At 42.9% G+C, this 144,179-nt stretch overlaps 1 protein-coding gene across 1 annotated transcript; it reads right to left on the reverse strand.

Annotated features, from left to right (window-relative positions):
- Positions 1 to 2,155: 2,155 nt before the first annotated feature.
- On the reverse strand, positions 2,156 to 85,925 carry LOC126474221 (cytochrome P450 4g15-like). Its single transcript, XM_050101685.1, has 6 exons — positions 85,852 to 85,925; positions 62,657 to 62,858; positions 56,408 to 56,635; positions 31,538 to 31,906; positions 11,455 to 11,655; positions 2,156 to 2,596 (listed from the first exon to the last, which is right to left on the reverse strand). The coding sequence occupies exons 1-6, from the start codon at positions 85,923 to 85,925 to the stop codon at positions 2,156 to 2,158; spliced, it is 1,515 nt and encodes a 504-aa protein (XP_049957642.1).
- Between the last annotated feature and the right edge of the window lie 58,254 nt (positions 85,926 to 144,179).

Here is a 144,179-nt window from a genome sequence, read left to right on the forward strand (position 1 = left end):
CACCAGTGGTGTACGGCCAGTGTAGGAGATCGCTCCCCACACCATGATGCCGGGTGTTGGCCCTGTGTGCCTCGGTCGTATGCAGACCTGATTATGGCGCTCACCTGCACGGCGCCAAACCCGCATACGACCATCATTGGCACCAAGGCAGAAGCGATTCTCATCGCTGAAGACGACACGTCTCCATTCGTCCCTCCATTCACGCCTGTCGCGACACCACTGGAGGCGGGCTGCACGATGTTGGGGCGTGAGCGGAAGACGGCCTAACGGTGTGCGGGACCGTAGCCCAGCTTCATGGAGACGGTTGCGAATGGTCCTCGCCGATACCCCAGGAGCAACAGTGTCCCTAATTTGCTGGGAAGTGGCGGTGCGGTCCCCTACGGCACTGCGTAGGATCCTACGGTCTTGGCGTGCATCCGTGCGTCGCTGCGGTCCGGTCCCAGGTCGACGGGCACGTGCACCTTCCGCCGACCACTGGCGACAACATCGATGTACTGTGGAGACCTCACGCCCCACGTGTTGAGCAATTCGGCGGTACGTCCACCCGGCCTCCCGCATGCCCACTGTACGCCCTCGCTCAAAGTCCGTCAACTGCACATACGGTTCACGTCCACGCTGTCGCGGCATGCTACCAGTGTTAAAGACTGCGATGGAACTCCGTATGCCACGGCAAACTGGCTGACACTGACGGCGGCGGTGCACAAATGCTGCGCAGCTAGCGCCATTCGACGGCCAACACCGCGGTTCCTGGTGTGTCCGCTGTGCCGTGCGTGTGATCATTGCTTGTACAGCCCTCTCGCAGTGTCCGGAGCAAGTATGGTGGGTCTGACACACCGGTGTCAATGTGTTCTTTTTTCCATTTCCAGGAGTATATATATATATATATATATATATATATATATATATATATATATATATATATATATATATATATATAATACTGTGTGTGTGTGTAGCCTGTAAAATGTTTTATCCGGTAATGTGTAAAAGTCTGGTGTAAATCGGTCAAGTAATTTGAGATTTTTGGTAGCAATGTTTCCCCTTAATGCACAATATATATATATATATATATATATATATATATATATATATATATATATATTAAAGAACTGGTATATAAAAACCCGAATATTCGAATGCAGAATTGTGGCACAATTTCAAAGGAATCGGTAAAGTACTTTCGGAGATTTACGATTTTGAACAAACGAACATTTACATTTTTATTTATATATATAGATTTACTAGTTGCCATTTGAATACATACTCTTTGAAGCTTACTAATATTTTATAGTGTATAAAAGGCAATTAACAGCTATGGGAGGACACAGAGCTCCTAATCGAATTTCATTTGATGCTGTCAAGAAACAATAAAAAGTTATTTGACACAATAGCAAATTTGACATACGTTTATATAAAAGTAAATAATAATGATTATTGTTTAACTGTTATAACGTTTCAAGCTCTCTCTAAGACCTCAAATTAGAACAGATACGTTGTGTTTATTAACTTATGTAAAAAATTTTTACTTCAAGCAATCTTCCAACAAGGGAAGCGATTAGCACACTCATTTAAAATAAAATCAAACAATTATGTATTTAACAGTCCACAAATAAATAAATAAATAAATAAATAAATAACTATAAATAATATCTCTGCTCTTCAAAGAGGCCAGTCATTGTCTTGAATGTTCTACGTTATTGATAAAGTAATCAATTCAAAGTTAGCCTTTAGCGGAATGTGGGCTGTAATGGATCAGCCTGACTAACACTACACACATATCTATTGTTCACAGCCCATGCCTCTAACAAAATTTCCAGTCTGCCAGGACCTGCTTGCAACTGAATCAAACCTTATAGGAGTACTTGTCCAACAACATATGTAAGTATATGAATATGAGGGAGGAACTGACCGACTAAATATTTGAATCAGAACCCAAGACAAGCCAGCATGACTTTGTTGGTTTGAGTTTTCTGAAAAAAGGGTATAGGTTCCATATCTGGAGCAAATGTTGTCCACCAGGTCCGTGTAAAAAAAGTGGAAATTGCATCTTTCAGCAAACTTTGGCCTCGCTGAAGGGGACACTACATAAGGATGCAAGGTGTGGTGAGTTATCACCCCTCGTACAAGCAGTCACAGGTTTAGTCATCCAATGGTACTATGTTAGACGCACTGGTAGGTTGTTCCGCGGTACACAAGAAACCCTGAGTCCACTTAGGGGCAGTCCAGTGACAGCCAACGCCACTTCTTCCAGCTCTTCTCTGCTGGAGCCAGGTAATATGTGAAACCTTCTCAGCACCGAAGCCAACACAGTTTTTATCTCCAGCTGGGCGAAGCGTGCACCCACACACATGCGGGACCCGGCACCAAACGGCACGTAGCTGTACGGCAGCCTGGAGTGGGCAGACCCACCCTCCAGGAAGCGGCCCGGGTCGAACTTGTCTGGGTCTGGGAAGAGGTGTGGCTGTCGCTGGAGCAGGCACAGCGCCAGCAGCACGCAGCTGCCGCGAGAGGCCGTGTAGCGACCGCCCGCCAGCTGGATGTCTTCACTTGCGTAGTGTGGAAGTGTTGGCACTACCGAGAACAGCCTCAGTGTCTCCTGCAACAAGATCAGTTCAGTGCTACCGTCTGCTTGGCGTAATTCAGTTTTTTGTTTTTCATTGTCCGTATGCACAACTACTCATCATAGAAAAAAAAAGTTAGAATCTAATCACGCAAAGCAACAAGATGACCTAAGAAGTCTATACAATAGGACGGTGCTTTTTCAGGCCATGACAAATTTACCAAATGGAGTAACGATAGTAAATTATCAATGTGTCTGTAACTCATGAATTTGGAGAAAATATTTGAACCAGAATGAGATTTTCACTCTGCAGCGGAGTGTGCGCTGATATGAAACTTCCTGGCAGATTAAATCTGTGTGCCGGACCGAGACTCGAACTCGGGACCTTTGCCTTTCGCGGGCAAGTGTCTCCGCAATATCCTTTCTTTCAGGAGTGCTAGTTCTGCAAGGTTCGCAGGAGAGCTTCTGCAAAGTTTGGAAGGTAGGAGACGAGGTACTGGCAGAAGTAAAGCTGTGAGGACGGGGCGTGAGTCGTGCTTGGGTAGCTCAGTCGGTAGAGCACTTGCCCGCGAAAGGCAAAGGTCCCGAGTTCGAGTCTCGGTCCGGCACACAGTTTTAATCTGCCAGGAAGTTTCATATTTGAACCAGTTTCAACCAAACAGACCGCCTTTGTGGAACAGGGCACTGATCCAATCTACGTTAGTAAGCTGAAGAATATTTATGTCAGTGCTACAGCTTCACTAGCTTTCAACAGGTCAATGAGAAATTTATAGTTGAAGGCGGAGGCCCACGGGGAGATTCCATATCATTAAAACCATCTGCAGCAGTGACACAGGTTTTCACATCATTAAATTGGGTAAAAAAGGAATGAGTGCCGATGAGTGATATTTTAATCACTTATTTTATTGACATTGTAGTGTTTGCCTCTAGTACAGATAAATAAAAAAACCAATGGCAGACTTTCACAGATTAAGTTTAAAAGTTATCCTGGAAAATAAATTACAGCAAGATTAAAATGTACGGGGACTACAAGGAAAAGAAAATTACACAAGGTAACAATGGAGTCATAGAAACAATTGGGGTTTAGTGTTTAAAGCAGTTGGAGACCATGACTGGATGTTCAGTAAAAGAAATAAATAGAATAGTATAAACTACTTGGAGTGCTTTTGGTAAACTGTACATAATTTTTAAAACTAACCTTTGATATGTTTGGAAGTAAGAGTTTGCGATCAATGTGCAACATCAGTTTTGACTTCCGACAATGGGATAGATTAGATTAGATTAGATTAATACTAGTTCCATGGATCATGAATACGATATTTCGTAATGATGTGGAACGAGTCAAATTTTCCAATACATGACATAATTAAGTTAATTTAACAACATGCTTAAGTTAATATAACAACTTGTTTTATTTTTGAGTTTTTTTTATTTTTTTAAAATATTTTTTGTTTTTTTTTCTTTTTTTTTCTTAATTTATATCTAAAAATTCGTCTAGAGATCTTCAGTTCAAGAACCATCAAATAAACGAGGATTTTTCCATCTAGAGATGAATGCTGGGAATTTGTAACAGAAGCAGCAAAGCAAAAAAATGGGTTAGCAAACAGACTATAGTAAAAGATGTAATTACGACTGTAACGAAGATGAAAAGTGTGGCTGACAAGTGTAGTCGGGAGAATCAATGGTACCCTGGGCCATGGAAGATCTTTACTGGGTCCCAAGAAATAAGGTACGACTGAAATGATGATCTAACGGAAGATGGTTACATGACACTAGAAACATGCAGAAGTAAATGGGTGTGTGTACTGTAATGTACTGGAAAGAGCAGATGAGGCCTTTATGAAACAGTGGATGTCTAATAGCGGATTCACTCTAATAGCGGATTGTATATTTATATATATTGTTGTATTGTCAATATTTTGTAAAGTGGTAACAAAATTTCATACAGTATGATTAGTATCTTTTCTGTGTTTCAAAATCACTTGACGTCGAGTCCAATCACAGGATTTAACCTTCATGGCACACTTTCCTATAATTCATAACACATTGGACACAAGATTTATTTACATTGGCCTTGAATATTGATGAACAGTTTTTATTGTTTCGGGGCGACAAACTGATCTGGCATAAACTTATTCCAGAAACACGAAAATCGATGCGGTTTCTTCAACCCATTGTGCAATGATCACTTTTCGTGCACAGGGACGTTAACATGTTGATACACAACAAGTCTTCCTCTGAATTACTGAAAGATGACGTCAAACCCCTTTTATTTTGACTTTTAGTAAAACTAAGATACAAGCATAGACTGTGAAAAAATAGTCCTCATACGATGATATAGCTTCGAGTTTCACACTCATTTAAATACAGTGCCGTAAACAACAGCAGCCTTTGGTGAGGTCTTCACGTATCTCATCATTCACAGTTCTTCATAATTGTATGAAACAGCCTCTCACTGCTCGTCAGTTTCACGACGGTGCATTCTGCAATAAACTAAATAATGTTGGTTATCATTTCAGTGACAATTTGAATTAAGGAAATGAACAATATATTCATTATGTAATGTGCAAATTGTAAGGAAAAGTAATTTTCATGTGGTATACTACATGAAGCATCTTACTATTTGTTAAGTTTTGACGTCATTAAACTGAACTACCTGTAAACATATAATAAAATATTACGATGGACCTGCCAAAACTTTTGAATGAGAGTGGCAAGAAAATCTGTAATGCACTAGTATAAGATTTTGCGAACGGAGACTATGATTTTTATGAGTTACAAAAAAATTAGCTGTTCTAGAAGAATGTTAGGTGAAACTGCTGCAGGGGACTGATGACCATAGATGTTAAGTCCCATAGTGCTCAGAGCCATTTTTTTGAAACTGCTGCAACTATTTGTTGAAACGAAAAAGGTATGGTATATCTTGAACAATGACGGCAATCTTGCGTACATTTTGCGATCAGGCATCAGTTCCTTTACTCTGATTCCTCTCTACACGGGCAAGGTAAATATGGGTTTGACAGAGAGATAGTGTTGATATCTATTAAATGTGAGTTGTGTGACGTTGCTAAATGTGGGTACACGTTTTATGGGTAACAGCAACGTGTTCACCCGCACATAACGTATTGTCGTCTCCCTTATATCTGAACACATGAGCTGTGAAAGATGTCTTCTGCAATAGCTGAATTTCATCTCGAAAGCCAGTGTCTCCATCAGTTAATTCCTTGCACCGACAAGAATGATTACTGAGTCTAGAGCTTTCCTAACGTTTACAGTTCACGATAAAATCACTAAAAACGATCTGAGGACAACATGTAACTACCTGGAAATTTACGACAGACTGCATGAACCTATGACCAACTACAGTCACGTTCCATTCTACCTCACTCAGTTTTCTCAGCTACCTCTTTCTGGAAAACAGTATCTACAGTGATGGAGCATTGTACCCTACTCATAGCTTCGTATACATAACTTGAAACAACACAGAGTGTATTCAAAGGGGTGTCAATAAATTTCTGGCCACATAGTATGTAAGAATTAATGAAGTGGCAATTGACTGTAATTTTATTGAAAATGGTGTATAATATTGCATGTTTTCCTGCTGAAGAGGTAGAGAGTTTTATGACAGAGAAATCATTAAGGAAGTTCCACAAGGTTCAGTCTTAGTTGCAACTGGTATATTACGAGAATATGTGTTTTTTCAAGCCAGAAATATGGTAAAGATGTTTTCAAAAGAATGCAAAATCTTTTTTTCACGTTGAGTCTCTCCCTTAATTTAACAAAAAATAGACTGCTGTACATCCCGTTCTGCATGTAAATGGGCATAGCACCAAAAATAAATTTAATAAATGGTCAAGAGTTGTTCAGTAGCATACAGGCTTCTAAATATTCCGGCTTACATACAGCGGGAATCACCTAACACTTGCACCACAAATATTTCAGATATGGAAGGCGTTATCAATAGGCGATTTGCACGGAACTGAATTGTAGGCAAGGGCACATATTTGCAGCCAATACACAGATTTTGAGACATTTACGAAAGTACAGTTCTTTACAAAAGTTACACATTTTTAAAGAGTATCACGCTTATTGACAGTAATATCCTGAAAGTAGCTTAAATGAGAATTTCAGCGGTGTTCGTTGTAGGAAGCTGTGCAAGTAGCTTACTAGTTTTTTGTATTCTGTGAACACTGTAAACGCCGGCAGCTGTCTGTTCCTTCCGACCTATTAGATGCTAGGCGACGACGTTATGTTTGTTTACATTGTGTTGTGTGTACACAGCGACAGTTCTGTCACTGTGTGATAGTGGACGCAGTAGGATGTACTTGGAAGATGGTATTTCCCAATGCGGAAAAAGAGGATATACTCATGGTTTTTAGTGAATGTAGGAAGAATGCCGTTCGTTCATGTACTGTATACGCTGGAAGATATCCCAATGGCCGTTAATGATTATTTGTGAACCTCTTCAAACAATTACGCGCAGTCAGTAGTGCAACGCCTAAAATATGTAACAGAATTAAATGTGTGACTGGAGAGGAGGGTGAAATTAATGTTGTGACTGCTAGATAAGCAAAGTAGTTCCCGTGCAACCCCACGACATGAGTCAGGCGCTCTCCATCGTCGTAAGTTGCACCTCTGCCATATTTCTCTACAGCAAGTGGTGCATGGAAATCCTTTTGCGAATCGTGTGAACTTTTGTACATGGGTATTAAAACATGGTTTTCCAGGTGTGTCATATCTCGTTTACAGATGAAGAAACATTTACTTATCGTATACAAGTAAATCTCTGAAACGTACACTACTGGTCTGTTGTCAATAATACCTGTCGGTTTCGTCAGGTGGTACGTCGGCGTCCATGAAGGTTAAAGGTGTGGTGTGAAATAGTGCACCATTTCGTCACAGGCTTGTTGTTCGTTGATGGAACACTGAATTCGCGGAAGTATCTCTATCTCCTAGCGGACCATCTTCCACACATGTTACAAGACGTTCTCTTTCAGTCTCGGAGGAACCTGTGGCATTCATATGATGATTGTCCGACTCATAGTGTACGAATTACGACTTCGTGTTTTGAGGGATCGTTCCCAAATCTATAGATTGGACGAAACAGACCTATACCTTGACCAGCCTGTTCCCAGATTTGATGCCTTTGGATTTTGTTTCTATGGGGGAAGCTGAAAGACACTGTGCACAAGAACATACCAACCACACTAGATGACATGAAACGGCGTATTACTGCTATCTGCGCTGCAGTTTTCTCTGCAATGCTAGAACGTGCTGAGCAATCATTCCATGGCAAACTGCAAGCTCGTATTGCCGCTGGTGGTCATTTTAAGCACAGGCAGCGGTTCTTTATTTGTCCGACCCTGCAGAGGCACTGTATTCACCTTTGCTTGTCTGTTGTTTGTCCCAGGCAATGTCCCATTTAACAACAAGACACCTCTTGAGACGTATTAACATGCGTATAGTGCTGCATATACGCATCCACGTCTAATTCACATTCGTTTATGCTGCCACGTAGAACAAGCAACGATCGGTTTTTAGAATGGTCAGACTACGATATCTCGTAAACTTCTTGCACTAGGCTCCTACAACAAACAACACCAAGATTTTAATTTACTCTTCTTTCGTTGTGGTACTGTCAATAGGCATTGTTCCGCGGAAATATTTGCACCTATTGTAAATAAACTCACATTCGAAACGGGTAATACTCCGTGTACTGGCTGTAAATACGCGCCCTCTCCTACAGTTCAGTTGCGTGAAAACGGCATATCAATACCGCCTTGCGCATTTGCGGTGCAAGTGCTAAGTGATTCATTCTGCATACGAGCACATGACAATTTTGAACTGAGTGAAATATTTTGTAGAAAACTTATTAACTGCTAACATCTGTAGCTTGGACACTCAACGCCAATGAAAATCTCATTAAGATAACATTCTATCTATTTTTTTTTGGCATCGTTTGGAATAAAAGTCTGCTGAAATTTACTCCACGAAAACAAGCCATAAAATATCTACGGGGTCATGTATTAGCTTTTCGGAAAACGATCTTAGACTAGTAGCGAGCTATCTTAGTAGTTCGGCGCCTTACCTCTCAGGGCGCATGATTCATCCTTTCCATCAACGAGAACTGACGGTAGCAAAAATTTGTAATTAGGGATTTTATGACGAATTGAGTGATACTGAAATCATTCTTAACAATTTCTCAGTGCAAGTAACGTCATCAGCACAGCTGTAGCTGTATATAAATGTTTAAACAGTAAATATGAATAATAAGAGATTCTGTTCTTGGCGTCCAGCGTGGTAGTTGGGTCCCCAGTCTCTGCTCTCTTGCTAGCCCGGCCGTTCTCACGCTGTGACCATCTGGTCGGTCGTTCGATAAGTTTGCTTTGTGATCCTGTCTACTTGCAACAAAATGTTCCTATACTGTGTAATGAAACCTGCCAACAAAAAATGTAATAAACGTGTGCAGGGGTGTGGCAAAAACGCAACAATATTTCTACGCCCTATTTTGTTTCCCTTCATGGAACGCCATCCTATGCTTACATCACAGCGAGCTAATGCCTGATCGCGCACGGCCGGAATTACCACTACTTGTCTTTGTGATTGACAAATCCTATCTTGGCCACCAAGTTCACCGGATCTCTCCCCAATTGAGAACGTTTGGAGCATTGTGGGCAGGATACTGCAACTAGATCGAGGTTTTGACGATATGACGCGCCAGTTGGACAGAGATTGGCACGATATCCCTCAGGGGGACATACAGCAACTATCAATCAATGCCAAGCAGAATAACTGCTTGTACAAGTCAGAGGTGGACCAACGCGTTATTGACTAGCTCAGTTTGTGAAGCTTTTTCTCTTGAATAAATCATCAGATTTTCTGAAATTATACCTCACGCCACCGGACTTTTTCTTCAGAATCTTCAGAATCTTTTTCTTCAGGATCTTCAAGGTTCTAGTTCACCAATCCGGACGGCGAACACTAGAAACGAAGAGGAATTAATGGATCGCATTCAACATGCCGCCAATCACATCAGGGCAATGCCAGGAATCTTTGAAAGAGTTCGGCAAAACACCGTTCGACGCTGCCAAGCTTGTGTCGCGCCAGACGGTCGCCAGCTCGAGCACCTGCTTTAAGTAAACAATGCCCTAACTACAAAAAAGATCCTTTTCAGGCCCCAACCAATTTGTTACAGTGTTTCTGTACGCGAACTAACAGCTGCTGACGGGTTTGTTCCCGGTACGTCTTATCATGAAATTACAATGGATGTTTCGGGACCCAGGCGGAAACGCCCACAGGCCGCCAGGGTGGAAGGCTGGCGCGCTACCACCGAGCGTGCGGGCTGGCTTGGATAAACCCGATCTCCGGCAGGCAATGCATTCGCGGCCATGCGTTGTCCACAGCATCCGGCAACAGGGCAATCCCGCGGCCAATCAGAGAGTGTGGCGCAAAGATTCCGTAGTTTAGAAACTGCGCGCTGTCGACCTACAAAACATTACTAATTCTGATTCCTACTGGTATCAGCTATCCAGGTCAACCGTGCGGTTCTAGGCGCTGCAGTCTGGAACCGCAAGGCCGCTACGGTCGCAGGTTCGAATCCTGCCTCGGGCATGGATGTTTGTGATGTCCTTAGGTTAGTTAGGTTTAACTAGTTCTAAGTTCTAGGGGACTAATGACCTCAGCAGTTGAGTCCCATAGTGCTCAGAGCCATTTTGAACCTTAGGTTAGTTAGGTTTAAGTAGTACTAAGTTCTAGGCGACTGATGACCTCAGCTGTTAAGTCCCATAGTGCTCAGAACCATTTGAACCATATTATCCAGGTTAAAATTTTTCTTTACCCTGTATGTAGGCAGAGGTAGTAATAGTATGACTTGATGGTATCTGTTATGGTTCTCAAAAAAGTTTACCACCGACGCAGAACACTAGTTTTTTGGGTAAAGACCAAAATTTTCCACTTCAAGTAAATCATTGGATAGCTGAAGTCTCCGGAGAGACCTCATACAATCTGAGATGCACATAGCGAATTGGGAGGGGAACCAGAAGAGGACACATATACGCATCACTAGCTACTACTTTTACATTTTACGAAGCATAGTAGGGTTTGCAACAATTCCATTATCCTTATTTACTAAGAAGTATGGAGTAGCCTTGCACTGCACGAATAAGAACAGCAACTTCAAAGTGCTCCCAGAACGTGAGGATACAAGATGGGCTTTAAGTCACTGTTTTATGACGTTCTGAGTAGTAAAATGTCTACCGTATTCATACTGTCTGCAGTGAAAGTCATCAGTCATCCTAAATCCATTTATGCAAGAACACTTGAATGTGGGACGAGCACTACTGGGAACTTTCCTGATAATTTAAAATATGTGTCAGGCAATGTATGATCAAAAAGTCTGAGACTGTGTTTATAATTTTAAGTAGGGAAGGGGGGGTGGGGGAGGGTCAACAATATAGACACAGCTATTACCAATGAAAACAGTAAATTGGACGGTTAACAATAAAGACACAGCTGTTACAAATGAAAACAGTAAATTGGACGTTTGAAATGCAAAGAAGGATTTCTTCGACTCCACTCAGGATAACGTGTGATTGCGATACTTTACGTTTAACCAACTTTCGAAAAAACTATAACAAAAATTATCTTAGAAAGCCTCTATAAATTACATCCTTAACTTGTGCAATGTAAAATTATCCTAACATAAAATTATGTCAATTTAGTTACACACCACAGCCTATCACAAGAGTCAATATTACTCAACATTTAACTGAAGGCCATATAAAAAAAATACCAGTTACAGCAGGACTTCCCTGCAGTCTCTCAATCGGACCATGTCTTAAAACTGCCCGTACAAGTTAAACTAGCTCTATTAGTCTAGAGTCTAGTGTGCCTACCTTGACGATGCTGTCGATGACAGTCAGCTGTGTGAGATCCTCCATGGTGCAGGGCCGCAGATAGTCGTCTCCATTCCCAAAGACGGCGTCGAGCTCTTTTTGAGCGACGTCCTGCCACTCGGGGTGAAGTCCCAGTAGCGACAGGGCGAAGCCCAGCGTGGAGGCAGTCGTCTCTGTGCCCGCCATGGCGAACGTACATACCTGTCCAGCAAAGGAACGGTGTCAGAGTGCGTCGCCTCCTAACCGACACTAGGACCCTTACCGATCCAGCACTGGATACACTGGCAAGGAAGGGGAGTTGGGGGGGGGGGGCAGATCGTCCTTGTCCTTCTCCTGAAGCAACGTGAGCAAAGGACAAATCTCCAGGATGACCAGATTAAATTTTGGACGCAGCGTCTCTCTAAAACGAGTCCACTACTGTTTAGCGCAAGGTCACTTCAGATGGGTTTCAAGCGTCTAGGGCTGCAATTGTACAGATCGTAGAGGATGCTTAACTGAGTACTTTAGAATAAAGGATTAATAGATTCAAATGCATATTTGGTTTTTATTAACATTAGAACTTGGGCCTTACAGCACCAAGAAGGCCCACAGCAACTCTTCAAAATGGCAAACATAATCTCAACACACACACTACAATTACACGAAAAATTTTGCCACACTGAGATTTCCTTGTTGTTTATCACACAATTTGTCTTTTCTCTGTGGCTTTTCCCATGTATACTTTCAATGAATATAATGAACACATCTCCTAATCCCTTCCTGTATAAACCTCTTTCTCCCTCAATCCATCGATCGCAGTCCCGCATCTCCATCTGCCTTTCTCCTCCTCCCCCTCTCTGTTCCTTTCTTTCAACCTCTCCCTCCCCTCCCTTTGAACATATCTCTCTCCCCTCTCTTTTTCCATCTTCACCTCACCCACCCTTTTTCCACCTGCCCATTACCCCTCTATTTTCCACCTGCGTAATGCATCTCCCCTTCTTCCCTTCTCTCAGTCCATTTCCTCCTCCCCTCATTCTGTCCAACCCCTCTTCTTTCTATCTCAACTTGCCCTCAGTAATGCTCATTGGCAGGTGTAGCCCCTGGAATACAGTTCAATAAACCAGGGCAGTACTATTTCCACAACATGCCTGCCATACAGGGCAGGCTACACATCAGGGGGCTGAAAATCATTTGCTTGCCCCTGACATGGAGGCAACCATGCAAAGCAGATCCATGAAGCAGGCCAATACTACAACACAGTGTACCTGTCAGGGAAGACAGTCTATAAGCCAGGAGTTGGAAAAACAAAATTTTGCCTGTATCTCTCCTGCACAGGAGCTAGGTAGTTATAAACCCCACAGTCCTGATACTTGTGAGACCCATTGTTTCTGAGCCAAATTTGGTTGACGTCGATCCAGGGTTTTGGAGGAGATCCCACACATACATACATTTGGCTTTAGGCTTTATATATAACAATAGAGAGGGACACTTAGGACCCTATTCAGTTTCTTCTAGGATTACATGCACCAACGATTTTGTGCAGCACTACAATCAAAAAATCTCTAAGATGTCCGATGATATGCTGGTTACTGGAGAAAAAGACTTCTTTCAATCCAACAGAAACAGCATCCATTGTTCAGGTTTTTAGACACTAATATCGAAGTCAGATGGTGCTTCATCATGTCGTACCCAGAACCTCTGTCATTACAAGAGATGCAATCTCCAACAACTGTGGCAGAACACTTTCAGTGAACCTCAGATAACGTGCCCCATTCAGACTGTGTGGCAACAAATAAAATCCTATCAGTTGAAATTGTACAATTTCAGGTCATTAGTAGGTAGAGCATCTTTGGCGGTGGTTAGAGAGGAGTGTAGCATATTGGCTTTTCATCACACCATACATGGTTGTTGCGGCATGTTTGTTGCGGCATGTGGAAACACCTTCACGCCACATCTATGGGCACTATAAAGATGGACATTTCAGTAATTCACTGTGCACTGGATTATCCATTGAAAGAATTGGAGAAATCAGTGTTCAAAGTCATTTGGCACCATTAATTGGACAGTGTTCACTATAGGGGTGTAATTGCTGCTCTAGCGATGTACTCTCCACATTCTGTTCTTTTAAGTGTGCATTTCGTGGGCAAGATGATATACAGTTATTGATGAAATTTTTCCCTTTCAAAAAGGTTCAGATGGCTCTGAGCACACGGGACTTAACTTCTGAGATCATCAGACCCCTAGAACGTAGAACTACTTAAACCTAACTATCCTAAGGACATCACACATGTCCATGCCCGAGGCAGGATTCGAACCTGCGACCGTAACGATCTCGCGGTTCCAGACTGTAGCGCCTAGAACCGCTCGGCCACACCGGCCGGCTTTTCCCTTTCGAACAAATCTTTGTCAAAAACGTTGATATGATTACAAGATTGAAGACGCAGTTAATCATATCTTTCTGTCCATGACGATAAATTTGTTTCAATTAAAAAGACACCTGACGAGAAACTTTTCTCTGAACAATCGTTTGATTTTCCGGCCCCTAAATTTTGCTACACCATCTCTGCAAGTTCCTGTAACAAGTTACGTTCTGTCTTCGATACCCAGGGTTTAACTGTAGACAGCGCCGTGCAAAGCATCACAGGCTATTGTGTGTGTTTGTCAAGATAGAGCCACCAATGCCGAAACAACAGGCAGTTGTTTCTTATGAAACTTTAGTTTACAAACACGTGCCTCACACGCATTGCATATACATGTCCTCGTATCATTCGTTTCCGGTCACTGATTCTTCTCCAAATACTCAGTTTAGGATCCTCTACGATCTGTACAGTTTTTGGTCCTAAAGATATGGGATCATCTCTCTATGGTTAAAATTCTGATTCTGCTCATCACTGATAGCAATGTTTTTCACACTCAGGAAGTCCAGGAAAGGAAGGAAGTTACTATCGTTACTGGGAGAGAATGAAGGTAGGATACTGACCATATCTTTCCTGAAGAACTCATCTCTTATTTCGTTTGAAATTACGTACCAACACCATGAACTGTACCATGTAAACTGTAGTGGCCAGAAGCGATTTGAACCTCACTACTTCTAAATATGAGCCCCAACTCATTTCACCCAAACTAGGACCTATGAGACCTCAAAGATTTTCTAACATCGAGAGCGCTCTACGAATGTACCTGTCACTTAATATTACTTACGGTGGAAAATAAGTATTTTGAGAATTGAAGTTTAACAAAAACATGCTTCGAACCTCCCGTGTTAGAAGACAAGCTCAACGTTTTTGCATCGCTTCATACTGAAAGTAATGTATTAAGACAACTGAGTCATGAAAATGGTGTAAGTAGTTTCGTTAGTATCACATGTAGGTGCAAATCAATTACCGAATAAGATTAAACTTCCAATTTAAAGTTGACTACTTGGGAATGTATTGCTTTTGTATTAATATAGGTAAAATTTGCATGGCTGATGCATTCTTTTTGTTTCCTCGTATTTGACTAAAAAGTCTCTGTGCTTCTACACTCCCCGATAAAAAAAAAAAAGATGCACCCAGAAGACATGGTAGGAGGCCATGAAAATGATCTAGAGTCTCACTTCTCTATGACAGGTAGAACGGCCACTAGTGCGCACATGTGTTGTTCGTGTTTAGTGTTGTTACCAGTTTTGGTAGGGTATGCAAGGGACGTGTAGATAGTCAGATGATGAGTGATAGGCCTGAAGAACACTATGGTGCCGCGCAGATTAGAGGATGTCAGAAAAGTGAAGAAAGAGCTTGAGTTTCAAGTGGTGCAGCACGAACACAGGAAGGGAGTAGACATAGGAACAATCAATATTGTATTTCTAAACTGCCGTAGCCGTGTTGGAAAAGAACCAGAGCTTCAAGCGCTAATAGAAAGCACTGAATCCGAAACCGTTATAGGTATGGTACGCTGGCTAAAGCGGGAAATAAGTGCAGCCGAAATTTTTACAAAGGACCTAACCGTGTTTAGAAGCGATAGACTACATACAGTTGGCGGTGGAGTGTTTATTGCTGTCAGAAGTAGTTTACCTTGTAGTGAAATTGAAGTTGGTAGTTCCTATGAGTTAGTGGTGGGTAGAGAATACACTCGACAACAGGAATTAATAACTGGTTCCTTTTACCGGACCCCCGACTGAGATGATACAATTGCTGAAAGGTTCAAAGAAAGCTTGAGTCTCATTTCAAATAGGTACCCCACTAGCGTCCTCTTGGGTAAAATATTCCGGAGGTAAAATAGTCCCCCATTCGGATGTCCAGGCGGGGACTACTCAAGAGGACCTCGTTATCAGGAGAAAGAAAACTGGCATACTACGGATCGGAGCGTGGAATGTCAGATCCCTTAATCGGGCAGGTAGGTTAGAAAATTTAAAAAGGGAAATGGATAGGTTCAAGTTAGATATTGTGGGAATTAGTAAAGTTCGGTGGCAGGAGGAACAAGACTTTTGGTCAGGTGAATACAGGGTTATAAATTCAAAATCAAATAGGGGTAATGCAGGAGTAGGTTCAATAATGAATAAAAAAATAGGAGTACGGGTAAGCTACTACAAACAGTATAGTGAACGCATTATTGTGGCCAAGATAGACACGAAGCCCACGCCTACTACATAGTACAAGTTTATATGCCAACTAGCTCTGCAGATGATTAAGAAATTGATGAAATGTACGATGAGATAAAAGAAATTATTCAGGTAGTGAAGGGAGACGAAAATTTGATAGTCATGGGTGACTGGAATTCAAGAGTAGGAAAGGGGAGAGAAGGAAACGTAGTAGGTGAATGTGGATTGGGGCTAAGAAATGAAGGAGGAAGACGCCTGGTAGAATTTGGCGCTGAGTATAACTTAATCATAGCTAACACTTGGTTCAAGAATCATGAAAGAAGGTTGTATACATCGAAGAACCCTGGAGATACTAGAAGGTATCAGATAGATTATATAATGGTAAGACAGAGATTTAAGAACCAGGTTTTAAATTGTAACACATTTCCAGGGGCAGATGTGGACTCTGACCACAATCTATTGGTTATGAACTGTAGATTAAAACTGAAGAAACTGCAAAAAGGTGGGAATTTAAGGAGATGGGACCTGGATAAACTGAAAGACCCAGAGGTTGTACAGGGTTTCAGGGAGAGCATAAGGGAACAATTGACAGGAATGGGGAAAGAAATACACTAGAAGAAGAATGGGTAGCTTTAAGGGATGAAATAATGAAGGCAGCAGAGGATCAAATAGGTAAAAAGACGAGGGCTAGTAGAAACCCTTGGGAAACAGAAGAAATATTGAATTTAATTGATGAGAGGAGAAAATATAAAAATGCAGTAAATGAAGCAGGCAAAAAGGAATACAAACGTCTCAAAAACGAGATCCACAGGAAGTGCAAAATGGCTAAGCAGGGATGGCTAGAGGACAAATGTAAGGCTGTTGAGGCTTATCTCACTAGGGGTAAGATAGATACTGCCTACAGGAAAATTAAAGAGACCTTTCGAGAAAGGAGAACCACTTGCATGAATATCAAGAGCTTTGATGGAAATCCAGTTCAAGCAAAGAAGGGAAAGCAGAAAGGTGGAAGGAGTATATAGAGGGTCTATACAAGGGCGACGTACTTGAAGACAATATTATGGAAATGGAAGAGGATGTAGATGAAGATGAAATGGGAGATATGATGCTGTGTGAAGAGTTCGACAGAGCACTGAAAGACCTGAGTCGAAACAAGGCCCCCGGAGTAGACAACATTCCAGTAGAACTACTGACAGCCTTGGGAGGGCCAGTCCTGACAAACTCTATAATCTGGCGAGCAAAATGTATGAGACAGGTGAAATACCCTCAGAGTTCAAGAAGAATATAATAATTACCATCCCAAAGAAAGAAGGTGTTGACAGATGTGAAAATTACCGAACTATCAGTTTAATAAGTCACAGCTGCAAAATACTAACGCGAATTCTTTACAGACGAATGGAAAAACTGATAGAAGCCGACCTCGGGGAAGATCAGTTTGGATTCCGTAGAAATGTTGGAACACGTGAGGCAATACTGACCCTACGACTTATGTTAGAAGAAAGATTAAGGAAAGGCAAACCTACGTTTCTAGCATTTGTAGACTTAGAGAAAGCTTTTGACAATGTTGACTGGAATACTCTCTTTCAAATTCTGAAGGTGGCAGGGGTAAAAAACAGGGAGCGAAAGGCTATTTACAATTTGTATAGAAAGCAGATGGCAGTTATAAGTGTCGAGGGGTGTGAAAAGGTAGCAGTGGTTGGAAAGGGAGTGAGACAGGGCTGTAGCCTATCCCCGATGTTATTCAATCTGTATACTGAGCAAGCAGTAAAGGAAACAAAAGATTTGGAGTAGGTATTAAAATCCATGGAGAAGAAATAAAAACTTTGAGATTCGCCGATGACATTTTAATTCTATCAGAGACAACAAAGGACTTGGAAGAGCAGTTGAACGGAATGGACAGTGTCTTGAAAGGAGGATATAAGATGAACATCAACATAAGCAAAACGAGGATAATGGAATGTAGTCGAATTAAATCGGGTGATGCTGAGGGAATTAGGTTAGGAAATGAGACACTTAAAGTAGTAAAGGAGTTTTGCTATTTGGGGATCAAAATAACGGATGATGGTCGAAGTAGAGAGGATACAAAATGTAGACTGGCAATGGCAAGGAAAGCGCTTCTGAAGAAGAAAAATTTGTTAACGTCGAGTATAGAGTTAAAAGTCAGGAAGACGTTTCTGAAGGTATTTGTATGGTGTGTGGCCATGTATGGAAGTGAAACGTGGACGATAAATAGTTTAGACAAGAAGCGAATAGAAGCTTTCGAAATGTGGTGCTACAGAAGAATGCTGAACATGGGTAGATCACATAACTAATGAGGAGGTGTTGAATAGGATTGGGGAGAAGAGAAGTTTGTGGCACAACTAGAAGTAGGGATCGGTTGGTAGGACATGTTCTGAGGCATCAAGGGATCACCAATTTAGTATTGGAGGGCAGCGTGGAGGGTAAAAGTCGTAGAGGGAGACCAAGAGATGAATACACTAAACAGATTCAGAAGGATGTAGGCTGCAGTACGTATTGGGAGATGAAGAAGCTTGCACAGGATAGAGTAGCATGGAGAGCTGCATCAAACCAGTCTCAGGACTGAAGACCACAACAACAACCCCACTCACCCATTGTAGTTGGTGATGGCTTCAATCTACCCTCGACATGTTGGCAAAAATACATGTTTGAAGTGGTAGCTACAAAACGGCGTCCGAAATAGTACAGAATGTCTTGTCAGAAAATTATTTCGAACAGTTAGTTCAGGAGCCATTGGAAGTGTAAATGAATGCGAAAAAGTACTTGACCTCTTAGCAACAAATAATCCTGATCAAATAGGGAGCATTATGACAGATACTGTGGTTTAGTGACCACAAGGTGGTTGTAGCTAGAGTGAATACCGTAAATTCCGAACTCATCAAAATAAACGCAGATTCCATCAATTTAAAAAAAAAAATCAGATAAAAGTCGGTTTGGCATCTTCCTAAGAGACAGTCTCCATTACTTCCAATCCGACTAACCGAGCAGGATAGCGCAGTGGTCAGCACACTGAACTCCCATTCGCAAGGACGACGGTTCATAACTCCATCCTGATTTAGGTTTTCTGTGGTTACCCAAAATCGCTTATGGCAAATGCCGAAATGGCCAGGGCACGGCCTCTTTCCTTCTCCATCCTTCCCTAATCGGAGCCTGTGTTCCGTCTCTAATGACTTCGTGGTCGACGGAACGTTCAACACTAATCTCGTCCTGCTCCTCCCGTCTGACTAAGTAAGCGTTGACCACATGGGTTTAAATCCAGAGAAAATGTGTCGGCGGCAGTTGAGAGATATGTATAGCTTAATCAATTCATCATCTCAGATTAAAGAACTGAAATCATTAAAATATTCAACACGATTTATATACATCGCTTTGACAAAGAATTTATTTAACAAGCTAAAATTTTAGTCATGCCCATCAAAGATCTGTATTTCCATTTTAGAAGTCGCTTGGTGTAAGTATGAGGCGTGTTTCTTTAAGTAAGTACTGTTTTGAAATTAAAAAAAGACGTGCTAAGATATCTCAATAATTTTATTTTTACATGAAAGCCTGTACCTTAATCTACTTTTTTACATAATTTCCGTCAATATTGAGGCACTTGTCATAACGTTGTACCAGTTTTTGAATACCCTCCTCATAGAAGTCTGCCGCCTGACTTGTTAACCACAGCATCACCACTGCTTTGACTTCGTCATCGTCTTGAAGACGCTGACCGCCCAGGTGTTTCTTTAAGGGCAGGAACAGATGGTAGTCACTGGGCGCAAGATCGGGGCTATACAGAGGATGATCTAGAGTTTCCCATCGAAAATATGTGATGAGATCTTTGGCCTGATTCGCCACATGCGGACGGGCATTGTCTTGCAGCAAAACGACGCCCTTGCTCAACTTCCATGGACTGTTGTTTGATTCTGGCGTGACGTAGGCCACCCATGTTTCATGGCCCGTAACAGTTTGGCTTAAGAAATCATCACCGTCGTTGTGGTACTGCTGAAGGAAAGTCAATGCACTGTCTAAGCGTTTGGTTTTGTGCACATCCGTCAACAGTTTCGGTACCCAACGTGTTGTGGCGTAACAAGACAGCTACGCCACACTGAAGTAGCCGAAAGGCACGCGTAATCTCACGTTGGCTAAAGAGAGGTCTGAAACAGGATACGTAATGAATGGTAGCAAGAAAAGTACGTAGCTGCTATAATACTTAACTTTTTAATTTATCCTTGTTGTATACATCGTTCCTTGATGATACAAGTGAGACTCTATCTTAAAATGGTTAATGGCGCCTTGCTAGGTCGTAGCCATGGACTTAGCTGAAGGCTATTCTAAGTATCTGCTCGGCTAATGAGCGATGCTTCGTCCGTGTAGTAGCTAGCAATGTCGTCCGTACAACTGGGGCGAGTGCTCGTCCGTATCTCGAGGCCTGCCTTGTGGTGGCGCTCGGTCTGCCATCACACAGTGGCGACACGCGGGTCCGACATGTACTAAATGGACCGCGGCCGATTTAAAGCTACCACCTAGCAAGTGTTGTTTCCGGCGGTGACACCACACAACGTGCGCACAATTTTCGGTAATTCAAGTGCTCGGTCAAAATGGCATACAAAACACCACGAGAAACATTATGAAAGTCATGCCGCAAGGAGGAAATCGTAAAGCGTCTGTTTTCCCTTCCATATTGTCCACTTCCTGTACCAAACTTTCATTAACGACCGAAGGACGCCCACTCCGTTGTTCATCATGCACACTTGTGCGGCCATCTTTAAATGCTCTCACCCACATCCTTACCATTCCATCACTCATAATATTTTCTCCGTAAATTGCACAGATCTCACGATGAATATCGATTACTTTAAGGCCTTTAGCACTAAGAAATCTTATAACAGCCCGTACTTCACAGTCGGCGGGACTCACGATTATCGGAGGCACCTTAAACACTCAGTACACAACATAAACAAGGAAGAATCAGACTGTAATGGCGTCAGTGCGTAGATTAAGGTATAGGCTTTCATGTAAAAATAAAATTATTGAGATATCTTAGCAAGTATTTTTTAATTTCAAAACGGTACTTACTTAAAAAAACACGCCTCGTACAAGTACACCGAACTGTTAGGCAAAAACAAGGCACCACCCACCCAGGCTACGACGGAACGGAATGGAACCTCGCAGGTTGAAAGGGTATGAGATGCTGTTTTGCCAATTACAAAATGGTGGACTTCACAGACACCTTGACATTATGAACCCCCTCATCAAAACGACGTCCACACATTCATCCGAAAGGGGGTCATAAAACCGTTGTATTATCTTCTGGCGTAATCTGGTACGCAACTGTTCTAAGTAGTTATTCATATCTTCGTTACTGGAACTGGGATGGAGCTGATGTCTGAGCTGATCCAGCAAAAACTGTCTGAGTGACTTCCTGACCACGGGAGTCTCTCAACATCACATAGGCAGTTCACAGAGAACAGGCTAAAACAACAGTCTAGATAGCAATGATTTTTTACTAATGACCGGTTTCGACTTCATGCAGAATCCATCTTCAGAAAATGAACACCTTCTGGCTTTTGCTGGCGGCTACTCGCATGATAACGTGGCAACACGATCGCAAACTGACGTATTGCCGCGTGAGAACCCGAGGAGCCGCCAGAAACAGCCAGGTGGTGCTCGTTTTCGGCAGGCGACTTCTACATGAAGGCTAAATCGGTCATTAGTAAAATATTATAGCGATCTAGACTGTTGTTTTAACCCAGTTGTATTACCAGATCACTGTTACTCCTCTGGCCCATGTTGTTCAAATTTATGGGGAGTTAACAGAGATATTTGCCATGTATGAACGAGCATTACCCTGTTGCACGAGAGGTAAGCACGAGGACGCAGGATGTCCGTATGTGTTCCCACAGTCGCTACCATCCGTGACCTAAACTCATACCCAATGCTCCCTCCCCGCGCCTCCCCTCCCCCTCGACACACACACACACACACACACACACACACACACACACACACACACGCATACCATTATGAAGAAATAACGTTAGGACACTGAGCCGGCAGATGTCGCCGAACGGTTCTAGGCACTTCAATCTGGAACCGCGCGACCGCTACGGTCGCAGGTTCGAATCCTGCCTCGGGCATGGATGTGTGTGATGTCCTTAGTTCGGTTAGGGGGCTGATGACCTCAGATGTTAAGTCCAATAGTGCTCAGAGCCATTTGAACCATTTTTGAAGACATTGAAGAAATGGGACTTCTCCTCAGGTCGCTACCAAACAAGCCGATACTCATCCGAGGTAGTAGAGAAACGCGATTCATGGCTGAACATGCTATTCCTCAGCAGTCTGTGCTTCCGTGTACAGCATCACCCCAAATGCAGCCGTTTGTGTTGTGTTTTTCGCGGCAGCCCAAGCGTGGAACAGTAATTCACAAGTCCGTCTGCTGCTACTCTCCGACCAATGGTGTGCGATGATACGGAATGTTACGGGGAATTGTCCTCAAAAGGCAGGTGATGATATAAAGGGCTTATGATCTGCCTGATACACAATACGGCGACCATAATTTGTAGCGGTCAGACGTGTTCAACCGGAACATTGACGATGAGTGTGTCTGCCCTCTTGTTCCCATGCAGACCAAAACATGAGGCCACCGTTACATCCGGATGCCCGCTCGTCTGCATATTGTCCTAATCGATGAGCCGGCCAAATGGTCGCCAACGGCGAGGCGGCTTTCAGACTGTAACTTGCTGATAATCCTGTCTCACACAAACTACACCACTGGCCATTAAAATTGCTACACCAAGAAGAAATGCAGATGATAAACTGGTATTCATTGGACAAATATATTATACTAGAACTGACATGTGATTACATTTTCACGCAATTTGGGTGCATAGATCCCGAGAAATCAGTACCCAGAACAACCACCTCTGGCCGTAATATCGGCCTTGATACGCTTGGGCATTGAGTCAAACAGAGCATGGATGGCGTGTACAGGTACAGCTGCCCATGTAGCTTCAACACGATACAACAGTTCATCAAGAGTGACTGGCGTATTGTGACGAGCCAGTTGCTCGGCCACCATTGACCAGACGTTTTCAGTTGGTGAGAGATCTCGAGAATGAGCTGGCCAGGGCAGCAGTCGAACATTTTCTGTATCCAGAAAGGTCCGTACAGGACCTGCAACATGCAGTCGTGCATTATCCTGCTGAAATGTAGGGTTTTGCAGGGATCGAATGAAGGGTAGAGCCACGGGTCGTAACACATCTGAAATGTAACGTCCACTGTTCAAAGTGCTGTAAATGCGAACAAGAGGTGACCGAGACGTGTAAACAATAGCACCCCATACCATCACGCCGGGTGATACGCCAGTATGGCGATGACTAATACACACTTCCAATGTGCGTTCATCGCGATGTCGCCCAACACGGATGCGACCATCATGATGCTGTAAACAGAACCTGGATTCATCCGATAAAATGACGTTTTGCCATTCGTGCACTCAGGTTCGTCGTTGAGTACACCATCGCAGGCGCTCCTGTCTGTGATGCAGCGTCAAGGGTAACCGCAGCCATGGTCTCCAAGCTGATAGTCCATAATGCTGCAAACGTCGTCGAACTGTTGGTGCAGATGCTTGTTGTCTTGCAAACGTTCCCATCTGTTGATTCAGGGATCGAGACATGGCTGCACAATCCGTTACAACCATGCGGATAAGATGCTTGTCATCTCGACTGCTAGTGATACGAGGCCGTTGGGATCCAGCACGGCGTTCCGTATTACCATCCTGAACCCACCGATTCCATATTCTGTTAACAGTCATTGGATCTCGACCAACGCGAGCAGCAATGTCGCGATACGATAAACCGCAATCGCGATAGGCTACAATCGGACCTTTTGCAAAGTCGGAAACGTGATGGTACGCATTTCTCCTCCTTACACGAGGCATCACAACAACGTTTCACCAGGCAACGCCGGTGAACTGCTGTTTGCGTATGAGAAATCGGTTGGAAACTTTCCTCATGTCAGCACGTTGTAGGTGTCGCCACCGGCGCCAAACTTGTGTGAATGCTCTGAAAAGCTAATCATTTGCATATCACAGGATGTTCTTCCTGTCATCTTCGTGGTGTAGCAGTTTTAATGGCACGAATGCTCAGCAATTCACAATCAAGTGCCTGGCAGAGAGTTCATCTAACGACCTTTAAGCTACTTCTCTACCGTTCCACTCTCGAACAGTGCGCGGGAAAAACAAACTCTTAAATCTTTCCTTGCGAGCTCTGATTTCTCTTACTTTATTATGATGATCATTTCTCCCTACGTAGGTGGGCGCCAACAAAATATTTTCACACTCTGAGGGGAAAGTTGGTGATTGAAATTTAATGAGAAAGTTCCTGCTGCAGCAAAAAAGGCCTTTGTTTCAGTGACTGCCTTCCCTGTTCGTGTCTGATTTCCGTGACACTCCCTCTCTTGTTTCTCAGTAATACAAAACAAGCAGCCCTTCTTTGAACCTTATCAATGTCGTCTGTGAATACTATCCGATGCTGATCCCACTCCGCACAACAGAACTCCGGAAGAGGGCGGAGAAGCATAGTGTAAGCAGTCCCTTTAGCACGCTTTTACCTTTTCTAAGTGTTCTGCCGATGATTCGCAGTCTTTGTTTTGCTTTCACCACAACATCTATTTGATCGTTCCAATTTAAGTTATTCGTAATTGTAATCCCTAATTATTTAGTTGAGTTTCCAGCCTTTAGATTTATGTGATTTATTGCGTAACTGAAGTGTAACGGTTTCTTTGTAGTTGTCATGAGGATGACTTCACACTTTCATAATTTAGAGCCAATTTCCACTCTTTGTACAATACAGATATCTTGTTTGAATCATTTTGCAATTAGTTTTGATCATCTGATGACTTTACATGACGGTAAATGACAGCATCGTCTGCAAACAATCTAAGAGGGCTGCTCAGATTGTCTCCTACATCGTTTACGTTGATCAGGAACTTCGTGGGAATAAAGAAAGACCCAGCTGTGTTTCACAAGAACGATATTTTCAGAATCCGTGTTGGCTATCTGTCAATAGATCATTTTCTTCGGATGTGATTCATAATGTTAGAGCTCAGCATATGCTCCAAAGTCCTACTGTTAATCGACGTTAGTGATATCAGACTGTAATTCAACGAATTACTCCTACTTTATTTCTTGGTTATTGCTGTGATTTGTGCGACTCTCAAGTCTTTGGGTACGGATCTCCCTAGGAGCTAGCGGTTGTATATGACTGCTAAGTATGGAGATATTGTGTCAGCACACTCTGGAAGGAAGCTGACTGCTATACAATCTGGCCGGAAGCCTTGCTTTTCTTAAGTGTTTTAAGCTGCTTCGCTGCACAGCGGATATCTACTTTTAAGCTATTCATGTTGACGTTTGTTCTACATTCGAATTCTAGAATATTTACTTCGTTTTGTTTTGTGAAGGAATTTCCACACAGTAAGCTTAGGGACTGGTGACCTTAGCAGTTAAGTCCCATAAGATTTCACACATTTCCACACAGGTCCAGCCTAGGGGGCCAATAGCTCCTGAATACGATCCTGCTGGTGCATTTATTTCTGAAGATACCGTTTGTCCAGCGACCACTTCGTAGAGATCGCGGTCCCTCTCCTACCTGTTTGCTGCACTTGCTCGTATCTGCTCACTCTGCTGAGAGGGGTGGTTCAGCGCAGAGGCAAGCCCTACATTACCTAGCTAGTACCGGCTGGTTATAATTAATGTGCAGCTAGTCACAGAGGTACAGTGTGCGCTGCAATTATCGTATGGCAGCGAAGCTCGGTAGATATTCTAATGCGTTAATGCGGTACCGATTTAAGCTGAAAAAATAATTGGTCAAACTTCGGCCACCAGATGCAAATCTGGTATTGTGAATGCAAGAAACACGTACAGAAATGTTTCCATATGTAATGGATTAGGAAGGGGATGTGGGCAGAAAAGATCAAACAAGTGAGAAACGCATAATATTGATTTTTTATTATGTGCCGCTTACACAATTCGTTCGCTATGAGCACTGGAGATGTCGACGAGATGCTGTACAGCACCAGATTTGTACCTGGTGGCTAAAACTGGAACTAATTTTTTCCAGCGTAAATTGATTCCAAATTAACGCATTAGCATATCTACAACGCTTCGCTGCCATAGTATGACGAGCGTTTGGAAAGTCCGCGCAAAGTCCGAGAGATGGCACCACCGGCACGTATCGAGATCACCTGTAGTTAGTAGCATCTTTGGAAAGAACGCACACCAAGTTTGAGCCACATTGGTCTATTTCTTTGTGTCTGGCATTCGTGTGAATCAAGGAAGTCGAATGATTGTCAAAATATGGACGAAAAAGAATTTCTTGTGGTGATGAAATATTACTTTATAAAAGGCAAAACGCCTCAGGAGACTAAAGAGAAGCTTGATAAATATTACGGTAACTCTGCACTTTTGATTATAACAGTTTAAAAGTGGTTTCAAAATTTTCGTAGTGGCCACATGGGCACAAGTGATGCTGAACGTTCTGGAGGTTACGACTCCAGAAATCATTGATAAAATCCATGATATGGTGATGGATGACAGAAGAGTTAAGATCGTGAGATTGCTAGTGCTGTGGGTACCTCAAATGAACGGGTACATAATATTTTGCATAAACATTTGTACATGAGAAAGCTATCCACAAAATGGGTTCCGCGATTGCTCACGCTTGACCAAAAACGGAATCGTGTGAAGTGTTGCAAGGATTATTTGCAGCTGTTCAGGAAGAATCTGCAGGACTTTAACCGTCGTTTCGTCACTGTGGATGAAACATGGGTACATTTGTGGTGTGCGTACTGTAAGACCTTCGGTACACACACCATCAGATTATTTGACTTGTCGCTCTAACGAAGTAGGCGAGTGTCAGCAATATGTCTCTTGGTCTTATCGTGGCGTGTTTATCTTCTGCCATTAGGTTAGACGATAGAAATGCCACTTGCACACTTAGAGTAGCAGATTGACGGCGACCAATTTTAAACAGAACTTGATTAATTTCCACACACATTTATTAAAATAATAAAAAGCATAAACATTACGTAACTTTATTCTGGATGCTGTTTACAATTGACAATCTGAAGTTCCTTTGGTCTTGGTAAGTTAATCTTATTCTCACATATCTCTGATACTTGACAAAGTGTCTATTCATTTATCTTCATAGCTATGTACAGGAATATGGTAATCTTATTAGGCGCAGACTGAAACTTGACTATAGACTGGTACAGACGGATGCAGACTGGCTTACCAGAGGTCTGTACACACATTATAATACCTCGCGTGTTCAGGTATCACTGCGCAAGTGTGATCCGCGAGGTGAAAAGGTTCTACGTTATCAGCAATCTCATTGGCTGCGTTACATATTAATATGCGGATCGGCGGAAGCAGAATTTGGTCCGTCTCTAAGGCAGAGCCGTAGTGCGGATACGGGCGAGAGCTGCGCCTGCGCTGTTGTGCTCAGCGGGGCGCGCTCTAGTGGGAAAGTTGTGTACACGCTGACTACGCGGAGCTATGTACACAACAACATTGCTGTACTCCTGAGACCAAACAACGATCTAAACATTGGGTTATCAAGGGAGAATCTGGACCAAAAAAGGCGAACACCATTCCTTCAGCTGGAAAGGTTATGGCGACTGTCTTTTGGGATTCACAAGGGATAATCCTCATCGACTATCTGGAAAAGGGTAAAACTATTACAGGGGCATATTATTCATCGTTATTGGACCGTTTGAAAACCGAGCTGCAAGAAAAACGCCGGCGATTGGATCGCAAAAAAGTCCTTTTCCATCACGACAATGCAGCAGCACACACCTCAGTAGTTGTGGTCGCAAAATTAATGGTAATAGGATTCCAACTCGTTTCACATCCCCCCCTATTCTCTAGACTTGTCTGCTTAGGACTACTCTTTGTTCACCAATTTGAAGAAACGACTGGCGGGACAAAGATTTTATTCAAACGATGAGGTGATTGCAGCAACTAATAGCTATTTTGCAGACTTGGACAATTCCTATTATTCGGAAGGGATCAACAAATTGGAACAGCGTTGTATGAAGTGTATAAGTCTAGAAGGAGACTATGTCGAAAAGTAAAAAAAGGTTTACCCAAAACACGTAATCAGTTTTTATTTTTGCACGGACTTTTCAAACGGCCCTCGTATAATTTCAGCCCACATTAGACCTTCCTGACAAGGGAACCTCCCCATCGCACCCCCCTCAGATTTAGTTATAAGTTGGCACAGTGAATAATCCTTGAAAAACGAACACAGATCAATCGAAGAAACAGGAAGAAGTTGTGTGGGACTATGAAAAAATAAGCAAAATATACAAACTGAGTAGTCCACGCGCAAGATAGGCTACGTTTAGGATAAAGTGAGCTCAGATGCGCCGTGGTCCTGTAGTTAGCGTGAGCAGCTACGGAGCGAAAGGTCCTTGGTTCAAGCCTTCCCTCGAGTGAATATTTTAATTTTTTATTTTCAGACAATTATCAGAGTTCAGGCACCCACACATAATCAACTTCGCTCTCCAAAATTCCAGGACATGTTCAGATTTGCTTGGACATAAACAGGATTTGACGGTCTACACACAGAAAAATTTGAAAACGTTAAAAACTTATGTTTTGACAGAGCACAGAGAAAAATGTGCGACTGTGAAACTGTTGCATTCATTTGTTGCAGTTTATGTGACACACTCTTATGTTTTCATCACTTTTTTGGGAGTGATTATCACATTCACAAGAAAACCAAATCGGGCAAGGTAGAAGAATCTTTTTACCCATTCGCCAAGTGTGCAAATTAGGTGGGTCGACAACATATTCCTATCATGTGACGCACATGCCGTCACCAGTGTCGTATAGAATATATCAGACGTGTTTTCCTGTGGAGGAATCGGTTGACCTAAGATCTTGCGATCAAATGTTTTCGGTTCCATTGGAGAGGCATGTCCTTTCGTCTACTAATAGAGGGGTTTTGCGGTGCGGTAGCAAAACACATACACTGAACTTATTACAGTGAACAGAGACGTCAATGAACGAACGGAAAGATCATTGTTGTTGTTGTGGTCTTCAGTCCTGAGACTGGTTTGATGCAGCTCTCCATGCTACTCTATCCTGTGCAAGCTTTTTCATCTCCCAGTACCTACTGCAACCTACATCCTTCTGAATCTGCTTAGTGTATTCATCTCTTGGTCTCCCTCTACGATTTTTACCCTCCACGCTGCCCTCCAATACTAAATTGATGATCCCTTGATGCTTCAGAACATGTCCTACCAACCGATCCCTTCTTCTGGTCAAGTTGTGCCACAAACTTCTCTTCTCCCCAATCCTATTCAATATTTCCTCATTAGTTTCAGAAATGACTTTCTGACACTTAAATCAATACTGGATGTTAACAACTTTTCTCTTCTTCACAAGCACTTTCCTTGCCATTGCCAGCCTACATTTTATATCCTCTCTACTTCGACCATCATCAGTTATTTTGCTCCCCAAATAGCAAAACTCCTTTACTACTTTAAGTGCCTCATTTCCTAATCTAATTCCCTCAGCATCACCCGACTTAATTAGACTGCATTCCATTATCCTTGTATTGCTTTTGTTGATGTTCATCTTATATCCTCCTTTCAAGACACTGTCCATTCCATTCAACTGCTCTTCCAAGTCCTTTGCCGTCTCTGACAGAATTACAATGTCATCAGCGAACCTCAAAGTTTTTATTTCTTCTCCATGAATTTTAATACCTACTCAGAATTTTTCTTTTGTTTCCTTTACTGCTTGCTCAATATACAGATTGAACAACATCGGGGAGAGGCTACAACCCTGTCTTACTCCCTTCCCAACCACTGCTTCCCTTTCATGTCCCTCGACTCTTATAACTGCCATCTGGTTTCTGTACAAATTGTAAATAGCCTTTCGCTCCCTGTATTTTACCCCTGCCACCTACAGAATATGAAAGAGAGTATTCCAATCAACATTGTCAAAAGCTTTCTCTAAGTCTACCAATGCTAGAAACGTAGGTTTGCCTTTCCTTAATCTTTCATCTAAGATAAGTCGTAAGGTCAGTATTGCCTCACGTGTTCCAACATTTCTACGGAATCCAAACTGATCTTCCCCGAGGTTGGCTTCTACTAGTTTTTCCACTCGTCTGTAAAGAATTCGTGTTAGTATTTTGCAGCTGTGACTTATTAAACTGATAGTTCGGTAATTTTCACATCTGTCAACACCTGCTTTCTTTGGGATTGGAATTATTATATTCTTCTTGAAGTCTGAGAGTATTTCGCCTGTTTCATACATCTTGCTCACCAGATGGTAGAGTTTTGTCGGGACTGGCTCTCCCAAGGCCGTCAGTAGTTCCAATGGAATGTTGTCTACTCCCGGGGCCTTGTTTCGACTCAGGTCTTTCAGTGCTCTGTCAAACTCTCCACGCAGTGTCATATCTCCCATTTCATCTTCATCTACATCTTCTTCCATTTCCATAATATTGTCCTCAAGTACACCGCCCTTGTATAGATCCTCTATATACTCCTTCCACCTTTCTGCTTTCCCTTCTTTGCTTAGAACTGGGTTTCCATCTGAGCTCTTGATATTCATGCAAGTCGTTCTCTTATCTCCAAAGGTCTCTTTAATTTTCCTGTAGGCAGTATCTATCTTACCCCTAGTGAGATAGGCCTCTACATCCTTACATTTGTCCTCTAGCCATCCCTGCTTAGCCATTTTGCACTTCCTGTCGATCTCATTTTTGAGACGTTTGTATTCCTTTTTGCCTGCTTCATTTACTGCATTTTTATATTTTCTCCTTTCATCAATTAAATTCGATATTTCTTCTGTTACCCAAGGATTTCTACTAGCCCTCGTCAGATAGATTATATAATGGTAAGACAGAGATTTAGGAACCAGGTTTTAAATTGTAAGACATTTCCAGGGGCAGATGTGGACTCTGACCACAATCTATTGGTTATGACCTGTAGATTAAAACTGAAGAAACTGCAAAAAGGTGGGAATTTAAGGAGATGGGACGTGGATAAACTGAAAGAACCAGAGATTGTACAGAGTTTCAGGGAGAGCATAAGGGAACAATTGACAGGAATGGGGGAAAGAAATACAGTAGAAGCAGAATGGGTAGCTTTGAGGGACGAAGTAGCGAAGGGAGCAGAGGATCAAGTAGGAAAGATCATAACTTTGCGAAAAAAAGAAAAGAAAGTAAACTTACGCTCGAGGGAAGACTTGAACCAAGGACCTCTCCCTCCGCAGCCTCTCACACTAACCACGGAACCACAGCGCTCTTGCGTCGATAATATCCTTGATGTTGCCTATGTTGCCCATGGACTACTCAGTTTGTATATTTTGCTTATTTTTTTCATAGTTCCACACAACTTCTCCTGTTTTGTCGATTCATCTGTGTTCAGTTTTCCAAGGCCTATCCACTGTGCCAAATTATAACTAAATCTGAGGGGGTTGCGATGGGGAGGTTCCCTTGTGAGTAGCTGCAATTTAATTACCGTATAAGCACCCAGTACTAATCGCGACCGTGCAGTGGCTGAGCGCCGAAATGCCAACACTGCACTGGCACTGTCGCCCTGTAACTGGTGCGCCGAAGGTACCGGACCCAGCTGGCAGACGTGTGACGTACACACCTCGTCGTGGACCTCCTGCGGCGACAGCAGCAGCTGGCCGTGCGGCGCGATGAGCACCTCGGCCAGCGGCCGCCTATTGGCCGGCTCCCGGTCGCCGCCGGGGTGCTGCCTCTTGTAGGCGATGCCGCGCGCCACCAGCCGGTGGATCTGGCCCTCGCGCTCCCGCAGCCAGCGCGCGCCCAGCGCAGTCGACACCATGCAGACCACCTGCAGCCACGGCCGGAACACTATGCGCTGCAACACCGAAGGCACAGATCAGCGCCTTCAAAACAATTAATTCTTGCACAGGATTCATTAATACAGAGATCAGTTAAAACAGCATTTTATTGTCTTCCTGTCATCTTCTGCCAAACGTCTCCATTCAGGGCGCCGACCATGAACACGTCACGATCCTCCATCATTTCGTTCATACAATCGTTATAACAATATCGCGATCTGCGGCGTTTTCGTCTGCCAGATGGTTTTCGTATGTTACATGGCTGTTTTTCCCAAAACTGTCCCGTAATCTGTTTACTAATCCAATATGCAGATGTAATTAGTAAATCAATTCACTAACGCTGTATGGAAAATGATAGCAATTATCACAAACGCCAGTGACAACAATTTTAATTAGGTCTATCGCTTTTCCTTTTGGTATGTGAAGTAGTCTTGTAATGTGCTGCCTGGGGCTTTAAGCTGTCGATCTAAAGGTGAGCGACACTAGGGCAATCACAAGGTTCGTAAAAATGTTTCTGCTGAAATCCAAAGTCTCAGCCAGGTAAATGCAGGGAAGAGCACTCCGCCAACCAAACACTGCAGGCGAGATTAGCGAGGGTAGCACAACTCATTACAAAGCTTCATTGTGCATAAAGCGGAAATAATCCACTTTGCAAATAAGATCTGAATGATAGGAAAAAAACATGAAGCTCCTAGTGTGGGATCTACCCATTAGGCGCAGAGGAGATCAGCTAGAATTTTTGTTCATAATTTAATAAAGAGATCCCCGATTGGCTCATAGTAATTATTTTGGTAGAGGGGGAGAGTCCCCATGTGTGTATTTGTGGACATCATCTCACTGGCCATAACTAGAAATTTGTTACGTAGTTGAGATTTTCTGATTGTCTGCCTTCCACCCACGTCAACGGAGAAACATGCTTCATTGCCTACCATGGCAAAATTCTTAAGAGTAGGGAGTTTGTTAGCATGTTTATTAAAACATCATTGGTCAGAACTTCGAAGTCTGACAGAATCTGACAGAACGAGCTAAGTTTTCTAAAGGAGACTAAGAATGCACTTTCCTTAGGGTGTCATGGAGGGGCCTTGCTTGTAAAGTAAGTGTAGCATCATAGGGTGTGGTGTCCATCTTAGAGCTGCAGAGTGAGATGTCTCCTACTTGGAGCGGAACTCAGATGCCAGGACTGAACTTAGAATTCTCAGCCATTACTGCAGCCATCTTCTGCTCTCTTACATCATTAGACAGGGTGTATACGCGGAGAAGGAAAAAAAATCCCGGATTTTTCCCGGATTTCCCGGTTAAAAATACACTTTCTCCCGGATGAAAACACACTTTTTCCGTGTTATTAAGTGACAGTATATTTTCCCTCGGAACTGTGAAACTTATCAATCCCTTGAATGGTTATGTTTTTATACACGACCGTAGAATTTCCCGGCGCTTTAGAAAACGAAACTCGGGGAAGAAAACTCCATTTGGAAAAATTTTTGATGTGCACCAAAATGTACGCTGCATATTTTCGTATTACGAAAGTATAAATTCGAATTCCACCAAACACCGCATGCACTACTGTAACCGAGATTGCGATGCGCTTTTGTAAGCCATCATGTCACATGATCCCGCCATCCGATGACAGTGGATATTCAGACCACAGAACACGTGATGTAGTCAGCTAATAGCAACATCCCTGTTAAGTAGCGCGGGTACACAAACAGGAAAAGTTAATGAAACTTCCTGGCAGATTAAAACTGTATGCCGGACCGAGACTCGAATTCGGGACCTTTGCCTTTCGCGGGCAAGTGCTCTACCAACTGAGCTACCCAAGCACGACTCACGCCCCGTCCTCACAGCTTTACTTCCGCCAGTACCTCGTCTCCTACCTTCCAAACTTCACAGAAGCTCTCCTGCGAACCTTGCAGAAATAGCACACCTGAAAGAAAGGATATTGCGGAGACATGGCTTAGCCACAGCCTGGGGGATGTTTCCAGAATGCGATTTTCACTCTGCAGCGGAGTGTGCGCTGATTTGAAACTTCCTGGCAGATTAAAACTGCCCGCGAAAGGCAAAGGTCCCGAGCTCGTGTCTCGGTCCGACACACAGTTTTAATCTGCCAGGAAGTTTCAAATCAGCGCACACTCCGCTGCAGAGTGAAAATGTCATTCAGGAAAGTTAATGTTTTAAATTAATATACGTAGTGTTGCCACAAGAAAAGCTAAGCTTTCACATATAATATTGGCCTAAGCTTTCACATATAATGTTGATACTTTTTGCGCGAGTTACACTTTAAGATATATCACACAAATGTGCCAGTAGAAATTGTAGGCGAGTCCAGTGACTTGTCCTCACAGTTTTCCACAAATAAATTAGCTACCGCAGAGGAGAGAGAGCTTCCTGTAGCACTACATGAATTTGCGCGTAGTAACGACGAATGTCTGATCTTCGGGGCTTGAAATACTTCTAAATGGCTCGTCATCAAACGCTCTGTGATTTAAGAAATTCATCGTACATTCTCGCACATAGTTCAGCCTGCGTAAAAGGAAATTTACTTTGAAAGTAACGCGTTTCAAACCACCATTCGCAATATTTTCCCGCGACCTGTTAGAAATAGGTTCGCTTCAGTAGTCGTCAGAGTGCGCCAGGTAACAGGCGCCACAGCGCTTTGGCAGCTGCTATGACGCAGGAAGTCCATATGTTCGTACGTGTAAAACATTAAAAGATCTTATATTATGTCATAAAAGAAAAAAGATATCAGAGGATACTCCAAGAGCACGGCACATTTAAAGTGCGCACTTAAAGCGCACATTCGTATGTCCAGATTACAAATGAAGTAAGCCTCGACCTGATATTAAGATTTTCAGTGTGGGTTTCGGGATGTAAATTTTCTTGGAGTACCAGTACTGTATTAACTCATTTTTTATTCTTTATTATGGCATAATGCCATACGTGCTAGAAGGTGAAAATATGCACTCGAAATGCAGCGAGCAGTTGAAATTAGCCGTTAGTGTGGAACTAACATTGACTGTCTCAGCGTAAAAGACTAATAAAAACCAAATTTCTTTAGCAAACCGACAAAAATAACTTCATTGTTCAACAAGGCGATTAATGCATGGCTGTCAGAAAAGTGGAAATAAAATAAAATCTGAAACTAATAACGTATATTAGCCTTCTGTAATAATGTGAATGTATTTCAATTCACTTTATAGCTCCCGGCTACAGAAATTCATTTTGTTGTCATTTGACGTGAGAGCAGTAAAGGAAGAGGAAACAGCAAACTCACGAAATATACACACTTACCCACTATAACTCATCTTGCTCTGCGCATCAGCCACGGATTTACGATATTTCCGAACCGGGACTATACTAAGAAGATAGTGGCGCCTCCCCCCACTCTCTCTCTCTCTCCTCTCTCTCTCTCTCTCTCTCTCTCTCTCTCTCTCTCTCTCTCTCTCTCTCTAGCGTTTGAGATACGACGTCAACAATTAAAAAAAATCGAATTTTCAAAAAATATGTTTATCCTTCTGAAGAGAGTGATACAACCTATTAGCTAATAATTTGCTATTTTGTGTGGCATGAAATTAAATATAGGATACATAAAACCAGTAAAGACAAGAGACAAGCAATACAGTACACATTTCTTCAGTCCTTAGCTTCTAGCATTGTTTGCTCTCTAATCTTGCTACAGCTTTACATGGCGTGCTTTCCTTTCTGCGACAGAATGTATTACATCATCAAAGTTCGTCAAACGTTTTGCTACATGAAAAATCGAAATATCGTTGCCTAATACTGCGTAAGCTGTTAATACAAATAGTACCCAAGACTGGTGTGGGTCCTCGATCTGATTACGTCGCCCTAGACCGCACGGCTACCCCGTGCGGCTTATGATTCATTCAGAAATCAACTTACAGAACGTGTTCAAAAAACAACAGGGATGTGCATCAAAATCATATGAGTAATCGATAGACCAACGTGCCCTGGATGCTAGGCGCTTTGCGAAACAAGGTTTTTTCTCCTCAAGAATATGAATTTGCCCCCCCCCCTTCCCCCCTCATAGATCCAGGCTCGCTGCGCATGCGTAAATCTGGCAGTTTGGGCGCGGTAGTAAAATTTTTTCCCGGCTGGGCAGCTGCTTGCTGCGACTGCTTACACAGCCAACAGCCACATTTCTTTAGCCAGAAACGGGAGAAGGTACTACTCATATGCCACTCAACTGCGCATGCGCATGAGCCCGCTCGTAACTGCTAAAACGAATCTGTAAACAGTTCTGACGTCACGTTCATCGGAGGCAATTTGTTGTTATGAAGCATTGCATAGTCTTCCTAAAGCCTTTGACACATTTTGCAGTTGGCAAACGCTTGTGTGAGCACTGTGTTTTGTTGTTGTATATGGCACATTTCCTTTGCAATTTATGTTTTATTTTCTTTTTTTTCTCGTTCACGTTTTATTGTTGCAGTATTATTCTGCAGTAGCGGGTTACAGTAATATCCTTTGTTAGAGTATAGATTCTTACCAGTCAAAATTACAAAAATTTAACTGAAAACTAAAACAACGAAAAATTCTCTGGTTTTTCCCGGTTTTCTCCCGGGTGATAAAATTCCCAGGTTTTTCCCGGATCTCCCGGTTGTCCCGGGTCGTATACACCCTGTTAGAGTGGTAAGCGTGGACCATATTTGCGTCCACAGAGATGTGGCCAGCACGAAGCCATTTATCTTCCATAATGTTTTCGTTTTTCTGATATAATTTTCACTACCACCTAGCTACACTGTGTAATATCCACGCATATATTTTATTCAGAAAAATATTTACGACATCATTGTGTGTGGATTCTGAATGAACATTCTCGTGATATTAATAAAAAGGACTTCATCGTTACTAAAATAATAACGATGTAATTCTCAACGATGTAATTTAATATTCTGTAAAAACCTGCATCTCAGATAATACCTATAGAATAAGATAATGAAAATCTCCATCTTTTGTTATCTATGATTCTTCTAGAATAATGCTTCATCTTGTTCGAGCTGTTGTACTGATTGGATGTTGTGGCGACGTCATTTATCCACTGCGCCAAAAACAGCGGGTGAAAGCTGCAGCTGATAGATATTTATCTTTGCCGTAGTCGGCTTGGTTACGAGTTGTTTATTCTTGTTAGTTTTTGATCTGTGCTTGGAAAATAAAATATTTTCTCATCTCATGAAAAAGCTGTTACTTCATAAAATATAAAGGCTCCCATTGTGGTGACCCCGAAAAATCGTAGCAGAAGCATAAAGAAAATATATATACCGACGAGAATAGTGAATTCAGAGACAAAAGCATGGGGCAGTGGAATCAAGATTGAAGACTACAGTCTGTTCGACCAAGGATCGCGGTCCACGCCCTTTGATTCGCCACAAAACGGAACGACAGATGTTAACGCAAAAGATGGGAGTACAGCAGTTGTCACACCATTCGGTTTGTTTGAGTACAATTTTATGCCATTTGGCCTCAGACACGCTGCCCAAACATGGCAAAGATTCATGCATGAGGTGCTTCGAGAATTACCATTCGTATTTTGTTATATGGACGACATTTTAGTATTCTCTGGTTCTGTATATCAGCATGTCGAACATCTGCGGCAGCTTTTCCGCCGTCTGAGAGTATGGCATAATTATTAACGAAACAAAGTGCACGTTTGGAAAACGCGAGGTTAAGTTCCTGGGATGTTTGGTTTCAGCAGCAGGCCTGTCACCTTTGCCTGAGCGGGTTGAAGCAGTAAAACAGATGCCCCTTCCCACAACTTACAAAGGACTTCGCAGATTTTTAGGCATGCTCGACTATTACAGACGTCACTTACCTAAGTTAGCTGCCGCCCAAGAGCCACTCACAACGTTACTTGCAGGTAAAAATACAACAGGAAATCGTAAAATTCCATGGAGTCCAGATGCTGAAGCAGCTTTCCATGACTTAAAGAAATGTCTTTCTCGGTCAACACTACTGGGACATCCAAGATTGAGCGCTCCTTTAGCGCTCATGGTTGATGCGAGTCAAACAGCAGTGGGTGCAGCTCTACAGCAAGAAGTTGATGGCAGATGGCAGCCGCTCGCATTTTTCTCTAAAACCTGACTCGACAGCAGAAAAAATGGAGCGCTATTGACCGTGAGTTGCTTGCTATTTACTTAGCCATAAAGCATTTTCGCACGTCTGTCGAAGGGAGGCACTTTGCAATTTTTACCGATCACAAGCCGTTAGTAGCTAAATTTCAACGAGACACAGAGCTCAATTCACCACGTCAGTGCAGGCAAGTCGAGTACATTGCACAGTTCACAACTGACGTGCGTCACATTTCAGGAAAAGACAACCTGGTCGCAGATTGCCTGTCTAGGAATTGTGCCAGTTTAAATTCAGTTCGTTGGACCGAGTTAGCGAGCGTCTAAACAACAAGAAGATCCTTTCTTGCGCCGTCTAACAGAGGAACAGAGAACTGCGCTGCAGCTCAGACGTGTGTCTGTCCCAAATGTTCCAGACGGAATTTGGTATGATGTAGCAAAAGGAAAGGAGCGACCTTAGATACCAGAACAATATCGTCGCGAGATTTATAGTGCACTACATAACCTATCACATCCAGGAGTACGAGCTACAGCCAAGTTAGTTTCCTCCAAACTAGTGTGGCCTGGAATACAAAAATATTGTCGTACATGGGCGCGTGCATGCCTAACATGCCACCGTAATAAAATCAGCAGACATGTCTTTGCACCTATTGCTGACTTCCCGACGCCATCTGCAAGATTTTCACATATACATGTGGACATTGTGGGCCCGCTATCATGCTCTTCAGAACAACGCTATTTGCTCACAGTCATTGATCGTTTTACCAGGTGGCCAGAAGTAGTTGTAATACAAGACATTTCTGCGGAGTCGGTTGCAAAAGCACTGTTGCATTCATGGTTCTCCAGGTTTGGCGTTCCGCAAAACATAACAACAGATCGCGGAAGGCAGATTGAAAGCCAACTTTTCAATGAACTTTTACTACTGTGCGGGTGCAACCACCTACGCACCACAAGCTATCATCCATCTAGTAATGGAATGGTGGAACGACTACACCGCACGCTCAAAGCTGCATTAATGTGTAGTTCCAATTCATGGCCTGAAGCACTACCGCTGGTCCTACTCGGATTGAGAACGGCCGTGAAGGAGGACTTACAATGCTCTTCCGCAGAATTGGTTTATGGCGAGCAATTGAGGGTTCCTGGAGAACTTACCGTTCCAGCATCTACACACCCGTTCGCCCCTGAGCTATGCACGCAATTCACGAGACAACTCAGCGTTAGAATGAGAACCATCAAACCCACTAACCCTGTCAGACATGGAGACCGGAGAGTGTTTGTACATAAATACCTGCAAGCAACGTCCCACGTGTGGCTTAGGGATGATACGGTGCGCCCGCCGCTTGTTTCGCCTTACTCTGGACCATACAGGGTAATCACAAGAGGAAGCCACAGCTTCAAAATCGATAAGGATGGTAAAGAAGAGACAGTCTCAATTGAGCGGCTTAAACCTGCTTACACCGAAGAGGGTACACTCCTTCCTCGGTCTGCACAATCACCCTCCAACGTGGAGGCCAAAGAAACAGCAGATAGTCTCGCCGAGCCCTCGGTTTCAGAAGAGGACAACGAAGCAGCAAGTGCAGAACAGGAGCAGCCATTGCCTGCACCAGATGTTTTCACGAGAGCTGGTGGAAAAATCAAGTGCAAGTTTCCCCACATACCTGGTGCACCCGGTTTCAAAAGGAGGGGGGCTGATGTGGCGACGTCATTTATCCACTGCGCCAAAAACAGCGGGTGAAAGCTGCAGCTGATATTTATCTTTGCCGTAGTCGGCTTGGTTACGAGTTGTTTATTCTTGTTAGTTTTTTATCTGTGCTTGGAAAATAAAATGTTTTCTCATCTCATGAAAAAGTTGTTACTTCATAAAATATAAAGGCTCCCATAATGTGATTGATGTCTCGTATCACAGAGGTCTGTAAACAACTGTATTATGTTGTTAATTAATAATTGAAAAATAGAGTTTCTGTGTTATTGAAATCAACCCTTTTGTTTGAACTTTTATTTCCTTATGTTTCTCGTCCTAAATGAATGTTAAGTTTTCTTATCAGATACAATGGAGCGCATCCATTAGCGCTATTGATCTACGGTGCGATTTATTGGTAAATGCTGAATAATAAGTGATTAACATTGAGAATTGCTTTTAAATGTTAATGCGCATACTAAAGCTGCAGAAAAGATTTAATAAACAGTTATTTGTTAGTAGTGAAACAATGCCTGAAGGGGATTCGATAAGTGTGTTATGTTAGCCATCTTAGTGAAATATTGCAGTGGCAGTTTAAAATTGAATTTTTAAACAGACATAAATCTTGATGGTCATTATTGCGATTATAATTGTGTATTGGTGGCCCAGAACCAACTCAGAGGTAATAAAGTCCACTAAGATTGTGAATAATCTTTAACTATAGGGCAAACAGCATTTTACGTGATAAAAATTGTTCTTTGCTGATGTAAGAAGCTTGGTTATTTCGTAATATTTTTAACACGAAACAATAAATTAGTGTTGTGTGCGTGTGTGGTATTATGTGTCAATACTGTTAATTTTGCTTAAAGAAAAGTGTCGCCACCTCGAATAAGAGCAGTGGTAAATTGGATAGACGATCTGCAACTAGTAATGACACTATTATGCAACAGCACTGAAGATTGCTAAAAATCCTTACTGTTGTACAATTGAGATTACTTAACATGCATTTATTTTGTTTGCTGGTTGTATAATATCACATCTGTGCAAGAACTTAGTGCCATTTACACTGCTTGACAGACAACATTGCTACACGTTCCCAGGTGGAGATTTCTTTAGCAAAATAACGATCATTAGCCGGGAGAAGCAGTGATTTAATAGAACCTCATGTTACGCTAATAATAAATAACTAGTTTTGTTGTACTCCTGCTCAAAATTGTACAACACCACAATCTACCACAGCACGCCACAACTGACTACGCATTTAGGCGGAGAACAGGTGTCCGTACTTTTCTGGGACTTTTCTGCATCTCGTAATGTATTCTGCAATCCATGTCACATTAGTGAACACTGTTTTATATCGCTTCTATCATGTGCAGAGTTGTTTTCAATTTCTGGTTCAAATGGCTCTGAGCACTATGGGACTTAACTCCTTAGGTCATCAGTCCCCTAGAACTTAGAACTACTTAAACCTAACTAACCTACGGACATCACACACACCCATGCCCGAGGCAGGATTCGAACCTGCGACCGCAGCGGTCGCGCGGTTCCAGACTGTAGCGCCTAGAACCGCTCGGCCACTCCGGCCGGCTTCAATTTCTGGTTCCCTCGATACTTGATTATATTCTTGATTCAGTAGACATGACATTTTTGATGTTTTGTAGCAAAAAAAAAAAAAAAAAAAAAAAAAGAGAGATTGTAGTGATCCATTGTTTCTTTTCGTAGTTTGATGGATCTCGTTATCCATTTGTCTGTGGGAGGTGCGGTGCCCATATTTTCAGGCTTAACTGTATCTCCCCAGGTAATTTAATTAGACAAGCCGCTATCAGTTGTGCAACCTTGTCTTCTTTTAATTCGCATTATCTTATGTGGAATTATCTACCACTGTAGGTCACTGTAGATACGAGGGTTGGAACTTTAATAGTGGCAACTATTTATTTACAGATAGTACAAAATAGATACGTGTTTCAAAGTGTTACTGACCATCAAAGTAGTCAACAGCATTGTGTATAACCCGTTGCCAGCGATGTGGAAGTCGTAGGATACCCTTAGCAGCGCCAGTTGTGTTGACAGTTCGAGCGGCGCGGTCTATTGCCCGACGAATTTGTAGTAGTTCTGAAGCGAATGCCGTGAAGTGTTTCCTTCAGTTGAGAAAACGAGTTGAACTTTGCGAGGGCTTACGTCATGGGAGTGCAGTAGGTGGTATAGCACTTAGCAGCCCCATCACTCAAACAAATCAGGAACAGTTTGCACTGTACGAGCTTGAGCATTGGTCATGTCCTACAGAAAATGTCATCACTTCTGTCTCTATGCTGTTCATTTTTGGAACAACCTACGACCAGCTCTTCAAGTGACTCATTTTTGCTACACTCGTCGATGGTCGTATCCACAAACGCCGTCATCGGGGTGAACTGCGGTCGAAACGTGCAGCGCACCACAGACGCAGCAGGTTGGTGGGAGCGGTATTATACAGTGGGACACATGATCCTGCTCTTGCACGAGATCTGTGGTAGTAATTGAAGACACGCCGCCAACTGCGAACCACCTGCATGCCTTCATGCTTGATGAATTCCCTGACGGCGATGTCATATTTCAGCAGTGAAATTGTCCGAGTCTCGGAGCTAGGAAGAGCATTTTAGTGAAGTCACGTTGACGACTCGGCGACCAAATTCGCCTGATGTAAATCCTGTGGAACCCATCTGTGCCACTATCGGGCGCTAACAACCGTGTACGCAAATCAGCGGCCCGCTTTTTTAAGTGAACCATATAACCTGTGCGTAGACATCTAATGCCACATTCCTCCACAAACCTACGAACAAACTGTCGGATCCCTGATACTCAGAAGCAGTGACTTATTTCGGTCCAAAGATGGACAAACAAGTTGTTAAGCAGGTGGTCATTGTGTTTTGGCCCAACAGTGCATGAACTTCACACATACTTATTAGACTTGCGTCGTCGCTCAAATGTAGCGCTGAAATATAAATTAGCGCAGCTGTGTGCAATTAGAGGCTCTCCATTTTTTATGCTTTTTGTCCAAAGATCTGGACCTCTTGCTGTATTATTTGTGTGCCCGTAATATGTCAAATTTATTACAGTATATTCAAATCCCGTGTCACTTATTTTGAAATCTGTCATTTTGACGTTAATGTGACGAGGTAAAGGAGAAACTGCAGTGTGGGCTTCCTCAGTGGAACAGTTTTGGGCGTTTAGTATTCTGGCCTTCTTTATGCCATCCTTCGTTTCGATACCATTATGATAAGGGAGTGTGTGTACAGACGGTTCTGATCCATTTACTTATTTAACGTAGGACCAAAACATAGCATTTTCTGTCAAGTCGGTTGACAGAATTTTAATTTCTAATTTGTTCGACGCTACAAGTACGTCTCTCCTTACGCTAATATTGCTTCGTTTGGTTTTTGTTTGCCTGTGTGATTCTGGCTACGTTTAAATTTACAGTGAAGCTTTCTTTGCTCTTGTAGCAGCTTTCAAATACGGCTCTCCAACCACGGCCGGTCTTTCTCAACCGCAACCACTTCGCTCGGACCATACCGGTGCAAAGCGTATTGGACATTACTGTTCAAATTTGTCCGTTTATGCTAACATATCCAGTGATGGAAATGAAATTTTCACGTTAACCACTCGGGTAACCTGAAATCTGCTTCTGGTAGCGCCCTTTAACGCTCTCTTGAGCTGCGTGAGTTCTATGTGAAAGGAAGTCCTTTCCCTTACTCCCCCTCAACTCCTCAACCTAGTGCTTCGGAACCGATTGCCTTACTCCCGAACTGTTAGGCTTGCAATGACAAGATCTTAATCATTTAACCGATTGGGTTCTGAGGGTGATCCACATTACACTCAAAATAAAAATATAGGCCTCATCTTTTCTATATATAAAAGGCAATGTCCTGACTGACTAACTAACTGACTGACACATCATCACCCAGCCCAAACCTCTGAGGTTAAAAACTTGAAATCTGGAGATGATGTGGATATTATAATGTAGGCATCGTTTTAGAAGGGATTTTTCGGAATTCCAACCCTAAGGGGGTGAAATAGCACATGAAAGATTTTTTTTGAAAGTATATAGTTATTAAGGGAATTTTGAAGCTAGAAGTAGGCAAAACTGATATTTGATATCTCAGTCAGGAAATAAAAAATACATGTTTCAGCATTTTTGCAAATTCAACCACTAAGGGGGTAAAATAGTGGGTGAAAGTGTTTTTTGAAAATAATAATTACTAAAGAAGTTGAAAGGGTCCTGTAGCCACCTTTCATTAGTCCGGTAGCCCATTTTCACTAGCATTTCTCTTTCTTTTCCTTGTTTCTCTTTTCTCATAATTATCATAGTGGCGTGATTGAATGAAAGTGGTTGTGTGTCACGTTGCTAGACGGTGGCGTAGTCTGCTGCAGAAAGTCTGCGATAGTCGTACAGATTCAGCAGCAGTTGTACAGAATAGCCAACTCTCATAGTGGTGAAGTAGGCAAAGAGGTTTGCGCTACTTGTGAGAAATCCACCTGCGTTAGGTTGGTGGCGGAAATGGCATCTTTGGGTTTTCCGGGCCACGCGGAGCGTGGAAGAGGCTGGAGAAGCGGGAGGCAGTCTGCCGCCGGTACGGGAAGCGTCCACAGCTGTGCTCCAGTCGAAGAAGGGTGAGTTAGACTGACCGCGTGGCGCGCTGTTACTTGGCGAGGGGAGAGCTGTTAGCTTTTGGTCTCGCTTTTCATATCTGGAACATTGCTTTGCCTTGTCGCAGCAAGGAATGCAAAACTTTGGCAGATTTTTCTTTTAGCAGATTTCTGTAGCAGACTTGGATCCGCCGGAAGAGCGCCACACAAAGGTGTCGATAAGAAGTGAGCACTCGCTTCTGTATGAATTACTGTTTGCCTTCAGCTGTGCCTGCATAATCTTTCACCTTTCTAAATATTTAGAGCTCTGCCTTCTCGTAAATTTTTCTTGCTTTGTGTGTCTTTTGTCCTTGGGGAGCCAACCACGTGGTAGAACATTATGGTTGTTGGGCTACCGGCATCACTAACTGTCCGATCGCATGTTTGTTTTAGATAATGTTAACATGATTGTGTGATGTGATATTGTTGGAATTTGGGCACTATACCTAGAAATTGTGTCTCCACAAACCACGTGTTATCAGGAATCGTGTACATGCCTCACATCCTTATCTTAGGAATAAATGATTTTATCTACAATTTTCTCTTGTGTTCAGAGATTACGTTTTTGCACCTAAGCCACTCACCTCGTAGCTTTCCCGTTAGCACATCCAATGCGTTTCCTTATGCACAGGTCCAGTGATTAGTCTCCCCTTGTATTTTACAACAAATGCTTTAGATTAAGTCTTATTTTCAGGTGTGTTGCTGGGAGCTGATCTTCTGCACAGTGTTCTTGCATGTGCTATTTTATTTTAAATGTTTGATTGTCGTTAACAGGGCACGGGGAACACTATTAATTACATCGTATACCCTATGAGCGACATCACAACGTATGCATTTTTGTGAGTTTTTGGTCTGTGATGTAATTAATTTATTTTCCGACTCGACCAAATCTTTGATTAGTTGTATGGTTAGAGTCGGTGGCGACCCTAATCTTCTCACGTTAATTTCATAAGCAATAAGTATTTCCATTCCCAGTAATAACATAATAACCCGTAGTAACAGGTTAGTTACACATGGCTTACCCTGCTCACGGATTTCGGTAAACCAGATATCTTCTGATGCGCAGTGAGGATTAGTTATTTTCGGTTAGATGTGCTAATTGGTATATTGTCTTTCTGCAAGGCAGAATTTATTTGAACTTAGGAAATAGGTGTGCATTTTCTTCCACGTTTTATTTTGTTTATGTATTACTGTATAGACATTGTGAATTAGTATTCCATTGTGTTACAAGTGTGGGTTGATTCTTGTCCTGTGTCGCGTTCTGAGAAGCCATTCCCGAGTATTTTCGGATTCACCGGGGGCAATTGATGGATTTCTGTACCGCTTTACGGTGCGCGAGCATCTTCCTTTCTTTGTTAAGCCCTACCCCACCCCACTGGTGCACAAGAGCAGCGTGGAAGCCGAAATAAGTAGGATGCTGGAGCAGGGTATAATAAAGCGAGCTAGGAGTTCATATAACTCGCCATTACTCGTTGTGCCAAAGCGGGACAAGTCCGTGCGTTTGGTGTTGGACTCGCGGCAAATAAATACGGTCATCATGCCCGAGACAGATAGACCAGAAGGATTGGAGGAACTGCTGCAAAGGTTTCATGGCCTGAAAGTTTTGTCATCCGTTAACCTCCGAAACAGCTATTGGCAAATTATGCTCGATTCGTCTTGCAGGCAATACACTGCCTTCCTCTGCTATGGGAGCTGCTACCAGTTTAAACGCCTCCCTTTCGGGTTGAATGTTTCTTCAGCCGCCTTCATAAGAGGCCTGAATAGCATACTACCTGACGACCTAAAAGCGCGCGTAACTGTGTATGTGGACAACATTCTCATTGCAGAGAAGTCACGGGAGGAACACAACCGGGTTCTAAATCGATTGCTCGAAGTATTCGAGAAAGCGGGGGTGACCGTGAATCTGGATAAATCCCAGTTCGGGCACGAAAGCATAAAGTTTCTGGGTCATATTGTGTCGGCAATTGCAATTTCTACAAGAGATTTATAGATCTCAATGTTTTGTCCACCCCTCGTTTATGTGCACTGACTGGTAAGAACACCGTTTGGATGTGGGACGAACAAGCACAGAGCGAATTTGACGAATTAAAAAATGCATTGGTTAACGCTCCATTGCTCGCCCATCCGGATTTGAATCAGGAGTTTTGCCTGATGACAGATAGTTCACTGACGGGGCTGGGAGCGGTGTTGTTCCAGGCGGATGGTGGAAAGGATCCGTCCACCTGGAAAACTATCTCGTTCGCCAGCACGCCGGCCGCGGTGGCCGAGCGGTTCTAGGCGCTGCAGTCCGGAACCGCGGGACTGCTACGGTCGCAGGTTCGAATCCTGCCTCGGGCATGGGTGTGTGTGATGTCCTTAGGTTAGTTAGGTTTAAGTAGTTCTAAGTTCTAGGGGACTTATGACCACAGATGTTGAGTCCCATAGTGCTCAGAGCCATTTGAACCATTTTTTTCGTTCGCCAGCCGTGTGCTCTCGCGGAGTGAACGGAACTACTCTGTCACGGAGCTTGAAGCCCTGGCGATTGTCTGGGCGTTCAAGAAATCCCGTTACTATTTGTTCGGGCGCACGACCAGGGTGTACAGTGACCAACGAGCACTACAATTCCTAATGAGCGCCAAAATCAATCACGGTAGACTCGGACGGTGGACGGTGTTCCTCCAGGAATACCACTTCACGATAGAGTACATCCCGGGGCACAAGAACATCATTGCTGATGCTCTATCTCGTATGCCTATCGGGCTCACCCAAGCTGAGGATAGCGCTATTGATGAAAACAATTTCAGTGTGTTATACCTTCAAAATGTGGCATTCGAGAATTATGTCACTACGTCACTAGGCCATATCGGGCGGAACAAGAAAAGGATGAAGTCTTGCGTGACATCAAAGAGAAATGGCATGATAAATCCCACGCGGCCACCAGGCAGTATTATATTATCCGGAATGGCATCCTATTTAAGAGGCGAGCTCTGGATGACTCCAGGTGGCTGTTAGTGATTTCGGAGGAACTGGTGAACAAGCTCGTGTGGTAGGTGCATTTGAGCTACGGTCACTTTGGTGCGAGGAAATGCTTGGAGAAGCTGCGGGAAACCTGTTACTTTAATAATATGCTTCGGCGTATACGTAAAGTACTTAGGGTATGCAAGCCCTGTCAGCAAGCCAAGCCGCCCACTGTGTCGTTTGCGACACCAATACACCCGATCGTTCCCAATAAACTCAGGGATCTCGCAGCAGTAGATCTATTCGGTCCACTAGTGCGTTCTAGGAACGGATTTGCGTACATATTTGTGGCAGTAGAGCTGACGTCAAAATTCGTCTGCCTCACCCCGCTGCGTAGGGCCACCGGGAAGGCAGTAGCTGCCGCGTTCGCAAATCACTTCTTACGGGAGGTTGGCACTGTGAAGCGTGTGATTTCGCACAACGGGCCACAATTCAGGTCACGTCACTGGGAGCATATGCTTCGGAGAAAGCGAGTGAAACCGATCTTTGTCTCCCTTTTCTGCCCTTCAGCAAATCCATGTGAAAGGTGGATGAAGGAGATTGGAAAATTGTGTAGGTTATACTGCCACCGTGACCACCGGACGTGGGACACGAAACTAGCCGGTTTCCAGAACATATTTAATGAGTTGCCAAATGCCTCGACGATATTGCCACCGATTCTTGTCCTGAAAAACAAGGAGCCTCCGAGTAAAATAAAAGAGGTGGTTCCCTGGCCAGCAGAACCCAGGTTACGAAGATCTGCAATTGTGGAGCTTGCCCTGAAAAATATAAAGAGTGCCGCCGAGGCTCGGATAAGAGCCTACAAAAAGAAGGTGCGGAACATAACTTTTCATGTAGGCCAGAAAGTACTTGTACGCTCGCACAAGCTCTCTAATAAACGGGCTGGGTTGTCAAAGAAGTTCTTCTTATTCAACGGGCCATACGGAATCAAGCGGATTCCACATCCGAATGCGCTTGAAGTAGAAACACTCCGCTCTCGAAAGCCGAAGGGCCTGCACCACATCTCCAACGTAAAACCTTACATTGAATAAGAAGCACAAGATCTTGCCCCTCGGAGGTCGGAATGACGTATTGCCCATATGTTTTTATTGCATTCATTCTTTCGTGAGTAAAATAACAGTGCATATTTTCCAATGTTTTGATTCACTCTGGTGTGATTAAAATAAAAGTGTATATTTTCTATTAATTGTAAAGGGTCCCCCAATATGTGTGTAGTTATTTCTTCTTCTGAGCAGAAAAGAGTAGTGTTGTGCAGCTTTATAACGTCTAAATGTAAATTATTATGAGTCTCAGATCAAGCTTTTCCCGTTACAGTAAGATGGCTTTTGTTTTTTGATGACTAAAAAGGTATCGGGTGTGTTGGCGTGGCGAGTCAATAGTCGTAAGGTAGCTCTTGATGAGATATACAATTGCAGTGTGCTTATTCCCCATAGGTGAGCATGATTCAGTGAGATTTTGCAACCGTAGTGCGATGTTGATGAAGCGACTTGGTGACTTGTAAGTGAAGGATTTGTGTATGAAGGGAGATTAATAGCGTTTGAATTTCAGAGTTGACACCTTATAAGATGTTTGGAAAGTGTAACTTGCCGCCACATACTACTAGGTACGGTTGAGGGTACCAGGATGTGAAACCCCGGAAGAAGCATATGGAAGCAACTAATAAACTCAAGCAGCTTGATATTTAATAGAGAATCAATGCGACTACCTCCAAGCTGAAATAACATGACGGTAGGTGAGGAGCCCTGGGGACATGTGGTGAGTAATTGTCTAATCATTATGAGTATATTATGACAGCAGTAAGTTGGGTACTCGTGGCTCTGGAAAATGGATTTCTTTTGACAGTATTTTGTTTTTACTTATAGGACGAAGTGTTTATGTGTTTGCTAATAGGATAGAATGATTTTTATTTCCATTGTTATGCCCACTGACCTTTTGCATTAGTCTGATGAACCGATGTTGAAACATTTACCATTTCAGATGTGACTTGAATGAACCTTCTATGTCTCATTAATCATAACTTATATTATGCAATGTCCATAGAAAAGAAGTCTCGGAAATGTTTCACAGATCAGCAAACGTGTGCTGCAAACCTTGGAGCAGTAGTCAATGAACAACGATATGGGTATCGGTGTTGAAAGGAATGTTTTGTTTATGTGGTGTCACCGCCAGACACCACACTTGCTAGGTGGTAGCTTTAAATCGGCCGCGGTCCATTAGTACATGTCGGACCCGCGTGTTGCCACTTTCAGTGATAGCAGACCGAGCGCCACCACACGGCAGGTCTAGAGAGACGTACTAGCACTCGCCCCAGTTGTACGGACGACGTAGCTAGCGATACACACTGACGAAGCCTCGCTCATTTGCAGAGCAGATAGTTAGAATAGCCTTCAGCTAAGTCAATGGCTACGACCTAGCAAGGCGCCATTAGCAGTATATTGTCTGAAACTATAGAGTCTCACTTGTATCGTATGAAGCATGTCTCATCAAGAACGATGTATACAAAGGATGGATTAAAGTTAAGTATTCTAGAAGCTACGTACTTTTCTTTATAGCATTCATTACGTAACCTGTTTCAGACCTCACTCCATCCTTCGTGAGTTAGCGCGTGCATGTTGGCCGCCTCTTTCAATTAGTGTGCGTAGTGTTGGCAAGTCTGCCGACACTACAGTTTATATGTGGGAATCGAAGTCGGGCTATATGGTGATGGTGACTAGTACGAGCTGTGTAGATTGTGTGTGAGAGCGTAGTTAGTAGGTGCGCCAAATCCTATCCAAACCCTAACCAAATCTTGTACAAGATCTACACTAAATGATAGACAGCAGATGTAATGCTGGAACTATATTTTATAAAAAGGATCTTTTGTTTGTTTGAATATTGGTTATGTAATTTTCCTTATTGTTTTTTTTTTTTATTAGTAATGTTAAGAAGACCCTTTCTGTCAAGTTAATTTTGGGCACTATTCCATGTATTGATCAGGAGCAAGAAACTCCGGTGATTTTGTGGTAATCTGTACACATGATATTTTGTAACGATCCCTGTGAGCGCAGTTCTCAAGTGGGTGCAAGGGCGCCTAGTGAGGCTCCGCGTCAGAAAGCACAGGGCTTGGTCCACCGGCAGGCGTCGCAGGACCCTGCAGTGGTGCGGCGAGCGGTCACAGCTGTTTCCCCATCAGAGGAGAGGGGATGCTGGTCTTCCCCCAAGCCCAGGCTCACACCGGGGCCCGCAGGCGTGTCACCACGGCAGCGCCAGCTGATGGCCGGCGTTCCACTCCATGCGCTAGTCATCTGACAAGCGAAAGGGAAAGTATGACGCGCACCAGGCGAGGCCGCCGATCCCTGAGCGCCGCTAGTCCAGACGGCCGCTGCGGTGAGGTAACGCCCACTGCCCGGAGGGACGAGGGTCCCACCACTGACGCATCAGCTGAGACGGTGCAAAGAGGCGATAAGCGGGTCTCAAGCCCGACACCCGCACGAGTTTACGTCGACCTCGATGCGACGGAGAAGAGCGCGTGTCTCTCCACTGACACGACAGGGGCGTGTGTCGTAAAACACATTCCTCCGCAACACACGGACGACGACCGCCAAGCCGCCTTCTCGATGATGAGGCAGGACCCACAGGCGACGATGTCCTGCAAATCTGCAACGTCGAACCATCCCACAGTATGGACGCAGAGGGTGGAAACGGGCACGAGGCAACGTCGCGGGGTGCTGTCTAGGATGAACAACCTGGGTTACAACGGACGTTACAACCAACGCCGCTGCGAACTCCCCAGTTCAGTGTTCTGGTCCCCTAGTAGCTTCCCCTCCAAGTCGCCTTTAGAAAAGACGCCCACCCCAGCACCTAAAGAGAATACCCAGCGAAAATACCATGTGACGAAACTGCAAAATGACAGCGTGTCAACGAGCTGGTTTCTGGATGTGTTTTTGTACTCATGTCTTATTTTCCATAGTTGGTTATTTACCAGCTGTCATTCCATTGGTTCATTGGTTTCATTAATGATTTTGTGTCACTGTATTTGTTATGCACATTGAGTTTTGCACTTTCACGTAGAAGTTTTTATATATGTCAGCACCAGCTGACACTCCTTTGGATCTTGGTAATGATTTTGCATCATTGTATTTGTTTATATATGTACATAAAAAATTCAAATGGCTCTGAGCACTATGGGACATAACATCTGTGGCTATCAGTCCCCTAGAACTTAGAACTACTGAAACCTAACTAACCTAAGGACATCACACACATCCATGCCCGAGGCAGTCGCGCGGTTCCGGACTGAGCGCCTAGATATGTATATATTTTGTGTACCTGTTCATCTATGACTCTATGTTAACTTTTGATAAAGCAATTTTAAAATAATATCTCATGTTTGTTGTTGTAGTAGGTCAGATGACATGACGTTAGCGTAAAATATTACGCTTAATTGAATTTGTTCTGTTTGCCTTGCGGACCGCATGAGGTCACAATTATTGACTAAGGTCAGATAAAACTCATTTGGATATAAGAGATTAATCAAATCTTTTGTACTGCTGTTTGCCTGTCGCAATTGTTACTCGTTAGGATATGTCTGCTTCGAATACTGTTGGCGAATCTCCTAGCATGGCGACAAAATTCGCAGCACAGTCTTCTCCGGGACGTTTGGGGTGATGAAAGGGTCCTGTAGCCACCTTTCATTAGTCCGGTAGCCCATTTTCACTAGCATTTCTCTTTCCTTTCCTTGTTTCTCTTTTCTCATAATTATCATAGTGGCGTGATTGAATGAATGTGGTTGTGTGTCACGTTGCTAGACGGTGGCGAAGTCTGCTGCAGAAAGTTTGCGATAGTCGTACAGATTCAGCAACAGTTGTACAGAATAGCCAACTCTCGTAGTGGTCAAGTAGGCAAAGAGGTTTGCGCTACTTGTGAGAAATCCACCTGCGTTAGGTTGGTGGCGGAAATGGCATCTTTGGGTTTTCCGGGCCACGCGGAGCGTGGAAGAGGCTGGAGAAGCGGAAGGCAGTCTGCCGCCGGTAAGGGAAGCGTCCACAGCTGTGCTCCAGTCGAAGAAGGGTGAGTTAGACTGACCGCGTGGCGCGCTGTTACTTGGCGAGGGGAGAGCTGTTAGCTTTTGGTCTCGCTTTTCATATCTGGAACATTGCTTTGCCTTGTCGCAGCAAGGAATGCAAAACTTTGGCAGATTTTTCTTTTAGCAAATTTCTGTAGCAGACTTGGATCCGCCGGAAGAGCGCCACACAAAGGTGTCGATAAGAAGTGAGCACTCGCTTCTGTATGAATGACTGTTTGCCTTCAGCTGTGCCTGCATAAGCTTTCACCTTTCTAAATATTTAGAGCTCTGCCTTCTCGTAAATTTTTCTTGCTTTATGTGTCTTTTGTCCGTGGGGAGCCAACCACGTGGTAGAACATTATAGTCGTTGGGCTACAGGCATCACTAACTGTCCGATCGCATGTTTGTTTTAGATAATGTTAACATGATTGTGTGATGTGATATTGTTGGAATTTGGGCACTATACCTAGAAATTGTGTCTCCACAAACCACGTGTTATCAGGAATCGTGTACATGCCTCACATCCTTATCTTAGGAATAAATGATTTTATCTACAATTTTCTCTTGTGTTCAGAGATTACGTTTTTGCACCTAAGCCACTCACCTCGTAGCTTTCCCGTTAGCACATCCAATGCGTTTCCTTATGCACAGGTCCAGTGATTAGTCTCCCCTTGTATTTTACAACAAATGCTTTAGATTAAGTCTTATTTTCAGGTGTGTTGCTGGGAGCTGATCTTCTGCACAGTGTTCTTGCATGTGCTACTTTATTTTAAATGTTTGATTGTCGTGAACAGGGCACGGGGAACACTATTAATTACATCGTATACCCTATGAGCGACATCACAACGTATGCATTTTTGTGAGTTTTTTGGTCTGTGATCTAATTAATTTATTTTCCGACTCGACCAAATCTTTGATTAGTTGTATGGTTAGAGTCGGTGGCGACCCTAATCTTCTCACGTTAATTTCATAAGCAATAAGTATTTCCATTCCCAATTATAACGTAATAACCCGAAGTAACAGGTTAGTTACAAAGTACTAACGGGTTTTTAAGGCTACATCAATGGCATGTGGTATTTGGCTTGTCGGTAGGAAATGAAAAAAATGCGTGTTTCAGTGTTTCTGCAAATTCAGCCCCTAAGGGAGTATAATAGGTGATGAAAATTTGTATGAAAATATTTCATTACATTAAAAAAATTTAAAGCTAAATTTACGAAAATCGGTATTTCACTTCGCAGTTAGATATAAAGAAATATTTGTTAAGGCATGAAAGTTTCTATGGAAATATCTCCACAAGACCGAAGAAGCACGAGTAACTAAACTTTGGACTCCAGCTACCAAAACCGCTTTTTGGTCAGAAGTTCGGAAAAGACCGTTCTTACATGGCCATAACTACTTGAAAAGCTTAGGTGTTGCAGTTTGTAAACAACTTACTAATTTGAGTAAATAAAAACAAAAAGAATCTCTGCAGGCCATACAGTTTACGCGAGTGAAGCAGCGGTCACTAACAAGGATACGGCACGACCGTGGGGTCGGGGATTCGTCCGAAATTGTGTGTGGTGAAAGAGGACCCCTAACATCTCACGTGGTTAAAATACACTCCTGGAAATGGAAAAAAGAACACATTGACACCGGTGTGTCAGACCCACCATACTTGCTCCGGACACTGCGAGAGGGCTGTACAAGCAATGATCACACGCACGGCACAGCGGACACACCAGGAACCGCGGTGTTGGCCGTCGAATGGCGCTAGCTGCGCAGCATTTGTGCACCGCCGCCGTCAGTGTCAGCCAGTTTGCCGTGGCATACGGAGCTCCATCGCAGTCTTTAACACTGGTAGCATGCCGCGACTTCGTGGACGTGAACCGTATGTGCAGTTGACGGACTTTGAGCGAGGGCGTATAGTGGGCATGCGGGAGGCCGGGTGGACGTACCGCCGAATTGCTCAACACGTGGGGCGTGAGGTCTCCACAGTACATCGATGTTGTCGCCAGTGGTGGGCGGAAGGTGCACGTGCCCGTCGACCTGGGACCGGACCGCAGCGACGCACGGATGCACGCCAAGACCGTAGGATCCTACGCAGTGCCGTAGGGGACCGCACCGCCACTTCCCAGCAAATTAGGGACACTGTTACTCCTGGGGTATCGGCGAGGACCATTCACAACCGTCTCCATGAAGCTGGGCTACGGTCCCGCACACCGTTAGGCCGTCTTCCGCTCACGCCCCAACATCGTGCAGCCCGCCTCCAGTGGTGTCGCGACAGGCGTGAATGGAGGGCCGAATGGAGACGTGTCGTCTTCAGCGATGAGAGTCGCTTCTGCCTTGGTGCCAATGATGGTCGTATGCGTGTTTGGCGCCGTGCAGGTGAGCGCCACAATCAGGACTGCATACGACCGAGGCACACAGGGCCAACACCCGGCATCATGGTGTGGGGAGCGATCTCCTACACTGGCCGTACACCACTGGTGATCGTCGAGGGGACACTGAATAGTGCACGGTACATCCAAACCGCCATCGAACCCATCGTTCTACCATTCCTAGACCGGCAAGGGAACTTGCTGTTCCAACAGGACAATGCACGTCCGCATGTATCCCGTGCCACCCAACGTGCTCTAGAAGGTGTAAGTCAACTACCCTGGCCAGCAAGATCTCCGGATCTGTCCCCCATTGAGCATGTTTGGGACTGGATGAAGCGTCGTCTCACGCGGTCTGCACGTCCAGCACGAACGCTGGTCCAACTGAGGCGCCAGGTGGAAATGGCATGGCAAGCCGTTCCACAGGACTACATCCAGCATCTCTACGATCGTCTCCATGGGAGAATAGCAGCCTGCATTGCTGCGAAAGGTGGATATACACTGTACTAGTGCCGACATTGTGCATGCTCTGTTGCCTGTGTCTATGTGCCTGTGGTTCTGTCAGTGTGATCATGTGATGTATCTGACCCCAGGCATGTGTCAATAAAGTTTCCCCTTCCTGGGACAATGAATTCACGGTGTTCTTATTTCAATTTCCAGGAGTGTATTAGGACGCACTACTCGGAAAATCCCGAGAAAAATCGATCCAAAGTTTTTTAGGTGCCTTATAAGTATAAAATTTAGTTCATTGCCGAGCTGCCGTCTGGCCTACAAGGTTAGCGCTCGGACTCTTACGGCAGAGGTCTCGGGCTCGATTCCTCCTTCGGCACTTTTTTTTCTTCTGTTGCTTGCAAAATTGCAGCGCATTGTTACAGGAGAATCGTGAAATTAATTCCCGGGAACATTGTATAAATATTCATTCTATAATTCACCATCAATTATCGTCACCAATATCCCGAGACATGATTCAATATGTCTGGTTTGCCTCAAAATTATCAGAAACTCAAAACATTTTCGTAAATGTTAATGGGGCATGTTTTTGTACAGATTTTTTGCAATCGCCCTGTGATTGTAAGAAATCCTCTTTTATATTCTGAGCAAGATGTCGCAAAAATTATTGCTTTGTTTTTACGATAATTACCACTGCGGTTCTTGTTTATAATAATTATATGTATAAAAATAATTGAATGTTTCCCAATCGACAATGTTATTCTGATTAAAAACCCAATGTTTCTCCTCATATACTTTACAATGAAAAATGGAAAACCCACCGCCATTAATTGTGTTGTTGGACAAAAAGAAATTACTTTTTATTCAATAATGTAACTAATTTGTTAAAGATAATGTAGGTTTCGGAATCTTTCTGAATATTTGGTGGAATAACCAAAGAAAATGAAACAGAAGAGAGAAAAGTGCTGGAGGAGGAATCGAACCCGAGACCTCTGGCGTAAAAGTCCGCGCCCTAAACATCCAGGCCAGACGGCGGCTCGGCAATGGGCTAACATTTTATACTCATAAGGCACCTAAGAAACTTTCTTTGGATCGATTTTTCCCGGGATTTTCCGGGTAGTGCGTCCTAATATCTTAACCACGTGAGGTGTTAGGGGTCCTCTTTCACCACACAAAATTTCGGACAAATCCTCGACCCCACGGTCGTGCCGTCTCCTTGTAAGTTAGTTGTTAATAGTGGTCAGACGGCGTAAGCTTACCTGGATTGCTTTCATGGATTTGTAAAACTCCGTAGCGAAGTGCACCTGCTTGCTGTGGTCTGGTTCCAGCTGGTCCAGGCCTACGCCGAACAGGGTGGAGGTGAGGGTCCGGAGAGCGGACTGGAAGAACGTGGGGTACACGTTGAGCTCGGTGCCCTCCTCCGCAGACAGCCGCTCGCACACGAAGCGGCCCGCCTCGTTGAATACTCCCATGAACCGGCCCAGCACCTGCAGTTCCACACCCACCAGCAGATCAGTCACTCCACTAAACTTGTACTAAACTACCTAACGTCTTAACTTACCTGTCAGGTTGGTAACAGTAAATAAAACTAGCCTAGCTTCAGAAGATTATTCCCTGCTCTTCACACATTTGATGAAGATAACAGGTTTAGGGCGCTCAACAGCTTGATCATCAGCGCCCTGACTGGACATCAATATACACATCTTTTGTGTCTGAATTCTGCCTGTTCTCATAAATAAAATTACTATGACGATTCCCCAGGGACACATATTAGCAGTTCTCTTCATATGGACGGCTATGTTGACACAAATATACAGTTTACAATAAATGTATCTGTTATCTTGTTATGTATTAATATCTAATAAGTGTTAGGAAAAAGGTTTTTATGTCAAGTACAGCTCAATGGTTCAACGGCGGCTGATTAATTAATGTCTCCATTGACAATGCCATCTCCGTAGTTAAAGAAGAGTCATCTTGGATATTAATAAACCTGTGCAGCTGTATTTAATCCTTTATTTTTAGATCAATACCGGCTTTCAAGACACTAGGAGACACATATTCAGGTGAACATCAGCATAACAATAAATCAAGAAAGAATAATAACCCTGAGACATTCACTGAAATGGTAATTTTTTAAAATTTTAAGATTTTCATTTTTTTAATAAAAGCTTTTAAAAACTCTTGCATAAGAATATTAAAGAACACGCGTCAGAAAAAGTTTTGCATCACCCCGGTTCCCAGAACTCGGGAAGATAGACATTGACCGTGGATATTGTATCACAGACAGTCCCTTTGACTGTTCAGAGACGTCACTAAACTCGCCAAAAGATGTGAACAACCATGCATGAGCAGCGCCTATTAGGCGGAAGGGTCCGACAGCCGATCAATTCCAGTCATTCCACCAGAAAGGAGGTACACGGCTCGTGTTGTCTGTAGTTCAACCATGCGCGTTTAGAGCGCGTCCGCATTGTCACTTTGTGCCAGGCAGGGCTCCTAACAAGGGAAGTGTCTAGGCGTCTCGGAGTGAACCAAAGCGATCTTGTTCGGACACGGATAAGATACAGAGAGAGGAACTGTCGATGATATGCCTCGCTCAGGCCGCCCAAGGGCTACTACTGGAGTGGATGACCGCTACTTTCGTAGTTCAACCATGCGCGTTTAGAGCGCGTCCGCATTGTTGCTTTGTGCCAGGCAGGGCTCCTAACAAGGGAAGTGTCTAGGCGTCTCGGAGTGAACCAAAGCGATCTTGTTCGGACACGGATAAGATACAGAGACAGGAACTGTCGATGATATGCCTCACTCAGGCCGCCCAAGGGCTACTACTGCAGTGGATGACCGCTGCCTATGGATTATGGCTCGGAGGAACCCTGACAGCAACGCCACCATGTTGAATAATGCTTTTCGTGCAGACACAGGACGTCGTGTTACGACACAAACTGTGAGAAATAGGCTGCATGATGCGCAGTTTCACTCCCGACGTACATGGTGAGGTCCATCGTTGGAACCACGACACCATGCAGAGCGATACAGATGGACTCAACAACACGCCGAATGGACCGCTCAGGATTGGCATCACGTTCTCTTCGCCGATGAGTGTCGCATATACTTTCAACCAGACAATCGTCGGAGACGTGTTTGGAGGCAACCAGGTCAGGCTGAACGCCTTAGACACACTGTTCAACGAGTGCAGGAAGATGGAGGTTCCCTGCTGTTTTGGGGTGGCATTATGTGGGGCCGACGTACGCCGCTGGTGGTCATGGAAGGCGCCGTAACGGCTGTACGATACGTGAATGCCCTCCTCTGACCGATAGTGCAACCATATCGGCAGCACACTGGCGAGGCATTCGTCTTCATGGAAGACAATTCGCGCCCCCATCGTGCACATCTTGTGAATGGCTTCTTTCAGGGTAACGACATCGCTCGACTAGAGCGGCCAGCATCTTCTCCAGACATGACCCCTATCGAACATGCCTGGAATAGATTGAAAAGGGCTGTTTATGGACGACATGGCCGACCAACCACTCTAAGGGATCTACGCTGAATCGCCGATAAGAAGTGGGACGATCTGGGCCTTGATGAACTTCTGGATAGTATCGACGACGTATACAGGCGTGCATCAATGCAAGAGGACGTGCTACTTGGTATCAGAGGTACCGGTGTGAACAGCATTCTGGACCTCCATCTCTGAAGGTCTCGCTGTATGGTGGTACAAAATGCATTGTGTTGATTTCATGAGAAATAAAAAGGGCGTAAATGATGTTTATATTGATCTCTACTTCAATTTTCTACACAGGTTCAGCAAATCTCGGAACGGAGGTGATGCAAAATTTTTTTGATGTGTTGATGTGTGTAGTTATACATACACAACGAAAACATTACAGCTTGAAAGTTCGGCTCTTAGAACCCAAGATTTGTTGTCCGCCAGAATATAACACGGCTAACAGGTGGTATGTCATTGAATAAAAAAGTCGGAGACATAGATTCCAATCCATTATGGTGGATGGGGTCTAAACGAATTACACCATAGCGATCCACTGTTAAGGTGAAAATGTATGAAAAACACAAAAAAAACTAAAATATACGCAGTGTTTCTATTACATTTCGGCTTCTGCCAACGAAGTCTTTCATCTTAATTTTGATTGTAATTTACAAAAATTGGTTCAACACAAAAAGGCATTCTGGGGGGAGCATCTTTTAAAACTGTAATCTTATTGATACACGGTGGAACCTGGATGTCAGCTAACAATTACGTTAGTGAAAATGCCTTTTCACACTAAATGACGAAGTGGAAATGTTTTTAAGTAAAACCGGTTCAGACGGAAGGGAGGACTTCGTGCTGAGCTCTCTTACGAACCCAGTTTGTGTCTGTTGTAGCCGTCTACAAGATGCCGTTTTGTTTTTAGTGATGTTACGATGTCAACAAGTTACCTACGTTGGTTTATGTTGTCGTGTGATGGTTGATTGTTTATAAAATAAATATGTAATAAGTTGACGGTCTCTTTGTATTAATGTATTGACAAGGAACCCGTAATATTGACACAATGAACATGTGGCGTTCCAAAATTCGGCTACATAACCGAGAACAAAGATAAATGATTTCAACTATAGGGCATTTAAGCAATTCCTGTACTTGTGGCGTCTAACATATAGGCCTATATCTAATCTTTAATGGATTTCTCATTCTGCAGCATAGTGTACACTGTTTCTAAACTGGGGCAGTAACAATGTGTACTACACTACAGGCCATTAAAATTGCTACACAAAGAAGAATCGCAGATGATAAACGGGTATTCATTTGACAGATATATTATACTAGAACTGATATGTGATTACATTTTCACGCAGTTTGGGTGCATAGATCCTGAGAAATCAGTACCCAGAACAACCACCTCTGGCCGTAATAACGGCCTTGATACGCCTGGGCATTGAGTCAAACAGAGCTTGGATGGCGTGTACAGGTACAGCTGCCCATGCAGCTTTTTTTCAACACGATACCACAGTTCATCAAGAGTAGTGACTGGCTTATTGTGACGAGCTAGGTGCTCGGCCACCATTGACCAGACGTTTCAATTGGTGAGAGATCTGGAGAATGTGCTGGCCACGGCAGCAGTCGAACATTTTCTGTTTCCAGAAAGGCCCGTACAGCACCTTAAACATGCGGTCGTGCATTATACTCGCAGGGAACGAATGAAGGGTCGAGCCACGGGTCGTAACACATCTTAAATGTAACGTCCACTGTTCAAAGTGCCGTCAATGTGAACAAGAGGTGACCGAGACGTGTAACCAATGGCACCCCATACCATCACGCCGGATGTTACGCCAGTATGGCGATGACGAATACACGCTTCCAATGTGCGTTCACCGCGATGTCGACAAACACGGATGCGACCATCATGATGCTGTACACAGAACCTGGATTCATCCGAAAAAATTACGGTTTGCCATTCGTGCACCCAGGTTCGTCGTTGAGTACACCATCACAGGCTTTCCTGTCTGTGATGCAGCGTCAAAAGTAACCGCAGCCATGGTCTCCGAGCTGATAGTCCATGCTGCTGCAAAATTCATCGAACTGTTCGTGCAGATGGTTGTTGTCTTGCAAACGTCCCCATCTGTTGACTCAGGGATCGAGACGTGGCTGCACGATCCGTTACAGCCATGCGGATAAGATGACTACTAGTCATACGAAGCTGTTGGGATCCAGCACGGCGTTCCGTATTACCCTCCTGAATCCACCGATTCCATATTCTGCTAACAGTCATTGGATCTCGACCAACCCGAGCATCAATGTCGCGATACGATAAACCGCAATCGCGATAGGCTACAATCCGACCTTTATCAAAGTCGGAAACGTGATGGTACGCATTTCTCCTCCTTACACGAGGCATCACAACAACGTTTCACCAGGCAACTCCGGTCAACTGCTGTTTGTGTATGAGAAATCGGGCCGGCCGTGGTGGACAAGCGGTTAAAGGCGCTACAGTCTGGAACCGCGCGGCCGCTACGGTCGCAGGTTCGAATCCTGCCTCGGGCATGGATATGTGTGATGTCCTTAGGTTAGTTAGGTTTAAGTAGTTCTAAGTACTAGGGGACTGATGACCTTATTAGTTAAGTCCCATAGTGCTCAGAGCCATTTGAACCATTTTTTTTTTTTTTTTTTTTTTTTTTTTTTTTTTTTTTTTTTTGAGAAATCGGTTGGAAACTTTCCTCATGTCAGCACGTTGTAGGTGTCGCCACCGGCGCCAACCTTGTGTGAATGCTCTGAAAAGCTAATCATTTGCATATCACAGCATGTTCTTCCTGTTGGTTAAATTTCGCGTCTGTAGCACCTCATCTTCGTGGTGTAGCAATTTTAATGGCCAGTAGTGTAGAATGGGATTCCAACACTAAATCATGACTTTCTTGGAAAAAACTACCGACAGTTACCCAGTTTCCAGAATGAGATTTTCACTCTGCAGCGGAGTGTGCGCTGATATGAAACTTCCTGGCAGATTAAAACTGTGTGCCCGACCGAGACTCGAACTCGGGACCTTTGCCTTTCGCGGGCAAGTGCTCTATCAACTGAGCTGAGTTACCCAGTTATCTCCACCCTCCATCACAACTTTATTGCCACCAGTAACTCACTCCTAAGGTCGCAACTTCACCGAAACACTTTTTATCTTGCGATGCTAACACCCGCTGGAAGAAAGGATGTTACCGAAGAAAAAGCTTATCCGCAACGTAGGAGATTTTTTTAGAGTTTATCTTTCACTGCGAGCCGGCAGCTGTGGCCGAGCGGTTGTAGGCGCATCAGTCTGGAACCACGCTGCTGCCACGGTCGCAGGTTAGAAACCTGCCTCGGGGATGGATGTGTGTGACCTCCTTAGGTCAGTTAGGTTTAAGTAGTTCTAGGGGACTGATGACCTCAGATGTTAAGTCCCATAGTGCTCAGAGCCATTTGAACCATTTTCACTGCGGAGAGTGCGCTGTTTTCAAATTTCCTGGAAAATTAAAGCCCTGGGCCGGGAGTTAGAGAAACGATGATGGCACTGAAGCTCAGAGCGGGTCGTGAGCCATACGTGATTGGTTCAGTCGATGATGACACGGTAGCCGAGCGTGTTCTGTCTATGGAAAAAAAACCACGAAGTTTTAATCTGACAGGAAGTTCCATAATAGTCCACAATTCGCTGCAGCGTGTAGGATTTATTCTGTAAACGAACACCTAGGCTGTGGCTACGCCGTTCCTCCGCAATATCTTTTTTTGCAGGAGTGCTAGTCTTGGAAATTACGAAGAAGAGTTTCTAGGAAGTTTGGAATATAGGAAGGAGGCACTGTCGTAAATAAAGCTGTGAGGGCCAGTCATAAGTCGCGCCTATACTGCTCAGTCAGTAGCATTAATGCCTTTGGAAGACAATGTTTTCGGTGTGAATCCCAGGGCTGCTAACAACATTAAAGTACCAGCAACTTTCAGAACAACTATACTTGCGCACTCTGATGTCTCTCACAGCTGAGTTAATTGTGTGGCGACTGACCTCAGTGTGGAACGTCGGCAGGACTATCTTGCGGTGTGCCTTCCAGACGTCATCCTTGTTTGTGACGAGACCGTCTCCGATGAAGAATCGCGTGGGCCGCATGAAGTAGGGGTCCCTCTGACGCTGACTGCAGCCCACCAGCACCGCCTTCACGTCCTCGGGCTGTGTCACCACCACGAACAGCTTGGGCCCCACGTAGAACCTAGAGCCAGCAGACATTTCATGACCATCCGCAGCTTCTACAACACATCACTTATATCTCACAATTTACTAGACTCTCAACCACTGATGCAAGTACTGCAAAGCCATTATGTCGCAACGGAAAGGTTCGGCGTGACTACCTCTTTTTCTTTTAGAAACCAGTTACTGCACTGAATTACTTGCTCAGATTGTCATAACCACCTTCAGATCAAATTATTGCCATAGCAGTAATACGATCTGAAAGTGACAACTGAAATGAGCAGTTCAGTATAATAATGTGATTTAGTCGGTGAAACAAAAATTCCTAAAAAACAAAAAAAAGCACTTGCGTTGTACGGTGCTTCAGACCTGCCATATAGATAACTGTTGTCGGCAACAGGGAACCTGATCTTTATCGTCTTAAAAGAGTGCCAGCCAAACCGATAAGAGCCAATAGAATGGTAAACCATACAACGACATCACTGGAAAATAGATACTTTACGTGATAGACGTGGTTAGTGAGAGTCTGATGGTTCAAATGGCTCTGAGCGCTATGGGACATAACATCTGAGGTCATCAGTCCCCTAGAACTTAGAACTACTTAAACCTAACTAACCTGAGGACATCACACACATCCATGCCCGAGGCAGGAGTCGCACCTGCGACCGTCGCAGTCGCGCGGTTACGGACTGAAGCTCCTAGAACCGTTCGGCCACCGCGGCCGGCCTGTGTGAGTCTGAATCAACGGGTAGAAATTAGTACGCTCCAATGAGGCAAAATTGCAGAAATCTACGAATTTTAACACTCTATCACAGATTTTTCATCTACATAAGACCACGTGCACTTTTGACTATATTATGCATAATAAAAAGGATGAAGAGCAAAAGGAGACGTATGTACGGTCGACACTACATTTTATTTATTAACATGGAAAACGGCTCAGTAACTAAAAACAGCGATAAAACTAAATGAGCATTCCATCTCGTCTTTTTGTAGTTAAAGGAATGGATCAAACACGGATGGTGAATAACGAAAGCAGTAACATTCGGGAAGTAATACGCCACACGTTGTGTATAACGCCGTTGCAATTTTAAAAGTGGAGTAGGTGCTTGAAAATGTTCCAGTAACAATGATTGACAGCAGAGGAAAATTAACACAAAAGCAATTTTTATAAATATTTACAGCATCTATGTCGAGGAACACAAGTCTCCAAAACAAGTATAATGCAGTACCTTTCTGTTTCAGGAGGGAGGAGACAGACAAGATATCAAAGACTGTAAATCTATCAACCAACATCTCTGTGACGTACAAAACATTCATTAATCAGGCGAAGGAACAAACATTGACAGCCAGTTCCCAAACGCTTGTAGTGGTGACCGATAGGCACAAAACTAAACCAAATGCGCAACCAAGAACCGATAACTATTACAAGCACTGTATCGCCAACAATAGTTCTCATTCTGGTCTGGAATGCTGTTGACGCGAGGCGACCCGCAACGGGAAATACACACTCTCTCTCTGTTATGTTATTAGAATACATCTGTATAATGAAGTTCCTAGAATTCGATCGAACGAATAACTTCTGGTTTCTTTGTTTGCCCACAACTGAGTTGCAGAATAGTTTTGTTCTGCTACATCTACATCTACATACATACTCCGCAATCCACCATACGGTGCGTGGCGGAGGGTACCTCGTACCACTACAATCTTCTCTCCCTGTTCCACTCCCAAACAGAACGAGGAAAAAATGACTGCCTATATGACTCTGTACGAGCCCTAATCTCTCTTATCTTTGTGGTCTTTCCGCGAAATATAAGTTGGAGACAGTAAAACTGTACTGCAGTCAGCCTCAAATGCTGGTTCTCTAAATTTCCTCAGTAGCGATTCACGAAAAGAACGCCTCCTTTCCTCCAGAGACTCCCACCCGAGTTCCTGAAGCATTTCCGTAACACTCGCGTGATGATCAAACCTACCAGTAACAAATCTAGCAGCCCCCTCTGAATTGCTTCTACGTCCTCCTTCAATCCGACCTGAAAGGGATCCCTAACGCTCGAGCAGTACTCAAGAATAGGTCGTATTAGTGTTTTATAAACGGTCTCCTCTACAGAAAATCCACGTCTTCCCAAAATTCTACCAATGAACCGAAGACTACTATCCGCCTTCCCCCCAACTGCCGTTACACGCTTGTCCCACTTCATATCACTCTGCAATGTTACGCCCAAATATTTAATCGACGTGACTGTGTCAAGCGCTACACTACTAATGGAGTATTCAAACATTACAGGATTCTTTTTCCTATTCATCTGCAATAATTTACATTTATCTATATTTTGAGTTAGCTGCCATTCTTTACACCAATCACAAATCTTGTCCAAGTCATCTTGTATCCTCCTACAGTCACTCAACGACGACACCTACCCGTACACCACAGCATCATCAGCAAACAGCCACATATTGCTATCCACCCTATCCAAAAGATCATCTATGTAGATAGAAAACCACAGCGGACCTACCACACATCCCTGGGGCACTCCAGATGATACCCTCACCTCCGATGAACACTCACCATCGGGGACAACGTACTGGGTTCTATTACTTAAGAAGTCTTCGAGCCACTCACCTATTTGGGAACCAATCCCATATGCTCGTACCTTATTTAGGAGTCTGCAGTGGGGCACCGAGTCAAACGCTTTCCGGAAGTCAAGGAATATGGCATCCGTCTGATACCCTTCACCCATGGTTCGCAAGATATCTGGCGCACCAGAACGACGATTGCATATTTTACCGATCTGATATTTCCAGTTCGAGAACAGCTTCTAATGAGGAACTCTCATTTCCATTCTATAGCGTATAATTATGAACTTTATTTTCACTCATTCTGTTGGCACTAAATTTTGGTTATGGTCAACAACTATAAAGCAAAAGTTCCCGACTACCTTGTAACTGTGTGCATGCCAGTATGATTCCTTCAATAACGCCATGACCTATTTCCTGTGTCAACATTGCCCAGTCCTAGTTCGTCTTCGCTATTGATAATGCAGCCAGGATGCTAAAACCTAATCTCTTCTTTTTTCGTCGAGAAGTTATTTGCAAGATTCGTTCCGGAAAATGAGATTCTGGTTAACACTTTATGAGCCACACATAGAGCGTAGGAAGGTCAGAGGAAAACAACGGCCATCCTAAAGGCCTTAAGCTGAAATCTAGCATTATCGTTAATTGGTGAAGCAATACATCAAGCCCTTGAAATTTCATATTCTACTGCTTGTTTACAGACTTAATCCATGGCGCGCTCCGTTGGACCTAAGTAGAAATCCTTGGAGCCCCAGAACTGGGCATTATCGGCCTTTGAAGGACCTGCATCTAGATTATATCCAAGAACAGGGCCACGCTAAATTTCACGTGTGCAGCGTGTGCGGGCCACGTGCTGGCCACGGCTGTGCTCCTTCCCGGAAGTATCCAGTACTGCGCGACATTTCATTTCGTATTGCGTTTTTGCATTTTTCATTCTGCACAACTCTCTCCATTTCGGCAGAATCGTGGTGTCAGTGCTTTTTCTTTGTGGTATGAAGGACGTTCGTAGGTATCGCAGCTATTTGCAGAAAAAGAGGCAGTCTAACGATCTATGAAGCCTTTAAAAATGAATGGGACTGACAGAAGAGAGGGATGAGAATTCTCAGTACCTATTGGCTGTCTCATAAGTAATGGGAACTGCTAATTTGCTATGAAACGATATTGCAATACCACGCAAAAAGAATACAAAGATTTAGTTAACAATCGAAAATAAAAACAAAATTGCAGCGATCGACAGACGGGATTCATTGCTCAGTGCAGCAGGAAGAACTTTCTGCTAAATCTGTAGGCATGCAACACGTGGGGAAGCTGATGGTATAAATAGCGAAATTGTTGAAGTGGCATACATTATTCCACTGTCAGCTGCAACAGTTATTGGTGCAAGTGAGTGAAGAGTATGGAGACTTTAGTTATTACTGCAAAGTAGGTTGGTTAAGTAAAAGGGTATGCTTGGAAGGGCTTTTCGATTTAAAACTCGCTATTGTTGAATTTATGAAGAAAAAAGGAGTGCAGGAACGAAAATTAGAACATCCAGAACTTATTGCACACCTCGCATTTTAAGTGGACTTGACTGCACAGTGCCCACAGCAAGACATGTAAGATAAGAGGCAACTACTTTCTGGTTTGATGGGGATGCGTTTGAAAAGAAAATACCGTTATAGAAGGGACACATTCTGACAAAAACAGTCCAATTCCCTAAGCTCACTGCAGTTAAAGAAACGTCAGGTTTGAAAAATTTACTGTGTCCTTGAATGAGTTACAAGGATAGTCTCCTAAAGGTTTTGAGGACACTTTCAATCTTATATCTGTTTTTCGAGCTGTTTGCGAGAGCGTTTACCGTTCCAGTCGAAAGCGCCCCTGCGCATAAGCAGAGGTAACTGAATGACATCCAAGGTAATTCCCATTTTAATACCAAATTCTTTTAGGTCGGAACTGTCCAGAATCTCTAAATAGCTTTTCTCAGGCAGAGTTTCCACATATCCTTAATGAGGGTGCAAAAGTGTTCCAATATTTCGCTCCATTTCTTTGTGTGAAAGATTTTTGTTCGTTTATGCAAATACATAATCACGATTAGATGGTAACTTGAGGGCGGAAATCTGTGAAATTTTCGGCGTTTGTACGTATGCCTAAAGTTTGTACCAGATAAATACCATGTCACGTTTTCAGAGTGTCAAACTAATCAAATACTGAAAATTAGTTTTGTTTGTGATCTATGTTGTCGAGAAATGAGAAATACAAAACCAGGTCATAAGCAGTGTGATAGCGTTGCCATAGAGCTGTAGCTTCTACATTTAGCTGGTAATGCACCAATAACGGTGGCGACGCTTTCGTAGCAAGTTTACAAGTTTATATCTATGCTTTGATAATTTTATGTTCACAGGCTTCCCTGACGAGAGACAGATTCAGTATTTTGTCTAAATTATTTAGGATTTCATTGTCTGTACTGGGAGGTAAATGTAAATACCAGTTATAAAAATTTTAAGTGGGTTGCTCAGATAGTCTCCTAAAGTGTTTATACAGACTGGGGAGAGCAAAAGGCCTGTTACACGTCCTTGAGGAACACCAGATATAACTTCTGTTTCACTAGATGAGTTCCCATAATTCACTTGGTACTGCGATCTTTATGGGAGGAAAACACAAACCCACTTGCATAGTTGACGCTATCCCATACACACATTTGATCAAAGACCAATTTTGATGAATGGTGTTTAAAGCCCCTGGTTAGTAACTAGCATAGTTATACTAGTTCCTAACCACCTTCCATACGGAGCACGTCCGTATGTCACCACTGATTTCTAGTATCAGCCGCACGCAGTTGACGTCAACAAGTGTATGGGCCTGAAGATGACGTTGTTACAACGTTGAAACTAGTTGCCAAAATAAAATCACCGCCTTAAATACAGTTGGAGGAATTTCTTCATTTTTAATATAAAGGAATAGTAGGTGTCGTCCACTAGCCAACTGAGGACGTGAAAGCAGAAACGCACACGTGGCCACCCGTTAACGCTTTATTATTTTAGCCTAGAGCATGCGACACCCGTAAACCCAATTTTTGAACCTTACTCACTGCTTGCGAATAACGCATGATGGCGTAATGATCACATTTCATCACGTTTGCCAGTTCTCGAGTACACTGACATGGATCATTGTGGATTAATGCGTTTAAACGATCTTCATCAAATTCCGGAGGTCTTCCTGAACGTGGAGAGTCACTAATGTAAACACGACCCTCCCGAAAACGAGAAAACAATTATCTTGCCGTGCTGTGTACAATGACATTATCCCCACACACGGTGAAAATGTCTCTGGCTGCCTCCGATGACATCGGAAAAGTCCAAAGAAGGGCTGCTCGTTTTGTATTATAGCGAAATAGGGGAGATAGTGCAACACACGTGATACGTGAATTGGAGTGGCAATCATTAAAACAGTGCCAGTGTCATCGTAATTGCCGTCTGCTTCACATCTCCTGTGCAGCAAGCTACTTAAATTTAAGTATTAACTGTGTATTTATTACTTGTCACTTCTTTTTCCGTGTGTTTTTGCTTTTAGGAAGCTTTAATTTTCGAGTACTAGTAATAGTGTTCCATAGATTTCGTGTTTGTTTTGAATACAGTCCAGAGACAGTTAGTGCTTATTTTCATTGTTTCCAACAAGAAGTGTCTAGTAACCAAAGTTTAGTCAGCTGTCAGCCGCCTTAAGTGTATTGGCAGTCTAGTTAAAAGTTCATTACTTAACTCTCTACAGAAAGTTGTTGATTTCTTAGGATGGATAGGATGTGTGACTGCTGTGTTCGGACGCAGGAGCAGCTGGCTACTGTGCTGATGGTCACGGTCAGCCGTCTTCAGGCTGCTGCCTCGGAGTGTAGCGGTAGTGGGGAGTCTGGTGCGACGCATGGTACACCCCAGGTGTTACATGCTTCACCCACTGTCCCTGCTGTTGAGACATCTCCGCGGGTACCGGGCGCGGTTGGGCCACCCTCTCCCAAAGGGGAGTGGCGGTCCCAACGGCGTTCGCGTCGCACGAGGCGGAGGGTCAATGTGGAAGCTGGCCGTGTGGCATCGCCCGCTCTGCCTGTGAGTGGACATGTGGCCGCTCCTTCAGCAAGGTCCGAACAGGCACACGGGGGGAGGGGTTTATTAGTTATTGGGAGCTCCAACGTTAGGCGGGTGATGGAGCCCCTTAGGGAAATAGCGGAAAGGTCGGGGAAGAAGGCCAGTGTTCACACTGTCTCCTTGCCGGGGAGTCTCATCCGAGATGTGGAGGAGGCCCTGCCGGCGGCGATAGAGAGGACTGGGTGCACCAGACTGCAAATTGTTGCCCATGTCGGCACCAATGACTCCTGCCGTCTGGGTTCAGAGGTCATCCTCAGTTCGTACAGGCGATTGGCGGAGTTGGTGAAGGCGGAAAGCCACACTCGCGGGGTGGAATCTAACTATTTGTAGTATCGTTCCCAGAACCGATCGCGGTCCTCTGGTTTGGAGCCGAGTGGAAGGCTTAAACCAGAGGCTCAGACGACTCTGCGGAGATCTGGGGTGCAAATTTCTCGACCTCCGCTATCGGGTGGAGAAATGTAGAGTCCCCCTGAGTAGGTCAGGCGTGCACTACATACAGGAAGCGGCTACAAGGGTAGCGGAGTACGTGTGGAGTGCACATGTGGGTTTTTTAGGTTAGAGAATTCCCTCCCTAGGCCCGACAAGACGCCTCCTGAGACGCGACAAGGTAGTAGTAGGCAAAACGCAACAGGGAATGACAATATTAATGTGGTAATAGCAAACTGCAGGAGCGTCTATAGTAAGTTCCCAGAACTGCTCTCATTAATAAACGGTCACAATGCCCACACAGTACTAGGGACGGAAAGTTGGCTGAAACCAGATGTAAACAGTAATGAAATTCTAAACTCAGATTGGTATGTATACCGCAGAGACCGGCTGGACAGTGAAGGGGGAGCCGTGTTTATAACGATAAAATGTGCAATAGTATCGAAGGAAATTGACGGAGATCTGAAATGTGAAATAATTTGGGTGAAGGTCACGGTTAAAGCAGGCTCAAACATGGTAACTGCATGATTCTATAGGCCCCCTGGCTCAGCAGTCGTTGTGGCAGAACACCTGAAGGAAAATTTGGAAAATATTTCTAGTAGATTTCCCGACCATGTTATAGTTTTGGGTGGAGATTTTAATTTACTAAATATAGACTCGGAGACTCAAACGTTTATAACGAGTGGCAGGGAAAAAAGGAACCAGCGAAACTTTTTTAAGTGCATTATCTGAAAACTGCCTTGAGCAGTTAAACAGAGAACCGACTCGTGGCGATAACATATTAAACCTTCTGGTGACAAACAGACCCAAACTATTTGCAAAACTTAACGCAGAACAGGGAATCAGCTATCATAAAGCGGTTACAGCATCGGTGATTTCAGCCGTAAATAGAAATATTAAAAAAGGTTGGAAGATTTTTCTGTTTAGCAAAAGTGACAAAAAGCAGACTTCAGAGCACTTGACGGCTCAACACAAAAGTTTTATCTCAAGTGCCTGGCAGAGGGTTCAATGAATCACCTTCAAGCTGTCTCTACCATTCCACTCTCGAAAAGCGCGCGAAAAAAAACTAGCACTTAAATTTTCCGATGCGAGCCCTGATTTCTCTTATAGTGATAGTGATCAGATAGTGTTGAGGATCAGTGGACAAAGTTCAAAAACATCGTACAATATCCATTAGATGAGTATGTGCCAAGCAAGATCGTAAGAGATGGAAAAGAGCCACAGTGGTACAACAAACATAAACATAGCCAAAGCCTTGCAGACAAACACAAATCACACGAAGCGAAATGTAGTGTGAGGAGGACTATGCGAGAGGCGTCCAACGAAATCGAAAGTAAAGTTCTGTGTATAGACTTGACAGAAAATCCTAAGAAATTTTGGTCTTATGTCAAATGGATCAAAATGTCCAGACACTCTGTGATCGAAATGGTACTGAAACAGAGGATGACAGACTAAAGGCCGAAATACTAAATGTCTTTTTTTCAAAGCTGTTTCACAGAGGAAGACTGCACTGTCGTTCCTTCACTGTCGCACACGTGACAAAATGGTAGGTATCGAAATAGATGTCGGAGGGATAGACAAACAATTAAAATCACTCAAAAGGGGAAAGGCCGCTGGACCTGATGGGATACCAGTTCGATTTTAACAGAGTACGCGAAGAAACTTACCCGAATTCTTGCAGCGGTGTACCGTAGGTCTCTAGAAGAGCGTAGTGTTCCAAAAGATCGGAAAAGGGCACAGGTCATCCCCGTTTTCAAGAAGTAACGTCGAACGGATGTGCAGAACTATAGATCTATATCTCTAACGTCGATCAGTTGTAGAATTTTGGAACATGTATTATGTTCGAGTATAATGACTTTTCTGGAGCCTAGAAATCTACTCTGTAGGAATCAGCATGTGTGTCGAAAAAGACGATCGTGTGAAACCCAGCTCGCGCTATTCGTCCACGAGACTCAGAGGGCCATAGACGCGGGTTCCCAGGTGGATGCTGTGTTTCTTGACTTCCGCAAGGCGGTTGATACAGTTCCCCACAGTCGTTTAATGAACAAAGTAAGAGTATATGGACTATCAGACCAATTGTGTGATTGGATAACAGAACGCAGCATGTCACTCTAAATGGAGATAGGTCTTCCGAAGTAAGAGTGATTTCAGGTGTGTCGCAGGGGAGTGTCGTAGGACCGTTGCTATTCACAATATATATAAATGACCTTGTGGCTAACATCGGAAGATCACTGAGGCTTTTTGTGGATGATGCTGTAGTATATCGAGAGGTTGTAACAATGGAAAATTGTACTGAAATGCAGGAGGATCTGCAACGAATTGACGCATGGTGCATGGAATGGCAATTGACTCTCAATATAGACAAGTGTAATTTGCTGCGAATACATAGAAAGAAAGAGCCTTCATCATTTAGTTACAATATAGAAGGTCAGCAACTGGAAGCAGTTAATTCCATAATTATCTAGGAACAGGCATTAGAAGTGATTTAAAATGGAATGACCGTATAAAATTAATCTTCGGTAAAGCAGATGCCAGACTGAGATTCATTGGAAGAATCCTAAGGAAATGCAGTTCGAAAGCAAAGGAAGTAGGTTACAGTACACTTGATTGCCCACTGCTTGAATACTGATCACCAGTGTGGGATCCGTACAAGATAAGGTTGATAGAAGAGATAGAGAAGAGCCAACAGAGAGCAGCGCTCTTCGTTACAGAATCATTTAGTAATGGTGAAAGCGTCACGGAGATGTTAGATAAACCCCAGTGGAAGACTGCATGAGAGACGCTCAGTAGCTCGGTACGGGTTTTTGTTGAAGTTTCGAGTACATACCTTCACCGAGGAGTCAAGCAGCATGCTGCTCCCTCCTACGTATATCTCGCGAAGAGACCAAGAGGATAAAATAAGAGAGATTAGAGCCTACACAGAGGCATACCGACAATCTTTCTTTCCACGAACAATACAAGACTGGAATAGAAGGGAGAACCGATAGAGGTACTCAAGGTACCCTCCGCCACACACCGTCAGGTGGCTTGCGGAGTATGGATGTAGATGTAGATTTTCGTTGCGACGGGATCTTCTCGTGAAATTTCAATCACCAGTTTTCTCCTCCGATTGCGAAAACATTCTGTTGGCACCCACCTACATAGGGAGAAATGATCATCACGATAAAATAAGAGAAATCAGGGCTCGCACCGGAAAATTTAAGTGCTCGTTTTTTTCGCGCGCTTTTCGAGAGTGGAATGGTAGAGACAGCTTGAAGGTGGTTCATTGAACCCTCTGCCAGGCACTTTATTGTGAATAGCAGAGTAAACACTAGACGTGGACGATGCTGTCACTCCTCTATTGAATTCAAACAGAAGAACATGTCGGAAATGTTCAGATTTCTCCACTTGTCACTATTTCCTAGCGTCCAGAGCTCCACTCACTGTCTCCAAATGACACCTTGTGAACTCAGACAGCCACAGTGAAGTACAAATAAAAAATGAAAATCTTAAATAAAACCACAGCAACCGGAATACCAACATGAAAAACAAAAACGCTTCGAAGTTATGCGCCAACTTAATTTTACTTACATGCCATGTATCTATATTTCTTAAATGGTTCAAATGGCTCTGAGCACTATCGGACTTAAGATCTGAGGTCATCAGTACCCTAGAACTTAGAACTACTTAAACCTAACTAATCTAAAGACATCACACACATCCATGGCCGAGGCAGTATTCGAACCTGCGACGGTAGCGGTCACGTGGTTCCAGACTGTAGGGCCTAGAACCGCACGGCCACCCCGGACGGCTTTTCTTAAATGATTTCTTGGATAACGAAGATGGTTCTTTGTACTTAATGTAAATGTGGCGTCATATAATATGTGTAACATCCCTGTGTAATGTTAGAGTGTAACACTTCATGTGCAGAGAAGAGAGCATACAACGAATATCAGTATGGATCATCGTTTTGTTCTTGCAGAATTCGTGTTGATTGATTTAGCAGTACTGCTTCTGAAATAAAAATTATCACCAGCGAAGAACGAGATATAGTCTGTTTTGTACCTTGCCTGATACTGTGAGAAAGGCTTCTAGTCTCTGCACTAATCCAAGAATGTAACTACACAATTCTTCCCCTGAAGATGGTATGAACCTTCGAAATGCGTAGTGGTGGAATAAATAAGTGATTAATGCAGAAATTGTGTGTTATGAATACAAAATTGTTAATTATCAGTTGAAGTCCTTATGATGTTATCCTTCATGAAGAAATAATTATGACAGTCCTTGACAAACAGTGCTTAATGGGCGAAATATTTTTTTTACTATGTATGTATTCCAAGATCATATTACAAATCATTGTTAATAATAAGAATCTGTTGGGAGTACGGGTTTAAAACAAAAACTTTGAGGTTACCTGACTGCATTATAAATTAAGTCAGACGTCAAAGGACTTGAAAGATCAGTCGAATAGGATGCTTAGCGTCTTGAGATGATGATAAGTCGAACATCAAGAAAAGTAAAAGGAGGTTAACGGAAGGTAATCAAGTCAAATAAGGAGATGCTGAGGGATCAGATTAAGAAATGAGACACTAAAAGTAGTAGATGAGTGTTTTGAGCAATAAAATGACTATAGCCGAAGTAGAGGACACAAAATGCAGACGGAATAGCAAGAAACTCGATTCTGAAAATTTTGTTAACATCAATTATACATTTATGTGCTTGGAGGTATTTTCTGAAGATGTGTTTACAGAAATTTAGAGCTCTTTACTAAGTACTGGAACTGGTGGTTGCCGCATCGTGGTCGCGAAGTGGGACCGAGGCAGTTTCAGATGAGTTTTTACAGTCTGACGATAATTTATGGATTTGTAGTTTTAGCTTGACGATGTCCACTATGGACAAACGGTAGTTACTTTTATTCTGAAGAAGGCTGGGTTATCCCTACTGAAACCAAGGTAAATTCTAGGTAAACGGTGCAACTGAGGCTGTTCCTTATTAAAATTAATATTTATACAGTTGCTGACAGGGCCGCGAAATGTTGAAAATATTTAATTTACTGTATGATGGTCTGGATAGATGTCTGCCTATTATACATTACGATCCTCTTCAACTGTCGGCGGTCTCTGTCAATCAACAGACGAGGTCGGCCTGTACGCTTTTGTTCTGTACGTGTCCCTTCACGTTTCCACTTCACTACCACATCGGAAACAGTGGACCTAGGGATGTTTAGGACTGTGGAAATCTCGGTTACAGACGTATGATCACCTAACCACGTTCGATGTCCTTGAATTCCGCGGAGCGTCAAATTCTGCTCTCTCACGATGAGTAATGACTACTGAGGTCGCTGATATGGAGTACCTGGCAGTAGGTGGCAGCACAATGCACCTAATACGAAAAAAGTATTTTTTGGGAGGTGTCCGGATACTGTGTTCGAACGTTATGAAATCCGTCTACCAGCGCGGTCTCAGGAAGTATTTTTGTGAAACACAACTGACTCTTTATTCATACGAAGTAATCAGTCATATTGAGAGGCGATCTCAAATTCTAGTTCTAGATTTCCAGAAAGTTTTTGATAACGTTCCTCACAAGCGGCGCCTAAACAAATTGCGCGACTATCGAATACCATCGCAGTTACGCGACTCGATTCGTGATTTCCTGTCAAACTTCACGGTTCGTAATAACTGACCGGGAGTAATGGAGTGAAACGGAAGTGATATCTGGGGTTCCACGAGGAAGCGTTGTAGGCTCTCTGCTGTTCCCAATCTGTACAGCATTAACGACTTTGGAGATATGAACAGCCCTCATCAGAAAACCAAGACTAATTGCAAAACGATGTAAAAATTGAAATTTGTGGTAAGGACTATGGGACCAAACTGCCGAGGTCGTCGGTCCCTAGGCTTACGCACTACTTAATCCAACTTAAACTAAGTACAACACACACACATCCATGCCCGAAGGACGACTCAAACCTCCGACGGGGGTAGCCGCGCGAACCGTGAAAAGACGCCCTAGACCGCACGGCTACGCCGCGCGGCCAAAAATGTGATGTAGACAAGATATTTATATAGTGCAAAAAGAGGCAGTTGAGCTTAAACAAAAAGTGTAAGGTCCTCCCCGTGAGTACTGAAAAACCGTTAAATTTCGTTTACACGATAAATCACTCAAATTGAGAAGTTGTTGATTTAACTAAATACCTAGGGATTACAATTACGAACAACTTAAACTGAACCAGCAGGAGAAAGCGTTTTGTGGAAAGCGAACCAGAGACTGCGTTTTATTGACAGAACACTTAGAATATGCTACAGATTCACTAAAGATACTGCCAATACTCCGCTGGTCCGTCCTCTTCTGATCTATTGGCGGTGGACATCAAACAATTTCAAATAGAAACAGTGGCATCTCTAGTTGCGGTGAGATCTTGCGAGTGAGAAAGTATTTCGTTGACTTCCACCTACACCGGGAGAAAAGACCGCCACGATAAAAGCGAGATCAGAGCTTGCAGGGAAAGATTTAAGTGTTCACTTTTTCCACGCTATGACTGAGGATGAGGCTATAGGGAAACAGCCTGAGAGTAGTTCCACGATTTCCCTGCCAAAAACTTAAAGAGTGAATTGCAGAATAATCATGTAGATATAGATTTGCCTGTAGTACAGTTCCGTATGGAAGTGATATGTGAAGGATATACAGTTCAGACAAGAAAGGAAAAGAAGGTTTTCAAATCTATATCTACATCTGCATCCATACTCCGCAAATCATTGTGTAGAGTACCTCCCATTGCACCTGTTAGGGCTGCTTCTCATTCCATTCACGTATGGAGCGCGGGAAAATGACTGTTTAAAAGCCCCTGTGCGCTCTGTAATTAATCAAATCTCCCTCAAGATCCCTGCGAGACCGATACGTAAGGAGTCTTAGTATATTTTGACAGTTATCATTTAAAGTCGGTTCTAGGTGGGTCGCACGAGTGATTTTTAAACTTTTTGGAAGAAATAAGTTTCTTGGAGAGACTTATTTATTTCTATTAAATATTTATTTGCGTACCACTGTGAGCAGACAGAACTCATGGCGCCGAGGTGTCGCTGCACACAGTTGAGTGCTACCTGATAATAGCAAATTGCGTAAATTACAATGAAATGAGCGCCCTTAGCTGCATGCAGGCGTTGATACAAGTCAGCGGGGACAGGTGAAAATGTGTGCACCGACCGGGACTCGAACCCGGGATCTCCTGCTTACACGGCAGACGCTCTGTCCATCTGAGTCACCGAGGACACAGAGGATAGTGCGACTGCATCGACTTATCTCTGGCACGCCTCCTGTGAGACCCACATTCGCAACTTATTGTCCCGCATTATATTCACAGTGCCCCTGCCCATCATACTCATTACTCGCGGCTTTACCGCCGATTTCCGTATGAGTTCGGGCACCGTTTGTGCATCCGCACAGAAGATGGTCAAATGGCTGTTCTTTCGGACATGTCAGAAGGAAACCGTCTTCATATACAGGGTGATCAAAAAGTCAGTATAAATTTGAAAACTTAATAAACCACGGAATAATGTAGATAGAGAGGTAAAAATTGACACACATGCTTGGAATGACATGGGGTTTTATTAGAACAAAAAAGAACACCCAATATTGCTAGACGCTTGAAAGATCTCTTGCGCGTGTCGTTTGGTGATGATCGTGTGCTCAGCCGCCACTTTCGTCATGCTTGGCCACCCAGGTCCCCAGACCTCAGTCCGTGCGATTATTGGCTTTGGGGTTGCCTGAAGTCGCAAGTGTATCGTGATCGAACGACATCCCTAGGGATGCTGAAAGACAACATCCGACGCCAATGCCTCACCATAACTCCGGACATGCTTTACAGTGCTTTTCACGACATTATTCCTCGACTACAGCTATTGTTGAGGAATGATGGCGGACATATTCAGCATTTCCTGTAAAGAACATCATCTTTGCTTTGTCTTACTTTGGTATGCTAATTATTGCTGTTCTGATCAGATGAAGCGCCATCTGTCGGACTTTTTTGAACTTCTATCGTTTTTTGGTTCTAATAAAACCCCATGTCATTCCAAGCATGTGGGTCAATTTGTACCCCTCTATCTACATTATTCCGTGATTTATTCAGTTTTCAAATTCATACTGACCTTTTGATCACCCGGTATATATATATATATATATATATATATATATATATATATATATATAATTGCGTAGTTGTGTGCTGCTGTTTATACTGTATCGAATATTATCACTTCGCTACAGTTCTAAGGTCTGGACAAGCACGGACTGCCTCTGAAAATAACTGTTACCCAGAACATATGAAGTTAACAGATTAAAGATTTTACGTGAGAATGGCTACAAAGCTGAAACGTCGTATTAAGCAAAATAAAAATGAGATGGACATAACAGTCGTTTCAGGGAACCTTTCATTACTTTCAAGATATTTATCACGTTTCTGAGCCTTGTCTACATCTACATCTACGTGATTACTCTGCTGTTCACAATAAAGTGCCTGGCAGAGGGTTCAACGAACCACCTTCAAGCTGTCTCTCTACCGTTCCACTCTCGAACAGCACGCGGAAAAACGAGCACTAAATTTTTTTCTGTGCGAGGCCCGATTTCTCTTATTTTATCGTGATGATCATTTCTCTCTATGTAGGTGGGTGCAAACAGAATGTTTTCGCAATCGGAGGAGAAAACTGGTGATTGAAATTTCGTGAGAAGATCCCCTCGCAACGAAAAACGCCTTTGTTTTAATGATTGGCACTCCAATTCACGTATCATGACTGACACTATCTCCCCTATTTCGCGATAATACAAAACGAGCTGCCCTTCTTTGTACTTTTTCGATGTCATCCGCCAGTCCCATCTGATGCGAATCCCACACCGCACAGCAATACTCCAGAATACAAGCGTGGTGTAAGCAGTCTCTTTAGAAGAATTGTTGCACCTTCTAAGTGTTATGCCAATGAATCGCAGTCTTTGGTTTGCTCTATCCACAATATTATCTATGTGATCGTTCCAATTTAGGTAATTTGTATTGTTATTCCTAAGTATTTAGTTGATTTTACAGCCTTCAGATTTGTATGACTTATCGTGTAATCGAAATTTAGCTGGTTTCTTTTAGTACTCATGTGCATAACTTCACACTTTTCCTTATTCATTGTCAATTGCCACTTTTCGCGCCATACAGGTATCTTATCTAAATCATTTTGCAATTCGTTCTGGTCATCTGATGACTTTACAAGACGGTAAATGACAGCATCATCTGCAAACAATCAAAGACTGCTACTCACATTGTCTCCCATGTCGTTAATACAGATCAGGAACAATAGAGGGCCTATAACACTTCCTTGGGGAACGCCGGATATTACTTCTGTTTTACTCGATGACTTTCCGTCTATTACTGCGAACTGTGACCTTTCTGACAGGAAAACACGAAGCCAGTCGCACAACTGAGGCGATACTCCGTAGGCACGCAGTTTGGTTAGAAGACGTTTGTGAGGAACGGTGTCGAAAGCCTTCTGGAAATCTAAAAATATGGAATCATTTGACATCTCCTGTCGATAGCACTTATTACTTCATAAAGATCTAGTTGTGTTTCACAAGAACGATATTTTCTGAAACCGTGCTGACTAAGTGTCAATAAATCGTTTTCTTCGAGGTACTTCATAATGTTGGAATACAGTATATGTTCCAAAACCCTACTGCAAATCGACGTTAGTGACATAGGCCTGTAATTCAGTGGATTACTCCTACTTCCCTTTTTGGGTATTGGTGTGACTTGAGCAATTTTCCAGTCTTAGGGTACGGATCTTTCTGTGAGCGAGTGGTTGTATATAATTGCTAAATATGGAGCTATTTTATCAGCGTACTCTGAGACGAACCTGACTAGTATACAATCTGGACCGGAGGCCTTGCCTTTATTAAGTGATTTAAGCTGCTTCGTTACTCCGAGGATATCTACTACTATGTTTCTCATCTTGGCAGTTGTTCTAAATTGGAATTCAGGAATATTTCGTCTTCTTTGGTGAAGGAGTTTCCGAAAACCGTGTTTAATACGTCTGCTTTAGTGGCACTGTCATCAGTGGCCGGCCGAAGTGGCCGTGCGGTTCTAGGCGCTGCAGTCTGGAACCGCGAGAACGCTACGGTCGCAGGTTCGAATCCTGCCTCGGGCATGGATGTGTGATGTTCTTAGGTTAGTTAGCTTTAACTAGTTCTAAGTTCTAGGGAACTAATGACCTCAGAAGTTGAGTCCCATAGTGCTCAGAGCCATTTGAACCATTTTAGCCAACAGTGACTTCACCGTTGTTATCGCGCAGTGAATGTATTGATTGCGTCTTGCCACTGGTGTGCTTTATGTATGACCAGAATCTCTTTGGGTTTTCTGCCACATTTCGAGACAGAATTTCGTTGTGGAAATTATTAAAAGCGTCTCGCATTGAAGTTCGCGCCATATTTCGAACTTCTGTAAAACTTTAAAACATTGCCAATCTTGAGTGTGTTGCGTTCTTTTAAATATGGCATGCTTTTTTCGTTGCTTCATTCCAACTTAAGTTATTCGTAATTATAATCCCTAAGTATTTAGTTGAATTTACAGTCTTCAGATTTGTGTCTTTTATCGTGTAACCGAAACTTATCGGATTTAGTTTAGTACTCATAGGGATGACTTCACGCTTTGATTATTTAGAGTCAGTTATCACTTTTCGAACCATACAGATATCTTGTTTAAATCATTTTGCAATTCGTTCTGATCATCTGATGACTTTGCAAGACGGTAAATGACAGCATCATCTGCAAACAATCAAAGACGGCTACTCAGATTGTCTCCTATGTCGTTAATATATATCAGGAACAATAGAGGACCTACAACACTTCATTAGGGAACGCCGGATATTACTTCTGTTTTGCTCGATGACTTTCCGTCTATTACTATTTTGTCACAACAAAATGATAAGTAAGCAACTATCTTTGTAGACTGATCGTATTTTCCTCGTATTTCACCCATAAAACGAAATCTGCTACGTGCCTTAACTACGACTGAGCCTATGTGATCATCCCATTTCATATCCCTACAAAGTATTACACCCATGTACTTGTCTGAGTTGATAGATTCCAACTGTTACTCGTCGATTCGGCTGCTACAGCAAATGTGTACTTTTAGATGGCGTGATCGAATAACTAATGAAGAGGTACTGAATCGAACTGAAGAAGAAATAAATTTATGGAGGAGCTTGACTAACAGAAGAGATCGGTTGATAGGATATATTCTGAGGCACCAATAAATGAGGAAATGTGTGCTGAGGTGACAAAGGTCATGGTTAGCGATATGCACATATACAGACGGTGGTAGTGTCGCGTACACAAGTATGAAAATGCATTTCATTAGAGGAGCTGCCGTCTGTACTCAGGTGATACATGTGAAAAGGTTCCAGACGTGATTATTGCCGTACGACGGAAATCTACAGAATGTGGAGTGGTAGTTGGGCGCATGCCACATTCCCTTTCGGATATCATTTGGAAATTCAATATTCTGAGATACACAGTGTCAAGAGTGTGCGGAGAAAACCAAATTTCTGGTATTACCTCTCACCACGGACAACTCAGAGGCCGACGGCCTTCACTTAGCGACCGAGAGCAGCAGCGTTTGCATAGATTTATCACAGGTAACAGAGAAGCAACACTGCGTGAAATAAACGCAGAAATCAATGTGGGACGTACGACGAACGTATCCGTTAGGACATTGCTGCGAATTTAGCGTTAATGGGCTACAGCGGCAGACGACAGATGCGAGTGTCTTTGCTGACAGCACAACATGGCCTGCAGCGGCTCTCCTGGGCTCGTGACCGTATCGGTTGTACCCTAGACGACTGTAATATCGTGGCCTAGTAAGATGAGTGATGATTTTGTTTGGTGAGAACTAATGGTAGGGTTCGAGTTGTAGCAGACCCCACGAAGCCATGGACCTACGAGGTGCATTCAAGTTCTAAGGCCTCCGATTTTTTTTTCTCCGGACTGGAAAGAGATAGAAACATGTGCATTGTTTTAAAATGAGGCCGCGTTCATTGTCAATACATCCCAGAGATGGCAGCACCGTACGGCAGATGGAATTTTACCGCCAGTGGCGAGAATGAGAACTGTTTTAAATACTTAAAATGGCAACGTTTTCCTTACTTGAACAGCGTGCAATCATTTGTTTTCTGAATTTGCGTGGTGTGAAACCAATTGAAATTCATCGACAGTTGAAGGAGACATGTGGTGATGGAGTTATGGATGTGTCGAAAGTGCATTCGTGGGTGCGACAGTTTTATGAAGGCAGAACATCATGTGACAACAAACCGAAACAACCTCGGGCTCGCACAAGCCGGTCTGATGACATGATCGAGAAAGTGGAGAGAATTGTTTTGGGGGATCGCCGAATGACTGTTGAACGGATCGCCTCCAGAGTTGGCATTTCTGTGGGTTCTGTGCACATAATCCTGCATGACGACCTGAAAATGCGAAAAGTGTCATCCAGGTGGGTGCCACGAATGCTGACGGACGACCACATGGCTGCCCGTGTGGCACGTTGCCAAGCAATGTTGACACGCAACGACAGCATGGATGGGACTTTCTTTTCGTTGGTTGTGACAATGGATGAGACGTGGATGCCATTTTACAATCCAGAAACAAAGCGCCAGTCAGCTCAATGGAAGCACACAGATTCACCGCCACCAAAAAAATTTTGGCTAACCGCCAGTGCTGAAAAAATGATGGTGTCCATGTTCTGGGACAGGGCGTAATCCTTACCCATTGCGTTGCAAAGGGCACTACGGTAACAGGTGCATCCTACGAAAATGTTTTGAAGAACAAATTCCTTCCTGCACTGCAACAAAAACGTCTGGGAAGGGCTGCGCGTGTGCTGTTTCACCAAGACAATGCACCCGCACATCGAGCTAACGTTACGCAACAGTTTCTTCGTGATAACAACTTTGAAGTGATTCCTCATGCTCCCTACTCACCTGACCTGGCTCCTAGTGACTTTTGGCTTTTTCCAACAATGAAAGACACTCTCCGTGGCAGCACATTCACCAGCCGTGCTGCTATTGCCTCAGCGATTTTCCAGTGGTCAAAACAGACTCCTAAAGAAGCCTTCACCGCTGCCATGGAATCATGGCGTCAGCGTTGTGAAAAATGTGTACGTCTGCAGGGCGATTACGTCGAGAAGTAACGCTAGCTTCATCAATTTCGGGTGAGTAGTTAATTAGAAAAAAAATCGGAGGCCTTAGAACTTGAATGCACCTCGTAAGTTGTCAATAAGCACTGTGCGAGCTGGTGGTGACTTCATAATGGTATGGACTGTGTTTGCATGAAATGGGCTGTGTACTCTGGTCCAACTGAACCGATCATTGACTGGAAATGCGTTATACTCGGAAACTTTGAGGTCATTTGCAGCCATTTATGGACTTCATGAGCCGAACGGCGATGTAATTTTTGTGTACGATAACGCCCCGTGTCAACAGGCCACAATTCTTCATTATTTGTTTGAATCGCCCGACCGGAATACCATCGAACACTTATTTGACGTAATTGTGAGGTCAGTTCGTGTACAAAATCCTGCATCGACAACACTTTCACAATTGTGGACGGTTGTAGAGGTAGCATGGCTCAATATTTCTGCAGGGGACTTGGATAAATTCTAGTGTGCGATACCACCCGTCGGCTTTGAACAACGACGTCATATGTAAGGCAAAGATGCTGCAATGGACAATCTATGAATCGAACGGATCGTACTCTTAAACAAACGAATGTAGCATGCCGTAAAATAACACATTTAACGTGACTATTATTTACGCTCAAATTTCATTTAAACGAGTTGAAGATGAGTGAAATAAAAAAGAAATGTGAGCAATTACGAGTGCATATATTATATTTTTCACACGTACTGCTAAAACGATCTAAATAATGACCGTCTAACAGTTCGAATCGGTAACTAGAACCAAACTATCTAGGAGGTCATTGATAGTTACCGCTTTCAATATTTGTTTGTTGCGCAAAAATCTGATAACATATCAGAAACGCGCTTAAAAATGATCTTGTTAGTGAACAACAGAATACGACTAGACTTTCAAAAAATGAAAATCTTTAGACACATTACTGCACACGCAAAGGAATAAAACGTAAAATTGACCAAACCTTGCAACCGATAACTATACTACATGAAAGTCACACCAGCTACAGTAGCTCCATATAACACTCAGTAAAATCGATACACCAGAACATAACAAGAAATAATAATGTTAGAAGTTCAAACTGTAACGAAAGAAACAAAATCCAGAATAACTAATGAAAAAAATGATAAGAAACTCAAACTGACAGGCACGAATGAGGTACCACACAAATCAGTTCTTCCCTACCACCCGCCCTCAATCAGACGCAAAATTAAAAATGAAACCACGAGTCAATAACATAAACTCTCCGGCAAACCCACAGCAATACCCCTCGGCACACCATTTTAATCAGAAAATATTAAAACGACAGCAAACCCTCCCCCCAGAGAAACCAAAAAGGTATCACTGGCACAATATAGTAACATAAAAAAAAGCAACGTAAAACAAGAAAAAAGTATCAGACCCACCAACACCTAACTAACAAAACGAGGTTTCTCCATTTTGCTGACTGCTTTCATAAATGCAAGAAATAATCAATAACCTTTAGGAATACTCTTCCTACAACAGTATTCATCTAAATGGCCTTGCAACACAGAAATCCGTCCCTTTCCTCGCCCGATAACAGATTTTACAGCCCCCCCCCCCCCCCCAGCACCTCTCAATAGTATTAGTGCATGCCCCCGTCTTATAATCCTTAAACTGAATGTTGTGATCTACGACCAAATGATGATAACCCATTTCACCCAACCCCTTGTACGAAGCAAACCCATCCGACATGACTACAGAACCTTCTTCCACATATTCTTCTATTAAAGATGTGAAGACTTCCTTCGTCCGATTCGGTACAACCCTAAATACAACATCAGCACAATCTCCTCCAGAAACTAGTACTCCAAAAACCCAAAGCCCAACAACCTGGTGCCCCCTTTCGTACTTTCTCTCTCCAAAATGTGACTCATCTACTTCAACTATAACCCCTGCCCCCCCCCCCCCCCAATGACCCCCTATACTTTATAAATTCCCCGCAGACTTCTCTACACAACGAGAACCAGTCGACTACAGTGCCATACGAAACCCTGCGTCGTGCATGACAGATTTGCAAGAATATTCACAGCAAAAATAGTAGGTTAGCATGACAATTACTTCTAAATTCAGCCTCGATCTTTCGAACCAGGTCCCCCTGCGTATGGATCTCCATATGTTGCTTTTTCTGCACCTCCACTTGAGTTCTTCGGAAGTTCGTGATGACGCAACCTTCGTCAAAACCATATAATTTCCACAGACCTGTACTTGCAAAATTCAGCAATTACACCCAATGATTGCAAAAATTTTATGGTTGATTTACGGTCACTCATTTTCTGAAGCAGAATTTTCACAGTAAAAAATAACTGACTCGTCCCTATCGAACAGCGGAAGAAATCAAGACCTTATAAATCACGACTACTTTCATTAACAAAAGATGCCGAAAACAAATTACGAGATGAAAACAAAAGAAGCTACGTCGAATTTTAAATAAACACGCGTAACGAGGAAATCGAGAGAAATCATTTAATGTTCATCGACAGCAAGCTGCGGCACAAACAAAATAACATCACACATTACGTCATTGGTCAAAGCCGGCGGGTGGTATCTGACACTAGAATTGACCCGGGTACTTGATGACATGTTGAGATCATGCCGTGTAGAGCTGGTGCACTACACCGGGCGAAGGTGGTCCGACAAGATATTAGGAGGTATCCCATGAATTTTGTCACCTCATGGTACAATGAGACAAGTAACGCACCTGAAGACGTCTCCGTACTGCGCGTGCATGTCCTTCAGCTGTTGTACGAGCACGGGAAGTTTGCGGAAGAGCATGAGGTTGCCTAGCAACGGCAGCGTGGCTGGACCCGGCGCCGAGGTGCGAGCGCGCGTCGCCCACAAGCACCACAGCACGCCCGCCAGCCAAACCGCCGCCCACGCCGCGCCCGTCATCAGCTGCGTCCACATCTCCGTGCGCGAAGTCAGTCACCGCGTGTGAGCGGCGTCCGCGCCGGTGCCCCAATATATGCGTTACCCGGCATCCACAGCCAGACACGGCGGCGCCGGTCCGGAAACTCTTCCTCTGGCCTTCGTTTCCGTGTACACGAAAACACGGCCAGAGGTCAGCAGGCTGTGAGTGAATGTTGATCTGGTGAAGCGAAGGAAGGAAGGCAGCGGTGATTACCGTCCCGCTGTGTTTACAGCGATAAGCTGCTTCGCAACTCAGGGAATCACCGTCTACTTCTACGTCTATATCGAAACTCTGCAAATCACATTTAAGTGCCTGGCAGAGAGTTCATCGAACCACCTTCACAATTCTCTATTATTCCAATCTCGTATAGCGCGCGGATAGAATGAACACCTATATCTTTCCGTACGAGCTCTGATTTCCATTATTTTATCGTGGTGATCGTTCCTCCCTATGTAGATCTGTGTCAACAAAATATTTCCTCATTCGGAGGAGAAAGTTGGTGATTGGAATTTCGTGAGAAGATTCCGTCGCAACGAAAAACGCCTTTCTCTTAATGATTTCCAGGCCAAATCCTGTATCATTTCTGTGACTCTCTCTCCCATATTTCGCGATAATACAAAACGTGCAGCCTTTCTTTGAACTTTTTCGATGTACTCCGTCAGTATTGTCGGGTAAGGATCCCAAACCGTGCAGCAGTATTCTAAAAGAGGACGGACAAGCGTAGTGTAGGCAGTCTCCTTAGTAGGTCTGTTACATTTTCTAAGTGCCCTGCCAATAAAACGCAGTCTTTGGTTAGCCTTCCCCACAACATTTTCTATGTGTTCCTTCCAATTTAAGTTGTTCGTAATTGTAATACCTAGGTATTTAGTTGAATTTACGGCTTTCAGATTAGATTGATTTATCGCGTAACCGAAGTTTAACGAGTTTCTTTTAGCACTCATGTGGATGACCTCACACTTTTCGTTATTTAAGGTCAACTGCCACTTTTCGCACCATTCAGATATTTTTTCTAAATCGTTTTTCAGTTTGTTTCGATCTTTTGATGACTTTATTAGTCGATAAACGACAGCGTCATCCGCAAACAACCGAAAACGGCTGCTCATATTGTCTCCCAAATCGTTTGTATAGGTAAGGAACAGCAAAGGGCCTATAACATTAGCTTGGGGAACGCCACAAATCACTTCTGTTTTACTCGACGACTTTCCGTCAGTCACTACGAACTGTGACCTCTCTGACAGAAAATCGCAAATCCAGTCACGTAACTGAGACGATATTCCATAAGCACGCAATTTCACTACGAGCTGGTTGTGTGGTACATTGTCAAAAGCCTTCCGGAAATCCAGGATTAAGGAATCGATCTGAAATCCCTTGTCAATAGCACTCAGTACTACATGTGAATAAAGAGTCAGTTGTGTTTCACAGGAACGATGTTTTCTAAACCCATGTTAACTGTGTGTCAATAGACAGTTTCCTTCGAGGTAATTTATAATGTTCGAACACAATATATGTTCTAAAATCCTGCTGCATATCGACGTTAAAGATATGGGCCTGTAATTTAGTGCATTACTCCTACTACCTTTCTGGAATATTGGTGTGACTTGCAACTTTCCATTCTTTGGGTACGGATCTTTCGTCGAGCGAACGGTTGCATATGACTGTTAAGTGTGGAGCTAATGCATCAGTTGAAAGGTGGCTACACTGAGCCACAGCGCCAGAGATTGCGCCAAAGAGTTTTATTCCGCCGCCTCCACTGGCAGTGCTTGTCGGGATGTGGCAGTAGTCAGTGCTTGTTGAGAAGCAGTAGGAGTCAAGTCGTTGTTGAGATGTCGTCGTAGTGAGTGCTTGTGCAGATCTTGCTGAGAGGATATTGATAGCTGTGCTATTTGTGGCCATGTTGTATGCAGTTGTTTGATGGGCTAGACAGCAGATGTTGTAATGATCAGAGTGCTTTTCGTCAATATATATGAAGGTAAAAAAAAAATTCCTTTTTTTTCATTATGTCTTAAACAATGCGTCGTCACAGGTTCAGTCAACAAAGCATCTGGCTCGTGTTCTTGTATTAGAGTGTAATTCTGGTTTTCTTGCGCAATTATAGTATTTCTATTTTTTTTAATTACTTCAGTATAAATGGTATTTAAAATTTCTTGTCTTATTGAAGAAGAACCGTGCCAGATGTGTACGTTGAATCACACTTCCACACACAGAACAGTTACACTTGTGCTTTGGTTTCGTACGTTTTATAGTTGCTGGGGACTTAATTAATTAATTGTGTAACGGAATTTTCTTTCATTCTTTGTTGTTTTCTATGCAGTCAGATTGCGTACTAAAACTAGTCAGGGCCAACCGTTTACGAGACTTCGTAACCGGACAGTTAGCTACTAAAAAATTAAAAACTATTTGCATTCTATATAATTAAGCTCCCATGCACAGTATACACCGAAAGGACCCTAATTGGTGTACAGTCCTGCGGAACACCCTTCAATCTGGTGGGGGTTCATACAACTAGGTAATTTCCAAAGCTCTGTAATTTCCGAGAAGCGTTGCCTATCGAACACCCGGGCTCCGGACGAAATAAAAGGTGAGTCACTTAAAACCTGTCTGCAAATACTGCGGAAATGGGAAGTGCTATTTGATGTGCGGTTTTCATAAAATGGATTGGTAGCCAGAGATCCTTACTGTTGCCAATCAATACATTGTAATAATTTTTAAAAAGCGTATTTTTGTGTAAAGTTACAGTTTCTTAAATGGATTAATTTCTATTGACATTAACAAACTACAAGTAGGGTAAATTAGAATGTCAGTGCAGTTTGTTACGGGAGTCTAGTGCGAGTCTTTTACAAGATATGGAACTGTGGGAGGTTTCCACACCAACACTTCTTTGCGCCTTTCAAGCTGCGTAGTTGCTACATACGATGTTGTTGTGTTTGCTTGCAATGTGCTTGTGTATATCTTGAGTGCATTACAACTTGCTATTTAGTTAGCTTGTGCCAGTCCAAGCAGCGGGTCCTGAGTGGACGGCCGGATTTAGCAATGCAGAAAAAGCCGACATGCTCATGGTGTATGGAGAGTGTAGGAAGATTGCAGTTCGCTCTAGTACGTATGCAGCAAGGTATCCCATAGACATCAACATTTTCGCCAATTATTTATCAACCTCGTTTACCAGTCACGTGAAAGTGGTACTGTAACTCCCAGACAACGTAAACAGTAGGAAACAAGTGACGACAGAAGAGGGGGATATTAATGTTCTTGCTGCTGTTGCAGTTATCCGCACGTTAGCTCCCGCGCAATCGCACTAGGAAGTGGCACAAGTCAGGCAAGTGTCCCACGCATTCTCCATCGACATATATTCCATCTCTCCATCAACAGCTGCGTGGAAACGATTACGACAATGGTGTTAACTTCCGTACATGGAAATTAAGACAGGATACGTCAGATATATCTTGTTTAGTGACGAAGCCACATTTACCAATTACGGTCAGGCAAATCACCGAAACCTACGTTGTTGGGTGTTGACAATCCCGCTTGGCTTCATCAGGTAGAACGTCAGCGTCCATGGAGTGCAAACGTGTGGTGTGAGATAGTGAAACATAAGTTCATATGCCAGTTTTTCATAGACAGAGCACGAACCCTCCTGACAGACCCTCTTCCACGGATGCTAGAAGACGTTCCTCTGCAGATTAGGAGGAACCTGTGGTACCATGATGGCTGTCCAGCCCATAGTGCACCAAGTACTACAGCATGTTGCATGTGGTATGTGTTCAACACGTTGTTCTTCCTTTTTCCTCTCAAAATTATAGCGACGCCAATTCTTCCTGTTCGAGCACTACCACTGTGAATGATCCTGAAATCCCTTGGCATAAAATCACCGTTACCGCCCCATCTAGTTTCACAGATTCCTAATATGTCCAGCTGTGACTTTTCCATTAGCATCTTAACCTCTTCTAGTTTCCCAGCTTTTAATAGGCTTCTGACATTCCATGTTCCAATTCCCATCTGTTTTTAATTCCTTTACTCCTTACAGCCTTGCCCAAGACATCCCCCCCCCCCCCTCCCCCGGAGATCCGAATGGGGGAATTGAAACTCCGGAAAATTTTGAGTTGGACGTAGCCAGATTTCTATTTGGGAATCCTGTATGGGATATTTAATGCAGTGGTTTCCCGTTGCCTTCTGCATCCTCCTGCCGTTGACCATGTTAATGGTTCCTCCGCCTTTAGGGACAGTTTCTCATCCCTGGGACAAGGGGGTGCCCCTTCCTTACCCGCTCATCCGCCCCTTACAGGCCGTAGGCACTTAGTAAGGTTCGTATCCTTATACCGGGAGCCATTCGGTTAACAGCCATGTGTTAGAAAAGACAATGAAAATGAAAGAAACCCTCGGGCCTCGCAACGTAATACCGTCGGGGTCGAAGCAGCAAGAGTTGACCAAGAGAGGCCGACAGGAAGGAAGAAAGCACAAGTCTGACACAAGTAAGTGGAAGCAATGGCAGACTTCGCTAAGGGCCCGTGTGGTTGCCACCCACATACTCCCAAGAAGGGAGCCGCCTGGGGGTCAACTTTTCCCGGCATAGTAAAATTACTGAAAGTATTTATGATCCGTAGACACCTCCAAATGTCTAAGTGGAAAAAGGCAACTTTTGTTAGGAAATATTTAATAATAATAATGACTTGATTCGCGCCAGAATAAACGTCCTTTTCCTAAATACCTCTTTGCTGACGTCACGTGCGATTTCTGCATCGGCACCTCATCCCATTGACTCTGAAAGCACCAGATGACCCCCCCTCCGCTAGCCAGCGAGGGAACATACCTCTCGCTCCTTACTCCATAAGTACTACAGCGCCGATAATTCACTTCACGTATGTGAAATATCAAAACTGGAAACAATGTAAAATTCGCTCTTATCTGCAAATAAAGGTTACCTTACAATGTCTTCACGAATTGTTTCCAAATCGTTACACTGGACGCAGAGGATCTATACCTTGGCCGGCCTGTTCCTCGGATTTGACGGCTGTAGACTTTTTCTGCGGGGAAAGCTGAAAGACACTGCCTACAAGGACATAGCAACTGCATCTGATGATATGCAATGACGTATTACCTCAGCCTGCTTGGAAATCTCCACGGAAATGCTACCACGTGTGCAGCAATCATTCCACACCAGACTGGAAGGGTGTAATGCCGCCGCCGGTGGTCATTTGAACACAACCTGTGATGGTCAGTTGACTCGGTCAGAATCCACATAACTAGTGTATACACTTGTGTTGTTCTTTAATCTGTGGTCCACAGGTATTGTGTACAAGAGTCGGTGGGTGACCTTTTCAAAATACGACATCTCGTAAATGACTTTCTCTAGAATCCTGCAATAATTACCAACGGCTTTCTAATTTACACCACTTTTAGTTTGTTAATGCCAATAGGCATTCTATTCAAAAAGTGTATGTTTGCACAAAAATACACTTTAAGTATTATTACAGTCTGTTTATTGGCTAACAGTACGAGCCTCTGACTACTAATCCATTCTGTGAAAACCGCATATCAATAGCACTTTCCATTTCCGAAATATTTGCGCTGCACTTTTTAGGTAATTCACCTTCCTGGTGGCAAATATGGATACTGTTAATTTTGTTGACTACAGATACGACAAAATTCGGACGTTTAAGTTAACATTAATTACAAATAATTTCACTTGTTTTACTCGTCAACCAAGTCTTCTTGATGGACTATTCCGCCGGTTGTATACGTCGCCGAAAGTAAGCCTTGTTTCTCGTGATCCTGGTACACTCTAGATATATCTCTGAAGAAAATTGGGAGAGTCTCAGAAGATTGAATTTTCCCAAGAGAACCTCAAATTGTAGTACAGGTACAGTTCGTCCCTGTCTCCCAATCGGCCTTGTCTTTTAATCGACGTTTTGACAGATTTCCAGAAGCGCTTTTTATTTTGTATGTGAACAGATGGGACATCTGAAGAGAGAAATTACACAGAATAATTTACAAATTCATGTTTGAAACTTTTTTTCTTGAAGGTATTGTAGGGCTTAAAGTCGTCAGCTATAAATTTGGTCGCTGGGAAGACGAAGAGGCACTAAAATTTTCTTGCACCTCGAATATACTCTATGAAGCACTTCCGGGATTCCCTTTCAAAGCCTCCGAAGATCCATACGTGTCAATTTCGTTTCCTAGGGATCGTCCTTTCTTGCATTTGTGATAGGTACATGGCATTCGTCTATTTCAACGGTCTTGTTTTGTCCACCGATAGGAACACTGGCATTTCTGACTATCGCATAGCAGTCTTCACAAAACCCACAGCAGTCACACACGGTGTTTGTCGATATCTCAGTCTCGGAAGCGGTCACTTGTAGGGTATAGTCTCTTACCTAACAAGAAACTAAAATAATGCTCTCTTCGATGGTTAACTTACAACTTTCGATCCATGTGTTTTCCCTTATCAATATTCTTTTCTGACGCTGCGCACAGTACAATTGAAACAGGAAAACAGCATCGGCGACTTTCTTACGAAGTTTGTCATTGCTGTCTCCAGGACAACTCGGAGAACTCTTGAAATTGTCATTTGGTAGCAATATATGTTCCCAACAGAAATCGAAACAAGATTACATACTACCCAATCGGGGAATTACGTTTCACCAGGTAGAAGTATCCGGACTTGACACTACAACGGCTTCACTCATTCCTGTTCCCAACGCTAAACGTTTCACGATTTTCCCTCGGCAATGCATTAAACGCTTTCCATATCTCCTGCAACGATAGCTTCGCGTTCGATGCATTTCGTCGTTCGATGTATATAGTTCGGAGTCCGCGCGTTGGATAGACAACGCGTCTTGGAAATTGCCCCGAACTCGACTGGATGTGGTGCCGTGTAATGTCATTTAAATGAGTAAGTGAATAACTGCAAACAAATATTTTTATTTCTTTAAAGTCAGTAGCGCCATTAGACTGCTGTTTTTTACAGTGTTACATTTACACTTACACAATCATGATTTCGGCTTCCAAGTCCCATTATCAAGTGTTTTAAGTGTTATAAATTGCCTAAGATGGCATACTGTCGTATTAAAATACACTATTAGACACATTGTCTCAGAGTCGATATTTTTGGTAGAGTCTACTGCTTTGTTTCATTATTGAGTACACCACCTTGACTGTGGCCCCGCATTATGAAAAAATTATTAAATATTTTTATACCAAAAACACCGAAACAAGATAAGATCCAATGAGGAGCGGATTGTATTATCGCAGGATGGTTTAGCCTGCTCTAGAGTGTTACGGAGAAGTTCATCAAAAACCAGCGCAGATGATAAAAGTCAGCCGTTGTTCACAGAATTTATTGTAGAAATCCCGAGAGTGCACGTTCCTAGAAGAGCCAGTCAGTATTTTGCTTCCTAACACATATTGGTTGAGCTAAGACCGCGATGGTGAAACTGGAGAGATTCGAGCTCACAAAGAGGCTTCCCAGTCTCTCTTCCCACCGCACCATTCGCGATTGGGACGGGGCGAGGAGGGGGGCTAGGGGTATCATATGTATTCTCCGCCACACACCTTAAGTAGGCATGCGTAGTAACGATGAAGATCAAGAGATCGAACGTAATGTTATGTGACATCTACAGTGCGATCGAAAAGTCGTTCATGTGTAAAATAAGTGTGCCTCCAAGGCTGCATTCACAGTGGCGCCGACAACGGCCTTCAGACGCCGTCACCAGAGGTCGCCCAATAACACCGACCGATATTTTGGCCACGGTGCGTGCGATCTCCGTCAGCGTTTGGCGCGGTGAAGGTGGTTAATTAGAATCTGTTCCATGTATGAGGTGGGTTAGATTTTAACCTCTTAGGGTGGTATGGATACCACGACGCCTCTGTGCTTTGAGACTAGTGGTGCAATGCGGCATTTGCTATTTACCCTCATATAGCACCAGGTGATGTCGGCACGACCGCATGCGCCACAGCCTTTTCCCTAGCTCAAATGGTTCAAATGGCTCTGAGCTCTATGGAACTTAACATCTGAGGTCATCAGCCCCCTAGAACTTAGAACTACTTAGACCTAACCAACCTAAGGACATCACACACATCCATGCCCGAGGCAGGATTCGAACCTGCAACCGTAGCAGTCACTCGGTTCCGGAGTGAAGCGCCTAGAACCGCTCGGCCACCACGGCCGGCTCTTTCCTAGCGCTTTCGTGAAATACATGGAAGCCATTTCTCTGCAGCTAACCTTTCTTCCTGTACCGTTACAGCCATTCTTCAGGCGACGTCGTGGAGGTAAGTGAAGATTGCCTCTTATCTTTCATTTAAACAACGCGTGTCAGTTTAGGGGTCACGTGATCCCACGTGCTCTTTTATGTTACATTTTTTCACCTAAACGCATCGTCTTGATGATGTGTAATTTTACTATCAGAATTCAGTAATAAGTCATCTTATTTTTGTGTTACTATCTCCTACCGGATGGGGTATCTCGAAACATACTTTTTCACACCTCACTTTTTTATTTGTGTTTTTAGTGTACAATTATTATCTTTTATTTTCGATTATAGCACCCTGAAAAATGTACAAAATGTTTTTGTACAGAAGAAGGAATTCAACAGGAGTTGAACCGGCAAATGTGTTAAGTTGGATGCAGAAAGTATGGAAGAGCTCGATCTAGATTTTTAAGACACCGAAGACCGTACGTTGTCTAGTGATAACATCGAGGATATATTTGATGCAGAAGACATCGACATTACTCTCCAGGAAAACGATTCGGATAGAAATTTCTGATTTACCAAGGACAATGAAACCTACTGGACTAATAAGCCACTGATTTCTCGATTTACGAAGGTACCAGCAAAAAAATTGATTTCCCATCTTCCAGGTCCTAAGGGAGAAGAAGTTGGTGTAAAAAAAAGTATCACATTATTTTCTCTTTTCATTATAGAAGAAGTGATTCAGCCTATTGTGAGATTTACTAGCAGTGAAACAGATGTACATCAAAGCAGTATAAATCTACAGAGGGATATGTGTCTCATACTGATGCATTAGAAATAAAATCACTGTTGGATCCATTTTACGTAAGTGGAATATCGAAATATTAAGGCCAGCGTACGACGGACACGTTTCCTTGTATTTTCAGCCCACATTTGTTTCGCTGCGGAATGTGAAAAACAGATTCAATGTAGGCTTTCACGTCCGGTTTTGTCTTCACTTGAAACTTACGGGCTGAGAGGCCGTGGTCGATGTATAAAATTTCCACCTGACGTTTCGTCTCCATCTGCGGGAGACATCGTCTGAGGTCGTCCGGGTCCTTAGAAGTCTTTATGACGAGGTAACAAGAAGTCAGCGTCAGTTTATCCCTTTTCGTCATATGTGGAACCAGTTTGTAGACAATTTTGGCAAATACTACACTCCTTCAGGATATGTCACTTTAAACAAGACCCTTCTTAGCTTTCGAGGAAACTGTCCATTTAGGATGTATATCCTCTCAAAGCCTGACATGTACGGCCTCAAGATTATTTCACTGAGTGACGTGAGGACCGTCGACTTCCCGAACGGAATATCGTATGTGGGTGCTTGCACAATACGTGTTCGTCATTACTGATTCACTTACTGGCATCAACAAGAATGTAACCTGTGGTAAATGGTTTTCGTCTACTGAGTTGGCAGAAGAGTTAGCGACGGCAGTTATCATTCTCAGTAAAAGCAAACCTCAAATGCCACCATCTATGTTCGCTTCTAGAGCACCTGTTTCATCTTGCAGATACCAATACTAACCTGACAAAATGATTATCTCCTGCACCCCAAAGAACAATAAAAAATGGTACTGATTTCCTCGTTGCATTATGCTGGTCAAATGGGCGAATTAAAACCTAAAAAAACAGAATTGTATAACCTAACAAAGTGTGAAGCTGACGTCTTGGACAAGTTAAGCCACGAAAGACCACCAAGCAAGACAACCAGGCCCTGGCCACTAAGATATTTATTTGTACTTCGTGACATGGCTAACGTGAACTGCTTCGCGTTGCATACCTTTAACCTCAACTTGGAGAACTACTCCCATGGAGAGAGAACGGGTTTCGTAAAAACCTTTGCTCTTGACCTCACTCAAACCTGGATGACGAGAAGTATGCGCCTCCCAGGAAAGCTTCGATAAACAGTACAAGCATTAGTTGTTCAGTTGTGTGTGAGTTCCCAAGGGACCAAACTGCTGAGGTGATCGGTCCCTAGACTTACACACTACTTAAGCTAACTCAAAATAACTTACGCTGAGAACAACACACACACACCCATACCCGAGGGAGGACTCGAACCTCTGGCGGGAGGGGCCGCGCAATCACGACATGGTGCCTCAAACCACGCGGCTACTCCTCGCGGCTGTAAAAGCATTACTGGGGATATAAGAAGACGAAGCGGAAGCTCTTGTATCGGGACCATCACAATTCAGAAAAGGGTGTGATTTCTGTGACAGAAAGACAGGAAAGTTTCTTCGACGTGTAAATTGTCAACGTTCCTTGTGTGGGGAGCAAGAGAAAATAGACTTTGAGGAGCCGAGAGGCGGGGTGTCAGACACGGAAATTACAGACTTTGAGGAGCCGAATGGTGCAATGACAGTAAAACGTCAACGTATACATACCTACTTTTACCCTTTTCATCTCATACACTTATGTAAAACAATGTAATTACGAAATATAATAACCACTACTTAATTTCAAGGAGTGTCTCTCTCTTCCTGCCTCCTTCATATCAAAAATGGTTCAAATGGCTCTGAGCACTATGGGACTCACCTGCTGAGGTCATTAGTCCCCTAGAACTTAGAACTAGTTAAACCTAACTAACCTAAGGACATCACACACATCCATGCCCGAGGCAGGATTCGAACCTGCGACCGTAGCGGTCTCGCGGTTCCAGACTGCAGCGCCTAGAACCGCACGGCCACTTCGGCCGGCCCTTCATATCAGTTGAATAGGTATCACTATAATATATCGACGGTTAAGAACGGAGACCACGTACCTGACAAAAGACAAATTTTACAGGAAATCTAAAAAACGTAACCTTTAATAAAAATTTTGATTGCTTTGATTTTTTTATTTAGAGCATAATCGCTCTCCTATATTCGATATTGTGAGTCTTTCACAAGATATAATCACAAAACCGAAAAAATACCCATTTTTCTGGTACATTTTTGCCCCCCGCCACTTTCCCACAACTCCGCCGAGGGGGAAAACCTAGGATAGTCATACTGGGACACAAACGAAGCCATTAAAGCAATAAAACTCTCAGGTTGTGCGTTGTTTTTTTTTGCATCATTTTGTTATAACATATATTTTTTTCACTTACAAGTTTTTTTGAGCCAGGACTTTTTCTGACATTTGTCAGATACAAGGTCTGAGTTTTTCACCCTCGATGTATGAAAAACGTTTTTAATATTAAATTTCAAATTTTACAAAATTTTAATATTTTATTCTATTACTATATTAAATAAGTACAAGACAATGGGTTGCTATAGTTCTGTATTTAAAAGAGTGTACATAAGAATTACTGAAGAACTACATTTGAAGTTGTCTTCATTCATGATGCGAAATAGTCCACCTTTAATGAGGAGCTGTACACAAATGGGTGGTCCAATAAATTCACTTTTGATTTCATCGATTGCAGAATTTATCTCTCCATATCTTTTTTATGAACGACATTATTGATAGGTGGGTTAGATTCAACGATATTACCAAAAAAACAGAGGTTAAAACGAAAATTTTTGATGAACATGTAAAATTGGTCCAACTTTGAAGAGCACTAGTATGGAAACAGGTGATCCAAAAAATATGCGGATGGTCTCATTCGATGCAGAATGTCATGCCCTACAATTTTTAATTCTACTATGTTTTCGATATTGTGAGTCTTTCACGAGATATAATCACAAAACCGAAAAATACCCCTTTTTGTGGTACATTTTTGCCCCCCACCACTTTTCCACAACTCCGCCGAGGGGGAAAACCTAGGATAGTCATACTGGGACACAAACGAAGCCATTAAAGCAATAAAACCTTCTGTAGCAATTATTTCCGATTTTAATGCTAATTCTACTGGACAAAGAGCGAAGGCCACCACAGGTGGTCGAAGGCACCACTGAAGTCCACAATGATGCCAACTGCATACTTGTACGGGGCTGAGTCACAGACCACGGCAGCCAGGGCGATTGCGTCAGTTGCCGACTGCCCAGGCCTAGAGGCCGAGATGCCTGTTACTCATCCCGCACAGTACACGGTGTGCAGCCAGTATGTCAGCCAACAATTTCTCAAGTAATTTCCCAAACAAGTCCAATAAACAAATTGGTCTGTATGATTTAGTTTCAACCGGGTCTTTGCCGGGTCCTTTCTTTATAATCACAACGTTTGCAAATTTCCAGATTTTCGGGAATTTTTGCTGCCTAAGGCACTCGTTGAATAGTTGGGTGGGTGGTGTTACCAGCTGAGGGGCTAAGAATTACACCTCCTCCGCCACAATGCCGTCTGTACCAGGGGCTTTCCCTCTCTTTAGCGATTTTATGTGGACAGCCACCTCCTCTTCAGAAAAGGGGTATACTGCCCTATCATTGGTGTATCTAACGAGATCGTCATTTCTCAATTGGCGCTGGCTTTCGGCTTCCCCGTACGCACTGTCGTCAGGCAGCAGGAACCGGAGGAGGACCTCAGCAATTTCCTGCCTGGATTCCGTCATCCTGTCCCCATTCCTGACTGTTGATAACGCCATTGGAGGGCGGAACTTTCCTCTTACTAGCTTGTAGGGTCCTCCCCATGGGTCTATAGCTAACTGATTTATTACGTAGCTTTCCCAGCTCCGTACACTTAATGCCCGAAGTTCATTTTGGAATCTCTTCTTTGCCTCCCGTATTGCTGCAACCATCGTTGCCCTTCCCACCAGACGACATTGCGCTGGCAGTGCCACCTCAGCCTTCTGACAGACCGACCCATATCCTCTAGTTCGGCTGACCATGGTGACGGGGAGGCCTCCACGGCCTTCCTCCTACACTCATGCTCATAAATTAAGGATAATTGCGGAATGTGATGCCACACAACGTGGCACTACACTAAACTGGAGTTAATAGCATAGGTAAATAGGGAACACACACGACACAGATCTTTAAGTCCACGGTATTGGTGATAATTTGAGAAAACCGTCCCGAAACACATGTGCTACAAAACGCCACTGTTTCCTGCACATGTACACTGACATCAATATGGGATATAATCACCATGCACACGTACACAGGCCGCACAACGGGTTGGCATAATCTGGATCTGGTGGTCGAGCAGTTGCTGGGGTATAGCCTCCCATTCTTGCACCAGTAACTGTCGGAGCTCCTGAAGTGTCGTAGGGGCTTGAAGAAGTGCAGCATTACGCCGACCGAGAGTATCCCAGACGTGCTCGATGGGGTTTAGGTCTGGAGAACAGGCAGGCCACTCCATTGGCCTGATATCTTCCGTTTCAAAGTACTCCACTACGATGGCAGCTCGGTGGGGCCGTGCGTTATCATCCATGAGGAGGAAGGTGGGACCCACTGCACCCCTAAACAGGCGGACATACTGGTGCAAAATGACGTCCCGAAACACATGACCTGCTACAGTTCCTCCGTCAAAGAAATGCAGGGGTGTGCGTGCACCAATCATAATCCCACCCCACGCCATCAAACCACGACCTCCATATAGGTCCCTTTCAAAGACATTAAGGGGTTGGTATCTGGTTCCTGGTTCACGCCAGACGAAAACCCGGCGAGAATCACTGTTCAGACTATATCTGGACTCGTCCGTGAACATAACCTGGGACCACTGTTCCAATGACCATGTACTGTGTTCTTGACACCAGGCTCTACAGGCTCTTCTGCGACCAGGTGTCAGTGGAATAGACCTTGAAGGTCTCCAGGCGAATAAACTATGTCTGTTCAGTCGTCTGTGGACTGTCTGTCTGGAGACAACTATTCCAGTGGCTGCACTAAGGTCCAGAGCAAGGCTACCTGCAGTACCCCGTGACCGTCTGCGGCCACTGATGGTGAGATATCGGTCTTCTTGTGGTGTTGTACACTCTGGAGATCCCGTACTGTAGCGCCTGGACACTTTTCCTGTCTGCTGGAATCGTTGTCATAGTCTTGAGATCACACTCTGTGGTACACGGAGTGCCCGTGCTACGACCTGCTGTGTTTGACCAGCCTCCAATCGCCCTAGTACTCTACCCCTCATAACGTCATCAATATGTGTTCTTTGAGTCATTTTTAACACACAGTCGCCATTAGCACGTCTAAAAACGTCTGCACACTTACTCACTACACCGTACTCTGACATGCACTAACACACCTCTGCGTCTGCGAACTGCTGCCAGCGCCACCGTGCGACGACCGCAGGTCAAATGCACCGCATGGTCATACCCCGAGGTGATTTAAACTCACAAACCGCCCACCAGAGCGTTGTTTCACCACGTATCAGCATTATCCTTAATTTATGAGCATGAGTGTAGGACACTTTTACTGTAAATACACATTATGCGTTTTTAATGCCACGGTCTTCATTGGTTTTTGCATCGACATATCGGCGATTTCTACTAATTATTTCCCCTCTTAGAGATAGTTTTCCACCCCAAGAACGAAACTCTTTCACTCAGCCCTCTTTGACAAGGATATTTGCAGAATGATGACGACTTCTTGTGCCACAAATCTAGCTTCGTAACATATAGTCAAAATTAAGAGAGATAAAGCTTAGAATTTAAGGTCTCCCTGCCAGAAAAGTCACAAAAAACTATTGCCAAGCCAGGAAAGGCATGAAGGTTGCCGAGCGGAGTGGCCGCGCACCATGTCACGGATTGCGCGGCCCTCCTGCCGGAGGTTCGAGTCCTCCCTCGGACATGGGTGTATGTGTGTTGTTTATAGAATAAGTTAGTTAAGTAGTGCTTAAGTCTAGGGACCGATGACCTCAGCAGTTTGGTCCCTTAGGAATTCACACACACACAGACACATGAGGGTTTTTCGACTGTGAAAAGAGACCACGGAACGAAAAGATACAGAAGACTATCGGGAGAGTTGAACCTAGTATCATCCGAATGCCACTCTGGTGCCTAAAGAATTGTTCGACCTGTGTCACTAATATTAAAAGTGCAAAATATTGTGCATGGCGCTTGTACGAATCCTTGTTAACAGCGAGAAACACGCTGGTACAGTTCTAGATAGCATAAGGCGATTAAATACGGGGTTTAGATGAGTTATGTACACTACTGGCCATTAAAATTGCTACACCAAGAAGAAATGCAGATGATAAACGGGTATTCATTGGACAAATATATTATGCTAGAACTGACATGTGATTACATTTTCACGCAATTTGAGTGCATACATCCTGAGAAATCAGTACCCAGAACATCCACCTCTGGCCGTAATAACGACCTTGATACGCCTGGGAATTGAGTCAAATAGAGCTTGGATGGCGTGTACATGTACAGCTGCTCATGCAGCTTCAACACGATACCACAGTTCAAGAGTAGTGACTGGCGTATTGTGACGAGCCAGTTGCTCACCCACCATTGCAGACGTTTTCAATTGGTGAGAGATCTGGAGAATGGGCTGGCCACGGCAGCAGTCGAACATTTTCTGTATCCAGAAAGGCTCGCACAGGACCTGCAGCATGCGGTCGTGCATTATCCTGCTGAAATGTAGGGTTTCTCAGGGATCGAATGAAGGGTAGAGCCACGGGTCGTAACACATCTGAAATGTAACGTCCACTGTTCAAAGTGCCGTCGATGCGAACAAGAGGTGACCGAGACGTGTAACCAATGGCACCCCATATACCATCACGCCAGGTGATACGCCAGTTAGGTGATGACGGATACACGGTTCCAATGTGCGTTCACCGCGATGTCGCCAGACACGGATGCGACCATCATGATGCTGTACACAGAACCTGGATTCATCTGAAAAAATGACGTTTTGCTCTTCATGCACCCAGGTTCGTCGGTGAGTACACTATCGCAGGCGCTCCTGTCTGTGATGCAGCGTCTAGGGTAACCGCAGCCATGGTCTCCGAGCCGATAGTCCATGCTGCTGCAAACGTCGTCGAACTGTTCGTGCAGATGGTTGTTGTCTTGCAAACGTCCTCATCTGTTGACTCAGGGATCGAGACGTGGCTGCACGATCCGTTACAGCCGTGAAGATAAGATGCCTGTCATCTCGACGGCTAGTGATTGGATCTCGACCAAAGCGAGCAGCAATGTCGCGATACGATAAACCGCAATCGCGATAGGCTACAATCCGACCTTTATCAAAGTCGGAAACGTGATGGTACGCATTTCTTCTCCTTACACGAGGCATCACAACAATGTTTCACCAGGCAACGACGGTCAACTGTTGTTTGTGTATGAGAAATCGGTTGGAAACTTTCCTCATGTCAGCTCGTTGTAGGTGTCGCCCCCGACGCCAACCTTGTGTGAATGCTCTGAAAAGCTAATCATTTGCATATCACAGCATGTTCTTCCTGTCGGTTAAATTTCGCGTCTGTAGTACGTCATCTTCGTGGTGTAGCAGTTTTAATGGCGAGTAGTGTAATAACTAAGTGGGACTTAAAATCTCCAAGTTTTCAATCTAGATAACCAGCGTAGACACCGTGGGTCGACATTGTATATTTTCTCGCTTCATCTTTCAAGAATTGTTTGTAGTATCGATACATGCATGTGGTATTGTAATGGACAATGGTTTAAGAAATGACGTCAGAGCACATTTCCACGGAAACCACGCTTTGCATTGTCATATTTCTATATAACGGCAGACGCAGGGAAGTTTAGGCAGAGTTTTGGAGACGGGTCACTACAAGCAGTCAGAACGAAGCAGAAGCGAACATACGTGGACGACGCCGTCACCTCTTAGAAGTCACTGGAAGTGCAAAAGCTTAGCGGGTGGCGGCGTCGATGCTGTTTGCGAACTATACGAAGGTACGCCCTGGTATCTGATTGCGTACGAGCTCCTACGACTTGTGGTAAATTTCTGTTCACGCAGTCTCTTTTTTTTCAGAGTTTTGGATTTACTGGAATGCAACGACGATGCCGCCGCCGTATACAAGTCGCTGGAAGCGCGAAAGCTGGAGAGGTGGCGGTGTCGAAGCTGCCTACGAACGATACGGAGGTATGTCGCCGTGTCTGAGCTCATACGAGCTCCCGCGACTCGCAGTAAACTCTTGCTCACGAACACACTTTTGTTTCAGAGTTTTGGATTTATTTGAGCACAACGACGATGCCGCCGCCGTGTACGAATCTCTGGAAGCTCAAAAGCTGGGGAGGCGGCCGCGGCGTCGAAGCTCTTTGCTAACGATATATTGTCGTGGTGTCTGAGCACATTCGAACTCCCGCGACTCGCACTAAAGCGTTGCTCACATAGGCCTACTCTCCTTTTCATTCAGAGCCTTGCCTTGTATTAGTTTGTGTTTGTGTACGACGACGACGTACAATTTGATGGAAGCGCAATAGTTGAGAGGAGGTGGCGGCGTCGGAAGCTGTCTGCGAAAACGACGAAGGTATGCCATTACATCTGAGCACATACGAACTCTCACGACTTCTGCTAAATTTTTTGCTCATGTTCTCTTTTGTTTTCAGAGTTGTGGGTTTGAGTACAACGACGATACCGCCGCTGTGTACAAATCGCTGGAATCGCAATTGCTGCGAAGGTGGTGGCGTCGGAGCTGTTTACAAACGATATGAAGATTTGTCGTGGTGCACGTGAGTCCCTTCGACTAGCAGTAAACTATTGCTGATGTACTTTCGTTTTTGTTTCAGATTCTTGTATTTGTGTATGACGAAGACGCCACTGCCATCACCACCGCCGCCGCCGTGTGCAAGTCGCTGAAAGCGCAAAGCTGAGGAGGGGCGGCATCGAAGCTATTTGCGAACGACGCGAAAGTACGCCGTAGTGGCTGACATCTTAGACCATTACAACACTCAAGTCGCGCTGGGATGGTGGGAGACCAATCTTAACAGCTGTACCTGAGCAGCGTACAAGACGATGCGTCCGCGCTAAATTTCTGGACTCAATACTAATGCACTTGTAAATGAAACAAAACAAAATTAAACTGAAATAAGTAACCGATTTTGTACATATTATGTGTTAAGTTGAAATATGAAATTTGAGTTTGGTGGAAAATGCACTAGTTTGAGGCTAATAATTTCTACTGGAATAACAAAAGTAGTCCCCCACCCCCCACCCCCTCCGTAAACTAAAAAATACCTGATGCTCATAATTTCTACTAGACTAACAAAAGTAATCTCCCTTAACCTCCAGCCCATACAGGTAGAAGCGGAGCAAACGTGTCGCTTCCATCCTTAAGGCTCACATAATTCATATGGGTCACATAATGGCGTTGACAGCGGATGCGACGACGAAAAAACGCACTACGCTAGGCAACTCTGACATCCACAGCAAGGGGTTTTTTTCCCATAGTGTGGAGCTCAGTCTCATTCGCGGCCAGTATTCCTGGAGACAGAATTCGACACAGAATTCTGCAGTCAGTAGCACCAGCCAGCAGAACGGGTTGCAGAATTACACCGCCATGAGACGAGAGTTATCATGTTATGGGTGATGAGACACTACGGTATCAGAGCAAATGAAAAGGTCGACTTTCGCTAAGAGGACGATTCAGCATGGCACGAACGTATGTCGAAGTTCCGTAAACTGCTATAGCCACTAGAAGAAGCGGCTATGCAGACATAATGCAGAACATTCGTGCACCGCAGTGGTACACCTTCAGGATGCATCACAGGAAAATCTTCGGATGCATCACAGGAAAATCTTAGTCATAGTCATTTTCGTCTCCTCCTTAATCACGGGACAGAATGCAGCACCTCATGCAGTACCACTGTCGTGTATGCATGCATGCGCGTGTAGCTTGAGAGTAACTTAGATTTACACCCAGCTTAGAAGAATATGTTGCTTATTTACAGGCACTCACGGCTTTAAATTACGTCTAGCTGACGCATAACAGTGTACTATTCCCTCAAAATGACCGAAGTTATTTCCTGAACATAGCGTGTCTGTAAATTATACGAGCTTGTGTCATATAATGACATCTGCAGCTCATATTATACCGGGAGCAACCACACAACTGGATCTCAGCATTATCAGCAGTTAGTAGCCTTACATAACAAACTTTTTTCCAAATACAGCTAAATATGATTTACTACACCGTCGACCACCATTTGAATTCGATAGTTACTGGAAACTTTCCCCTTGAGATCACACAAATCTGTGAAATACACAGTTGATTTTAGTTGGCTAAACGCAGACCCTTATGTTTTTTCCTTTCCGACCCTTCGTGAGAAGAACTTTGGCCTCCCTCTTTCCCGCCACTCACCCGGGCACACTCTCTTTCTCTTGGTTATGACATTAAGAAGCGGAATGCGAAAGGATGAAAGCTTCCGTTAAAGAGCTCTAACTTAAATCAGCGATTTATGGAAAAACCTTTAAAAGCGCCGTAATATTATTAGATTTCTTTATCACATCATCGTTACAATTAACCACGATAGGCAATAGTTCTAAAGCATACAGAAATTTTATTTCAGTACTTGTGTTTGGATGATTTAATCTTTTTAAAATAAGAGCCATTATTCTGTGAAAAATCCTGACGTGATACAACAAAAGGAAAGTATATTTCGAAATCTATACTGATTGTAGAACATCTGCATTTGAGAAGTCATTTGCCAAAAATTTCCAAATGTAAGCTTGCCTAATCTTCGTCTCTAACAAGGGAACCTCCCCATCGCACCCCCCTCAGATTTAGTTATAAGTTGGCACAGGGATAGGTCATGAAAAACTGAACACAGATCAGTCGAGAAAACAGGAAGAAGTTGTATGGAACTATGAAAAAAATAAGCAAAATATACAAACTGAGTAGTCTGTGTGCAAGATAAGCCACAGCAAGGTACGTGTACACTGAGGAACACCGTGGTCCCCTGGTTACCGTGAGCAGCAACGGAACGGAAGGTCCCCTGTTCAATCCTCCCTCGTGTGAAAAGTTTTAATTTTTTATTTTCAGACAATTATCAAAGTCCATGCACTCAGACATGATTAACTTCGCTCTCCAAAATTCCAGGACATGTTCAGATTTGCTTGGGCACATGCAGGATTTGACGGTCTACACACGGAAAAACTTGAAAACGTTAAAAACGTATGTTTTGACAGAGCACAGGGAAAACCGTGCGACTATGAAACTGTTGCATTCATTTGTTGCCATTTACGTGACAAACTCTTATGTTTTCATCACTTTTTTGGGAGTGGTTATCACATCCACAAGAAAACCTAAATCGGGCAAGGTAGAAGAATTTTTACCCATTCGCCAAGTGTGCAAGTTAGGGGGGTCGACAACATATTCCTGTAATGTGACGCACATGCCGTCACCAGTGTCGTATAGAATATTTCAGACGTGTTTTCCTGTGGAGGAATCGGTTGACCTATGAATTTGCGATCAAATGTTTTCGGTTCCTATTGGAGAGGCACGTCCTTTCGTCTAATAATCGCACGGTTTTGCGGTGCGGTCGAAAAACACAGACACTAAACTTATTACAGTGAACAGAGACGTCAATGAATGAACGGTCAGATCGTAACTTTGCGAAAATAAAGTAAGTAAAATTTTTGTTCTATGGAGGACTCGAACCAAGGACCTCCCGTTCGGCAGTTAATCACTCTAACCACGGGACCACAGCGCTCTTCAGCTTACAGCTTCCTTGATGTTGCATATCTTTCACTTGGACTACTCAGTTTGTATATTTTGCTTATTTTTTCATAGTTCCACACAACTTCTTCCTGTGTTCTCGATTGATCTGTGTTCAGTTTTTCAAGGCCTATCCACTGTGTCAATTTATAACTAAAACTGAAGGGGGTGCGATGGGGAGGTTCCCTTGTAAGAAGTCTGTAGCCCTACCCCGTATCGGTACAAAAGTGTGGTGCCCTGCAACGTCACCATGGAGCTCGAGGACGCTTCAAACAGCGAGGTATGAGACGTGTGATAAAAAGGCCAAAGGTCAGGAGCTTACCTGCCGTGTAAGGTAGGGTAATGACGTCACATTGGCATCAAATTTCACCAGAATGCTGCTCAGCGCCACAGTGGACGTGTCACACGATGGGAGGGTCGTCACACCCCCTCATCCCCTCTCTTGACGCCTCTCCGATGGAGATCAAAATGTTGACATTTGGTGTTGAAATCACGCAGTTTATTTACGAGTAGCCATATAAAAATGACTTTTTTAAAAATAATATCAATATTTATATATGTGTTTGGAGAGAGAGAGAGAGAGAGAGATAGAGAGAGAGAGAGAGAGAGAGACATTGATTTTTGATTGAGATTTTTACTTTTAGTCGTATCTGGTAACTGAATTTTGGTTGCTGCCTCCTTCAATGATCAGCTTCTGCACCAGTTGTTGACGTATTGCACTTTGGATGAAGTTATTGTTCTTTAAGGTTTAAAATACGACTCTGTTAGTTACTTGGCCGTATTGCGGATAGCTTTGAGCCGAAGTTTTCGTAGCTTTTCATACCTAAGGGACCACTGTTGTAGGTAAGTAATATCAAACAGCAATCTGCTTTTCGTGAGAAAAGGAGATTGCTTGGCACACAAACTTCCTTCAAACTACACGTCCTGCTGCATCAAAATTGGTCAGTGGAGTTCAGCGCCATACTATTGTACAAGAAAATAATCAAATTACTGTAATTAAGAAATTATGAGAGGTTGTTACTTATTGAATGAAAACTATAGAGAATGCATTTCTTTTCCCGTATTTTAGTGAACTTTGTACACTTACAATTCTCCGATTGATAGACGGCAACGACAATGAAGTTCACCTCCTTTTCCAAAAACAAGATTTTTCTATTCTTCACTTCCAGAAAATTTATGCACGTATGTTTGGCAACTATTACACATACTTCACTCGGTTTTATCACTAGAATATCAGTTTTCATTAAATGTAACAATACGTTCTGAGCGAAGGCCTAGCAACACGTCTTCTTTCCACAAGATACAGATTAACAGTCTTTTTTTTTAAACAAAATCAATTTTTTTTCAGTCTCTAATACTATCGTTGCGGGGATTGCGCGCTAAAGAGTTTCTTGTTGTCCAGCTGCGCTTCACTTCACTTCAAGTACTTTTTGAATCACATTTACATTTTCGGTATTTACATACATTACTGAGCTTCTCAGAATAAAATCAGGCACAAATTAGTTAAAGAAAGAAAAGCAGTGAGGCACACATAACATTACAACACCCCCTCATCACCTCTCTTGACGCCTCTCCGATAGAGATCAAAATGGTGACACTTGGCGTTGAAATCACGCGGTTTATTTACGAGTGGCCAGGGAAAAGATTTCAGATACACTGCTACTCAGAACAGACTGAAAAAGGCCTCAGAGGATGACGTAAAGGGGCTCAATGCTACCAGGTCTTTCCTTGGGGGCGCTCAGTCCCGCAAATTTTGCGGTAGAAAACGACAGTTCTCAGTTTGATGAGCACCAGGGCCGAGTCCTTGACAACCTCTTGACTGTGCTACACCCCAGGACGTTTCAATTCCTCTCCTAGGACACTGTGGGGTTTCATCCTCATTGAACGCGATAGCTCATATTTGGAGCGCAGCCTGATCGCAATTTTTGCTCTCGTGTACAGTGTAATATTAGTATCTGTTTCGATAGCTTAAATAAACTTACATTCGATAATGTAACCATGCAGGTTCATAAAACACATCTGTGTAAAAATTTCTTAGATCGTCGCTGAGCAGCGACCACATGATATTTCAAAGAATACCTTACGCGCCATGGCGCGGAATGCGAATTGTTCATAAATTGTATCGATAGAGTTATTTTGTGTTTCTTATTTTTTGACAGCTGAAGAATTGTAATCCTCTTCTGATAACACAGTCGTGATATTTTTAAAGACGGCGGACGCGTATATGGCGTGGTCCGCAATCACTAATTAGTTATTATGAAGTATTACTATTGTTCAGTACTATGTAAGAATTTATGTGTGCATCTAAGATGAAATATCGAAGATGTTGAAGGACTTTATTTAAGGAAACAGCCAGAAAGATAGAAAATTGAAATTGTATGGGGCCTATTGTTAGCAATACTGACTAAGGTAATTAAATAAGTTATTGTGCTCTCAAATGCAGTAGTGCCTGCTTATTACTTAAAGTATTTCTATGCTATACATCTCCTTTTAATAGCAACAGCAATAACGGTGTTTTTATAGTTTTCATACAGCTACCAGGGACCGGCAAACGTCGTAGTTAAGGCAGAAGGCGCATTGCTATTTACCTTGTTTGTGATTTAAATCCAATTTCTTTTAATGTATGGTGTAGACAGCAAAGAAAATTTCCAGCTCTGTCTGGTCCCTTAGGTTTCTCTGCACGTAGTTGCTATGTCTCATATCCGGTCGTGATCGAAAATCATCACGACACAAATAAAATAAGTGTCAATGCGAACTCTGTTCTTGATCTTGAGAACGCTACACCTTCCGCAAACGATTTCAGGTGACATATAAAGTATGACATACAGTACGTAAGTTTTTTGAAAAGGCTTTGCTCTTCACGCCAAGAAGTGGTGCAAAACTCACAACAGATTTCTGAATCTGAATCTGCACAAGAGAATAAAAATCTAATCAAAATATAATTCAAAAAAACAAAACACCACAACAGATTGGAATCCTTAGCGACCATCGGAAACTATTCGACGGCATTTGAGCTTGATCCGAAACAGTAAAGGGTCCTAATACATTTTCATCTCCGGTTTCGCATCCTCCTGTGGTGTGATCACGGAGCATTGCGACATTAACATATGCATGAAAACAATGGGAGAGGGTCCCTCTAAGACCTGCCTCTAAGACCTAAGACCTTCCAGTTTGCCAATACTCTTGGTCGCATCCGATCACATTTATTGAGAAAACCTAGAAAACCTGCATTTTTAAGGAGAAAATTTGTGAAGTAACCCTAAATGCGTGCAGGCTGGCAGCTGACATCGGACAGTTTGTCAAGCGATTCCTTGCGTGCAGGCACCCAGGGCTGCTTCACAGGTTTTGTTTGCAGAGGCACATTTTTAAAATTCTCAATACATGTGTGTGGGTGCCCTGCCGAGCCACAGGATGTCACGTGTCAGAGTATGGTGCAGCGAGTAAGTGTGGTCAGAGTACGGTGTAGCTGTAACGCCGGAAATGCATATCCTCCTATATCCATCTATTGTACTATTAATTTTTCCTTATTTTGTTACCTGAAGATATGAATTTCTGTGTCTTTATATATTGTAATTGTTTTACTATTTGTATGTATATATTTATGAATTATGAACAATTGGTTTGTTTTGTAAATATTATTTGTATTTTTACACTGGGTCTTGCCTAGGGAAAACTATGCTATCGAACTATTACATCGATAGGTTGTGTGGAGAACCAAAGTGTTTAGGATCTTTGGTAGTGTTAACTCTGCCGCATGGAGCGCGGGCAGAGGAAGTCGGGCTGGAGTAGGGCAGTGGAGCAGTTGTGTTGAGTGACGCTCCCGCGGGTTGCCGCGCTTTCGGGGTTTGGCAGCATGTAATTGCGCTCGACTTGCTATGATAGTTTCTGAAACAGTGTCGCGGACGGGAAGCATTAGCTATCGCACATCAAGAGGCCGTTTCGCCTGGTGACAGTGTAGAGAAGAAGGCGCGCCAACATCCAGCTTCTGCAACAGTGACGGCCGACAATGAGTGACTGTTGCCACCTCCTCGACCGACGACTTCAAACCTTCAATCAACCAACAAGGAAGACTGGAAGCACGTAAAGTTTTAGAACTGTATGGCAGACCTCAGCTTTTAAAATTGTTCCATTCACAAAATTACAGCAACTTAGCATGAACCTTTGTTGCTCAATGTCCCAACTGCATTACCAAGCAGGGTCCCTTCCTTTTCCGGAATGAACCCGAGTGTCGTTGAAATTCAAACGCCAACATTAAAGTAATATCATTCCATTTCACTGCTTTAATTTCAAAGTTCTGTTAAGGTATTCATAGCTGGCTACAATATTTAGATTACACAAGCACAAATTAAGAGTGCGAGTTTTGTTAGCATATTTTAGCTTACCTGTGACTGCAGCTCAGCTTGGTACGTACTAAATGTTACTATTGTTAATTGTCCAGAATCATTTAATTCAAGCTCAAAATTAAATCTCTTATTTCTAAATTGCGTAGATTCAAGTAGCTTTTGAAATGATTGTTGAGGTAGCCAAAGACTAACCTTATTTTACTGAATTTCGTAGTGCTTCAGAAATAAATCTCACTATTAATTTCAGTCACTAAATTAAGTTTCAATTTTCTGGTTTTATTAATTCTTTTGCTAAATTAAGTCAGAGTGTAGCGAAATTTATTACTTCTGACACACATTCAGTTTTCACACAACACGTGTCAACCTTCAGTTGCCACGCTTTTAGTGCTAAATATATGTGCATTAATATTTCATTTTCAGTTATTATAATAGTTGTCCATGGGACTGGCGACCGTAATTTTCAACAAATCTCAAATATCTAAATAACGCCAATTAATTGTTAACGTAACGCCCGCACATTTACTTTCTTTATTAATTTTACCCTTTTCTCAAAGTTAATTTCCACCAATTTCATTTGCATTTTTCCTTTCGTTTAGATGTAACCCTTTCCTCCCTCTTTATCGACAAATTAACTTCGGTGACGATTGCTTTTCACAAATTTCCATTAGGTACACGCGGTTTAATTTTTCACTGTCATTAAGGTCGATAATGAGGGGGAGGTTACATCGCGAGTAAGTGTGCAACGTTTTCAGACGTGCTAATGGTGACTGTGTGTTGAAAATGACTCAAAGAACACATATTGATGTTGTTATGAGGGGTAGAATTCTACGGCGACTAGAGGCTGGTCAAACACAGCAGGTCGTAGCATGGGCATTCCGTCTGCCACAAAGTGTCATCTCAAGATTATGGCAACAATTCCAGCAGACAGGAAACGTGTCCAGGCGCTACAGTACGGGACGTCCACAGTGTACAACACCACAAGAAGTCCGATATCTCACCATCAGTGCCCGCAGACGGCCACGGAGTACTGCAGGTAGCCTTGCTTGGGACCTTACCGCAGCCACTGGAACAGTTGTCTCCAGACACACAGTCTACAGACAACAGAACAGACATGGTTCCCCGGAGACCTGCAAGGTGCATTCCACTGACCACAGGTCACAGGAGAGCCCGTAAAGCCTGGTGTCAAGAACACAGTACATGATAATTGCAACAGTGGTCCCATGTCCACAGATGAGACTAGGTATAGTCTTAACAGTGATTCTCGCCGGGTTTTCATCTAGCGTGAACCAGGATCCAGATACCAATCCCTTAATGTCCTTGAAAGGGACCTGTATGGAGGTTATAGTTTGATGGTGAGGGATGAGATTATGACTGGGGCACGTTCACACCTGCATGTGTTTGACAGAGGAACTGCAACAGGTAAGGTGTATCGGGACGTCATTTTGCACCAGTGTGTCCACCTTTTCAGGGGTGCAGTGGGTCGCACCGTCTTCGTGATGGATGATAACGCGCAGCCTCACAGAGCTGCTATTGTGGAGGAGTACCTTGAAACAGAAGATAACACGCGATTAGAGTGGCCTGCCTGTTCTCCAGACCTAAACCCCATCGAGCACATCTGGGATGCTCTAGGTCGACGTATCGCTGCAAGTCTTCAAAACCCTAGGACACTTCAGGAGTTCCGACAGGCACTGGTGCAAGAATGGGAGGCTATACCACAGCAGCTGCTCAACCACCTGATCCAGAGCATGCCAACCCGTTGTGCGGTCTGTGTACGTGTGCTTGGTGATCATATCCCATATTGATGTAAGGGTACATGCGCAGGAAACAGTGGCGTTTTGTAGCACATGAGTTTCGGGACGGTTTTCTCAACTCATCACCAATACCGTGGACTTACAGATCTGTGTCGTGTGTGTTCCCTATGTGCCTATGTTATTAGCGCCAGTTGCACATTCTGCAATTATCCTTTATTTATGAGCATGAGTGTAGTCGGTACGGCTGCTTTCAATGCTCTGGCAATCGCACTCACCAGGTCTTCGGCATACTCGTTCACGTCAATGTCCCGGTGTGGGTCACCTTCAGGTAATGCAGGAATATCGCACTCCCTCGCTAGGTGGTCCCAATCTGCTCTGTTGCAGTTCATCTGAACCTCCCATCCCACGGCCCAGTGGCACTCTCTGTCGCCCAAAGTGAAAGTGATGAGACTATGATCAGTTGGTGGCATTGTCTTCAGCCTTTCAATTTTTTATAATGTTAACGGTGTTTGGTGTGGTTAGCGTCACGTCAATATTTGTGCCTTGTCCCCTCCCACTGTGTAGGTGGGAGGGTTCCCAGACTTGTTGGCCACCACAAGTTGCAAGGCCATGATCGACTCTTACGCTTTTCCTCCATTTGCGTCTCTTGTGCCACTGTACCATACGGGGGATTTTGCATTAAAATCAACAATTACAATCACTTTTCGTCCCCGCAACGCCGCGATTACTCTTGTAAGATGGTCCAAGTGTTGCTTAATATTATATCCGTACTGGAAGTTGTAACATCCACGAGATAAATTTTAGCTACAGTGCGACGAGAGGAAATTATGCCTCTAACAGTAATAAACGTTATCTATCCGACATATGAAAAAAACAGTGAAAACGATGATAAATATTAATTATTTATATAATATTTTATGATGTAATTGGACATATCGATATGTATCATACAAAGACAATGATAATTGTAAATTCCTTTTATGATCTGCGTTTGTCATCTTTTGTTTTTACCTTTTGTTGGATGGCTTTTGTATTTTGCGGACGCATATCAAACTGAGGTCTGTTAAGAAATCGTAATTATTTGTTAATTATTAATGGAGATTAGAGTTCATTATTATTATAAATTTAAGTGAGTAATTATTTGTAACTTTCATTCCTCACTCAATAAGTATTATCTGTTTTAATTATTTCTTTCCGCTGCAAGGAGCCCAGCCATTGATGATAGCGATTTGTATCGCGTTTTTTGTCTGTGTTTTCCTTAGAAAAAAAATCAAATGTTTGCTTGATGAAGTCTAAATAGTGCACAATACGAAAGTAAAGTTTAATAAGCATTTCAAATACTTATCCTATTTACTCTAACAATAGAAAGTCTCTATCAAATATCTGCCGCCATCTTAACAATTATCTCAGCGGCAAATGCAAATTACGCAACTCTGCAGACATAAATGCCGAAGATAATATAATTGTGTAAAAATAAATGTGCACCGGTGGTCCCGAACTCATTTTATTGAAAATAATTCGAATCAGATTGGTTCTTTAAAAACAGTGCTCATAGCACGATCCTTATAACAAACTTTTCTAGCTGATGTATGGAGCCGAAATTAATTAAGCACGAGTTGCGAAGAATATTGTTTCAGGTAACATACGTCAGTGTTGTGCGCGGCTGATATTCGGTGGTTTTAATGATCATTTTGCTGAAGATAACTGCTTCCATCATAATCAATAGTTGTATAGAATCTGTTGTATGAACTGTGGTTTAGTGACACACACAACTTACAGACAACACTTTAACACGCAGTTAACTTGGAGTTCTTTAGCAACTTGACCAAATCTTTAGCCGGGAGAAAAATTATTTAGTAATTACTCAATGTAATGAAATAAGATTATCATTTTCATTTACAAATTAGTTAAAAACCAAACCACTGAATAAACCAGCGAATGCCACAAAGTACATATTTACGACAGTTAATACTCCCGCGGGAGATTGCATTTCCACGACGATGCAGTGACAGTGTACTGCGAGAGAGTTGTTACCCGCAATAATTTGTTTGTGATTATTACTGCAGGCCTCGGGTTATCCCCACTGCTTACAATTTGCGATGTTGCGGCTGCTAAAGCTATTTTCCCAGCTTGGGAGTTCGGCTCCTGCAAGCACAGCACGTCTAGTCTCTTCCCCTCCACCACCCTGCGCAGCTGTTGCATCACAAGTCTGCTATTAAGATTAGTTGACCAATAGCTATTTTTGTCACTACAGGAAGTATGTGTGTATTCGATCATCTGGCCAGTTCTTTCTCCAATCGAAAGCGATGCGTCCATTTGCCAACATTGATTGTGTATAGATGTCATCAAGATCGAATTTTTCGTCTCGTCTTTCAAAAACTTGCTTATGCAGATCCCGCAGGGCTCCGGAGTCGGTGGGGAGATTCATCGATATGAGCTGTATTCTGTCTAAAGCCTCCATCACCGAGAAGGTGACCTTTCTGCCATATTTATGCCCTACCTGGACCACATGTCGCAATGCAGTGATCAGGGTAGTCGGTTGCTCCAGCCTTGCCAATTGAATGGCGTCTTCTATATTCGGGTACACTCTAACGGAGTGAGTAGGTGATGTTCTGACCAGAGCTTGTGTAGCTAGAAGCACACTGGTGCTGGTTTCAGTATTTTCTTGAACTGGATGTTGTTCCGCTCTGCGCAGATCATTTTTCTGCGTGGCCACAGGTGGGACCACTACCACAGGATGCCCTTGCCGCTCTAAGTCTAATATGGGCCTGAATCCTCGACTTTTGGAGGAGGGAGCTACAACCGTCGTGGGAAGCTCCGTCTGTATCCCAATGTCAACCATTTCGATTTTGTGGTTTCCCGAGAGCGACCTCAAGAATTCTCTGAATTTGCTTGCCCTCATAGCGTCCCTCCTCCTTTTACGCGGGGATTTTCGCTTTGGAATTCTGTTGCAGTTTCTGTTTTCAGCCATAAAGTATTCTCGAAATGAACCTTCGTTCAAGCATCGTGTAAGTAGAGCAATTCGGACCAGTGACTCCACATGATCTTTTACCTCGTTTCTTGCATGGGTTACATACCCCTGCTGCCTTGCAGTCTTTGCGTGTGTGTCTTTCCTCACCGCACTTGCAGCAAGCCGACCCCCCAGGTGCAGTGCTTGAGAATGTGGTCCAGGTCACCACAGTTATGGCAACGAGGTACCACGAGATAATCCCTGACACTGACTGCATGAAAACCGATATAGAGTTTGACCGTTGTCATTACTTTTTTCCACATTGCTCCGGTGACCTCAGCAACGTGATGGACGACATCACGGTCCCGATTCCCTGTTTTAAATCTCAACTTAAAACTCCTTTTAAACTCTTCGTCTTCCATATCTTCAAAATTTTGTCTCTTTATTGTATCATACAATTCCTCGTCTTTCATTACTGTAGGTACATCATACAGGATAACTAAAGGATTTCTTTTCTTGTGTGGCTCGCATTTGACCACCTTGCATAACGTTTGGTTATTCAGAAGTTTTTCTTTGTCCTCCTCACTAGCTACATCTACGATTGCAACATTTTTAGCAGGTTTGACTTTGTTAATCTTAATTTTATCTTTAACAGCATTAACAATTGTTGTAAAAAGTCCCTGTACTTTTTCGATGTCCTAGCCAGGCAGGGGCCTAAGGAAGACTGCCGTGTCTGTCCGTTTGGTCACTTATACGATCGTGTCTTTAGTGGTCTGCGGCATGAGTGACACTTGGCGACCACTCCCACCCAGGTCTTTATTGGTTGTTTCCTTAATCTCTCATTTTCTTTTTCGATTTGTCTGACCCGGCCTTCGAGTTGCGCATTGGCAATAGCCCATGCAGCCAACTAGTTTTTAATGGTTAGTAGAGCTGCTTGACTAATTTTGCCATTTTTAGTGTTTTCTTCCAAGAGCAGCGTAATTCTAGGATGTCTCTGTGAAACATTCGCATCAGCCGCCTGTCCCAGCACGTCCTGTGGAGAGGGATCAGACATCGTAGATGCCCGTGGAGGCTCACTCACATCACTCATTTCTATTTCAGCCATCATGAGTTAACGAGTGATAAAAGGTGGGAGCCCGTCTCTTACCCCGGACCGACTCCTCTGGCATGGCTGGCGGGGGAGAACAAATGCAGCTCGCCAACCGGCCCCGCCCCTAGCCCAGGATGCCGCGTTCAGCATGCCGTTGCCAACGTACTGGCCCCGTCATCGATGATTTCACTCGGCGCTCGTCGGTAAGTACACTACTGGCCATTAAAATTGCTACACCAGGTGAAATGCAGATGATAAACGGGTATTCATTGGACAAATATATTATACTAGAACTGATATGTGATTACATTTTCACGCAATTTGGGTGCATAGATCCTGAGAAATCAGTACCCAGAACAACCACCTCTGGCCGTAATAACGGCCTTGATACGCCTGGGCATTGAGTCAAACAGAGCTTGGATGGCGTGTACAGGTACAGCTGCCCATGCAGCTGTTTTTCAACACAATACCACACTTCATCAAGAGTAGTGACTGGCTTATTGTGACGAGCTAGTTGCTCGGCCACCATAGACCAGACGTTTCCAATTGGTGAGAGATCTGGAGAATGTGCTGGCCACGGCAGCAGTCGAACATTTTCTGTATCCAGAAAGGCCTGTACAGGACCTGCAACATGCGGTCGTGCATTATCCTGCTGAAATGTAGGGTTTTGCAGGGATCGAATGAAGGTTAGAGCCACGGATCGTAACACATCTTAAATGTAGCGTCCACTGTTCAAAGTGCCGTCAATGCGAACAAGAGGTGACCGAGACGTGTAACCAATGGCATCCCATACCATCACGCCGGATGATACGCCAGTATGGCGATGACGAATACACGCTTCCAATGTGCGTTCACCGCGATGTCGCCAAACACGGATGCGACCATCATGATGCTGTACACAGAACCTGGATTCATCCGAAAAAACGACGTTTTGCCATTCGTGCACCCAGGTTTGTCGTTGAGTACACTATCGCAGGCGCTGCTGTCTGTGATGCGGCGTCAAGGGTAAGCGCAGCCATGGTCCATGTTGCTGCAAACGTCGTCGAACTGTTCGTGCAGATGGTTTTTGTCTCGCAAACGTCCCCATCTGTTAACTCACGGATCGAGACGTGGCTGTACGATCCGTTACAGCCATGCGGATAAGATGCCTGTCATCTTGACTGCTAGTGATACGAGGTCGTTGGGATCCAGCACGGCGTTCCGTATTACCCTTCTGAAGCCACCGATTCCGTATTCTGCTAACAGTCATTGGATCTCGACCAACGCGAGCAGCAATGTCGCGATACGATAAACCGCAATCCCGATAGGCAACAATCCGACCTTTATCAAAGTCGGAAACGTGATGGTACGCATTTCTCCTCCTTACACGAGGCATCACAACGACATTTCACCAGCCAACACCACTCAACTGCTGTTTGTGTATGAGAAATCGGTTGGAAACTTTCCTCATGTCAGCACGTTGTAGGTGTGGCCACCGGCGCCAACCCTGTGTGAATGCTCTGAAAAGCTGATCATTTGCATATCGCAGCATCTTCTTCCTGTCGATTAATCTTCACGTCTGTAGCACGTCATCTTCGTGGTGTAGCAGTTTTAATGGCCAGTTGTGTATATTTTACAGTTGAACTAGAACTGTAACTATCGTTGCAGACAGCAAATAATTAGCTATCGATTAGACAGGTCATGAAAATCTTTTGTTCCCGTGAGATTACTTTCCTTAAAATAGCTCCCTTTTCCTCCAGTTAATTTCGGAAGATCTCCACTGACTCATTAAATAAGGTACTGACATCCTCATAAAAGTGAAAAATTTAGTACTGTAATTTATTAACTCATTATAAGCGTGTGAAATAACCCGTTTACGTCACATTCAGCAATGAAGGCATACACCCAGAACTTCTTTTTCTGTATTATCTTTTTATTTCCAACTTGCACACAAAGCTACCAGCTCTTCTGCTGAGCGCAGATTGAACGCATTCCTCTCGTTGCTCTGCTGGCGTCTGGTACTGCCATACCTGAGAGCTACTAAGTCAGTGCCAGCAGACCTGCCGTTGCGTCCCATTCCGGAAGGGAACTAAGCCGTTACATAAACGCGTAATTAAGTATTCTGTGAACTGGCGTTAGGAACAGGTTGCCTTTTTAAATCTGATATGTGCAGAATAATTTCAGCACGTGAGCGCATGAAATTCTTGATCCCGATTCATGAGAATCCCTGACTGTTCCGTATATTTCTGTAAAAATCAGTAAAAATGCACGCCGAGATGTGTTGCAGACAGACTGCATGTACAGGGTGTCCCGAAATGTTTTTGGTGTTATCTACATTAAGGCGTAACTTACGGGGCCTGCTTAAAGCTACCATCTTCTACCGTAAAGCATCGTCGACAACGACTTGGAACACAGCGATATACCAATTGTATAGTTTCTCATTGACTAGCATCACAGGCTTGCTAAATTTTCTCTCTTTGACCATACAATGTTTGTAGTTCTGTGGTGCGCACTGTGTTGTTGACACTACCCCAAAGATAGAAGTCAAAAGGGGTCAAATGCTGTGATGGAGATCGATACTCCATAACACTTCCTCTTCGTCCTAACTATCTCGAAGAGAAAATGCGACTGATGTGATTCCGCCCATCATGAGAAAGTAATAATCTGCACGTCAAAAATGTCGGTGAGGCCTGGAGTTGTCAAGAGCAATATTTCTAGTAAGAATCACCTGTGACAGTCCCTTCGAAGAAGTACAACATCATCAGCTCTCAAGGCGACAGAGTACACCAGACATATACTTCTGGTAGATTAACATGTGTTTCTCCGGTTACGTATGGATTTTCATTAGCCCAGAACACACAATTACGGCTGGTAATTGTTCCGTTAAGTTTAAAAGTCGCCTCATCAAACCTGAGAAATAGATTATGAAAACACTCGCTTCTTCAAGCATGTTGATTAACCAATTACAAAAATCAGTTCGCCTATCGGGATCATCTTAGTTCAGGGCAAGGAGAAGTATATGAATTTAATACTTCCATCTCTCATTCCTCGAAATCCTGTGGTTTTCTCAGAGCAGTCTCATGCGAGCATGCCTCACGTACTTTCCGGGAAATGTCTGTACGCCTGAACACTGCACCAATCCTTTTGCTGTCTGTTGAACGACTCTTTCTTCCGCTACACCTCTTCGCTGCATGATGCATCAGAGCATCGACTACAAAAACGTCTCGGAGTCTTTTAATTGTTAATTGTGAAGGTGGAGATGTTCTTAATTCGCCCCTTCAACGTCGTCGAATCTCATCGACATTCTCTGTTTTCCCGCTACGCTTTAGTACTCGCTCCCGTTCTTTAATCGATAACGCCATATTTATTTCCAATTCTGCAGCAAATGGAAGCATTGCCAAGTTTTTCGACGTCTTCTGAATTATTACCTTCAAAAAGTTGTTTCTATCTGCTCTAATTAAAGAGAAGTTCAGTTTCGAACAGTGTATACATTATCTTGGGACACTCTGTAAAAATATATAACAAAATGTAAAAAAATATTTTAATTGCCTAGATCGCGCACATATCTAAAAATTAAAATATGACAATTAGACTAGTTTCAGTTATCAGTGAACCATCTTCGGATCATGCTCGTATTAGATGCAGGTTGAACTAAAACTGGACGTATCGGTAATAGCCATATCACGCAGTAACTTGCACTTTCATCAGAGGCAAGTTAAATAAGAAATTTAATGGATACAGCAACAACAAAAGGAGCCTGGTTCTATACCATGCTCGTATGAGGCACAGGTTGAACAAAAACTAGTTGTACCAGTAAAAACCATATCATACAATAACTTGTTTTTGTATAAGAGGCAAGCTCACCGAAAAAATTTTTAGTGAAACAGCACAATAAAAATGGGACTTATTTACACCATTAGTAATGAACTCGGAGTCAAACGTAAAATACAAAAACGTCCATCGTTACACCAAATAACTTGTCGACAGGAAATAAAATATTCGTGTGTCCAATCGGACTAACTTGGCTAATATCCATTCAAAGTTATAGCATAACTCAGTCTCATTTTTATTGTGCGGGTACAACAAAAATTTTTTTCACCTATCTCGCTTTATACAAGTACAAGTTACTGCATGGTATGATTTTACCTGTACATCTAGTTTTTTGTTCAATCTATGTCTCATACGACTTTGGTACAGAAGCGGGCTCATTTTTGTTGTTGTTGTTACAACTAAATTTGTTCTTTAACAGGCCTCTGATGAAAGTGCAAGTTATTGTGTGATATGGTTATTACTGGTATATCCAGTTTTTGTTCAACCAGCGTCTAATACGAGCATGTTTTGAAGGTGGTTGCATTAACAACAGAAACTAATGAAGTTATCATGTTTTAATTTTTGTATATATGTGCGATCTAGGCAATTAACAGATTTTAGAAAAAAGATTCTTTACGTTTTAGCAAATTACGTAAGACGGTTTTCTCCTATCCTGAAAAGTCACACATAACTATCAGAAAAATAGGTTAAAACTCTCAACATGGGAATGAGAGAATATGAAAACTAGCAGTTATCATCAGAGTTTGCAGAGAATGCATTAATTTTTGTACCATCCAAATTTTGCGTCACGTCTAGGAAAGCGTTCAGTTACCATCGTGTTGCTGTGATCCATTTTGTAAACTGAGCTTAAGTGAACTATTTGGATCTCACACATTGCTGTCTTTTTTTTAAGTGAGATTGTTTTTTTCTGCTCTTGACCGTGATATAACCAGTACTGAGCATGTGCGATGACCGATATCCAGCAATGACAGGATATTTATACGACATGGTGCAGCGATTTTCTTCCCTTCAGACCACATCAGGACGACAGCCAGAATTTCTGTTTTACAGAAACATTTCTTTGCAAGAGGAAACAAGCCGATGTGTTGTTGCTCTGCTCAATTAATTTGTTAGTAAGTTTTGGTTTTCTTTTCTTGTACAAATGGTATTGCAGACATGGTTCGTAATGAGGACTTCAGTGGTTTATAAAGATGCATTTCTTACGACCCGGGAGACACGTCTTAACACATGAACATCAAGTCAGTCAGTAGCCAGATGCTGGAGGCTACCGGGTCTTTGCACCAGACAGCGTCAACAACCATTCAAAATTCTTTGAAAGCGCTCGTATCCGGCTTGTAGGACTGAAAGAGTAGCTTATTGGAACTCTGAATTTCCAGCATCGGCCGAGTTTTTCCCCTTGTTGTAATCCTTGTTTACGTTCCTTCATCATTCACGAAAGAACTTGCTGTCGGCGCTGACCTAAGTTAGCTGTGACGTAGCTGAAGTATTCATCACAACAACATCACGTCTATCTATCCTAATCATCCCTACTCTCCCTTTATCATCTCCGGTCTCTCTGTTTCTCCCCTCCACCTCCAAAATCTGTTGCTTTAAGCTCGTCGGCTTTATCGGTTAAGTGAGCAAAGAGTGATTCTTTTAGATGATACTAACGAATACGTAGTACTGGGCTGTAGTAATCAAGTTGTCTCTGGTAGTGTTAATGACAGGAAGAGTGGAGGACGAATAACTTTGCACCATATGGGGTCCAAATATGAGACACGTTATACACGGGCAGGAGTTTCTTGGTGTTTGAAAGGCTTTTGGACTTTGTTCATTATATAGCGGTTCATGCCGGATACCTTCCAGTCTATTCATTTAGTAGAGTCTCTTAAATTGTACAAATTTATTTTAGTTCCTAGACAACTGCCGTAGGAGTAAACACTATCAGAAAACGTTTTAACAATGCAACGTTTGTAGTAATGAAACTTGTTGGCGGATTAAAACAGTCTGCCGAACTGAGACTCGAATTCTTGATCTTTGCCTTTCGCAGTCAAGTATTCTACGGACTAAACTAGCCAAGCACGGCTCACGACCCCCTCCACAAGCATTACTTGCCCCTACGAAGTCCCGAGTTCGAGTCTTCGTTGGGCACACAGTTTTGATTTGTCCGGAAGTTTCAGATCAGCGCACACTCCGCTGCCGAATGAAAATTTTATTCTGGTTGTAGTACTGCTTTGCATACATGGCTGTACTATATTACCATGGAAAAACCACTTCAAGAAGTACCGATCATACAAACGTAGATGTAGCTGCTTAAATGCGAAAAAGGAAAGCGCTCGCTCGGTAGGTAGGCAACAAACTGTTGATGACCAACTGTAAATAAAGAGCCCAAGCACCATCCAAACCTACGATCGGAATGTTTTACCAGATGTGACAGTAAGGATATAAAAGAACCTGCTGATGATGCTCCGACCGTACCGACCCGTGGTGTGGTCTTCAGTCGGAAGACTGACGCAGCTCTCCACGAGTCTGCCTGAGCAGTTCTCTTCATCTTTGCATAACTACTGCTACCTGCAACCATTTGAAGCTGATTACCTAGGTCAGTCTTGGTTCCTGTCTACAATTTTATCCCATCACCAAACACACACACTACACACACACACACACACACACACACTTACGCACTCAAGCACTTCCTACTATTACCACATTAACTATTCCTTGATCTTCAGAATGTGTCCTATCAAGCGCTCTTTACTTGTGCCAGAATCATTCTTCTTTGTAGTCGAATCGTGTACCTCCTCGCTAGTAATCTGATCTTCAGAATTCTGCAGCACTACGTTTCAATATCTTCTGTTTTGTTCTTGCCATGACTGTCCCACTTTTCCGTATGTCAGTAAGAGTCAAATGAAAAACAAGACAGAAGCTGTGTGTTACTCAAGACATAACTTCGAAATGTTTCTTTCCATATCTTAATTTCACATATAACGATATAAAATTCTGTATTATGGTCTTCTTTTGAAAACCAATTCATTTGCCAAGATCGCTATGTTAACACAAGTACTGGCCTACGTGTTTCGGCAATGTGTGTTGCTGCGCTGAGAGCCATAAAACCGGGTAGTAGCTGTTATGTCATACAATGTTTACACCGCTTTGTCACATAAGGACTATAAAATGCGTATTTAAAAAATTGAAGCATTACAATGACATGCCAGGTGTTCTATGACAGAACCCTTGGCATGGCATTGTAATTCTTCTGTTTTATGGATATCAGTGCGGCAATACACGTTGCCGAAACAAGTAGTCCAGTAGTTATTTTAACAAGGCGATCTTGGCAAATAAATTGGTTTTCAGAAGAAGACCACAATACAAAATTATAGATCGCCTCCTGCACTGAATGATCATATTAGGTAACCTTTACTGAGTTAGAAAGGATTTTACTTCCGTTACTGTGAGAGTTTGACAGAGCACTGAAAGATCTAAGTCGAAACAAGGCCCCGGGAGTAGACAACATTCCATTAGAACTACTGATAGGCTTCGGAGAGCCAGCCCTGACAAAACTCTACCAGCTGGTGAGCAAGATGTATGAGACAGGTGAAATACCCTCAGACTTCAAGAAGAATATAATAGTTCCAATCCCAAAGAAAGCAGGTGTTGAAAGGTGTGAAAATTACCGAACTATCAGTTTAATAAGCCACAGCTACAAAATTCTAACACAAACTCTTAACAGACGAATGGAAAAACTGGTAGAAGCCGACCTCGGTGGAGATCATTTTGGATTCCGTAGAAATGTGGGAACAAGTGAGGCAATACTGACCCTATGAATTATCTAAGAAAGTACATTGAGGAAAGGCAAATCTACATTTCTAGCATTTGTAGACTTAGAGAAAGGTTTTGACAATGTTGACTCAAATACTCTCTTTCAAATTCTGAAGGTGGCAGGGTAAAATACAGGGAGCGAAAGGTTATTTACAATTTGTACAGAAACCTGATGGCAGTTATAAGAGTCGAGGGGCATGAAAGGAAAGCAGTGGCTGGGAAGGGAGTGAGACAGCGTTTAAGCCTATCCCCGATGTTGTTCAATCTGTATATTGAGCAAGCAGTAAAGGAAACAAAAGAAAATTTTGAAGTAGGAATTAAAATACACGGAGAAGAAATAAAAACTTTGAGGTTCGCCGATGATATTGTAATTCTGTCAGACACAGCAAAGGGACCCGGAAGAGCAGTTGAACGGAATGGAAAGTGTCTTGAAAGGAGGATACAAGATGAACATCAACAAAAGCAAAACGACGTCGAATTAAATCGGGTGATGCTGAGGGAATTAGATTAGGAAATGAGACACTTAAAGTAGAAAATGAGATTTGCTATTTAGGGAGCAAAATAACTGATGATGGTCGAAGTAGAGAGGATATAAAATGTAGACTGGCAATGGCCAGGAAAGCGTTTCTGAAGAAGAGAAATTTGTTAACATCGAGTATAGATTTAAGTGTCTTGAAGCCGTTTCTGAAAGAATTCGTATGGTGTGTAGCCATGTATGGAAGTGAAACATGGACGATAAATAGTTTGGACAAGAAGAGAATAGTAGCTTTCGAAATGTGGTGCTACAGAGGAATGCTGAAGATTAGTTGGGTAGATCACATAACTAATGTGGAAGTAATGAATATAACTGGAGAGAAGAGAAATCTGTGGCACAACTTGACTAGAAGAAGGGATCGGTTAGTAGGACATGTTCTGAGGCATCAAGGGATCACCAATTTAGTATTGGAGGGCTGCGTGGAGGGTAAAAATCGTGTAGGGAGACCAAGAGATGAATACACTAAGCAGATTCAGAAGGATGTAGGTTGCAGTAGATACTTTGAGATGAAGAAGCTTGCACTTGATAGAGTAGCGTGGAGAGCTCCATCAAACCAGTCTCTGGACTGAAGACCACAACAACAACAACAACAACAACCGTGAGCTCTAAGTAGAATTATCATATTCCTTCCCTCCAGAATACGTCAGTGTTCACCACAAAGGCAGCAACCACAGTGCACCATGCCCAGTTCATCTCGAAATTGGGGTATAACGGGACACTGACCATACCTTTCTCGTTAAATTTACTATTGGCTCGCAGTATCTCAGCAATACGGAAATATAATAACATTCGTCTTGTGGACAATATGCAGAAGTTGGTTGAGCTACAGTACAATGTAATTTCAATTAACTTTCTATGGAAATTGCCCAATCCAAGGACTACAACAAAATGAGTACACTGGCCTCCTTCGAAAGGACGTAGCGCACAACGGGAACTTTATGTCAGAGTTGAATGGGAAGTCTGAACTCTACTCTTCGTTCCTTCTTTCCGAGTTGAATGCGCCTGATCACATTCCCTAGCTTAGGCCGGTATTACACTATCAAATTTCTTTGTCCAATATCTTTGTCCAATATCTTTGTCAAAGATATTTGATGGTGTAATAGGGACTTTGTCAAATGTCGTCCAATATTTGATCAAATCTATGGCCTCGCTGTAGATTTGATCAAAGAAATCGCTTGTCTTCTGTTCACACTTCACTGCAATGTGACATGTTACCACATGGAGCGCTAGTATCGCTGTAGCGTTCTGTCGTCTGTAGTGTTTTTATAAACATTGCCGGTAAATACAATTGGTGTGTGCTGACAACTACAAAATTAATAGAGATGTATGAAGCTTATAAAATAAATAAAATAAATAAAATAAATGTTATTTTAAATATGTTAATTATTCTATCTGTATGATGGTGATTGTGATTGCAATTGTATTTGCTTATCTGGAACGTGGACGTTTAATTATTCGTTATCAGACGCTTGACAATGGCTTTTTCGTAAAGGCAATGTTACTCGTAGTTGACCGTGAAATAAAACTGAATAATCGGACTTCGTAATTAAATCATTTCCAAAGACTGCTGCGGTAGGTGCGGACTCATAATCTAAATCTCAATATTACAATAATTTGCCAGCCATGCCAATACGTCGTACAGAGGTGATTGTCTACTAAACATAAAAAAGTTACACAGTTAGTTAAATCAGATATATTCAATGAATAAGCCTACAGTTCATAATCCTACTTACTTTTATAAATATAAATTCTTTACAGAATCGAGTGCCTAGTGTGGTTGCAACTCGCAGTATTCTTCTATATCATGAAATATGGCGGTGTGCCAGACAATAAAATAAAATACGTGCTTCTCGCACCACTTCAACCTGAGCTCTCCCTTTCTTAATCAAACATAAGAGTAACGTAATTGTGCTTTTGTTTTATCAGCGACACAGCGCTGCAGTTGTGTGCCATAGGCTTTATTTATTTGTCACTGATCATTTATTTAATTAGTATTTCGCGTTTCCGCGGAAACTCACGCTCGGCATGCAAATGTGCCTTCATATTGCCCCCTGAATTGCGAGGCGAAAGGACACACCTGCAGGCGAGCAATTCACCTAAAGGCACAAGAAAATCTAAGTTATCTACAACTATTTACATGACTTACATTACACATTATACACATTATATACAAAATTTGAATGACGCGGGTGCGCCGTAAAAGTTCTAATGTTGGCAGATAGAGTGCGCGCATGCGCAGAAGCGTCTGTGTAACTGCGGCACTGCCGTTATATCGTACAGTTAGATCACGCGGCACAGTATTGCAGATCATATTGTTCGTGTGCGCGCGTTTTTCAGTCGTTGCACAAAGAAAATATTCAACCAAGATTACATATGAAGACTACATTCTATGACAGGTAACTTAGTTTTAAATTTACAATATTTGTTATAACACAATACAACTTAGATTGTTGAATGTTCTTAGTTACATAGTATTGTTTTGAAATACTTCAAAGAAAAATGTCCGTATTTTTCAGGTGCGTTGACCTATACACATCGTGTCGTTATTACAGTTCATATCCATCCGCTGCACAATAATTTTTTTTACAGGTTAGTATCGTCATGGTAAAGTTTTTTGATCACAGTAACATCATTGTATAACAACGTGATTAATACATAAGCGTGTCCATTTCTCATTTCCATTATAGTCGTAGTGATGCAGTTCGTTGTGACTAAAAGCATTGCTTATTACAGATCAGACGTGACCCGTCGAGTAATTGGTCCACGTGCAGTTCGTTTTTTACATTCCGTGGAAGCTTGGTTGCAGAACCTCGGACGGCACATAGCTGGCGTCGATCCTTGGACAGTCCAGGTAAGAGTGTCCGTCACATTTCGAGAACATTTCATTCCCTGAAGTTCCAACCAAAATTCTTCCACCCGTCGTGTTGTTTTCTGGACAGGCACTTTGTGTCCATTTAATCCAGTTAACATCTTGAAGTTGGGTACTGTAGTAATATCACTAGACGATGCACGAATTATGCACTTCACATTTTCAGTTTTTTGCTGAATATAGCTCACCTAAATGTTCGTAGTTATTAATCAAGGAAATCGTTCATCGCGTTCACATAGATACGCTGCATAATGAATGGCATTAACAGTTTCTTTCACATAGGTTTCCGCGTAGTTGCAGAGTTAGTAATGTTCGTTAATGTCCGTGAACAGTGGTTCACTATGCAATGTCTTTTTGGCACTCGTTTTGTTCAAATTTCTACATAGTAACAGTTACACTATACATCAGTTAAAAAAATAAGTAATTATACATACACACGTCACATATTTTCTTAGCATAAACATAATATAGTTGCACATAAACATGTTTACATCATCATTACATCGCTATAGGTTATTACATTGTGTCACATTTGATTACATGAATTGCAGATATTTACATCCTCTTTAGCGGTTTTGCTGGGATATTATCGATGTTTTTTGTGATGTCATCTGAAATTAAGATAGGTTAGACACAACATTCATTACATCAGTAGGCAAGACCAGGCGTTTTCACTACTCAATAAATATTCAAAATAGTAAGAGAGAGAAAATGTTCGATTCCTCGCGTTTTGTGCGTGTGTGTAGAGTGTCTGTGTGGCCTTGACTACTGATAGATGCTTTTCGTGTTGAGAGATGTGCGTCTAATCTATTTCTCAAAGTAAAAGATCGCTTCACAGATGACGTCTGTCAGTTCGTCAGGTGTCACACCAAGTCAGTGGTACCTTCAGTAACAAATGTTCCGTGAAAAATTAATATGTCATCCACTGCTACGTAATCATAAATTTTACTTTAATATTCCGTCTTTCAGGTGGAGGCGCGCGCTGAAAGAAGAGTTCTTCTGTCTTCAACTGCGTCACTGGAACCGCTGAAATGAAAATTTCTATACTACTTATTATCTGTGTTGTAACAACAGAGTTTTTCGAGTTGCTTAGCAATATTTTGATGGGTATGACTTTGACATTATTCAGCATGAAATGCTCTAAGATCTCGGTGTGCGTATAGCCCAATAATTTTGTTAGTTCTAGGATGTTGTAACAGATACGCACCAGGATGCGGTATGTTAACAATTATATAAGGTCCTTCATATAGCAGACGCCACTTAGCGTTGCGTCGTTTGAGTGCTACAGATTTATGATGAGTACGAAGTAGTACAAGCATTCCTACCTCGAATTTTTGTTTTCTTTTTATTATGTTTCTGTGATGTTTGTTTCGTATTTGTGCGTGATGTGTCAATGTAGTCAATACTTCTTTTATTTTCTGTTCAGGTGTGATTTCCTTGTCTGACAACTTAGGTAATGGTTCTATCCACTGATCGTTCTGTTTGCAATTGAACATGATCTCGTTAGGTGTGTAATTCGTATCGTAAATATTTAAGTTATTGTGTACGTCTTCGAAAAGACTTAGGTAGGACACCCAATTAGTATGTTTTGATGAAATATAGGTCCTCATGAATCGATTTAATTCTCGGAAAAGTCTCTCAGTCGCGTTACATTGTGGACTAAACCTCGAAATAAATATACTTTTGATGTTATTGTCCTTCAAGAAATTTCTCCATTTGTACCCAGAGTAGTATGCTGCATTATCTGATAGAATTGCTTTAGGTTTTCCCACGTGCGTCAGGTAATCACTTGAGAATCTTCGTATTATAGCATTTGCAGTGGCGGATTTTAAAGCATAAAGTTTTACATGTTTAGAAAATATTTCGTAAAAAGCTAAGATATATTTGACGCCTCCAGAGCTTGCTGGATGCGGTCCACTGATGTCAGTACACAGAATTTCCAGGGGTTTACTAGGTAAAATAGAATGTAAATCTGTTTTTGTGGATAAATTCTGAGGTTTTGATTTTTGACATATGACACATGTTTTTAGTTCCCTGTAAATTTTTCTTCTCATATTGCTAAAATAACAGTATGTACTGAGCTTTGCCAAACACTTTTTCGTCCCATAATGACCCCAAACTAAGTGTGTGTGCCAAATTAGATTACGTTCAGACTCTTTGGGAATGCATACACACCAGTTAGTAGCATTTGGATGTCGGCGGTAAAATAACACATCATTGTGTAACTTGTAATACTTAGTCAAAGGATGATTGTGTTTTTCTACCAGTAATGTTATTATCTTATACCAGTGAGGATCAGATTTTTGTAATTGAGCCATGTTTCTGCACATATCAATATAATATTGGTGATACTGATTGTCTTGCATTAAGAGAATCCTGTAGTCATTTATATTTTCTAAGTCACTGTTGGTATCATTCATACCTTGTGGAAGTCTAGACAAAGTGTCTGCAATGGTGTTGTCCTTACCTCTTATGTACTTAATTTCAAAAGAGTAGTTCTGAAGTGTAACTGCCCATCGTGATAGTCTAGGATGTACAAGTTTACAAGTTAACAAAAATGTCAGGGCCTGGTGATCGGTGTAAATTACTGTATGTTTTCCAAACAAATAATAATTGAATTTCTTGAATGCCCATACTATGGAAAGTGTTTCTAACTCAGTAGTGGAGTATGTACGCTCACATTCAGTTAGAGTGCGACTCGCAAACCCAATAATTCTTATCTGTTCCTCCTCTTTATTCTTTACAACTTGAAATAAGCAACAGCCCAAGCCAGTACGTGAAGCGTCACAAGTCATACAAAAATCTAAATTGAAATCTGGATGGCTCAATATGTTAGCATTCACTAAAGCATGTTTAATTGTATTAAAGTCATTCTGGCACTGTTCCGACCAGATCCAAACTTGATTCTTTCTGAGTAGATTTAGCAGATGTTTACTGTTCAAAAGTGGTTGTGGCAAAAAACGTCTGAAAAATGAACATAGCCCAAGGAATGATTTTAACTGCTTTTTAGTTCGAGGGCTAGGAAAGTTTCTGATAGCATCTAATTTACTGGGATCCGGACGTATGCCCTGTGAATTAATGATATGTCCTAAATACTTTATCTCACTGCAACCAAATTTTGATTTTCTTAGGTTGGCTGTGACTCCAGCTTGTGTAAATTTTTCTAAACACATTTTCAGTTTTTGTGTGAACCGGTAAAATTATTTCATTAATAGCTTGTGCGTCTAACACTAACCTAATGCTTCCATTTGATTTTTTGACAACAAGTAGAGGACTACAATAAGGTGAGGTGGATGGTTCAATGACCTTCCAGTCTAACATTTGTTTTAATTCTTGCCACACAGCAGGTCGTTGAGATAACGGTACGTTATATGTCTTATGGTAGAAGATCTTGTGAGGCTTAACTTCAATCTTGTACACATACGTGTTGATAACACCTAATCGTTTGGTAAAAACTTGTAAATATTTGGATAACACTTCCTGTAGTTTTATACGTTCATGTACACTGAGAGCTGTAGCTTCACTTATCTTATGATCAAGCAATGTTTTCAAGTCCATTAGCTCTGTGTCAGATGAGTGTGTTTGCATGTCTTGAATGTCATTGTCAAGTACTAACTGAACCTTGTACCCTGTACAGTGTTTGTCATGCTTTAGAGTTCTCCTGTCCAAATCAATAATAATTACACTGCCTTTATCATTTAAAATACATTTACCTTTGGAGAAGTCTATAATGCAGTCCTTCTCGCTCATAATATCTATTCCTAATATGCAATTTGTCACAAGGTTTTGTACAACCAGGAATGGCCATTGTACGGTTCCATTACCTATTTTAACGTTTACAAAAACTTGCTTCGTAACCCTACATGACTTATTACCTAGTGCAGTAGTTATTTTACAGTTTTGGGCAGGAAACTCAGGCACAGGTTCCAATTCACACATCTTTTTATAGAAATTAAAAGACAAAACGCTCACAGCTGCACCTGTATCTAGGATAATAGTAGTTGGAATCCCACCTACTACACCAGTAGTAGATGCTAAAACAATTTCATTTGTGTTTAAACGACATTGTGTACTGTCTTGTAAAAGTTCATCTGATATATTGTTATTGTGGTTGTATCTTATAAATAAAACAGGTAGTTTTTGTTTAGAATTACTCGGCATATCATTATTCTGTTGTTCAAGTGTGGTGTCAAATAACTGATTAACATTGAAGTCGCCCCCCAAGAATTCTTCAGCCACGACCTGGGGCAAAGTAGTGACTGTTTCTAGTTTGTTGGATTAGCATTTGTACTAGGTACTGACACAGATTGAGGTTGTGCATCAGGTGTCATTTCTATTATATTCACATTCGGATATTGCCTATTATGATCTCCAAACTTTTGCGGTTGTTGTTGCTGTTGCGCATTATAACTTACCTGTCGGTCGTAAGGTATGCTCCAATTTTGTCCTGGTGGCTGCTGTGGTAAAGCAGAGTTTGAATGAAAGTACTGATCGTTACGAGTCCAACCTTGATGCTGTCTTGGCTCGTAGTTATTATTATTTCTATTTCTGTTTGTGTTTTTGTTATTACCTTTGTATCCGTTGTTACCGTTGTAGTTATTACCGCGGTGCCTTTTGTATGGATTGCCGCATGAAATGTTATTACTGTTGTGACTATTGTTTGTAATGGAATACGCGTGTTGATTTTGATTTCCGTACTGAGACGGCATGTGAGTTTGCTGTTTTTGTTGTACCGCGTATCCAACTGTGGGCGCGCCAGAATTGTGTTGGCAAGCCTGCATGTTTTGCATACCACTAGTGTAAACATTGTGGCTGCTGTTTTGCCGCGCGAAGCGCTGATCTTCAAGTAATATGTCAACCGAATCTAAAGCTGTTAAAAAATAATCTGAATCGTCATCCGGGATATGTAGAAGTTTTTCCTTAATGTTGAAAGGCAATTTGGCCTTCAACGCTCGGAGTATATCACGCGTTGCGACTGGTTCGTCTAAAAAATGTCCCATGTTCAAGTATTTTTCAAAATATCTGCGTAAGTTACCATTTTTACTGTTAAAAGTTTCAGGTTCTAAAATTTGTCTTCTGAGTCGCTCCTGGTCGGATTGCGACCAGAATTTGTTCAGAAAAGCACGCTCAAACTCACTGTACGTGGTACATACGTCAGCTTGACTGTATGCCCAGACAGCTGCATCGCCTTGGATGTAACCGACAATATATGAAATCTTTTTCCGGTCACTCCACGTGCGTGGAAATGCGTTACTAAAAGATTTAAGAAAAATCACCGGATGAATGGTTCGTTTTTCTGGGATAAAAATCTGAAATTGCCTGTGTTTCATTAAGCTTTCATCTTCCTTCGCATTGTGATATGGATTTATTCCACTGTAATTACTGGTATGTTCAGCTGGCGAGTAATTACGATAATGTTGCTGTGGTTTACCATGATAATAGCTTGTGTTTGTGTTTCCACATCGTGGTATGTGTTGTAGTCGTGGTGTGTTTTGTTCTTGTGTATTTGTCGTGTGCGGAATGTGTGTATCATACTCGAATGTATATTGGTTTCTGAACTGTACATTTTGACTGATATTTTCGTTACATTCAGACTGTAGTTGATCGGTGAATTGTCTCATGGGTGCAGTGACGGATTGTACTGCGTCACTGATCAGCTGTTTGTTATTAGTAATGTATTGCGCTACGGAGTCGTGCACAATTGTTGGTAAATTTTCACGTAAGCATCTATCAAAATGTTTGTCTTTGTTCTCAACCCAATCATGAAATTCTTTATTAATATTTTGAAAATGAGCTGTGGCATCTGATTGTAAGATGTCAGTCAGGTGTTGTTCAACATTGTCAAATTTATTCTGTACGTCAGTAATTCGTTTTTCAAGGTTGTCATGTACTGAAGGATATGTTTGAATTTGTTCAGTAAGAACTTCACACGTGACATTAAGGTTTTTTACTTGTGTCTGTAAAAGTGCTACGTCAGTTGTAGTCTTTTCTTGTCTCGTATTGAGCTGGGAAAATTTAGTGCTGAGTTCGGTCATCTGTTTGGTCAGTGTGGCGTCTATAAGTTCCACACGCTTACATAAAGTGTCATTACCTATCTTGATTGCTATGAGATCAGATTTGATTTCGTCATTTTGTGTTTTTAACTGTTCATTTTGTGTCTCTAATTGTGCCTTTAAGGTTGCCATGTTTTCGGCGTTTTGTTTCATTAGCATTTGTAACATGTCGGCAATGTTTACCGTTTGCAAGGTCTCTGCCCCCGCCGCGTCATTAGACGTGACGTCATGCATTAACATGGGCTCTGATTGAGATTTTGAAATTTTTGTAGTGGACGGCCTATCGTCAAAATTTTCGTCAACACTTGCGTCAATGTTTGATGAATCGTCACTACCGGTTGCTGTCGTAAAGTCATTTTCTAACACTTGTCTCACGTCCGAGTCGGATTGCGTCTGAATAGTACGTCCTTGCTGTTCCATTTTTGCGTATTGTTTTCTAGTTATTACCATGCCACAAGTGATATATGTTTCAAGAAAATTTTTGACACTGATTTTAAAATAAAATGTAGTTGAGCATGAATCGCTCGTAGCAACAATGGCTGTCTGTTAATTTAAAAATATAAACTGAATTTGAGATTATTGGTAATGGCTGCTGGCCATGTTACATGATATCGTACAGAAGTCGGCCATATTGTACACTCGTGTATTGGTATTGTTGCATACGTTATTGTTTAAGGAAAAGTACTGAGAATGAAATTTATCACTGAAACTGTTATGCAGAAAAGAAACACTATAGAATTTACTGAAAAGCTAATACACTGAATTATACGTCTGGTCAAGCCTACCAATGCAAAGATGCTGCGTCTTACCTTATTTTGCTGGAAGTTTCATTGCGTCTTCCCGCAAAATTTCAGAATTGGGAAATATCTTCAGATTTTGTTATCTCTCATACATTGACGTCCAGGTCCAGAAAGTTGATTTTTTACATGAAACAAAGAGAACAATGTAACAAATGACAAAATAACAAGTCCGACACGCAGTCGCCAATATAAAATAAATAAAAAAAAATGTTATTTTAAATATGTTAATTATTCTATCTGTATGATGGTGATTGTGATTGCAATTGTATTTGCTTATCTGGAACGTGGACGTTTAATTATTCGTTATCAGACGCTTGACAATGGCTTTTTCGTAAAGGCAATGTTACTCGTAGTTGACCGTGAAATAAAACTGAGTAATCGGACTTCGTAATTAAATCGTTTCCAAAGACTGCTGCGGTAGGTGCGGACTCATAATCTAAATCTCAATATTACAATAATTTGCCAGCCATGCCAATACGTCGTACAGAGGTGATTGTCTACTAAACATAAAAAAGTTACACAGTTAGTTAAATCAGATATATTCAATGAATAAGCCTACAGTTCATAATCCTACTTACTTTTATAAATATAAATTCTTTACAGAATCGAGTGCCTAGTGTGGTTGCAGCTCGCAGTATTCTTCTATAACATGAAATATGGCGGTGTGCCAGACAATAAAATAAAATACGTGCTTCTCGCACCACTTCAACCTGAGCTCTCCCTTTCTTAATCAAACATAAGAGTAACGTAATTGTGCTTTTGTTTTATCAGCGACACAGCGCTGCAGTTGTGTGCCATAGGCTTTATTTATTTGTCACTGATCATTTATTTAATTAGTATTTCGCGTTTCCGCGGAAACTCACGCTCGGCATGCAAATGTGCCTTTATAAGCTGATGAGGCGCTTTAGAACGTGAGGCACCCTGAATACAAAAACAGATTAAGAAGATTGGAGACTTGACCTGACCTAACCTAACCTAACATAACATAACATAACACTCTCCTATAGCAAGGAATCGGAGTGTTACAGTGAGCCTGTCTTCTGAAGATGGGCAGTTCTTAAGTGAATATTGTGCTTTGTGATATGAGGATACACTTCACTCAGCACTTACAGAAATGTATGTTCATCCATTCTTAAGTAATTGAAGTACGACTTGACGTCATCCACTGTAAGCTCACGTAACAAGTTTTGTTGAATGCTTTTATCGTGTCGTCGTAAAACCCACGGCTTCACCCACATTAGATTAGTTTTTCGTTCCATAGATCCGTGCTGAGGAGATCCTCGTGGATGTGGAACATGTCAATTTTTTAAAGCTGAAATAACAATACTAATAGTATGAATAAATACATCATTTGTTTCTATTAAAAATTTTGTCAATGGAGTAGGATGAGTTGGCCACTAGTAAGTCTTTCAGGCTCCTTTTAAACTGATCTTTATTTGTAACTAAATTTTTTATGTTTGCTGGCAAATTATTGAAGATGAGTGTTCCTGAGTAGTGGACCCATTTTTGAACTAAAGTAAGTGCTTTTAAGTCCTTGTTCAGATCATTTTTGTTCCTGGTATTGTATGTATGACCTGAGTTGTTTGTTGGAAAAAGAGATATATTATTTAGGACAAATTTCATTAAGGAGTAAATATACTGAGAGGCAGTAGCTAGTATACCCAGTTCTTTGAAGAGGTTTCTGCAGGACGTCCGTGAATTTACTCCACAAATAATACGTATTACACGCTTTTGGACTCTGAAAACTTTTGTTTGACTTGAAGATTTACCCCAAAATATTATCCCATATGACATGGAATGAAAGTAGGCAAAGTATGCAAGCTTTTTCATTTTTATGTTGCCTATGTCTGCTATTAACACTCGAATTGCAAATACAAATTTGTTAAGGCGTTTGTGAAGTTCTGTGGTGTGCTCCTCCCAACTGAATTTATTATCAAGTTGTTATCCCAGGAATTTAAGACTGTCAACCTCGTAAGTATGGTTCCTTTTTTTCCTCCATTTCTTTTCCACATGTGCACACAATGCAATTGCGGTATGTGCAACTGCTGCAGTTAATAACAAGTTGTTGTCAGCCATCTTGAACTTTGACGAAAAATGTGATGACAGTGTAATACCCCTTCTAGCGCTACTTCAAAGATCTTTGTCAAATATATTTGACGGAATATTTGATCACATCTTTGATCAAATCTTTGACAAAGAAATTTGATAGTGTTGCACCGGCCTTAAAGCAAGGGCATGTGGCGCATGAAAAGGAGAATGGAAACGAACACGACTGCTGAGGGGCCGCCAATGCTGTATTCTACAACCCCCTCCCCCCCTCCTCCCATCTTCCCCTCCGCTTTTCAGGAGTCGTGATCAGCAGATTCAACAACAGGTAGGCAATATCTAAAGTGCATCATGAAAACTTCACTAGTCACCTGCTCAGGGAAGCCATCAGTGATTCCTCAATTTGTTTTTCCTACTCAACACCAGAGAATGATTTAAGTCACGTACGTACTCTTTTCGTTTCAGTGGTTTGGCGAACTGTAAGTATTAGTGCAAGGGACTAAGGAAACTGATGCACTGGTTCCCCGATATCAAAATTCATCTAATAAAGGCAAGGTTTCTGGTCCTGATTGTATACCCGTCAGGTTCCTCTCAGGGTATGCTGATAAAATAGCTTCATACTTAGCAATCATATATAATCCCTTGCTCGTCGAAAGATCCGCACTTAAAGACTGAAATGTTGTACAAGTCAAACCAATATCCAAGAAACGAAATAGGAGTAACCCGCTGAATTACAGATCGATATTACTAATGTCACTTTGTAATAGGGTTTTACAACATGTACTGCTTTCGAACATCATGAATCTCCTCGAAGAAGACGATTTATTGAGAAATTGTCAGCATGGAAAATACCGTTCTTGCGAAACAAAGCTAGGTGTTTATTCTCACGAAGTAATGAGTGCTATCGACGAGATAGATCAAACTGATTCCATATTTTCAGATTTCCAGAAGTCTTTTTACACTGTTCCTCACAAGCGACTTCTAATCGAATTGGGTGCCTATGGAGTATCGCCCCAGTCGTGCGACTGGATTCGTGTTTTCTGTCAGAAAAGGTCACAGTTCGTAATAACTGATGGAAAGTCATCGAGTAAACCATAAGTAATATCTGGCGTTCCCCAGGGAAGTGTTAGTGGTGCTCTTCTGTTCCTGATCCACATTAACGACATAGGAGACGATCTTAGAAACCCTCTTAGTTGTTCGCAGGTGATGCTGTCATTTACCGTCTTATAAAGGCCGAAAAGTGGTGGCTGACTCTAAATAATGAAAAGTGTAGAGTTATCCATCTAAGTACTAAACGAAATCTGATAAATTTCGGTTACGCGGTAAAAGACACAAATCTGAAGATTGTAAATTCAACTAAATACTTGGGGATTGTAATGAAGAATAACTTAAATTGGAACGATCGCATAGAAAATGTTGTGGGGAAAGCAAACCATAGACTACGATTTACTGGCTGAACTTTGAAAAGTTCAACAGGTCTACTAAAGAGACTGCTTACACCACGTTTGTCTGCCTGGTTCTAGTATATTGCAATGCGGTGTGAAATCCAAATTAGATGGGACTGATGGAGGACGTCGAAAAAGTTCAAGGTAGTGCAGCTCGTTTTGTATTATCGCGAAATAGGGGAGAGAGTGGCTCGGACATGATACGCGAATTCTGGTGGAAATCATTGAAACAAAGGCCTTGTCCGTTGGGGCAGGATCTTCTCCTGAAATCCCAGTCACCAACTTTCTCCTCGAATTGCGAATATGTTTTGTTGGCGCCCACTTATTTAGCGAGCAATGATCATCATAATAAACTGCGTTGCGGCAGGATCTTCTCGTTCGATTGCGAAACTATTTTCTTGGTGCCCACCTACATAGGGAGAAATGTTCATCATTATAAAATATGAGAAATCAGAGCTTGCACAGAAAGATTTAAGTGCACGTTTTCCCCGCGCGTCGTTCGAGAGTAGAACAATAGAGAATTAGCTTGAAGGCGGTTCGATGAACCCTCTGCCAGGTACTTTATTACGAATTGCGTTGTTATCAAATAGATGAAGTCTATCACCACATCAGAAAACGAAACAATTTGTGAAACCACCATGAAATTTGCAAGGAATTCTAACCTGCATGTATAGGAAAGTGTCTACTACTGCGGAGAGCATTTGTAACATACTATGGTTCAAATGGCTCTGAGCACTATGGGACTTAACTTCTAAGGTCATCAGTCCCCTAGAACTTTGAACTACTTAAACCAAACTAACCTAAGGACATCACAAACATCCATGCCCGAGGCAGGATTCGAACCTGCGACCGTAGCGGTCGCGCGGTTCCAGACTATAGCGCCTAGAACCGCTCGGCAACATATTATGGAGTGTCTGACAGGTGACAGTGCCATATCTATGTATTGTTGAATCGTGATCTTATGGCGGCGTCGTATATGCAGAAGGTTGTGCCGGATCAGCACTTGATAGCCAGTTAGTATATTTCTACTGCTTTTTTTTATTATCATTTCCTCTCGATACTCCACAAAAATTGTATTTCTTGCCTGATGTGTTACTACGATCTGTTATCAGGTACTGATTGCTCAGCCTGTACTTACACAAACTGATTTTGATCATTAGTGTAATACGGTGCTGCCTAGATTATATGTATAGAAAACGTCTAAAAATAAATACGAAAAAACCGTGTTTGCTACACAAGCATAGGTATGTTAACGCTGTGATACTGATCTCTCTTCTGATGAAATGTAGCCAGTGTAACAGAAGCTCAATTGTCTCATTACTGAGGCTTGAAACATGTATTTTCGTTATTGTTCTCGTCCCATAAAGCATGTGAAGGGAATTCCCAAAGAACGCTCCATTTCATCACGGCTTCCGCTGTGTGAACGGGTCCGCTTCCTCGACGGCCGCGACAAACACTTTTATCAAGCCGAAGGTTCAGCCAGTCAGTCATCCCGGTTCAGAAGGTTTGGAGGCAGCGCCCCATTGGACGGTCCACACGGAAGTGCGACAGTAGCTGGCGGCGGGCGCCTGCTGGTCTCCTTCCTCGTGACTCACGGTTTTGGCCGACCTACTGGCCAGTTGCTTAATCATCCACGTGGCTATTTTCCGCTTGCTCTTCCCTGCACTCAAGGAGTTAAAAGAGGGTCCCATATTCTTACAGGAGATTGTAAAAGTCAAAACGAGGAAAGGTCCTATAAATATATGTCCGGAAACAAAATACTTGTTGAGGTATGAGCCATTCTTTCTCTGACAGCTGCTGACACCATAGAAGATGTTCAGTGTTGTTACCACTTCTTCTTCTAACCTACGTCTTTCAGCTTCAGCTTCGCGAACTCACGCAAACACACGTGGTTGCCCTTGGATATTATTACGTACGTGGGACACATGTTTCTGTAATGCCTGTGCACTGGTTATGTGTGTGGAATACACCAACGCCTTTGAATGTTCCGATCAACAGAAATCCGACAAGGAACCCCTTGAATACGAGGTCGCAAAATGCCAATGATTTTTAAGGCATTTGATGCCCCACATATTGTCTACAATGCAACCACAATATTGCGTCAACAATGAACAGCACTGGAGGTATCCAGTGGTGAGCGCAGCATGAGGCTACGGAGCGTGGTTGAACTGCTTAATTGATGAGTAACTCACAACAGTGCTACAGTGATAGTGGTGTTGGTACAAAGCAGAGCAATCGCAACGATAAACAAATCAAATATTGCATCGTATCCACAACAGTAGTTGCCGATGTTGACATTACATCAGAAAGTAACACAAGGTTCAAAAATGGTTCAAATGGCTCTGAGCACTATGGGACTTAACATCTGAGGTCATCAGTCCCCTAGAACTTAGAACTACTTAAACCTAACTAACCTAAGGACATCACTCACATCCATGCCCGAGGCAGGATTCGAACCTGCGACCGTAGCGGTCGCGCAGTTCCAGACTGTAGCGCCTAGAACCGCTCGGCCACTCAGGCCGCCTAAAGTAACACAAGGAGTTTCAAAGAGTGAGATAGAAGTGACAGATGAAACATTAGCATTTCTGCAAGGTGAGTTAGTGAAAAGTGTGGTGTCGTATGCACTCGACTGTCCGGACGATGTAGATGAGGAGTATAATGATGGCAATACACGCTTAACAAGTGAAAGTTCGTCAACATTGTCGGACAGGGAGTCACAAATCCCGTCTCCTGTGAAACACAGAAAAAGGCAATCGTTGTCCAAGAAGCGGGTACTAAAGATACTTGCGAACATGGAATATCATCCACAGCATGATAAAAAGAATTAGGAACAGATGACAGAAGTCCGCAGCAATATGACTGTGTACCGCTTAAGAAGAACTATGGGTCTTCAGGTAAGGACAAGGCGTACATGTTACAAAAACTGGTATTTGCGCGTTGCAAGGAGACTCGATAAAATTTATAGAATGCGCATGATATTGACCTACTACATTACGCACATCAAACTGCGCGCGACATAGATTACAGTGATTTCATGGGAGACAATGAATGGTTGGATAACTTCAAACAGTGCTACAGACTGGAAGACGTAGATAACGAAATTTCAAACAAAGTGTCAACTTGACGATGCGCAGCAAACTGCGGAATCGGCCCGAAAATTTGTGGATGAATAACAAACTTATCCCACTGTTCAGAAAGGAATTTGTTTTCAACTGCGATCAATCGGTGTTTGAAGAGGAAATGCATGTGAAAGGATCTCCCGAAATTAGAGGTATCAAGAGAGCCGCACTAAGATCCACTAACATCAAACCTTTAATGTATTCGTATAAAATTGTGCCGACTGTTAATGTAGATGGTAAATTGGCTGGAATGTTATTTATTGTGCTACGAGAAGTTGGAGGTCTCTGCCACCTACATTCTTTCTCATGTTCGTGATCTTGCAAGTGTAGTAGGGAATATTAGCAAGCAAGCATGGGAAACAGGGCGTAAGTGACCTACAACTATGATATGTGCACTGCTTTTAGCCACAAGCTGATCAAATTAACTTGCTTTTGCTTGATGTCCGGTCTGTGTATACATCATACTCCTGTACAGTAAACGACCCATTCTGAAAAGTGCGTGTCATTCATTGACAATTCGTACTACCTGAAACCACTAGACAAATTCAGCCTCTGGATGTTTGTTTTTTACCGTGCTTACGAAACATATCATCGCACTATCTGCAGCTAGCCAGTTTCACGATGCACTCCACGACAGACTGTTTCGCATTCTGTTGCATGCCATCACTCCGTTACACCAATATGACTCTAAAAGCTGATACACAGCTGACGTCCTGCACGTTTTGTGACTCCCAAGGGGATAGCCTAAGGTCTTGATGGTGCGAACCGATGTGATCACTGTGACGCGTCATTTCTCATTCGGTGTTCACGGTGCGAGTTTATGGTTTGTTTTGAACGTTTCTTGAATGTCGAGATGATCATCCTTAGAAGGTTGATCTTTGCACTTTCCGCACAATCGTTTTCTGTCGCCCTCCTGATGCACGTGGTGAGTCATTAGCAGTTAATACATTTCCTGCCATAATTGTTAACACAACACTTTCGAATGAGCCTTACTAAAGACTGAACTTTCATCGGAGTTCTTTGTGATTGATTACTTACTCCCAGGCTGAAAACCGCTGATCTAATACGTCAGCATTTTCAAGCGTCTAGAGTACTGTAGAGGCTGCCGAAAGGAGTTCGAAGTGGCCACTGTCAAGAGTTTTCGTCATAGTATGCTCCTCCTAAGGCATCTAGAGTACGCGATCCATCTTTGTAGAGTCGGTACGCTTGTTTCCATCCACTTAAAAACATCCAGCTCTGTGGGACAATGTCACAATGATATAATACGCAGACGACCTTTGCTTCTGCACGAAAAGCATGAGCGTCATGGGGTGTCAGCTTCAAATGTATCTCGCTTTGGACATGTTTCAGTATTCGTTGAACCGCATTCCTTAGAAACATCGCCAGCCAAACCCGCAGCTTGCATTTACATGCGACATAGATGTTACTAGATCCATTTTTTATAGACGATCAGTCGGACAACTTGTCAAATACCTTTGACCAGTACACAACCAGTGGGTCACCTGGTACAGGCGTTTGAGGTACATCCTACGAAAAAGTGAAAAGGTAATTAATATTATATTTTCATTTACGAGAGGTTGACCAACTCGTGTGCGTCAGGACACCGCTTCCCGGATTCGAGGAGACACGCCGACAACAGATCGAATCCACTGGGTAGATTAACGACGAGGTCCAGTGTCCCGGCCAACCTCGATGCGGTTTTTAGGCTGTTTCCCACATACGACTATGTGGATACCGGGCAGGTGCCCACGTCACATCTCGATTACACGAATCATATACATCTCGAAATCGTTCTCACACTTTTACTTGCATAAAACTAGACGCAGACAACTGTGGCACGCAAGGGTAGGGGGGGGGGGGGGGGGGGGGCGACAAGAAGAGCATCCGGCCAGACCCTCAGTCTCAGTCTAACATACTGGCGCAGCGACGACACGGGATAAGACCAGGAGAAATAAGAAGATTCAATTATGGGAGGTTGGATGGGTGCCCATCCTTGTATCGCTCTATATCGTACGCTAATTCGACCGGTTATGGACCATCGCTACCTTTACTATGACTCAGCCACTGATTCTGCCTTACAAACGCTTGACAGATGACAGTATAAAGGGATCAGGTGCTGCATGGGTGCTCTGCGGTCCTCCTACGAATGCAATCTTGTCGAAGCTAATGAACCTCTATTCCAACTCAGAAGACACGTCATTGGCTGCAAATAACTACTCAATCGCGTACAATTTGGGTAAGATCCTTTGCTATCGAGAACTGGGTGTTGGTCGAGAAATGATTCAGTAGTATATAGTGGTTTATAAAGAGATCTCCACCAGTAGCATAAATCTTTTATGATATTTCACCGCCGGCCGTTTTGGCCGAGCGGTTCTAGGCGCTTCAGTCTGGAACCGCGCGACCACTACGGTCGCAGGTTCGAATCCTGCCTCGGGCATGGATGTGAGTGTGTGATGTTCTTAGGTTAGTTAGGTTTCAGTAGTTCCAAGTTCTAGGGGACTGATGGCCTCAGTTGTTAATTCCCATAGTGCTCAGAACCATTTGAACCGTTTGATATTTCACCACCATGTCACCGAAATGCAACTGTTTCGTGATCGATTACAGTATCACTTACCACGATAATAGATTTACGCATTTGTCTGGATACACCGTGTATGGAACCTGACATGAAGGTATAACAAGGGCAGTCGTCATAAGGTCACAAACCCAAAGCCGACGACACTGGACTCGCATTCGGAAGGACGACGGTTCAATCCCGCGTCCGGCCATCCTGATTTAGGCTTTCCGTGATTTCCCTAAATCACTCCAGG

Source organism: Schistocerca serialis, chromosome 4, assembly GCF_023864345.2.
Source record: "Schistocerca serialis cubense isolate TAMUIC-IGC-003099 chromosome 4, iqSchSeri2.2, whole genome shotgun sequence".
Taxonomy (NCBI): Eukaryota; Metazoa; Arthropoda; class Insecta; order Orthoptera; family Acrididae; genus Schistocerca; species Schistocerca serialis.

Bases quoted from the DNA above. Each gene is read 5' to 3' on its own strand.
- LOC126474221 (XM_050101685.1), bottom strand. From the start codon at position 85,925: ATGCTCTTCCGCAAACTTCCCGTGCTCGTACAACAGCTGAAGGACATG. The intron at 56,636-62,656 runs GTCAGTCGCCAC...GTGGAACTGCAG, and splicing joins TGCCGACGTTCCACACTGAG to GTGCTGGGCCGGTTCATGGG. The intron at 31,907-56,407 runs GTAAGCTTACGC...TCGGTGTTGCAG, and splicing joins AATCCATGAAAGCAATCCAG to CGCATAGTGTTCCGGCCGTG.